The following is a 144,179-nucleotide window of genomic DNA, read 5'->3' on the forward strand; positions in this document are numbered from 1 at the left end:
TTTAATGCAATTATATAAAAAAAATTTCTTCCATGAACTCCTGTTTCTAATTCAGGCTTTATTTCTAAGCATTTGTTTACCTTCATCTCTAAGCGTTTTCTTCTTTATGTGCTGAGTTCTCATAGGCTGCAAGGCGAAGCCTCTTATGGTCCGGTAGAACTAGAGGTAATCATTGTAGTAACTGATATCAAATATATGGATCATGTTTGCCTATTTCATATCATTAGATGATTATGGGAGTAAAAAATTAAATTTAAATCAGTTCTAGGATTTTCCAGTCCACACCACATTGAGTGGTATTTACACTGCTTTGTAGAACACATTGATTTCTGGTAATGGTGTATTCAAGGTGGATTTTCTGTTTCTTACTGTTTTAAGAGGTGAAAATTGTGGGGTGCCTGGGTGGAGCATCTGACTTCAGCTCAGGTCATGATCTCACAGTTCATGGGTTTGAGCCCCTTGTCAGACTCTGTGCTGACACCTCAGAGCCTGGAGCCTGCTTCAGATTCTGTGTCTCCCTCTCTCCCTCTGCCCTCCCCTGCTCATTCTCTCTCTCTCTCTCTCTCTCTCTCTCTCTCTCTCTCTCTCCTCCCTCCTCTCTCTCTCTCTCTCTTAAAAATAAACATTAAAAAATATTTTTTAAAAAAGAGGTGAAAATTGTGTACAAGGGGAAAATGTAAGTTTTTTTAAACTATTGTTGTTATCTAGAAGAAATTTGTTTTCTCCTTAGTAATATATGGGGAAAAAATTAGCTACTTCTGAGACTACTTATTGTGAAGTTAAATGCCATACCACCAATAATATAACATATGAAGTTTATAATGCAAATCAGATTTTTGTGTCTTCATAGCACATCCTAAGGATTTAAAGGCTCCTATATCTAAGAAATGGAAATAAGGTTAGTGCCAGAGTTATTATTATTATAGGAATCAAATGACACAATGTATTAAAGTACTTTTAAAAAGCAGGTTACGAAACTTTTTAAAAATGGACTGAGCCTGGGTGGCCCAGGCTCAGTCCATTAAGCATCCAACTCTTAATTTGAGCTCAGATCATGATCTCAAGGTTCATGAGTTGAAGCTCTGTGTCGGACTCCCCACTAACAGCAAGGAGCCTGCTTGGTATTCTCTCTCTCCACTCCTCCCTCTCTCTCTGTCCCTTCTCTGCATGCACAGGTGTACTCTCTTTCACAATATCTCAAAATACATAAACTTAACATATATATTAATATATATATTAATATACTATATTATTTATTATATATTATATTAATATATTAATTATATATGTGTATATATAAATATATATAAACCCAGAGTTTCTGATTTGGTAGGTCCTGGGTGGAGGCTGAGAGTTTGCATCTCTAACATGGTGCTGATGCTGCTGGTCCAACAAATGTACCCTAAGAACCATTGCTGTAGGATATTTGAGAAACATAAAAGTGGTAAAACCCCAGATCTTGTCCCCTTTTTCCTCCCAACCTCATGGTCTTTGAAATACCCAGAGCCTGGTCTTTCTCCCAACCAACAGCCAAAGGAAGGGAGGATTCATCGGGAAAGAGCCCAGGATCACCCAACTGAACCCAAGTGCTCAAAACCAGCTTTGCCAAGAAGTCTAAGATGTAGGCTCTCATGGGCTCTTCTCTCCCATCCCCACAGGGCTCCCAATCACAGGGGAATGGCTGCCGAAAATCACTCTACAGTGACCGAGTTTATTCTCAGGGGATTGACAAATCGGCCAGAGCTCCAGCTCCCCCTCTTCCTCCTCTTCCTTGGGATCTACTTGGTCACCATCATAGGGAACCTGGGCATGTTCACACTGATTTGTCTGAATGCTCAGCTTCACACCCCCATGTACTACTTCCTCAGCAATCTGTCCCTTGTGGATCTCTGCTACTCCTCTGTCATTACCCCGAAAATGCTGGTGAACTTTGTGTCAGAGAAGAACATCATCTCCTATGCGGGGTGCATGTCACAGCTCTACTTCTTCGTTGTGTTTGTCGTTGCAGAGAGTTACATACTGACAGTGATGGCCTATGACCGCTATGTCGCCATCTATACCCCTTTGCTCTACAATGTCATCATGTCTCCTCAAGTGTGTTCCCTGCTGATGGCTGCGGCGTATGCCATGGCTTTCATTGGCGCAACAATAGACACTGGTCTGATGTTAAAACTGTCCTACTGTGAGTTCCTCATCAGTCATTACTTCTGTGACATCGTGCCCCTCATGAAGCTCTCCTGCTCTAGCACCTATCATATTGAGATGACAGTGTTCTTTTTGGCTGGATTCAACATCACAGTCACCAGCTTAACAGTCCTTGTTTCCTACGTCTTCATCCTCTCCAGCATCCTCCACATCAGCACCACACAGGGAAGGTCCAAAGCCTTCAGCACCTGCAGCTCTCACCTTGCAGCTGTGGGAATGTTCTATGGATCTACAGCGTTCATGTACTTGAAACCCTCCACGGCCAGTTCTGTGGCCAAGGAGAATGTGGCCTCCGTGTTCTACACCACGGTGATCCCCATGCTGAACCCCCTGATCTACAGCTTGAGGAATAAGGAGGTAAAGGCTGCCATCCAGAAAACACTGAGGAGAAAACTTCAGATGCAAATGCCATGTAGAAAGCACTGAGGGGAAATAATGTTTTGAGGTAAATGTTATTCTTTTTCGATTTTAAAATTAAGTTGTGATACACAGGGAAGCCCTGTGAATGGTTGCCCTGCCACGATGGGAAGCATTAACTTGGGTACATAGTTGGATGAGTGCCTCCTCCCCTTCATCCTTCTTCGTTTCCTCCCTCTCTGGACTCTCATTTCTGCTTGAAACCAAATCATTTCAAGTTCATATTTTCTTTCACTTGAAATCCATTTTCTCTCCTGAACCCTTTGGTAAACATTTACTAAAAATTTTAAACTTTCAGCTTTGAGGGACACCTGGGTGGCTCAGTCAGTTAAGCGTCTGACTTTTGGTTTTGGCTCAGGTCATGATCTCACTGTTTCTTGAGTTCGAGCCCCGCATCAGGCTCTGTGCTGACAGCATGGAGCCTGCCTGGGTTTCTCTCTCTCCCTCTCTCCCTGCCGCTCTCCACCCACATTCTCTCTGTCTCTCTCAAAAATAAATAAATAAGCTTTAAAATAAAATAAAATAAAATAAAATACTAAAATGTCAGCACTGAGTTTGAAAGTCATCCATTATTTTATTACCTTCCCTACAGAAACTATTACTCAATCCAATTCTTCTTTTTTTGTGCCTGGGAGTATAGAAGGCAAAGAGAGGTGAATGTGAAAGTCACCAAGAAGTGATATACAGCTCCTTCCTCATCCAGACTTCCTCCCCTGCCTTCACTCCTCTCTGCTTGTTCCTACCCCAGAACCTCTACACGACCCCTGTATGTAATTTCATAGTGCAATAAAAAAAACAAGACCCGGTCACATGTTTTGAGGTGCCTACTCTGAGCCATGCAACCCCCCTAACTGCTTTATATACATTATTACAATTACACCTCATAACATGTAGGTACTGTTGTTATCCTCATTTCACAGATATGGAAACTTGGTTTAGTAACGTGCTAAAGTCCCATCACTGGCAAACAAGCAACACTGAGATCCAAGTGTAAGTAACCCAGAGCCCACAGTCTTGGCTCTCACGCATTATCCCCAATGCCTTAGGCCGACACTCCATTTGAACAGCCTGTTAAGCCTGACCTATTTCTGCTCTTCCGATTTCAGATACCTCCAAAAACATAATTTCTCAGATCCGCACCTTTTATCACCTGCCCTAGCTTCTTTCCGTTTATAGACAACTCCTTCAAGGTGACTTAGGAAAGGTTACACTAGAGTCACCAACTTGACCCGGTTTGCTGGGCCCTTTTCCGGTTTTAGCACTGCAAGCCCTACATCTTGGGGAATTTCCCGGTCCCAGACAAAGCAGGATGATGGGTCACCCCAGGAGACACATCGCTGCAAATCTCTTGTCCTGCTGAAATGACCGATAGCTCTACTGTCAGCCTCGCTCAGTAAATCCAGGGGCCTCGGGACAAAATTTCTCCCTGCGCCCCTTGCCTATGATGGAATTGAGGATACAAGGGTTAGGCTCAGCAGCCTGTCATTGAAAGCTATTTTTGGTATGCTATTGTATCAAGCAGTGGTTCATTATGGGAAACGGAAATAACTCGAATTTTCTCAAGCAGAAAGGACTATAATACGAAACTAGTCGCTAACAGATCTTTGAATGACTGGGGAAATGGGGAGGCCCTCAAGTGACTCTGCAAGACCTGACTTAGAGGGTCCAGAAGCTCCTATTGGCACTGCCACCATCACGACCGCCATGGTGAAGATCGCCACTCACACTCATGATGGCCTCACCTGGGAACTTGTTAGAAATGTACATTTTCAGGCCCTGTATAGGCTCCAGACCTGTAGAATTCATGGGCAGGCTCAGCAATCTGTGCTTTAATAAACCCTCAGGTGATTCTGAGACACACTGAAGCGTGAGAACCTCGTGCCACCTTTCAAATGGTAACGAATTCACATCCCAGGGCTCCAGCTACCAGGGAATTGGGTATGAAACTTTGAGTCTTTAACCTGACTAGAATGAGGGCAGAATGGATATTGAAAGAGCCGTTCCCCCGGGCACATGGGTGGTTCAGTCGGTTAAGCGTCTGACTTCGGCTTGGGTCATGAGCTCACAGCCCATGAGTTCGATCCCCGCATCAGGCTCTGTGCTGACAGCTCAGAGCCTGGAGCCTGCTTTGGATTCTGTGTCTCCCTCTCTCTCTGCCCCTGCCCTGCTTGCCCTCTGTCTCCCTCTCTCTAAAACAAACATTAAAAGAAGAAGAAAGAAAGAAAGAAAGAGCCATTCCCAAGTGGCTACCTACTTTTTCCTGACCTTTCTCCAAAGATGAGATCTCTACCACTATCGATCCCCTCTAGTCAGGAAAAAATGTAGGAAAATATTTGTTAGCTGAAGGTGAGAAGGCATAAGGCTAAATAAATTGGTGAATTTCATATGAATTTCACTTCCTAGGATATTTGTTCAGCAAAGGACACAGCGGATAGAGCTAAAAGAAACAGCATGGAAGACGATATCTAACCAGCATATATTAGAAACAGGGGCAAACCAACAAGAAGAAAAACAGCAACAGGAAAAAAAATGGGCAAGGTGTATACAACAAACATTTTACTGATGAGAAAGCCTGAAGGGCCGCCAAGCATGTGAAAAGATGCTTAAACCAATTACTAATCCGAGAAGTGCAAATTAAAACAATGAGATATCTCTTTACACCCACCACTGGGTACGTAAACAGACTACAGCAGAGACTTGGCAGCAGTTAGAAGCAGAGGATTAGCTAGGAGCGATATAGCCTAGAGAGAGCTCCAGTGCTGTGCAGGGTATAAAGCACAGTATTACTTATGAATACAAAATTATATTCACATGAACCAGGGGGAAGAAAAACACATTTAGACAGAAAAAAATAACATAAAATATACATTAAGTAGGTTAGAATGGCTACCCAGGGAGATAAGAGGCATGGAAATAAGGAGTGGGAAAACAGAAATAAAATTTCCTTTTTCTAGACTCACCACCCCCCACCAGATGCATACCAATCAACATGCCCAAGAAGGTCTAGATCAGAGCTGGCCACCGAACAGCTGACTGGGGGGTCAGGCAGGCCCACCCCTTAATATTTGCGAGGCCTGGAGAAAGGGCCTCTGCATATTTAGCAGTTAAAAATCCAGCTAACAAAGTGTTAAATATTTTCTTCTCCCTACCTTGACAAATATACCTTCAAAACAAGCTAGAATGCCAATTTCAAATTTAGAAATCTCAGGATGCTAAGAGTTTTGTGCCAGAACAGTGATATTAAAGGAAGGCTCTGCCTGGCCCCCAGCCCCCTGCTCGTGGCCACAGCATGCTCTCTCCGCTTGCCACTGCTGGTGCTATCCCACTTCACAAGGGACCTCACACAGACACATCTATGGGTATCCGTGTGTCCCGACTCCGTCCATATCCCCTGCACGCAGCCATCCCTTGCTAACCCCTTTGGTCTAGGGATGAACAGCCAGCTATGTGGTCCGCTTTTAGGGGGCGGGCCTCGGGAAGAGCCTTATAAGCAGGTAAAGGGTATTTGAAATTGCATTGAAATCCTGGTATTCCCAAACTGAGAACAAGTCCAGAATGAGGTGCAGAGGCTCTGGCTGGACACATCCCCTTGGATCTGTTCAGCCATTGGGAAGGGGCACGGCCAGAGAAGGCCAAGGACTGAGCACCTCTCACAGAGTCTAAGAAGACTGCTGTGGAAGGAGGTGACCTTTGCCCATGTGTCTGTCCATAGCTGCTTCTCCTCTCCCTGACTGGCAAGTCATACAGTTGAGCTAAGATATGTTTGTCCCTCATATTACACTTTACAAAGCACCTTTTTTTAAAAGTTTTTTTAATGTTTACTTATTTTTGAGAGAGAGAGGGAGACAGAGCGTGAGCAGAGGAGGGGCAGAGAGAGAGGGAGACAGAATCTGAACCAGGCTCCAGGCTCTGAGCTGTCAGCACAGAGCCTGATGCAGGGCTCAAACTCACAAGCTGTAAGATCATGACCTGAGCCAAAGTCGGACACTTAACTGACTGAGCCACCCAGGCACCCCCAAAGCATCTTTTTGTTTACAGTGAATTCAAATTTATATGCAGAAGACTATTCTTCATGAGAAAATCATATTAAGTTTGAGACTAATTTAATTTCAGCTTTCTCAGTGGTTTTTTTCCCTACATGTTATGGGTGTGGCATAGTGTTTTCTTAAAAAGAGATGAAGGTTATGTGAGTGCATAAGCTTCTTACTCATTTTTCATACTATTAGAGACAGAAGGAATATTTATACATGCAACATTCTTTCTTGTGTGTCCTCTGAAAAGTATGTTCAGCCTATACCTCAAAGTGTGTCTTCCTTTTTTGCCTATAGTTAACAATACTGTATCATATACTTAAAAATTTGCTAAGATGGTAAACCTTATGCTGTGTCCTTATCACAAAAAAAAATTTACTTTTTTTTAACGTTTATTTGTTATTGAGAGACAGAGAGAGACAGAACATGGGCAGGGGAGGGGCAAAGAGAGAGTGAGACACAGAATCTGAAGCAGCTCCAGGCTCTGAGCTGTTTGCACAGAGCCCGAGGCAGGACTCGAATTCACAAAACGCAAGATCACGACCTGAGCCAAAGTCGGTCGCTTAACCAACTGAGCCACTCAGGCGCCCCCCCCCAAAAAATTTTTTTAAATAGGGGACAGAAGGAAGCTTGTGGAGGTGATGTGTATGTTCATGGCATTAAATGTGGTGATGGTTTCATGGATGTATACTTATCCCCAAGCTCATCAAGTTGTATACATTAAATACATACAGCATTCTGTATGTCAATCACACCTCAATAAAATGTTTTTTAGATGGCACCTTAATGTTCAGTATCAATCAATACTTACCATCTTGTGAAATCATCTTATATACTGTTTACAAATAAGAAAAATAGGGCTAAGTGGGTGGTCTAAAGTGCGTAATAAACAAAAGCCACCAAATGAGAACCAGCAAAGGCTACTTATTCAGCACTTCCCTTTGGTAGAGACTCATAAAGGGTCCAGGGAGTGAGAAGAAGGGAGATGTCTTCAGAGGGGCTCTAACTGGGGGCAGTTTGCATGGGGAAGCTGGAGACAGGCTAACTAGACACAGGGCTCCCTATGTGATTGGTTTGGGGAACATATTTGGCTTTCTGTGGTCCCAAGTTGGAACGGAGGGCAGAAATCAGCAAAGCTGGCAGTCAACAACTGAATCCTGACCATTCTGGGCTGATCATTCCAGAGGCTGTGGTTTGGCTTCGCAGGCTGGTTGCTGCAGAGATTGCAGGTAAGAAGTCTATTTTTACACACGGTCTGGCCATTATGTGTTTGTACATTCAGTTCCTCAAAAGTTACACAGCAAAAAAAAAAAAAAAAAAAAAAAAACCTGATACTATCATCCCTGGTCTTTTGACTGCAGCTTCGAAAGCTCATGCTTTTTGTACTTTTGTATCCTCCTATGCATTCCTGAGCTTTTTAGAAGGATCTAATGTGGTAGAAACAGGTTGGAAAATGTTCCAGGGTGAGGGTATGGAAAGTATGGTCTTTAGCATCAAATGCACAGCAGTTTTGGAAGAGGAACCACAGTCCAGAGCTAAAACCTTCACTGGGAGAAAGAATAAAATGCAGGTGTAATAATCCCAGAGTCTTGGGGTTCCATTCTCATTCCAAACTGCAAAATTAGAGTCTTTGATACATTTAAGTAAATTCCACTCAACTCCCACACCAATCATAGAGGTTCGCTGGCCTGTAGCTTCCCTCTCTCTGTCACCATGCTGAAAATTCCTCATTTGTGAGAGTTTAGCACAAAGCAGTGGAGCTCCACCAGCTCAGGGACAGCTCAGGGTAAGCAGTCTGGCACCAGTCCCAGCTGAAGTTGGATCCTCCTCTGGCAAAGACTCTTGCAAGGTCCAGCCTTCCTCTAATTATCAGAGGCCTGGACAGTTAGAGAAGCATCTCTTGCTTCTAGCATAGATAACTGCTCAGCTACTGAAAGCTGTCCTGTCCTCACCCTGCCTATCGTGGGATCCCACCTGCTGCCTCTGCCTCCCCACCCCTCCCGACCCCTACTCTAGTGCTCAACAGTGTCTTGCTGCTTGTACACACAGCTGCAGGGCACATGCTCTTGGAAGCCCTGGTGCCCAACAGAGAGTCATGTTCATAGACTTGGGCTTCCTCCTGCCACTGATGTCCCTGGCTCAGGAGTTCCTCTCCACTGTGTTGTTGCCACTACATAATGCAGTGGGAGAGAGTCTCCACCACCTTATTCCTGTCTTTGCATGGAATTCAGAATAAGACCGCTCCATGGGTGAAGCATACATTGACCAAGTTTCATTACTGTGGGTTGGGCAGAAAATAATGAAACAAGCAGATGAAGCCTGTGCTTGGGCACCAGCAAATCAGGATACCGAAAATATTTTAGAAACCATCTCCACAATTTTCCAATTAAAACAGGCTAGAAACTACTTTAATTTCAGAATCTATGTAATTTTTGTTTCATTTCAAATATTAAAATTATATTTTGAATTTCATGTGGATGAGGGAGAGTGGGCACCATAATTGTTTCATGACCTAAGACCCCAATGTAATTGAAATAGGTCATTGATTGATAGACGAGTGGGTCTCAAACTGGAGCCTGCATCAGAATGACCTAGAAGGCTTAGGAAGACAAGGTGCAGGTCTGTACCCCAGAGCTTCTGATTTACTATCTCTGGGTGAGAATTGAGAACCTGCATCTCTAAAAAGTTTCCAGGTGATGCTGATGCTGCTAAGTTTGGGACCACATTTTGAGAAGCACTGTTTTAGTTAAAAGATACGTAAGCCACTTTATCAGTATGTGTAATCTTCTAGGCTTGTCAGCTTCACCAGAAAGTTCTTCAGCCTCCTTATTTAAGGTTGGGTTGGGATGGGTAAGGAATGTGTCCATGAGACTGGCTGCCAACATTCTAAAAACCCAGCAGTGGAAAGAGCATCGAGGGTGTCACACCTTGGTACATAAGATATTGGTGATATTTCCATTTTACAGATAAAGTAAGCTGAGGTTAACAAAAGTGAAATAATTAGTTCCAACTTGGGGGTTAGTAAGAAGCAGAGCAAACATGCCAGTGCACATCTCAGAAGTATATCTCAAAAGATCAAGCTCTTTCTTAAGACACCATGTCCTTATTTGTGTTAAGATTGGCGATTCATCTATAAAGCCACATGGGCCCAGAGTGAAAAACGATCACCTGGATGCTCAGAGAAATGCAAACCTTGTGGTGGCATCATACGGCACCAACTGCATGGGCTTAGTTGTCAGGCTGGCCTGAGTGCAAATTCTGATGCCTTCATTTACTGTCAAAACAAGAGATGCCTTGCTGGATTCTTCTCCTACAAAGAAAAGGTGTTGCCAGGGCCAATCACATAGGAGATACGTGGATTCTCATACATGAAACCAACAGTGTAAGAAGAGGGGCCTAGATGGAAAAAGGGAGAGGTCTTGACCTCCCTTCCTCAGTTCGGACTTTGAGAAATAGACAGGTCCAAATGTGATCGTACGTAGTGAGGGTAAAGGGTGGCCTCTGCCCTAGGAGCTGGGGTGTGGACACCTCTGTGGGACTCCCAAAGCTGATAATGATTAAATAACATCTCATAAGGTATATTCTGTGGACATGGTTTAAGCTTATTTCCCTCTTGTCATCCCCTAGCGTTTAGGACAGTCATAGTGGAACCCTCTGGCCTCGTCTCAAGATGCACCACGGGGCAGCCAGGTTGTGGTCATTTGTCTGGTGTTGAGGAGAGGTAGAGACGCTCTGAGGCCTGCATGCTGGTGGGTGGACATCACAGAGAAGGGACAGGGAAATATCCAGGACAGAGTCTCTTGGTCCAATCACCTCTCCCCCACCCTGAGAGTCAATCTCAGTTCCAAATTTGAGTGTTCTGAGTTTATTTTAGGGAAAATGGCTTTTTTAATGGAAGATTCACCAAGTACACAGAAGTGACCTAGAGGCACATGAAAGAAAAATAAGTGAAAATAATTATTAAAGCATCCATTCATTAAATTGAAAAAATATTTACTAGAACTATAAATATTTCTGGCTATATAAGCAGGGGGGAAAAACTCACTAGAGACACATAAAAATAGTGGATAGGCAACATTAAAGCGACCTGTCATTATATGGTATGATTTATGGGAAAGTAAGGAAAGTTGCTCTAAGAGCAAAGAAAAAACAAATTTAAGAAAGCAGAAATCTGGTAGTGCTGGAGCCAGTGTTGACCTCGTGGTGTCCTTGGAGGCCAAGAACCTGGATTTTCACACAGGCGGAGCAAGAGATACAGCGAGGGGCACTGGCACGATGCAGACTGGGATTCGAGACCATGTCACCTCCTACCACACTCATAAACCCATGCTCAAAGCAAATGACACTTGAGTGAATGAACTAGAAGAAAACTGCCCCACACAGGCTGAGGGCAAGGACATGAGCTGGTGTCAGTCTTGGTTCTGGATTGAACAAGGGAAAAAGGAAAACCCTCTCCCCTGAGAACCCTAACCACACCTGCACTCCCATGTGTATGGACCTTGAATTCATGCTAAATCGATGAGTTGTAACACCTCCCACCAAACACTTATCATAAAAAGGCCCTAGATATTATTAGATGGAATTAGAAGTGTGGTAATGCTCCAACAGAAAGTACAGGGTTGGATGGAAGCATTAAATGGTGGAGCTGAATTGAATTTCCAAGGTCAGGGATAGCTTCTCTGAGGAAGTGAAATTTAGAGACCTGAAGGGTAGGGTGTGGTAGATATTCAGCTCTCCAGCACCAGAACCCCCTTCTCTGTCTGGAAAACTGTGCTGGTTTGAGTGTTGAAATCTCCCCAATTGGTAGTGAGTAGGGCCAGACAATGCTTCCCAAATCTCTAAAAGGTACAGAGAGACCTCAGCCAATCAGATTCTCCCACTTAGGACTTTGCTTCCAGAGCAACCAGCGGTGATACGTAGTGGTAATGGGACCACTGGTAATGGCCAATGTCCAGTGTGACTTAAAGCAGCACATTCCTTACTTGTGGCTATAACTGATTCTAGCCACTGGGCTTCCCACGGATCCTAATTATTTCCTAAACTTGGTTCCTATGTTCTGTACAGTTTTGGGAGTTACCCCATACCTTTTCAATAAATGTCTTTCCTGCTGAAGTTCCCCAGAGTCAGACTGTTTCTTCCAGCTAAGAACCATCACTGGCTATAACAGAAGCTAACCAATTGGAACACCCAAGAGAAGGTAATGGGAAGGAGAGCATTCAGGCCTGGGAATAGCTCTCACATCCTGTAACTATTCATAAGCCCCTCCACCATTTTCCTGGTAGGGTGAAAACAGCCCTTCCCTCTTGCTTCCACACAATACTCAATGTGTATTTATACCTGTTTTTCCCTTCCAGGCTCTTTTTGTTGGTGGAGTAAAGGCAAATACATACATACATACATACATGCAGGCTGGATTCCAGAAATTATTATGGTTTCAGACAGTAACATCTTAGAGGAAGAGGGTAAGGGAAGTCTGTAGGCCATTTGTCTCACAAGAGGTATATTTTATTTTATTTTTTTTTTAATTTTTTTTCAACGTGTATTTATTTTTGGGACAGAGAGAGACAGAGCACGAATGGGGGAGGGGCAGAGAGAGAGGGAGACACAGTATCAGAAACAGGCTCCAGGCTCTGAGCCATCAGCCCAGAGCCCGACGCGGGGCTCGAACTCACAGACCGCGAGATCGTGACCTGGCTGAAGTCGGACGCTTAACCGACTGCGCCACCCAGGCGCCCCACAAGAGGTATATTTTAAAAAGATAAACTAATACTCTAATATGGCAAAACAGCTCTAAACACATTTGCTTGTAATCTAGATATCTATATATGTATCTGCTCAAAATTTACTGGGAAGCTTCTTAAAATAATTTAATATATCCCCCAAATTGTTTCCAAACTCAAATAAAGCTAATGACATCATTATTGTTTACATGGTTAGCATGTGGCATAGTTAGCATTATATTTTAAGTGAGCACTGTTTATAGTAGAGGTCTTTTATGTGACACTCACATGCATGCACATGCATGTACACACACACACACACACACACACGCACAAACTGTTGTCTGTTGAGGTGCCTTATGTAATCAATACAAAGAGTAGCTCATTTCCTACTGTGTACAATTTATTTTATGATTTTATGTTTTCAATGATTATAGTTTGTAACATATGGAGTGCCTTCACTTTTATGACAGATAATTAACCATCCCTTTATTTTTTATACTCAATCTTCACTCAGAAGTTGTGTCCTATTTCTTAACATCGTTACTATGGAAATACATGATTAAGTTTTATGATGTGCTAAGAACTCTTTGCTCACCGTCCTAAATGATAAGTAGAAGGTCACCAGCAGAGGTTGGGAGAAGGATTTTCAGGTAGAGAAAGCAACATTAAAAAAAGACATGGTTGGGGCGCCTGGGTGGCTCAGGTAGTTAATCATCCAACTTCGGCTCAGGTCATGATCTCAGGGTTCATGAGTTGGAGCCCTGCATCAGGCTTTCAGCTCTCAGCACAGAGCCCACTTCTGATCCTCTCTCCCTCTTTCCCTGCCCCTCCCCCACTCGCATGCATGCTCTTTCGCTCACTGTCTCTCTTTCTGTCTCAAAGATAAATAAGCCTTTAAAAAAAAGACATGGGGGTACAGAAAATTCAAGTATATTTAGGGAAAAGTAGATAATATGGCTAAATCAATGAGTGTACTGAAGAGTAATAAGAGAGTTTGGGGAAGAGTGGTGCAATCACTGATCTTATGTGTCAGCTTGGTTGTATCATGTCAGAAGTATGGCTTTGTTATTATCTTTATGTGGAGATCAAGTATATGGTTCAAGGAGATGCATTTGGATGTCAAATTGACAATGGGCGGACTATGACAGCTAATTTTATATGTCAGCTTGGCTAGGCTATAGTATCCAGTGGTTTGATCAAACACTCCTCTAGAAGTTGCTGTGGATGTGTTTTATAAATGGATTAACATTTATGATCATCTGACTCTCAGCAGGTTATCCTCCATAATGTGGGTGAGCCTCATCCAACTCGTTGAAGGCCTAAACAACAAAGAAATTTCCTGGAGAAGGAAGTTTGCCTCACGAGTTTAACCTAGAATCCTGCCTGAGTTTCCAGCCTGCTGGTCTGCCCCATGAATTTGAGATTCAAAACCACAACTTCAACTCTTACCTGAATTCCAAGTTGCCAGCTTGCCCTACAAATTGTGGACTTGTCTGCTTCCACAATCACATAAGCAACTTCCTTAAAATAAATCTGTAGATAGATAGACCTTATGGATTCTGTTTCTCCAGAGAACACTGACTGATACGTGTGGTTACTGATAATTAATCCTCCTCGCCTCCACACTCTGGGCAGTGAAATGAGAAGGAAGACAAGAGCCACATAATACAAAATAAAGATCAGCCTAAATATTGATGAAGTTGATAGGACACACCATCACTGCTAGTCAATTGGAGCACCCAAGGGAAGGGAGTGGAGAGGAGAGCATTCAGGGCCAGGGAACAGCTCACACATCCTGTGACTGGTCAGAAGCCCCTCTACCATCATGGTAGGGTAAAAACAGCACCTCCCTCTTGCTTCCACACGATACGCAATGTGTATTTATACTTGCTTTCCCCTTCTAGGTTCTTTTTGTTGGTGTATTAAAGCAAAATCAAACAAGCAAACAACCAGGCCAGATTCCAGAGATTATTATGATTTCAGAGAGTAACATCTTTGAGGAAGAGGGTGAGGGAAGTCTGTAGGCCATTTGTCTCACAAAAGCTAAACTTAAAAAGCTAAACTAAGCACTTTAGAGCTGTAGCCTTAAAAGGACCCTCTAATCCCCTCCCTGCTTCCCCAGATTAACTTTACAAACCAGCAGGTTTGTAGTAGTAGCTCTTCCCTGCAAAAAGAGGGCACTCTGAAGAGAATTAAACTCCTGTGGACAAGTCTGTCCTAAAAAGAGAAGGCTCAGGGGGCAGGGCCATGCTTCAGCTGTATTGTCTCCTAGCTTTTCTCTTGGGGATGAGTCAGCACAAAGGATGAGTCTTGGACAAAGAGAAAGGATTCCTCCCATTTTTCACCATCCTGGATCACAGAAGGAATAGGTATCTAGTTATACAGGATTCATCTACTATTGCCCAGAGCCAGTGGCCCATTCACAGATGGGGCAATCATCACAACCCACAGCAGGTTCCCTTCTTATCCCATCTTAAAGACTCCCTTATAAAGTTCCACTAAATATAGTTCAATACTGTGATACTACTGAGACATACCTTTAATTTTTAAACTACCCCCAAGAAATAATTAAGAAATCTTAAGATACGGCCTTTTTAAAAGACTATTTCCTTGTTAGCCTAGCCATTTCTCTCCACTGGTCAGAGTTTGGATCTGTTTCTGGGAACCCACTTGCAATTTTGGGTAAATATACAAAGTATGTCTCAAGTCAAGACCAACCCAAAGAACTCCCAACCCAATTTGGGAGCTCTTTTGGGAGAGGAGCTCTTTGTCAGGGAGGGGAACAGAGAGATGTGCACCTGTCCTTTTTTAAGTTTATTTATTTATTTGAGAGAGAGAAAGCATGACTGGGGTAGGGACAGAGAAAGAGGGAGAGAGAATTCCAAGCAGACTTCATGCTGACACAGCTCAGCACCTGATGCGGGACTCGAACCCATGAACCATGAGATCATGACCTGAGCCGAAATCAAGAGTCAGAAACTTAACCAACTGAGCCACCCAGGTGCCTCTGTCAGTCTTAATCTTTAGCTTCCCTGTGTCCTTTCTTGTCCTGTGGGCTGGTAGGGCAGGCAAGTATACAAGACCTGAGTTCATGCATAGGATCCATAGGGCAAAGCAAATCTGATATTTGGTGAGGCAGGGAAAATAAAGAGTCCTAGCCAGGGGGGAAGGAAGCATAGGAGCTAGAAAAGCAAAGGCAGGAAGGAATACTTGAAGCTAGGCCCTAATCATTTTCCTGCCTCCTGGTGATCTTTACATACATAGCAGGGCCACAAACAGTGGTTGGTGAAAAATAAAATAGTTCCCAGAGAAGGGACTAGTAAGAGACAAGGTTAGAGTCTAGGTCAAGGAAATTGAGGGTTTGCCCAGGAAACCATGACAATATCACTCAGAATCCCAGTAGAAAACAGCACACTCAAATTGGATGGTTTACCCTACACCCTAGCTCCAAGAGAATTTATGAAGAATATGAATGGTGAAGAAGTGGGGAAGGGTGAAAAGGAAAGAAGAGGAAGAGAGAGTGACCAGTTTTAAATGTAACCTGTAGGTAGTGAGACTTTGACCTGCACCCACCAGAGATGGTACCTATGAATATAAAGTGAATGAAAACGTGAGATAAAGATACTGAGTCTGACAACTACAAAGTTATTGCCCATGACTATAAAACCCACCGACCACAACACAAGACCTAATTCAGGAGAGCTGGAGGAAGGGACTATGACATATCTGTAAGAGTTGCTGCTGTTGTCATAATAAAACGGTCAGTCCAGGCTTCCTGGCCAAGCCATGGCTCTAGCAAACATTGTAACATAGGAACCAAGCATGAGCAGGAAAGAATCTTTGAGAACACAGCCTCCATAGTGACCACAAGCCACTAGTATCAAAACACAGTGGTCACCAATGACAAAGGAACAAATAAAAAGATCTAAGGCCTTACAGTTCACATAGGTGATGACAATTAATAAGTGCTATTATTTGGAGTGAATTGAAAAATGAATAAAATAGATCCGTGAAGGATAAGCTAAAGATAAGAAAAAGAACAAGATGAAGGGGTATTGAGTGACTCACCACAGAGTGGTAAAGCCTTGGCTTCCCAAAGATCATGAAGTGAATGGCCTGCAGGTCTGGTCTATGCGTGAACCCAGCAGGGATCTAGCAATCATGGCTGAGCCATTCTCTTCTGGGCAGTGATCTCTTGGTTTAGAACCTTATTAGAGGTAGAGCCAGTTCCTTACCTTCAGAATTAGAATTTCTATCTCTGAATCAAGAGAATGTCTAGTTTTCATGCAAAGGAAGAGGCGTGAGGTAGTAATGGCTATTCCTTTTTGTCCCTTCCCACACTTAAGTGTGCTCTCCCCTTATAAATTTATCTGCAGGTTTGAAGTGTTCACAGGTCCTCAGCCAGGCATATCTCCCGTCCATGTTGGGCTCCACTAGGCTGTGCAACAGAATCCAATACTCACAGCATCTCAGAGAGGTTGAGTAGTTGCCCATGCTACTCAGAACTTGACCTTGAACCAGATTCAAACACTGAGACCTGGGAAGATTTCCTCCCTTGATTCACTTTCCCCACCCCAGATCCAAACAAGAGGAGAGGACAGATCCAAACCAAAATCCACATCCAAAACATTCCACTGTGGGACTCTAGGTTGGGAAGGCTACAAAGAGACATGGAATTCAGCCACTCTCCCAATGGTAACATCAGAGCTGGGTCCTACAGCCCCTTCTTTCCTGCTCCTAGCAGGGAAAATGCTCAGTTAATGGAGGAGGGGACAGTCCTGAACCTAGATCCTTCTTTTCCCTATTATTCCAAGAAAAGAGCCTAATCCCTTTCTTTCTATCTTATCCTGGCAGGAATTCTGAGCTAAAGACCATGATTTCTGATTAAGACTCTTCCCGTAGGCTTCTCTCCAAATGAAGGAGAAAAATATCCTTTGTCTGTATCACTGTGGCCATAAAATGGTATTTTAAAGAGTTTTATTTCACATGTAGATAAATCGGAGGCCTAAGTAGTAATCAAGAGGTGGCTCCCTCAAGTACTCTCCTAGATAATATAGAAAACAGGAAATCATGGCCTTTGAGATCACACATGAAGCACACTTTAACCCCTACTATGCACAATTTCACTTCAACCCTGGCACTGCTTACACCAAGAATAATGGAGGCAGGTGCCTATTCTATCCCCTCCTTTGTTTGGTCCTGGGGCCCAGGGTGAGTGCTATGTGGGAATCCCTACGTTGGCTCTCTATGAAGATGACCAAAATCCAGTAACACAATTTATAGATCTGGAAACTGAACAGGATTGGAACACTTTTCACATGACAAACTCTAGTGCTTGCTCTTTTACTTCTTAAAAGAAATATACATATATATTATATACAAATATATGTGTACTATTTATACTATATATGTATATATATTCCCCCATTAAATAAATTATATATGTCTATATAAAAATGTAAATATGTATATTTTATATAAGAATATATATACATATTTAAATACATATTTATATACACTTTTATATTTCCATTAAAAAGAGGTAGAGGGGCGCCTGGGTGGCTCAGTCGGTTGAGCATCCGACTTCAGCTCAGGTCACGATCTCACGGTTTGTGAGTTCGAGCCCCGCGTCAGGCTCTGGGCTGATGGCTCAGAGCCTGGAGCCTGCTTCAGATCTGTGTCTCCCTCTCTCTCTGCCCCTCCCCCGTTCATGCTCTGTCTCTCTCTGTCTCAAAAATAAATAAACATTAAAAAATTTAAATAAATAAATAAATAAATAAATAAATAAAAAGAGGTAGAAAGATGGCGTTGAAAAATCAACAAAGGCCTAAACATCTTCAGTATCAGTTCAGACTGGATGACTCCTTTAGCTACTGCCACCTGGTGGCAACATGCCTAAAATTCAAGAACAGGAATCAAAGATTGTGCTCAGGAGCTCCCTCTAGCCCAAGGAGACTTGACAATTAGACAAGTTCAAAAACGGATAGAAAACCCAGATTTTGATTTATGAGTACATCTGCACAAAAGGTGCACTGAGTAGTAGGAGAAAGGCAAGGAATAAGATAACGTTTAAAAATGATCACCAGTCCTTGAGCATAGACAGAAATGGAAGGTGTAAGTATATATTACTGTTTTAAAATTTTTTACAATAAAAGAAAAAGAGAGGGAAAGGGTACTGGAGGAACATTTTTAGTCTAATGAAGGTGTGCTTATGCTTGTACACTGAGAAAAAGAGTTAGTAGAAAGGACAATATTAAAGGCACAAGGAAGAAAATGGAATTTTCAAGATTTGAAATACCTGAGAGGATATGATGGGGTGAGACCAAGAGCACATGAAAAGACATTTTGCCAAATTCAATATGTTTAAATATATTGTGTTTAAATATAAAATTCACTCATTATGTTTAAATATAAAATAAATAGAAATTGATAGTTCTTTTTTTTTTTTCAATTTTTTTAATGTTTATTTATTTTTGAAAGAGAAAGACAGACCGTGAGCAGGGGAAGGACAGAGAGAGAGGGAGACACAGAATTTGAAGCAGGATCCAGGCTCTGAGCCATCAGCACAGAGCCTGACACAGGGCTCAAACTCACAAACCATGAGATCATGACCTGAGCCAAAGTCATACACTTAACCAACTGAGCCGCCCAGGTGCCTGATAGATGGTTCTTAAGATGAATTGAAAACATTCTTCATGTAAAAATATTCATTGCTGTTATAAGCTGAATTGTGCCCCACATCCTCCAAGTTCATGTTGAAGCCCTAATAACACTGTATTGGAAATATGACCTTTAAATAAGTAATTAAGTTACAGTGAAGCCATTAAGATGGGCCCTAATCCAACACCTAATTCAACTGGGTGTCCTTATAAAATAAGGAAATTTAGACACCAAGTGAGACACCAGGGATATATGCACACAGTGGGAAAACCATGTGAGGATACAGGGAGAGGGCAGCCATCTGCAAGCCAAGTAGAGAGGCCTTGGGAGAAACCAAACCTACTAACACCTTGATCTTGATTTCTAGCCTCCAATCTGTGATGAAATACATTTCTGTTATTTGTGCCACTCAGTCAATGGTATTTTGTTATGGCAACCCTAGCAAACTAATGAATTCCCATTAAAACCTAAACCAAGAAGAGAATGCCCACTACTATTTAATATTGTATACAAGGGGAAAGAAAATGGCATTAGACAAAAGAAAGGAATTAGGGGCAGAAGAATCAGAAAGGAAGAGGTAAAACCATATATTTGTGCAGATGACTATTATATATCTGAAAACTTCAAAAGAATTAATGAAAGTTTGGGGCGCCTGGCTGGCTCAGTCGGTTGGATGTCCAGCTTCGGCTCAGGTCATGATCTCCCCATTCGTGAGTTTGAGCCCCGCGTCAGGCTCTAAGCTGACAGCTCAGAGCCTGGAGCCTGCTTTGGATTCTGAGTCTCCTTCTCTCTCTGCCCCTCCCTGCTCACACTCTGTCTCTCTCTGTCTCTCAAAATAAATGTAAAAAAAATTTTTTAAAAAGAATTAATGAAAGTTTACTAAAAAATAATACCAATAACATTGCAGGAGTAAAATCAGAAATCAACATAGTTCATATACAAACAGTAACCTGTTGGAACTTATAGATCTCATAATAAAAGAAAAATAAAGTTTCCAGGTAAAAATCCAACAAGAACCTTACAAAACCCACCTGGCTAAAGATATAAACACACTTAGGACACAAATGAGATCTAACAAATAGGAAGACATTCCATGTTCTTGGATTGGAAGACTCAACCAAAATATATCAATTCTAAGTCTGTTTATAAATGTGACATGATCTCAATAAATATAGCCTCAATTTTTTTCTGAAGAATACAAACTGATTATAAAGTTTATAAGAAAGAATAAATAAGCAAAAATATCATGGAAAATCCTGGGGGTGGGGAGACACACAATGTGTAAAAGCTAACCCTAACGTTATACAGAGACATTAAAAAGCTTCTATAATAGCACATAAAGAGAATGGTAAATGGATAGAAAAGAATATAAAACTTGCATATGGACTTGAGAACCAGTAGAAATTTAATATTTGATGAAGGTAGCATCTCAAGTCAGTAGGAAAAAGCTGAGTTTCCATTTTTTTAAATAGTGATGGTACAACTGGATAGCCATATGAACAATAATAAAATTAGATCCATTTCTCACACCACAAACAGTGGAAATTTCAAATGTACATATTTATATCTCAGACAAAAAGCTAAAGTCTATAATATAAAGAGCTTCTAAAAATTGAGAATAAAAAGACCTACAACCCAAGAGAAAATGGACAAAAGACGTGAATAGAGATTTCAAAGAAAATAGAAATATTAATTGCTTTTAAGCATATGAAAAGATGCTCAACTTTTCCCATATGAGAAATGCACATTAAAAGTATACAGAAAAGATACTTTAAGACAAGATGGGGTTGCAACTTCCTCTTCCAACCATGAGGGAGTAATAGGGTTAAGACTTGCCCAATGCCTTAAATTAGGAAAATTGAATATCTAAAACAACTGCTTTCTAACATTGACAAAAAGCAGCACAGGACTCTAGTTCCTGGAAAAGGGAGAAATAAATGTGATCACCCTCTCTTCCTAGAGACAATTTCCAAACAGGGGTGCAGGGAAAGCAGCCTGGTAGTCTTGCTGAACTGAGGAGACAGCGGCTGGCATTTGGGGAGCCCAAAGCAGCTAGAATCTGTGGAGCAGAATACTGGAGCAGAGGTTGCTTGCAAAGGGGAACTCCAGAAACCTGTATAAAGGTCTACATGAGATTCCCAGAGCTCATGCAGCCTGGAATCATTCGAATTCCTGCCAGACAGAGTGAAGAGACTTAAAAAAATACATGGGGCATACACTAGGCTACTCTAAATGTACCTAGAAAAGCTTAAAAACACACATTAAAAGAATTGGACTGCAGCACCTGGGTGGCTCAGTCGGTTGAGTGTCCGACTTCAGCTCAGGTCATGATCTCGCGGTCTGTGAGTTTGAGCGCCGCGTCAGGCTCTGTGCTGACAGCTCAGAGCCTGGAGCCTGCTTCGGATTCTGTGTCTCCCTCTCTCTCTGCCCCTCTCCCACTCATGCTCTGTCTCTCTCTGTCAAAAATAAATAAACATTAAAATTTAAAAAAATAATAAATAAATACAATACAATACAATACAATACAATACAAGAATTGGACTGATCCTCAAGATACTTAAAAGCCTGCCAGAAGAAAGCCCAATAAACTTTAAAGAAATACAATAAAATTTAACACTCAGCAACATAAAATCTGTCATTTTTACATCCAATCAAAAATTACTAGGTATGGAAGAAGCAGCAAAATGTGATCTATAACCAAGAGGAAAATAAGTTAACAGAAACAGCCCAGAAGTGACAGAGTTGATGGAATTGGCAGATAAGGACTTTACAATTAACTATTATAAATATATCAATGCTCAATAATTTAAAGAAAAAATGAACATGATGCTAAAAGAAACTGAAGATATAATAAAAACAAATGGAACATCTAGAACCTTAAAAATACATAATATCTGAAGAAAAATCACTCAATTGTATTCACATTAGAATAGATGCTGCTGGGGGCGCCTGGGTGGCGCAGTCGGTTAAGCATCTGACTTCAGCCAGATCACGATCTCGCGGTCCGTGAGTTCGAGCCCCGCGTCGGGCTCTGGGCTGATGGCTCAGAGCCTGGAGCCTGTTTCCGATTCTGTGTCTCCCTCTCTCTCTGCCCCTTGCCCGTTCATGCTCTGTCTCTCTCTGTGCCAAAAATAAATGAATGTTGAAAAAAAAAATTTTAATAAAAAAAAAAAAAAGAAAAAAGAATAGATGCTGCTGAAAAATACCAATGCACTTGAAGACATAGCAATAGAAACTCTGTATATAGAAATACAGAAAGAAAAAAGACAGACATAAAAATTAATAGAACCTCAGTAAACTTTAGAATGATAGCAAGCAGTCTAACATAGTTGTAATTTGAGTCCTAGCAAGAGAATGGGTGAGGGGTGGGGATATTTTGAAAAATAATGGCTGAAATTTTTCCAAATTAGATGAAAACTATATACCCATATATCCAAAAGTCTCAATTAATCTACAAGCAGAATAAACACAAATAAACCACACAAAGTTATACCATAATTAAATTGCTGAATATCAATCATAAAGAGAACATTTTAAAAGCAGCCAAAGGAAAAAAAAAAAGCATATTATAGCTCTATACAGAGGAACAAAGATAAGAATGATTACAGATTTATCATCAGAAACAATGCCAGCAAGAAGATAATGGAATGACATCTTAAAAGTGCAGAAAGAAAAAATTATCAATCTAGAATTCTGTATTCAGTGGAAATATCTTTCAAAATTAAAGGTGAAATCAAGGTTTTCATACAAACAAAAGCTTAGGGATTCTATTGTCAGCTGACGGCACTAAAAGAAATGTTAGGGGAATTTCTGTAGGCAGAATTAAAAGTAATTTGGGGAGCCCCTGAAATTGTAAAAAGTAACCTTGTATATATAATATAAATATAAACTTGGAGAGCGCTTAAAATTATAAATATGTGGATAAATATAAAATATCTTTTTTCTTAAATTTTTATATCCTTAAAAATAAAGCAAGGAAAAATTGCAATTTGAAGTGCGATGGTGAGGTTAGACCTCATTGTGAAGGTGATAATTGTACAAATACTTGAAAAAGACATGGCTGGAGTTGTACTTGGTAATAACAGCTACTGTAACGTTCTGTTGGGTAAACATAGCTCAATGAAACATCCCTCCCAGGCAATACATTTTTATCATGCATTTTAGTAACCATACCTTAATCCAAAGCACTGGCTTTAAGAGAGAAAATTTTAGATATAGAGTTTAGAGGAGCAAAAGACCTTTCTTGGAATGTTAAGAAATTATAAGTCATATGATGAAGGTACCTATACACACCCAATTCTGTTCTTAAACACCTAGCCCTATATGCTCTAAATTCCATTCCTTGTGTAATTGGCTTTAGGAAGGGATCTGATAAAACTCATTCTTTCAAGGACTGATAAAGTTGGTATGTGACTATCTGTACTCTACATTCCTTATTAGGTACACTTTTATTTTAATGAGGACAAACTTATTAGCCAAAAAATCTCAATATGAGGAAATTCAAGTGTCAGCAAGTGGGTGAGTTAGATATATTTTTGGTCACAGTTAAGGGCTGGAGTCCCCTTGGAGAAATTATATGAAATTACAACATAAACACCAAAACCCATCTTCTTCAAGGCCTGTTTATGTTGATGAGTATATGTACACACTTATCAACAATTGCTTATTTTTCTTTGTGACCCATATTCAACCAAGGTTCAGCAGTGCTGGTTGGTACTTTATCTATAGATTTTTGCTTAGAATTTTTCTACATCCTTCAGTATCATTAATAAATCCCAAGCTATCTCCTTAATCCCACTGCACAAAATTTACAAATAGCAAAAAACAATTCATTATCACAAAGTTCACATAAGCCCCATAAGGCAGACTCTCCTTGGGACTCTCGCACAAATAAGGCCTCAGGGGTTCATTAAAAGTTGAGTTTTCTCTAAGAACCTTTGAGGGCTCTTGCTTGGATGATGCAACCCCAGGGGAAGTTCTTTTGAGTTGATGCTTCGTCAGAGACTGTTGCCATGGAGGCATCATTTCAAATGCATCTCAAAGCTATTAGAGCCACCTGCTTTATTATTTTTGTTTGATGTTATTTTTACCTTTTTTGAGGTAAAATTCACCATTTAAACATTTTAAGTGGCATATACTATGGTTTGTTGTATATTTGGAACCCTAAGCGGTCACTCCCTGCTCTCACCTACCCTCAGCCCCTAATCTGCTTTCTGTCCCTATTGATTTGCCTAATTTGGTTATTTCATATAAATAGAATTGTACATATGTGGACTTTTATGTCTGTCTTCTTACACTCAGTGTAATGATTTCAAGGTTCATCCGTGTTGAAGCATGTGTCAATATTTCAATCTGTTTGTGTCTGAGCAATAGTCCATTGTATGAATATACTGCATTTCATTTATCTGTGCATCAGTTGATGGTCATTTGGGTTGTTCCCACTGTACAAATAATGTTACCCGAAGGTCAGTCAGAGGTAAGAACTTAGGGTCTTCTCAGGTCTTTTCTGAGCATGTGCCCAGCCTTGGGCATGCATGTGGACTTCTAGACTCCCCAGAATGTAGGAGAGCTTTTCAAAGCCCCTATTTCCCTAAACTTCTCTTTCCCTAGTCTTTCCTCCCAAGCTTTATGGCTCATCTATTGTTTGCCCCATTGTTTTCCCTTGCCCCAGAGGTCAGTGACTAATGACTTTGCCTTTAAACATTTTCCACACTTGTCCTCCTCCCCCCTATAGCCACCTCAGCCCTGGGAGAATTCCAGGTTAAGTGAAACAGAGGTAAAGGCTTTGAGCTGGCCTTTCAGAGAACCACCAGAGAGGTCAAAACAAAGAACCACAATTCTTGGAGAATAACGTCTGTTCTCCTGCCTCTAGAACGGGTACTTATACCAGGCAGGTTGTTGTCTTCAAGGCCAACACCCAGCCGGGAGCAGGAGATGCATCCAAGATAAATTAAAATGCCACAAAACTCTCTTACTGAGATTCGGCTTTTTCCCCTTAATTGTGTGCCCCTCGTTGCTACAAACTTGTGACTAATATCCATAGTTCCAAGAAAGTTAATTTCAAAAGCCTTCTGTGAGTTTATTTATTGCTTTTGTGTATGAAAGGACTTGGGAGTCCCCTACCCTGCCATTTCTGGTGGCATCACTCTAGAATCGTAACCTTTCACTCTCAGACATACCCCAGCTGCATGATAAATTACATGGCCCTGCTAATTATTCAGAGCATACACTTTGCAATCAGTCTGTTCTCACTACAAATCCTGCCTCTGCCACCTCTTTGCTGAATGACCATGGCAAAATTGCTTAATCTCTCTCTGAATTCCAAATCCTTTAACTTAAGATGGGGTAATAAACACAACTCGAAGACTTATATTTATGAACAAATGGTGCCATTTCTGGCACTATAATTTAAGGTATAAAGTTTATGGTACAATGTGGGCTTCCCTGTCTTTACTACTGAAATCTGAAACCTCAAGGGACATGGTTAAGGCAGGTATTGTTAATGGAAGGGGAAGGAGGTGGGAATCATATGAAATCGTGTATTTTAAAATTCAACATAAAAAAGTAAGTTATAGGGGCACCTGGGTGGCTCAGTCGGTTAAGCGTCCGACTTCAGCTCAGGTCACGATCTCGCGGTCTGTGAGTTCGAGCCCTGCGTCGGGCTCTGGGCTGATGGCTCAGAGACTGGAGCCTGCTTCCGATTCTGTGTCTGTCTCTCTCTCTGCCCCTCCCCCGTTCGTGCTCTGTCTCTCTCTGTCTCAAAAATAAAAATAAAACGTTTAAAAAAATTAGAAAAAAAAAAAGTAAGTTATAGGGGCGCTTGGGTGGCTCAGTCAGTTGAGCATCAGACTTCGGCTCAGGTCATGATCTCACAGTTCTTGAGTTCAAGCACCGCATCAGGATCAGTGCTGATAGCTCAGAACCTGGAGCCTGCTTCAGATTCTGTGTCTCCTTCTCTTTCTGCCCTCCCCCACTAACACTCTCTCTCTCTCTCAAACAATAAACATTAAAAAAAACTTTTTTTAAGTGAGTTATAAACAGTGTATGTAATATGGTCTCATTTCAAGGAAAAAAAGGCATACATATCCACACAAAAGTATCTGGAAGGATAGGCATTAAGTAATTAAGAAGGGTCATCATTAGACAGAGGAAATATTGTGTTCTTAGCTTCTCATTTTTCTTAGCTGCTTATATTTTCTCATTTTTATGTACATTTATTGCTTTTGAAATTTTTAAAAATGGTTATGAAATATAGTAATAAGATCCCTCTCCTATTTATCTCCAGAAACCCAGTAAATCAATTTTACTTTAAGAAATAAAGTCCTGTGCAAAAGTCAGTTATAGCAGAACAGCATGTTATAGGATGGGCTGGTGTCCAGAAGTCCTGGGTCCTAGTTCTGTCTTGCACTAACTACCTGGTAACTTGAGTACCTTTTTGAGCTTCAGTTTCCTAGAAGATGAAAACTATCATAATAATACAGCATTCCACTTTTTCCCTATGCTGTGCCAATAGCAAGACATCAAGAAGAAAAGTGCCAGAGAGACACAGACATACATATTCGAAAGGCTACACCTTTAGAACCCTGGCTCTCAAATGTTCATGTACATCAGAATCGCCTAGAAAAGTTAAGACTCAGACTGCAGGCCTCATCTCAAGAATTTTGATAGGGGTGCCTGGGTGGCTCAGTCAGTTAAGCATCTGACTTCGGCTCAGGTCATGATCTTGCACTCCGTGAGTTCGAGCCCCGCATCAGGTTCTGTGCTGACAGTTCGGAGCCTGGAGCCCGCTTCAGATTCCGTGTTTCCCTCTCTCTGACCCTCCCCCATTTCATGCTCTCTGTCTCAAAAATAAATAAACATTAAAAAAAATTTTTTTTAAAAAAAGGAATTTTGATAGATCTGGGTGGAGCCCAAGATTTATTTACAAATTCCCAGAGGGTGCTGATGATGCTGGTCTGGGAACCACGTGTTAAGAACCACTGAACTAGAGGCAAAGGGGAAAAAAGTTCTTTAGGTTCAAGTTCCAAGTCCTCTCCCTTACTTCTGTGACCTTGGGCAAATCTCTTAATCTATTTGCTCTTGAGTTTCTTTACCAAGAAAAAGCATATTATAATTCCTGCTAATAAGTACCATCTGCCCCCAAGATTTTTATGAGGATTCAATGATTTAAATGCATGAAAGGAATACATAAACTCTACTGAATTATGCAAATGGCGTCAATTATATAAGTAAGGCAACTAAAGTAACTAGAATTTAAATTATTTTTATTTTAGGAAATACATCTTAGACACAGATGTCTGTCAGTTTAGATTCCCAACAATGAAGATGCATGCTTCTAGAAAGCATGTCTAAGATTTGAGTACTTTGCCGCTGTTGGAGATAACAGGGTCTTGGTTAAATACCATGATGTGAGCGTGTAAATAATAATAATAAACAACATCAGAGTAAAAACTTATTGAACACTTGCTAGTTACCAGGCACTGAGGTAATTTAAATCTCACGATCCTATGAAGTAGCTGCTATAATAATTCCCAAGTGTAGCTAAGGAAGTTTAGGCTTCAAATGGTCAAATAACTTGCTCAGAGCCACATAGTCAAGATCAGAAGGAGTTTCTAAATAATACAGTTACAATGCTATTTGTTTATTCACTTAATTTAGACATTATTCATTAATTCAGTGCCCAGAATAGTCTAACTCAATGTAGTTATTACGAGTTACTTGCTAAGGGATTACTCCCGATTAGATTTGATTTGGATTGAGAGCTCTTATACTCGCCGAACCCCCAATTCTCCTCTCCCCCCAACATAGGTGCATCACAATTTTAATTTCTCAATACTTAATGTTTACTGTACTATGATTATGCTTCTCTACTTGTTCTATTTTATTTTTTCCAGAGTGAATGCAGTCCCCGTGACTTTCTACATGCATCTTCTTAATATTTCTGCATAGTTCACTTTCAGGGATGGAGTGCAACATGAGACAAGAATCTAAGGAAAGACAGATTTCTTGGGACCCCAATACAAAAGATACGAGAGAAGGGGCATCTAGTTCCCCACTCAAACAACTTTTCTCTGTTAAAATATTATGTTCTACTTCTAGTTTCACCTACTTCTAACCCTGACCTAACCTGAATTTTACAGAAAGGCCAATAAATCTCATTTATCTTTAGTTCCCTTATTTTATTCAATACAAACTACATTCTAAGCCTAATCTAGCCAATTTGTTTTAAGTAGGCTCCACACTGGGCATGGAACCCACCATGGGGCTTGAACTCACGGCCCTGAGATCAAGACCTGAGCTGAGATCAAGAGTTGGAAACTTAACTGACTGAGCCACCCAAGCACCCCCAATTTTTAAGCTATAAAATTATTCTGATTCCTGAACCTTTCAACCTACAAAACTCTCACTTGATACATCTAATCTTTCTTTAATAGAACACTGTATAGAGTCCTTGATGCTGACTTTCCAGCATCATAGGACTTAAATCCAACTACCAATACACGTGCTAAGAAAACCTAGTTACTGGCATAAATACACAAAGTACTATATCCTACTTCTTTTTTGCTTTTTAAAAATTTTTGATACATATACTCAAAGTATATATAATTTTTCGCTTAACCAACTGAGCCACCCAGGCGCCTCACTAATGTATATATAATTTTTCGTAAATAAATAACTAATAACATACATCTTTTTTAATGGATGTATACAGTCCCTCGTCTTTCATTTCTCTCCTTTATCTTTGGCTACATCATGTATATGCCACATGCAGGCACCTAAAACAGTTTCTTCATGTTCTTCTAAATTTTACATCTGTGTGCATTAAAATTCAGTGAGTCGAGGGGCACCTGGCTGACTCAGTCGGTAGAGCATGTGACTCTTGATCTCTGGGTCATGAGTTCAAGCCCCACACTGAGCATAGAGTCTACTTAAAAGAAATAAATAAATAACAAAATTCAATGAGTCAAGCTCCATTAACACTGATATGCATGGCCTGTCAGAGTGCAGACTGTACCCCTTTCTGAAAGGTTTCTCAGGAGAGACCACAGGGTGCTGTCACCTGAATTACTGCCCTCTGATTTAGCTGGTAATTAACTTCTCCAAATATCTGCTGTATTGGATCATAGAGCTTCAGGACCAGGGAAAATCTAAGACCAATTTCCAGATGCCTGATGGCAACTCATATTTCTATAGCAACTGAGCATTTGAAAAAAAAAATTCCATATGCATTATCCCATTTTGGGTTTACAGAACACCTTAAGAGTTGATATTTTGACTTCTCACTTTGCAGATAAGGACTTGTCATTCAGTACATGGTATAACTTTAACCACACCACGCTGTACTCTCTGGATTTGGGATAATGTCAGCTTTACATTATCATGTTCTGGTGAATATTTTGGGATTGCCTATATCAAAAAGGAGATTAAATTTCTGAAGCAAAATACATGTCCAGACCCAAGAAATGTAACACAAAAATTTTGATCTCTAAATGTATGAAAAGGTTGTAGGCAGTAAAAAGCCCAGGCCTTGACCATTTCCTCTAACCACCCTGATCTCTAAAACACTGTCCAACTCATCTGACTCCTAACAAACCTTGGCAGTAGTGAGATGAGTAAAACGCAGGAAACAGTTCAGTGGGGGCAGCTGCTCCCACCTGGCTTCCCACCTGGAGGAGAATTGATGCAGAAAATCCCTCTACGGTGACAGAGTTAATCCTCGGGGACTCCACAAGGCAGCCAAGGCTCCAGCCCACCTCTCCTAGGGTGCACCGTGTGGGGAGGTTGGTCTGGATTGCTCTCATATTTCTTACTTCTCAGCTTCACACTCCCATTTGCCGCTTCATCAGACGTTTCTCATTGGTGTATCTTGGCAACTGCTCTATTATTACCCCTAAGATACTGATGAACTTTGTGTCAGAGAAAAACACCATTTGTGGACAGCATGTCACAGCTCTGTCCCTTGCTTGTGTTCGTCATGGCTGACGGGGACATGCTGACCATGACACTTTGTCATCAGATGCCATCAAGGCAGTTCCCTGTTGGTAGTTGTAGGATTTGTAATGGGACTGAATGGTGCACAAACAGACCCTATGCCTTGTATGAAGATTGTCCTTTTGTGAGCTATTCATCAGTCATTACTTCCCTCATATACTAGCATGTATGATATTGATATGACAATTTTCCTTTTGGCTTAATTCAACATCGGAGTCACTAGATTGACAATCTCTGTGTCCTAGGCCTTTTCTCTCCAGCATCCTCCACATCAGCTCCACAGACAGCAAGTCCAAAGCCTTCAGCAAAAGCTCTGAGATTTTTCTATGGGTCTGATGCATTCATGCATCTCCCTTTTCTCTCTCAGGTCACTTGCCATAGAAGAAGCCAGCTCCTATGTAGTGAGAACACTCAGTCGGCCCTATGGGGAGTCATGTGGTGAGGAAGTGAAGCTGCCTGACACAACGAGGCTTTCTCCCAACAGCCATGTGAGTGAGCCATCTGGAATGCAAATCATCCAACCCCACTCAAACCTTCATATGACCAGAGCCCCAGCCAATCTGTTGACTTTAACCTTGTGAGAACCAGACCAGCCCAACTAAGCTGCTACCAGACCCTAGACCTACAGAAACTAAGGGATAATAAACCTTTGTTTGTTACACAGAAATAATTAATGCACATATGAAGAGATACTCAACTTGTTCATGTATCAAAAGAAATGCAAATTGATGTAATGAGATATCACTTTATAGCACCAGCTCATTTTAATCTCAATTTGCACTCATAAAAAATATCAAGGACCCAAAGAGCTTTTGTACATGTGAGTTATATCAATTGATATTTACCATGTTAGAAATGAAAATGGGAAATCTTTATTTTATTCATGTATTTTAAAATAAAATCATAAATCCATCCCATATTAACACAAATATTTTTGTGAAAAATAAGTATATTTTCCAAAATAAAATAAAAACTTAGTGAGAAAAGTGACCCTGTTTTACAATTTTGCAAATCTCTGAATATCTGGTTTGGTAGAAGATAGAAGGAATCTCATATCTGCCTTGGCAATCAGTCCATTGAAATATCACATATTATGCAGCCTCTGGAAAATACTACTACGCTCTCATGCAAGAATGGGAGTTCAAAGACCAAATAATGTCTTGATATTAGTACGGAAATAGTTTTGACCTTGTGGACCCCTTCAAAGCTCCTCAAGTACTCTCAGGGGTTCCTGGACCACACTTTGAGAACCTCTGCTTTACATTCAACAGATTGACCCAAAAAAATTTTTTTATGTTTATTTATTTATTCTGAGAGTGAGAGAGAGAGAGTGCAAGTGCATGAGTGGGGGGAAGGGCAGAAAGAGAGGGAAGGAAAGAATCCCAAGCAGGTTCACACTGTCAGCAGAGTCCGACGCGGAGCTCAATCTCACAACCCTGGGATCATGCGCTGAGCTGAAATCAAGAGTCAGATGCTTAAGGGGCACCTGGGTGGCTAGTCAGTTAACATCTGGCTTTGGCTCAGGTTATGATGTCAAGGTTTGTGAGTTCAAGCCCTGTGTCAGGCTCAGAGCCTGGAGCCTGCTTCAGATTCTGTGTCTCCCTCTCTCTCTGCCCCTCCTTTCTCTCTCTCTCTCTCTCTCTCTCTCTCTCTCTCTCTCTCTCTAAAATAAATAAACATTAAAATTTTTTAATAAAATAAAAATAAAAGAATCGGATGCTTAACCAACTGAGCCACCCAAGCACCCCCAGACTGACAAAAATTTTAAAGTTGAATGGTGCTAACTGTCGGTGAAGATGTGGGAATATAAGAAACTTTATGCACCACAGCCATTCTAGAGAGCAATACGAAACTGCTTAAGACAAGGTAACTATATGCTGCCCTATGACCTAAAATTCCAAGGTCCTGGTTACATATGCCAATTGAATTGTCTTGAAGGACCACAAGGGCAAATGTACATTTTCTATGGAACAGGAGGGCAAGCAAAATGAGTGTTCATCAACAGGCAAATGAGGTAAAATGAAGTATTCTGCTGCAGTAGAAACAACAGATTAGCTGTGAACATAGCAATATGTATCAACTTTAGAGGTACAGGGCTCCGTCAAAATAAAAAGAAACAATGAGATTTAAACTCAGGGCGCCTGGGTGGCTCAGTTGGTTGGGCATCAGACTTCAGCTCAGGTTATGATCTCACTGTTTGGGTTCAAGCCCTGTGTTGGGTTCTGTGTTAACGGCTCAGAGCCTGGAGCCTGCTTAGGATTCTGTGTCTCCCTCTGTCTCTGCCCCTCGCCTGCTGTTTCTCTCTCTCAAAAATAAATAAACATTAAAAAAAATTTTTTTTAAATGAGATTTAAAACAAAATCACTTATGAATATTTATAGTACATAGGTTTTTGGGTAAAGCTCAGTCATGTCATGTCATGTCATGGCAGGGAAATGTTTCTGCAAGCAACAGAAGGCTATATTAATTACAAAACATTATGTTTTGTTATCAGGATATCAGGAAGCTATGCAGAAAATGAGGACACGATGAATTAAACTTCAAGAGGGGACAGAACCATTTCAAGGTAAGAGTACAATCTCTAGGAATTTTCTGTTTCCGGATGCCAGCTCACCATTGGTTTTGGTCTAGGCGAAGGGCCTATGTTGGGGTTAAAATGAACCGTCAGGGCTGTTGTTATGAGGGTGGAACAACAATTGGAAATTTGAGGGACTTAAACACATTCCTAGTCTTCCCCACAGGACATTTACTGAGTATTGGTGGACTAGACCAAAAGTGAAATCTCCCCCACTAGCGATAATTAGGAAACAAAGACACTGCACAGGGAGTGAGCCTGCATGGAACTCACTGATACAAACTTACCGAATCAGTCTCTCCTTCAAAACATGTGCCAGATTGTGAGACTAAAATACAGTGGGAGGTTAAATAATTAAACTGAAATCCCCTAAAGAGGCTAATAGACCCTCTCACAATCCTTCAGAGATTAAGAGGACCCAACAAACTCTCAATCAAAAACCTGGAAAGATCAGGCTTTCAGAACAAAACAAAAAACAAAAAAAAAAAAAACTGACCGCAGAATGAATCTTACTAAAACTCCAGCACAGACCTAACTCGCCTCAGTCCCCGATGAAATTCAATGATCAATGTCTGGCCCTGTGTGTCTGACGAAAGAAAAAGGAAGCATCTCTGGCAAAAGATAGCCTTACCTAGCATCTCTGGTTCTTACAGTTCTTTTATCTACAATGTTCAGCATATAGTGCAAAATTGCAAGGAGATAAAATCATATGCAAAAAGGAGACAGTAGAAGCAGGTCTACAGATCACCCCAGTTCTGGAGTTAGTAACAAGGATTTAAAAATAACTCTGATTAATAGGCTCAAGAAAATCGAGAAGGGATGAATTAAAGTGTGGAGATTTTCACCAGAAAACTAGGATCCTTAAAAAAAAAAAATGAAATGGAATTTTCTGGAGTGACTATAACATTTTAATCTTGAGTGGGTGTGGATTACACTGGTGTATGCATTTGTCAAACTCTGTATGCAGGCTTAAGCTTTGTGCATCAATGTATCAATTTTATCTTGAAAGAAACAAGCTGCCTGTGTCTTCTGCCCCTCCCCCACTTCCTCTCTCTCTCTCTCTCTCTCTCTCTCTCTCTCTCTCTCTCTCTCCGGTAGACATTTAAAAAAAAACCCTAAAAAAAAAAAAGGGCAGGGGTGCACCTAGGTGGCTCACTCTGTTAAGTGTCAGACTTCTGCTCAGGTCATGACTCATACACCGTTCTTGAGTTCGAGCCCCATGTCGGGCTCTGTGCTGACAGCTCAGAGCCTGGAGCCTGCTTAGCATTCTGTGTCTCCCCCTCTCTCTGCCCCTCCCCTGCTGGCCCTCTGTCTCTCTCTCTCAAGAATAAACATTAAATATATACATATATTTATATATAATAAAAAAAGAAAGAAAGAAGCTGCAAATATTGAAGTATAACTAACGATGTGCATGCTGAAGTATTTAGGGACAAGTATGTGAATATTTGCCATTTGCTTTGACATGTACCCAGAAAAATAGCACAGAGTGTAGGGCAGATAGAGGGATGAATAGATAGATGTGCAAAAAATCAAGCAGAGTAAAATATGCTAATGGTAGAAGCATCACAGATATTCACTGTATATTCTTTTCAACCTTGATTTATATTTAAATGCTTTCATAATAAAATATCGATGCAATTTAATAAGAAGATATTATAAATATCGGTATGTGAAATAAAGTTGACAGTTTGGATGAAAGATGGACAATTTCCTCGAAAATTTAACTAATCCCCTATAGTGTTTTAAAATATTCCACAATTTTTTTTTGACACTCCTTTCAAAATGTGGAGCCTAATTTCCTTGAATATGGGCTGGATTTCATGGCTTCCTTCTACTGAATACAAAAAAAATAGAAACAGCCATTGTGACTTCAGAGGTGAGGTCACAAAAGGCAGCACAGCTTCCTATTTGCTCTCTCTTGGAACGTCGGCTCTGCGAAAACCAGCCGCCATGTTGCCCTGTAGAGAGGCCCACCTGGTAAGAAACTAAGGCCTCTGCCAACACCTAACAAGGAACTGAGACTCCAGCCAGTAAGCACTGGGTGAGCTTGGATTTGGAACCTCTAGTCCCACTGAAGGCTTTGGTTGCCTGCAACCCTAACTGACATCTTGACTATAACCTCATGAGAGACTTTGAATCAGAACAACCCAGCTAGGCTGCTCTTAAATTTCTGATCTACAGAATCTTTGAGATGAACTTCGGGCAACAAAGCCTTTCTAGAGAGCAGTATGATACCACTTAAGACAAGTTAAGTATATGCTGCCCTGAGACTTAAAGATTCTAAAAGCAAAGTGAGTGGTCATCAACAGGCAAATGAGGAGATAAAATGAAATAATATGCTTGCTGTTTTAAGCCTTCACTTTTAGTACAGTTTTATTGCAGCAATAGAAAAGTGGTGCATTTAAGCTAGTAGAAGAGAGAACCGAAAATCTGAATAGTCAAATATTTATCGAGGAAACTGAGTCCATTAACTAAAACTTCACCACAAAGAAAACCCCAAGCCTACATGGCTTCACTAATAAATTCTTCCGAATATTTAGTGGAGAGAACTGACATCAATCTTGCACAAACGTTCCCAGATAACAGATAAAGAAACACTTTCTAATTCGTTTAGTGAGGCCAGCATAATGTGCCAAAGCCCTCACAAGAAAGAAAAATTAAATCAAGCTTGCTCTTTTTCGTAAATATAAATGCAAAATCTTTAACAAAAGTTCAGCAAACTGAAACCACCCCAAAATTGAGGATATGATGTAGAGCAAAAGAAGCCAGACACACTGGGTGTTGTGTGTAAGTGATAAATCATGAGAATCTAACCCCAAAACCAAGAGCACCCTGTATACACTCTATGTTAGCCAACTCGACAATAAATTGTATTTAAAAAAAAAAAAAGAAGAATCCAGACACAAAAGAAAATATACATATGATTCCATTTCTAGAAAGTATAAAGAAGACAAAATTAATTTATACCATTAGAAGTAGGGGTGCCTGGGTGGCTCATTTAAGCGACCGACTTCAGCTCAGGTCATGATCTCACGGTTCGTGGGTTCGGGCCCCACATCGAGCTCTGTGCTGACAGCTCGGAGCTTGGAGCCTGCTTCAGATTCTGTGTCTCCCTCTCTGCCCCTCCCCCGCTCATGCTCTGTCTCTCTCTCTCTCTCTCTCTCTTTCAAAAATAAACATTAAAAAAATTTTTAAAAAAGAAGTTAGCATAATGATTACCGTTTGGGAAATGATACTTAGGAAGCACTTCTGGTGGGGGTGCACCTGGGTGGCTCAGTCGGTTAAGAGTCTGACTTCAGCTCAGGTCACTATCTCATGCTTCATGGGTTCGAGCCCCACGTCGAGCTCTGTGCTAACAGCTCAGAGCCTGGAGCCTGCTTCCGATTCTGTGCCTCCCTCTCTCTCTGCCCCTCCCCCGCTTGTGCTGTGTGTCTCGCTGTCTCTCAAAAATGAATAAACATTATTTTTTTAAAAAAGGAAGCATTTCTGGGGGTGTTAGCAAGGTTCTATTTTTTGATCAGAAGAAAGTTTATTGAACGTTATGCTTATGATATATGCATATTAATGTATGTATATTATACTTCTCCAAAATGTAAACTGATTTAGGCAAAAGAAAATACACGCATACAAACCAATAATAAACATTGGCAAAAACACACATTATGAAAAGATTCAGAAATGGGAGTGTGGAAATACTAATGGGGAATAGGAAAGGATCTTTTCTCCTGTTCCCATGCCTGTCTCATTCCATTCAGCAAACACAGGGCAGCTCTAAATCAGAGTTGGCCTCTAACCTGGAGATGGAGACAGAGGCAGGCCCAGTCTAAACATTTGTGAGCCCAGGAAAAACAGTTTAAATAGAAGGCCACATACCATATACCTATACATTTTAAAGTTATAGATCAAGCTAACAAACTGTTAAATAAAGTATGTTCTGTCTGTCTGCCTTCACACACACACACACACACACACACACACACACACACCCTTCATAATGATCAGGAATGCCAGTTTTGAATTTAGAATCCCCAGACTCCTCAGATCCCTTCTTCGCAAACCAGCTAAGTCCCACATTGCAAGAAGTCTCACGATTGCATGTGTGGGCATCCCACGACTTCTAAATTCTATCCAAATCCCCACAACAAGCCATTTTTTAGGCCCAGGAGTGCTCACCACCAGCATGATCTACCCTTGGGAGGATGCACCTGAGGAAAAGACCTGTACAGGCCCTGGAAGCAGGATGGGGCCACCTGGAGGGGGAATCACAGTGTCTCAGGCACTAGAAGAGTGGTCTAGAGCAGGTGCATGTGCTCTGAAAGGTCACAGCTCCTTAGCCCCATGGACACTTAGCCTGTGAGGATTCAGCCAGAGGCAGCCAGTGTGAAGACCAAGGTCAGGGCCTCTCTTTGCCAAGTCTAGAAGTAGCACCAGAGACAAGAGTAAGTAGCCTGTGCTTTTCCACCCACCCAACTCCACCAAACTGAAATAGAGTTGACATTTGCGCTACACTTTATACTTTGCAAAGCACCTTCGCATACAATACTTAGTCAATCCTCACAAGCTTGTAAGATTACAACGTAAGATCATTTGATAGAGGAGAACACTGAGCCAAAAGTGACTTGCCTGAAGTCAAGCGATAAAAAAATGAGTACTGCTAGGTCTCCAGTGGGAGACTTTTCCCTGCAAATTTTAAAGGTCCTATTCTTTCCACTATTCAATACTGCCACCCATCTCCCAGCTTCCTACGGATTCAAAGGGGGCTAAAAAATACCAAAACAAACAAACAAACAAAAACGTAAATATGCATAAATTGTAAATATGTGGCTGAAACATTGTAGGAAAAGACCAGAGGCCGGGAAGGAAATTCAACAGCAAATATAGAGTAGTTTCTGGGAAAGATCCTGGGCCCAAAGCAAAAATCACCAGCAAGACAAAGAATACTATGTAAGAGCAACAATCCTAGCTGGGTGTTGGGGGCTCCTCTCCCACGCAGACCACAAAATGAGGGCCTTCACCACATTTCAGCAATCTCCACCCAAATTCCACACCAATTACATGGGGGGGCCCTGGCTCCACAACTCTCCTTCTCTCCACCACCCCACCAAAAATACTTTATTAATGAGAGGGCAGCATAAAGCCACGGGACTCCATGTGCTCAGGGACAACCCAGAGAGAGCAGCCTGGCACCAGCCCCAGCTGAAGCCCGACCCTCCTCCAGTGAGGACCCACTAAGCTATGCCTCCCTCTAATTACCAGATGCCTGGCTCAGGGCCTGGCCAGTTATTTAGAGAACCAGTGCCTGCTCCTAGCACAGATCTCCGTGAGCCTGGGGCCGCAGACACTGTCTGCTCAAAGCCAGCTGCCTGAAGCTGCCATCTCCCCACACCGCGGTCCTGGGACCCTTCCTGCGGCCTCTGCACCCCAAAGGTCAGCGGCACCATGTCACTCGCACACACAGCTGCAGAGTACATGCTATCAGATGCCCTGCTGCCCGACCGTAGGGGACCCCGCCTCAAAGGACTGCACCTGGAACTTCCCCTGGACCGCATGGTCAAGTTCATAGCTGTGGGCTTCCCCTTGTTGCTGATGTCCCTAGCATTTGCCCAGGAGTTCTCTTCCGGTAAGTAGCCTCCAAGACCCAGTGTATGAGAGACCCCACTTTGTTTCACTCTTTGCATGGACTCCGGAGTGGCTCCCATATTGTCCATGTGTCATGACTTTGGCCTGGGCATTACCCAAAAAGCAGACTATGCATGAATTTAGGGCACCAGCAGAGCAGAGGCACCAAAAATTTTGAAAACCATTTCCGAACTTTTGTAGTAAAAATATGTAGCTTTAATTTCGGTATTAATATATTTTATGTCACTGCAATAATTAAACTTTTATTTTGATTTTCATATGGATCTAGAGAGATCAGGGCTCCATAATCTTTTCAGGACCTAGGACCGCTAAAGGTCTTAGTTGACCATGCTTTAGATGAGTCTCTTACTGTCTCAGAGCCTTCTGCCTACTCTCCACCTCCAGGGTTTCTGATTTAAGGACATATGTTAAAAGACTGACATATCATAGGTGCTAAATAAATCCATTCCTTCTTTCCCACAGCCCGTGGCCACACACACACACACACACACACACATTAACAAACACACAGACCTGGTGTTCTAGGCACTAGATTAACTCAGCAAATTTCCTACCTCTATTAAAGAAAAGGTGGACTTCCTGAGGATTGGGATTTCTGGCTTTCTTTTCTGGCTATACGATTAGCTTACTGTTTCCCAAAGAGGTATGTCAACCTCCCACTGCCTCTTCGTTCCCCCACAAGATGGAGAGAACCCTTGGTTCCCCCTTCCACCTCTCTCTGGAGAATCATGGAAAAACAAAACTCTCCCACCGAGCCCCTTCCCTTTCAGGACCTCCTGCTCACCCTTTCCCTTGATTGGGCTCAGAAACAGGCCATTAATCCTCTAAATTTTAGAACCTAAAAGATGCCAGTTCTCTCAGGAAGGAGAAGTCACCACCAAACCACAGGAGTGTGGGGCGCCCCTGCTGCCCGCGTGTCTGGGACTCCAAGGGAAGCTTTGAGAGGGAAGAACCCACGTCAAAGGGGAGCCAGTGCATTGAGGGAGCTGAGCCAAACAGGCCTATGGTGACGCTGCCGTGCACAACCTGAAACTGGGGCCTGGGAATCAGAAAGTGCCTGCCAGATAAAAAAAAAAAAAACTGGCGGAGCTCTGGAGGCATCCCCTGGAAGGCTCTCAGCTGACAGTCCTCTGGGTCCCCATTCCTCCACTCCCAACTCCAGGCTGCCTCCAAGCTGTGTTCTTATTCCAGGGCCCCCCATCCGATGCTTCTCTCCCAGTAACTTCAGCATCCGGCAGGCCGCCTACGTGGACGGTTCCTGCTGGGACTCACTTATTCACCACGAACAGGATGAGCTTGGCCAGAACAAGATGAAATCCCTGTGGCCTCACAAGGTAAAGTAAGCTGGGCTCCATCAGGCTGCTTCGTGGCAGGGTGGAGCAGGCTAGAACCACATCATTATCTTCTCTCTTGCCTCTTTGCCACCCCACCCCATGTTTTTTTTTTTTCTTTTGTCATTGACTCTCATGTTTCTTCAAATGTCTGGTGATCTTTGGTTGCCCACTTTTATCTGATTGGAAGCTTTGTGCCTATGGGTGAGGCTGGCTGACCAGCAGCCTTCTGTTTACAGTGAACCCTTCAGGCCATGTCACTGGGAAAACCTCAAATATCGGTATCTGTAATCCTTTCTCTTGGGCTGATTCCCAAAAAGCATCACTGGATCGTTAATTGTGTGGATCCAGGGTGGCAGTTGGTATTAAACTCGGTTACCAACACTCTAGGGACTCAACTGTGGGTCTCAGCACTCGGTATTCACTCAACTAACATGGTTCTAAAGTTTGTTCTCCTGCCCTCAAAGGACCCAAGTGCAGAAACTCTTTGGTTTAATGTTTCCAAAGAGCAAACCACAGGCGGATTGATTCTGCTGGCGGATGGAAAGGGCAGTCGCTTGACAAGTTCATCATATTATAGGGAAGATCTGTGGGCCTGTTTTTTCAATATTCCTGTTTGCAACCCCACCTGTACCCCCATTTTCAGACACACCTCATATCTGCAACTCTTGAGTCTTTCTAGTTCTGTGGTGCAAAAACAGCTTGCTTGGCCTGCCTCAACTCCCATCTCCCTACCCCCCCACACAGGCTGCTGTTTTCTAGCAGACGACTGCTTTCCAGTTTGCAACATTTTCTTGCTCTTGTCTCCCGTTTTCCTTGTCCTTGGAGAATTATGTCTTTTTTCTCCCTTTAGTGCCACGCTAGTGGGGCTTCGTGAGGGAGCAGAAGTCACGTGTGTGTCCAATTCACAATGTTGAATTGAAAGCCACTGGTGACATTTTTAAGTTATGACAATTTACAAGGCCTCAAAAGGCCACACAGGTCTGGGACCCAGGCAAAACTACAGACTTAATGGAAAGAGTTCATGGGGTGTCTGTCAGTGGAAGTGTTCAAATAGGATCCAGATGGCAACAAGGGCAAGATACTGCAGAGGGGATTCAAATGTGAAAAGAGTCAAACTGTCTGACCGCCAGGATTGCCTGAGAGCTCTTTAAACCCAGATTCTCTGGTTCCACTTCAAACCTACTGGAACAGAATCCCTGGGGGTGATGCTTATCTTCAAGAAATGCCATGTCTTAGAACAGGAATGAAAAGGTTCTAATTTTTCTCGTGGATTAGTATAGTTTTCCTAACATGTCTCTCGTGTTTAGTTCAGAAACACACACACGCACACACACACTTTCTTCCATCTAGCTGCAACCAAATATGCATCCTCCCTCTTTTTCTTCAAATTCTCCTCCAAAATAAAAGGCAACCGTTGTTCAGGAGAAGCTATAGTCAAGTAGTTCTTATGAGCTCCTAAATCAGACTGCCTAGTTCCTGATCCTGCTCAGCCATCCACGAGACGTATAACCCTGTACAGCTTACTTAACCTTTTCATGCCTCAATTTTCTTACCTGTAAAATAGAGATACTAATAGTACCTACCTGATAGCATCTTTGTGAAGAGCAAATGAAATAATGCATGTCAAGCACCTGGCACAAATGAGCTTAAAAAGCCTTTAACAAGTTGAGTTTTATGGGGTGCCTGGGTGGCTCAGTCGGTTAAGCATCTGACTTCAGCTCAGGTCACGATCTCACGGTCCGTGAGTTCGAGCCCCGCGTCGGGCTCTGGGCTGATGGCTCAGAGCCTGGAGCCTGCTTCCGATTCTGTGTCTCCCTCTCTCTCTGCCCCTCCCCCGTTCATGCTCTGTCTCTCTCTGTCTCAAAAATAAAAACGGTAAAAAAAAAAAAACAAGTTGAGTTTCTACTGTGGGTAAAATAGCCGCCCAGCCCCTGTTGGGTGTGGTAGGGAAAAGTCCCTTACCTCACGTGGTAAATTGTGTAGTTGAGGACACAAGACTCACCCATTCGTCAACATCAGCTTGTATACATACAGAACAGGAATAGCCCCAAAGTCTTCCAAGACAGTCTCTGGAGGGTCTAAGCCAAAGTCAGCCATGTTGAGGCCCCTGACTGGACTTTGAAAGCTAACAGACTCTGGGTGTCTGGCGATAAGAACTTGGAGGAGTCAAAGCAAGAGAGGTGGAAGATTAAGAAGGCAGACACTCTCCCCTAGGATGTGATGCCATGACCACTGCTGGCCATGGTCTCTGCTTAGCGACCCAGACTAACATGCATGGGGAACGGAGGGACTCTCGTGGTTCTCTGTCACTCTCCCCCACCTTCTGTCTCCCTCTTTCCCTCCTTATATCCCTCTCCCTCCCCTTGTCCTCCCTGGGCTCCTACATACCTACACAGACCCCAGATCTGAGGAGTGCAGCTGGGGAACATGGAGATTCAGCAAACCTTCTCCTCTGGGCTTCAACATACTCAGCCAGGTCAGTAGACAGCCTTACGTCCAGGGCCTGTGGTGGCTCATTCCCCCCACCGCCTTCCTTCCCCGACGCAGGAAGCAGGGAATGAGAGCCCCTCTCTCAGAGCTCTCTCCACACACTGGGGCCCCCTCCTCAGCTCACTCTCACCCCACAGGCCCTGCCCTACTCCCTGCTGGCCTTGGCTGTGGTCATGTACCTGCCTGTTCTGCTGTGGCAGTATGCAGCCCAGCCGGCCCTCAGCTCGGATCTGCTCTTCATCATCAGTGAACTGGACAAATCCTACAATCGTTCCATCCGCCTGGTGCAGCACATGTTGAAGATCCGGCAGAAAAGCTCAGACCCCCATGTTTTCTGGGATGAGCTGGAGAAGTGAGTTGTCTCTCTCACCCATTTCTGAAGGTCTCAGTTGAGCGTTAACATGGTGTGCAGGGTCATCGTCAAACTATCCTCTGTACCGTCCTTCTCATGAACCCAAAGAGTTTAACACGCCATCTCACTAACTTTCCATCATTTCTGTACAGGGAGGACAAAAAGGACTCTTCCTTAGTTTATAGGTGAACATCCTGCGTCACAAAGGGGTTAATCTCTCTAACATACCACGTTTGTATACCATTCCCCTGCTCAGAACCTCCCCCCATGCCTGCAGGAAAAAACCCAAACTCTCCCACATATTTTCCCAAGGCCCTCTACTTTTTCACACCTCTGACCACCAAGTGACAGAAACCTCCCACTTTACCCAGGCAGTCTCCTCCTCTTCTCCTGATTAGCCATTCATGCCTAATTTGCTGTGGCCCCGGCACTGTTCTGGGTGCTCCAGACCCATCAGTGTGCCTTGTGTGTGTCAGAGGCAGGGGTGGGGAGGGGACAAAGGTATACCTACCCATATAGGGACTCACATTCTACGGAGGGGAAACAGACAACAAATAAACACAACACATAGCAAATCATATGGCAGAAGATAGGTGGTATGGGAGCGGGGGAGCAAAGCCAAGTATGGGGGTCAGGAAAGCTGGAAGGTTGTGGAGTGGTGCCATTTTAAACAGGGCAGCCGAGGTAGGCTCCACCAACAGGAGCGTTGAACTGAGCTTTGGAAGCATATTCTGTCTTGTGTGTGTGCACATTCTCTATCCTCTGAAAAACGTTCCTCTCCTGTGTGTCTTTCTGAACTCCATCCACCTCTCCATCCAGCTCCAAGACAATATTCTCCATAAAGGTTTCTGAACACTCCAGCCCGTGCTGGTAACTCTCTCCTAACTTGTGCAACACCGTGGTTTGTATCCACCATTTTAGCAACAAATCAAGCACTACTATTATTTCCTATTGGCACCTTATCTGCCCCTTCCCCACAAGGCGGCCTGTAAGCTCCTTCAGGGCAGAGACTGGCTTACATGTGCCTGAACACCACAGCTCTCAACAAATATTTGTTAGCATGTTTATTTTTATAAAATGGGTGGTTGGCCTAAAAATCATACACACAGTATACAGACCAAGCACCAGAACGTGGTTATTTAGACTCCCCGTCCAGTGCTAATTTAATACGCTTATTGCTTCCTAAGGATCCTGTTTCGGCTTACAGGTTTAGTCTGCTCTGCTGGGCAGAAATCCAGTGTGGCCATTTGTTATCCACTGATCATTCTCTGGGTTGACCACATTGCACTCATCAGCTGGAAAATTAAGACATACTCACACGTCTCTTTAGGGAGAGGGGTGGTTATGCTCCAGGAAGGCAGACTTTCATGTGAGCCAAGAATGCCACGTGGCATACACAGATTCCATTACTGCCCCATGTGGCTCTCTCAGATATGGTTCCAAATGGTCTCTCCTCACCCTGCCTCCTTTCTTCCCCTGCCCAGGGCTCGGAAAGAACGATACTTTGAATTCCCCTTGCTAGAGCGGTACCTGGCCTGTAAGCAGCGCTCACATTCCCTGGTGGCCACCTACCTCCTGAGGAACTCCCTCCTGCTCCTCTTCACCTCAGCCATCTACCTGTACCTTGGCCACTTCCACCTGGATGTCTTCTTCCAAGAGGAATTCAGCTGTTCCATCAAGACAGGCCTCCTAAGTGATGAGACCCACGTGCCCCATCTGATCACATGCAGGCTGACCTCTCTGTCCATTTTGCAAATTGTTAGTCTCTCCAGTTTAACAATATACACCCTATTGGTTCCAGTGATAATATACAACCTCACACGACTATGTCGGTGGGACAAACGGCTCCTATCCATCTATGAGATGCTGCCAGCTTTCGATCTCCTCAGCAGAAAGATGCTGGGATGCCCCATCAATGATCTCAATGTGATCCTCCTTTTCCTCCGAGCCAACATCTCTGAACTCAACTCTTTTAGTTGGTTGAGTGTCTTATGTGTTTTGAAGGACACGACCACCCAGAAGCACAACATTGACACAGTGGTCGATTTCATGACATTATTGGCTGGCTTAGAACCCACAAAACCTAAACATCTCACCCAAAGGGTGTGTGATGAAAATCCCTAGTTAAAAAACCGTGGAGCAAGAAATTTTATGGAAAGTAAAAATCTCTCTCCTTCTTCACAAGCCTCACACACTAAGGTACAAAAATACCCGCTTTAGAAATGCTAAGTGTGGATTCAGCTGAATCACATCCTGTATCATGTTTTCCTAAAGGTGAGAAGATAAAATCAACGCATGAAAACAAATCTGAAAGTTAGAGCTGAAGAGTCAAAGAACTAAAAAATTAGATCTAGAGCATCCTATGAGGATAGGGGGGAAAAAAAACACCTAAAACTCAGCTGAAGTCTAGACATTCTATAAGGAAAGAAGGTGCTAAAGGCTATTTATGGAGGCAGGTTCTTTTCAGTATATGCACTCCATTGTCCTTCTGGAATGCACGCTCAGCTCAACCCAAAGAGCAAAAGGGCAATCTGTTAAGTGAATAAAAATGTGAAATGCTTTAGGTGTGGCCTGAAATCCTAGGAACTTGCTAGCTTGCTTTGTGGAAGTCATTGACCTTGCCCAAGTCCTGTGTGGCCTGCAGAGTGGGATAGAAGACAATGATGGCAGGACCTTTTTATCTCCTTTTGGGGGTTAGGCCAGCCTAGAACGAGGCCGGGGCCATGCATCAGCTAGGGGTGGAGCTCTGGGTTTTCTTCGTCATCTAAACCAGGGACCACTTCCCCAAGGGCTGGGATTATGGGCTTCTTCACAACTCTTGAGGGGCCCAGGCATGCTTCGAATACTCCAGGAGATGCCACACTCCTCCACTTACAGCCAGTCACTGAATAGTGACCATTAGAACTAAATGGGAAAGACAGGAAAGTGCTGTTGGGCCCTTTCTCTCTCTTCTTTATTACCCCCTCTTAGCTTCTAACTTCCATTCCTACATCTGAATTTAATGGAACCTTGATCTGACTTCCGAGGCCCTGCCCAGCCCACGATACCATGCTGTCTCTCATTTGATATTTCATTTATAGAGCTGCATATTTCTTCAGAGAATTTTTGTATGCACCATTTAGACCCTTCTTCATATAGATAAGCAGAAAAATTATATTGCTCCCATGCTTCTCACAATGCTGAGCCTTTGAATATGCTGTTTCACTGCCCAAGATGCCCTCCCCCGTTCTTCACTGGCTGTCCACCAGCTCTCCTTCTGAGTCTGCCCAGACATATTTCCTGCAAGAAGGCTTCCCTATCTCCTCCCCTCTTCCCTAATTATGTGCTGCATATCATTCAATACCTACCTCTGAGATAAAAATTCTTACACTGTATGAATATTGCCCACTCATTTGCCTTTTCCTCTTTAACAAGTTTCCTAAAGGTTGTATCATAGTGGGCACTAAATAAGTATTAATCTGAATAAGTAAGTGACTGAATTTTGCTCAACCATGTTACATTGTTTGGAGCACACAGACCCAGCCCCTAAATAATCTTGTATAAAAAAAGCTTTGTGGGGCAAGTGGCTGGCTCAGTCGACTGAGTGTCTGACTTCAGCTCAGGTCATGATCTCGCAGTTTGTGAGTTCAAGCTCCACATCAGGCTCCATGCTGACAGCTCGGAGCCTGGAGCCTGCTTCGGATTCTGTGTCTCTCGCTCTCTGCCCCTCCCCCACTCGCACTCTGTACCTCTCTCTCAAAAATAAACATTAATAAAAACTTTGTGCACAGAGATGCACTCCACAGCAATTGCTGAGCAAAAAGCCAAACAACATGGAAGTAATCATGTAAAATTATTATGCCGTAACTGGAATATTAAGCATTCATTTAAAATTATGTTTATGCTCCCGCTCTGTCTCTGTCTCTCAAAAAAAGAATAAACATTAATAAAAAAGTTGTAATTATGCTTATAAAGAAATCATAATAACACCACAAAATGATAATAAAGGTCAGTGAACAAAAAGGAAACATTATCTAACATATGAAAATGCATGAAGGTATTAAACACATACAAACGTTAAAAGTGGCTCTCCTTCACTGGGTGTTGTACGGAAACCAATGTGACAATAAATTTCATATACTGAAAAAAATTAAAATAAAAAAATAAAATAAAAGTGGCTCACCTTATGTGGCAACATTATGGATTTTTTTAAAAGCTTCTTTGTACTATGTTTTCTAAATTTCTAAAACTTGCCCAAAATGCTTTATAAATTGTAAGTAAACGTTTCTACTGAAGAAAAAGTCATATTGTAATGCAAATTCCACTGAAATCCATTGGCTAGAGCAGCTTGAAAACTAAAGGAATGAACACACTTTCCCTCCCACTAGGTATGAAACCTGTATATGAAGAGGAACAATGAAAATAAAGTCAGATCACAAAGCCTGCAAAGACAAAATACAGATGAACAGCAAATAAATCACGCAGTTGGCAAATAGGTTGTTTTTTTTTAATTTTTTAAATGTTTATTTATTTTTGAGAGAGAGAGACAGAGCGTAAACGGGGGAGGTGTAGAGACAGAGGGAGACAAAGAATCTGAAGCAGGCTGTAGGCTCCAAGCTCTGAGCTGTCAGCACATAGCCGGATGCAGGGCTCTAACGATGCAGGGTGAGATCATGACCTGAGCCCAAGTCAGAGGCTTAACCAACCAAGCGCCTATTTGCAGGCGCCCCTGCAAATAGGTTTAAAAAAAAAAAAAATCTCTTCCTGTCACTCAATTATCTTTTCTCAGGTTCCAAGAGCCAACCTACACTAGCAAAGACATGATTGTGGATATTTGATTGTGGATATTTTGTGGGCAGAAAATATTCCTGGCAGTTTCCAAAAATGTATCTATTATGGCTGCCTTGAGTATGGCTGTGAAAGCACACTGGCATCCTGAAGAGTTGCTCTGTTAAAACTCAGCCACATGCAACAAGGGCAGCTTTCATTATGGAAGGATATGAAAGAACTTTCATAAGACTTCTGTGTGAAAACCATTTTGTCTTGACCCTGTCACTATTTTTACAATAATCAGCAATGAAATAGCTGGGTCATCAATTCGAAACCTTTTTTTGAACTCTGATTGTTACTTACACACATTAGTGTTACATTTTTCTCCAGTAATTCACTGAATTTGTTTTAACTATGTACATACTTTCTTTAATTTCCATATACAACTCCAGAAGTCCACATTTTGACTGTCTAACGGTAATTATATTTTACACCAGTTTAGAACCCTCACTAGCCTCCCTTATTCTAAATAGTATATTCAGGTTTCAACGGAAAAACCTGTGACACACAGGCTTATTCAGCTAGTTAGTGGCATTGCTGGAATAAGAATACAACAAGCCTTTTGAGCATCCAACTCCTGACTTTGGCTCAGGCCGTGATCTCACGGTTCATGAATTGGAGCCCAACTTCGGGCTCCGTGCTGACAGTGCTGACTGAGCCTGCTTGGGATTCTCTCTCCCTTCTCTCTGCCTCTCTCTCAAAAGTAAACTTAAAAAAAAAAAAAAAAAAAAACAAGCGTTTTGTCTTCCAGACCTGAGCATTTACCAGCACTGCCTCCTAAAAATTGCCTACCCTCCTTATTTGAGGATTTTAGATAGACCTTGGTTACAAAGTTAGCGCTAATATAGGTAGAGGTCCAGAAACATACTTTTGGTTTCATCAGGGAAACATTTACTGAGTGCCTACTTAGTGCTAGCTCGTTATTAAAACTCTTCTCTTCCCTATTAGGGCCTAACTTGAAGGGGCAGAAGCCTTTTTTCTAGTCACCAGTGTTGTCCCAGATCCTAGTTAAATCTCGGCCTCATAGGCTTTCGGGAAACCTTTATGCGAGCTGTATACTGGAAAGCCGCAGTCCCAACACAGGCTTTCAAGTGCGTCCCACATTTCGGGAAGACCCGTTAGGGAGTGTGGAAAACTGGAGCTGAAAGGCGGTGGGCTGGGGAAGCGTGTGGGAGATTCGCGCCGGCAAGATTTCGGGGCTTTTAGCCGTTAGCTCCACAGTAATACTCCTCAGCTAAGGACACAGCAGCGAGACACCGAGTCGGCTCTTCGGTCGCCTGCACCCGCCCCTCCCTGCTCCAGACCGCAGATCCGCACATCCCAGACCACCCCAGGCTCAGAGCCCCGGAAGTTACTCGCGGCCGGCGCCGTTACGTAACTTCCGGGCGGGGCTTACTTCCGAGGCAGACGCGGAAGTGCTGGGAGGCCAGGTGGCCGAGGTCGGTTGCCGGACTTCTGGCCCGGCCTTTCGCCTTGGGAAAGTTCTGGAGGGGTAGATTCCTAAGAAGCCGGCTTCCGGCAACCCAGACGAGACGAAGCCGGCGCTCCTCGGCCTGGGAGCCGATGCCGGCCGCGCCCTGGAGGCCCCGTAGCGGGGCCGGACGATGAGCCTGCTGGGCGGCCCGGCCTCCTCGCCGCGGGCCCCGCTGCAGTCCAGCAAGGCCAGGATGAAAAAGCTCCCGAAGAAGAGCCAGAACGAGAAGTACCGGCTCAAGTACCTGCGGCTGCGCAAAGCAGCCAAAGCCACCGTGTTTGTGAGTCAGAGTGTCGCTCGGCCCTTCTCCGCCTCGACACTCCTAATTCGCGAAATCTTGCCCCACACCGTTCCCCTCCCAGAGTGGCCGAATCAGTAGTGTTAGCTTTTGCAGTACACGTTACTTCTCGTTAGCCTTGTGTCCTTGGGCACCTTAGCTAATTTCTGTACTCTTCTGTTTCCTGAAGAGAGCTAACTGCCTTTCAGAGTCGTGAAGATTTAATTGAGGAAAGTAAAGTGCTTGACATCTGGAAGATGTGCCAGTCTGTTTCAGTCATCGTTCTTACCACGAAACTCTTGGAAAGGCGTTTGATTCTCAAGAGAACCCTAGAGTGAGGCACTGTTTTTAAAAATGGCATCACCGAGGGGCGCCTGGGTGGCGCAGTCGGTTAAGCGTCCAACTTCAACTCAGATCATGATCTCAGGGCTCATGAGTCCGAGCCCCCCATCAGGCTCTGTGCTGACAGCTCAGAGCCTGGAGCCTGCTTTCGACCCTGTGTGGCCCTCTCTCTCTCTGCCCCTCCCCCACTCACGCTCTGTCTCTCCCTCTCTCTCTCTTCCAAAAACTATAATTAAAAAAGAAAAAGTTGGGGCTCCTGGGTGGCGCAGTCGGTTAAGCGTCCGACTTCAGCCAGGTCACCATCTCGCGGTCCGTGAGTTGGAGCCCCGCGTCGGGCTCTGGGCTGATGGCTCAGAGCCTGGAGCCTGTTTCCGATTCTGTGTCTCCCTCTCTCTCTGCCCCTCCCCGTTCATGCTCTGTCTCTCTCTGTCCCAAAAATAAATAAATGTTGAAAAAAAAAATTAAAAAAAAAAATGGCATCACCGAAACCCCAAGAGATGACTTGTGCAAGGGCGCTGTGTCCCAGCCCTGATTCCTGGTCCTAGTGTCTTCAATACTTCGACTACACAGCCTTATTTCCCAAGCACCCCAAATCCGCATAACAGACCTCTGCCCTAAACAGGCTCACAAAACTTTAAATAATTCCCCCCACCCCCGCCCCCTTCTAACCTCTCTAGTCTCTCAAATATTTCTGCTGTTCTTTTATTGTAGAGGCACTGAATTCATTGAATAAGTGAACTGACCTGCCAGCCACAACTTTGTGTTCTGGCATTCTGGCTTGCTCGAGCTTGCCTCAGTGCTGGGAAACAGGGAATGGAGTCCTCACTTTTCAAATGTGCCTCCGTGTCTGAATCACCACCTTAAACTCTTCTTTCTACCACAAGTTTGCACATATCTCCGCTTTTTTAGAAGCATAAGGAAAGGTGTGGAAATTAGAACATTCATTCCCAAAGCATTTATTTAGCACTGGCTGTGTGCACTGGAGAGACATGAAAAAAGTAGAATTAAGAGGACTTGATACTTAATTGACCGCTCATTTTCTTTTATGCTCTACATGTCGGATATCCCTAAAGTCTGTGTTCTTAAGATGTTGATTCCATTCAAGTACTTGAAGTAGGCTTTGTGAAGAAAAGGGATATCGCTTTGAACATTCATATTTTGAGCTCTCACTTGAGGAATGTCCAGATGAGAATATTTCCTTTACAACTGATGCTTGGGAAATAGCTTGAGTCAGAGAGTCAGATGATACTTGAATACACATAAGTAGATTATGAAGTTTTAAGAATTTTTCATACCAGAGTTGATTTTATTTTGTCCAGTTGTCCTTTTAAGGTTCATATTGCATGGGTGTTTTGGGGTTAGCAAAGCTTGGTTTTGTTATCTCCCCAAGAGTCAAGGCCCTTGGGAATGGACATTTCTCATATTTGTAAGGTTTAAATTGAAGCCTGTATGGATTTCAGCAGGATGCCCTTTTCTCTGCCAAAGTCTACCCTAACTAGGGTGATCATACATCTTGGTTTGCCTAGGGCAATCCTAGTCTACCATACTATTCTGGAATAATAATTAATAGCACCCCTTTTTCACTCTGAGGTGCCCTAGTTTCAATAAATTATGTAATGACCTTGCCCATAATGGAATTTGACTCTACCTTTACCTATAGGTTTTCTTTTCTTTTTTTTTTTTTTTTTAACATTTTTAATTTTATTTTTGGGACAGAGAAAAACAGAGCATGAATGGGGGAGGGGCAGAGAGAGAGGGAGACACAGAATCGGAAACAGGCTCCAGGCTCCGAGCCATCAGCCCAGAGCCCGACGCGGGGCTCGAACTCACGGACCGCGAGATCGTAACCTGGCTGAAGTCGGACGCTTAACCGACTGCGCCACCCAGGCGCCCCTATAGGTTTTCTTAATAATTGGTCTGCAGGGTAGATTAACTTGTTCCTCTCACCCAGCAACACAGACTTCTTGGTTTGAAACATAGCTTCTCTTCCCAGCGTAATACTTTGATCTTTTATTCTCTATATGTGATTATACCCAAAAATCTTTTCTTAAAGGAAAATGCTGCTATTTGTGATGAAATTGCTCGTCTTGAGGAAAAATTTCTTAAAGCAAAAGAAGAAAGACGGTGAGCTGCCTTCGTGTTGTGTTCAGAATCCCATTTTCAGTGATTGATATGGTGTTACTGCTCTGGGGATTTTTCTCCAGTGGAATTTTTATGTATTACACAGCCCATTGGCTCTGATCAATGCCGAGAAACTCACAACCTCCGGTTTTGGTTCCCATTTACCCAAGTCGTGTTGGACCGTGGTGACGAGACAGCCCCTCTATTCACCTTTCTGACACGGCCCTCTTGCCACATCTCAAAAGCTATCTTCTTATAACTGCCCAGTTACAAAAGACAAGGGATAAAAGAAACTACCTCTCATTCCACAGATATTTATTCAGTATGTACTATATTCTGTGCAAAGCACAGTGGGTATGTATAATTCACACCTAAGGAGATCGTGGTACGTTCCCTCCAGAAGCATAATACCTTTCAACATCAAGGTAGAGGAACCCTCCAGATGCAAGAGAGATAAACTACAGTCCTTATCTTTGGCTTCTTGAGGAAGTGTCCTCTGGAGCCTCTTATTCCCTGGGTCCAAGAAGAACCTTATTTTTATGAGTGTAATAATCTTTATATAATTCTGGCTTTTCCACTACTTAAGTAAAATACTGAATTGAGATAAAATAGAAGTTCATACCTCTGCTCCCTTTCCTTCCCAACCTCAGGTATTTGCTAAAGAAGCTCCTCCAGCTTCAGGCTCTAACTGAAAGCGAGGTACAGGCCGCAGCGCCTTCCCACAGCTCCAGTGTGCCCCTAACTTACGGCGTGGCCGGCTCTGTGGGAGCCATACAGGGAGCTGGGCCCATCTCTGGGCCCAGCGCTGGGGCTGAGGAACCGTTTGGGAAGAAATCCAAGAAGGAGAAAAAAGAAAAAGGCAAAGAGAACAACAAACTGGAAGGTACCTTGGGGAGACGATAGTTGTCCCGGTGGCTCCACGACTAATGACAAAGACCTGGTACTAACTGGTAGACACACACGGCCACAGATATACTTAAACCCTCATTTGGTCCCTTAGCTGCCCTAATAGCCCTTGGAAAGAAAGTGTATTAGAGCCACATTGGGTGGAGGAATTCTAGTCAGACCTGGTTAAATGGAAGGGAGCAGGCTAAGGCCTCCCCCTTCTCCCACACCCCCAACTCTCTGGGTTGCCTTCAGTTCAGTGTTTCCTAGAGGCAGGGAAATGGGCTAGGTGGCCTTTTGAGCACACGGATGGCTTGGGAAATTTCTGATCGGATAAATGAAGAGGCCTTAAAAACTGCAAGGCTTTTAGGTCCTCAGCATTGATACTAAAATTAGCCATTGCCAGGTGGGTGGGTTAAAAAGATACTCCGGGCTTTGGGGAAAAAGTCCCATGTGCCCATTCAGCGAGTGTACAGAACCAGGATTGGCGTATTGTTCTTAGCATTCACGTGTAAATTTTTCCCTTCCCCTCAGCATTGGGAGGGGCTTAAAGTGGGTGACCCCAGATTTGCGTTTCAGTTCTGAAGAAAACATCCAAGAAAAAGAAAATGGAGGGAGGTGCTCGCAAGCTGGTTCAGCCCATTGCCCTGGATCCCTCAGGACGGCCTGTGTTCCCCATCGGACTGGGGGGTCTAACAGTATATAGCCTGGGGGAGGTGAGTGAGACCAGCGATATATAGAGAGGAGAATCAGAAATATGGGAATGGGGTTGAGCCTTCCCTCCCTGTTCCCATCAGCAGCAGCCCCTTGCTGATCCAGACCAACCCCAGAAAATCTCCAGTCCCTAGGAAACCAGGTCAGTTTTGTCTGCTGCGCAGCTGACACACTTTCTCTCTGTGATTCGAGTCACTCTTTGCGGCCCCAAAGTGGTTTTAAAGGCTACCACGGTACACTGGACTTCTGAATTCTCTAGTGACCTCAGTTGCAGAGTGGGGGAATCTTTTTTATAGATCATCACCGACCGACCTGGCTTCCATGATGAGAGTGCCATCTACCCTGTTGGCTACTGCAGTACTCGGATATATGCCAGCATGAAGTGCCCAGACCAGAAGTGTCTGTATACCTGTCAGATCAAGGATGGTGGCATGCAACCCCAGGTACCCACTCGATTAACAGCTACTGGGTTTTGTTTTGTTTTGTTTTTTGAGACCCTTCTCTGTGACAGCCACTTACTAGATATCACCCGTTCTGACACTCCCAGTACATGCTGTATAATAACCATTTGGGTAATGCCAAGATGCAGAAAAGCGATTGGCCCCAAGTCAAACCTTTGTTAATAAGTGCTTGAGCTGGGATTTGAGTCTATCTGTCCGACTCTCATACTGAGGCCCTTCCCTTTGAACCCTGCTCCTTGTACTGTTGCTATGGTGACTGTGGGAGGCTGAGCAAGCATGCTTATTTGTGAAGTGCAGGCCTATATACAAGAAAGATTAATTTGATATTCTGCCATTTCAAGTAGGACAAAAATGGAGGTAGCAAAGAAACTGCATATTGGTTTCTGGTCGCATACACTCTTAAGGACCTGGGAGATGTGAACCTTAGTCTTTTTAAAACAATTTTTTTTAACGTTTATTTATTTCTGAGACAGAGAGAGAGAGTGTGAGCGGGGAGGGGCAGAGAAAGAGGAAGACACAGAATCCGAAACAGGCTTCAGGCTCTGAGTTGTCAGCACAGAGCCCAACGCAGGCCTTGAACTCATTAACCATGAGATCAGGACCTGAGCCGAAGTTGGACGCTCAACCAACTGAGCCACCCAGGCGCCCCGAACCTTAGTCTTATCAAATACTTTTGTTCATCCTTCTCGCTGCTGTGATGCAAGGGAGTTCGTTTTCCCCACCCGTCACCTCTGGTCATTGGGAAAAAAATAAACCAGTTTCAAAGTTCCAGACTTCTCTGTCTGATGTTACAGATCACTAGAAAGTTGGGTGGAAGGAAGTAGACACAGGGAAGGGAACCTCTAAGCAGAAGCTGAGAGCCTGCTGCCACATGTGGATAATACTGCATCGCTCCTCTCCTGGTTAGAGTGCTGTTAGATGCATCTGAGTGTTCAGATGACCTGGCCATGCAGGAGTTCTGTTTAGAAAGTACTGTAACAGGGGGCGCCTGAGCAGCTCAGTCAGTTCAGCATCTGACTTTGGCTCAGATCATAGTCTGAGGGTTCGTGGGTTCGAGCCCCATGTCGGGCTCTGTGCTGACAGCTCAGAGCCTGGAGCCTGCTTCGGATTCTGTGCTTCCCTCTCTCTCTGCCCCTCCTCTGCTCATGCTCTCTCTCCCAAAAAAAAAAATTAAAAAAGTAATAATAAAGTAAAAATAAAGTACTGTAACAGACTCCTATGGTAGTAGTATACCATATTTATTTATGACAAATTTATAAATTCAGTACAAATCTAATAAAAATTCTAATAGAATTGTCATGGATATTGACAAACTGCTTCTTAATTTCTTGAAGACAAATTGCTAAAATATTTGTGAAAAGAAGAGTTTGTGTGGGTTTTAGGTGTTTTGCTTTGCTTTGTTTTTTAGCTGATTAATCCTTCTGGACATTATTTTCAGGTATATTGTGAGCCTTAATTTTTTTCCAACTAACATCAAGTGTTATCTCTAGTATATACTAAAAGTATGTAGACAATTCTTTTTCATCTCTTTGTCTGTAAATGCTAATATGAACTTTAATTTCTTTAGCTTTATAGAATGTTTCATACTATATCTTAAAACAAAATATGGAAGAATATTTTTATAATCTTAGAGTGAGGTGAAAGCTTTTCTTGAGTGAGGCATGAAATGTGGACACTATGAAGGAGAATAGATTGGACTGTTAAAGACTTAATGAACAACAAAAGATACATAATCCAAGTTAAAACTCAAGCAAAAAAAAAGGAACAAAGTATGTAGCAGTGGATTAATATCCAGATAAAGTGTTCCTCTGGTCAAATACAAAAAGCAATCAAATACAACAGGTATCAGTTGAAACTGTGCAGATGGTTGGTAAGAACAGACCTCATTAGCAATTAGAGAAATGGAGATAAAACGATTTTGCTCATAGGCAAACAGCAGAGAGATTGATAATATTGAGTGTTGGCCAGAGTGTAGGAAAACAAGTAAGCATTAGCTTGAGTGAAAACTTGCAGTCTTTTGGAAGGCAACTTGGCAATATCAACAAGTTTGGTATGTGTATCCTTGACCCAGGATACTGCTAGGTGTTGAAGTATTTCCTAGAGAGATGTGCAAATGTGAACAAAAGAGTTACATGTAACAATCTACATTATGGTATTGTTTGTAATGGCAAGAAATTAGAAATCGCTGAAATGCCCATCAGGAGGAGAATGGTTAAAAATAAGATTTATCCACCTTTATTATGTAGCAGTTAGAAGAATGAAGTACAGTTACGCATACTAACAGGGAAAGCTCTGCGAGACCAAAATATGAGATTTTGGCCTTTTAATTGCTCTTTGTGCAAAATAGAATAGTGTGCACACAGTATAAAAGATTGGAATTTGGGGTGCCTGGGGAACTCAGTCAGTTAAGCATGGGACTGACTCGATTTCAGCTCAAGTCATGATCTCATGGTTTGTGAGATCAGGCTCTGTGCTGACAGTGAGCCTGCTTGGGATTCTCTGTCTCCCTCTCTGTCTGCCCCTCCCCCACTCACTGTCTACTCTCTTTCAAACTAAATTAAAAAAAAAAAAAAAAAAGATTGGAATTGACATGACCAGTACCAAAAAGAGAGCAGTCCTGGAATATTTGAAGATAATTGCTCACAGTTTTTTCCATAAATTAGCTGAGAAATAAATATAAACCCTCAGTATCTTAAATTTGCAACATATGTCATTAGTTGAAGTAACAAAACCACTGACTAAAACTACAAGATAATTGTTATTGACAAAAATAAAAGAGCTCTAAAATTTGATACAGTAAAATTGAAGTAATAACTGCAGAAGAAAACTAAGCAGGAGAAGCCATACTCAGTAAAGTATATTTTGGATTCTAAAAAATGATTAATCACATTATTCTTTGAAAGTATACAGAAAATAAATAAATCCTGTTTGGGATAATTTTATTAAGGTAAACATTGAAAAACGGGATACTGTTTTGGTTTTTAAGTTTTTATTTAAATTCTAGTTAGCTAACACACAGTGTAGTATTGGTTTCAGGAGTAGAATTTAGTGATTCCATCACATGCATATAACACCCGGTGCGCATCACAAGTGCCCTCCTAAATACCCATCCTGCATTTAACCCATCTCCCACCCATGTTCCCTCTAGCAACCCTCAATTTTCTAGAATTAAGAGTCTGTTTTATGGTTTGCCTCTCTTTTTCTTTCCCCTATGTTCATCTGTTTTGTTTCTTAAATTCCACACATTAGTGAAATCATATGGTATTTGTCTTTCTCTGATGGACTTCGCTTAGCAAAATACACTGTAGCTCCGTGTTGCAAATGGCAAGAATGCATTCTTTCGATGGCTGAGTAGTATTCCACGGTGTGTATCTACCACATCTTCTTTATCCATTCATCAGCCAATGGACGACATTTGGCTCTTTCCAGAGGCATCGGGGTGCATGTGCCTCTTCAAATCAGTATTTTTGTATCCTTTGGATAAATACCTCGTAGTGCAGTTGCTGGGTTGTAGGGTAGTTCTATTTTTAATTTTTTGAGGAACCTCCATACCGTTTTCCAGAGTGGCTGCATCAGTGTGCATTCCCACCAGCAGTGTTAAGGTTTCCCTTTCTCCACATGCTCACCAACACCTGTTGTTTCCTGTGTTGTTAAATTTGGCCATTCTTACAGATGTGAGGTGATAGCTCACTGTAGTTTTGATTTGTATTTCCCTGATGATGAGTGATGTTGAGCATCTTTTCATGTGTCTGTTGGCCATCTTAGGTCTTCTTTGGAAAAATGGATACTGTTTAACTGAACTTTAATGAAAAGAACACTAGTCAGGGAATTTAATTGGCTAAGTATTTTCTATGCAAAAATTCATTGAACTTAGAGAAAACTGGTCAAGGAATTAAGTTGGCTAGATAGTATTTATTACAAAAATACTTTCTTGGCAAAAATTCTTCAGTATTAGAATTTCGAGTTGAGGGTTATTTTTTATGTATATAGTCAAGATATTTTGCAATTTAAAAAATGGGGCCTGGAGTCAGAATGGCCTTATTCCTCCTAGATATTACAAAGTAAATATAAGATTAAATTATCTTATTTGATCTCATGTATTTTTGTTTATTTTTTAAATATAATTTACTATCAAAATGACTAACATACAGTGTGTAAAGTGTGTTCTTGGTTTTGGGGGTAGATTCCCATGGTTCATTGTTTACATACAATACCCAGTGCTCATCCCAACAAGTGCCCTCCTCAGTGCCCATCACCCATTTTCCCCTCTCCCCCCCCCCCCCGCCCCCACATCAACCCTCAGTTCGTTCTCTGTATTTAAGAGTCTCTTATGGTTTGCCTCCCTCCCTCTCTGTTTGTAACTATTTTCCCCCCTTCCCTTCCTCTATGGTCTTCTGTTAATTTTCTCAAGATCTACATACGAGTGAAAACATGATATCTGTCTTTCTCTGACTGGCTTATTTCACTCAGCATAATACTTTCCAGTTCCATCCACATTGCTACAAATGGCAGGATTGCATTGTTTCTCATTGTCAAGTAGTATTCCGTTTTATATATAAACCACATCTTTATCCATTCATCAGTTGATGAACGTTTAAGCTCTTTCCATAATTTGTATATTGTTCATGTTATTTTTTCTTTTAATTTTGCTAAAAATTTTTTATTCATTTTTGAGAGAGAGAAAGCATGAGCAGGGAAGGGGCAGAGAGAGAGGGAGACACAGAATCTTAAGCAGGCGCCAGGTTCTGAGCTGTCAGCACAGGGCCTGATGCGGGGCTCAAACCCACGGACCATGAGATCATAACCTGAGCTAAAGCTGGACGCTTAACCGACTGAGCCACCCAGGCGCCCCCTATTGTTCATGTATTTTTAAAGTACCATTTGTATTTGTACTTATAGATGTAAGTAAGTGGATAGGAAAGGTGTGTAACAAATTAAGTGTGGACTTGTGGAGAGCAGTCACAAGGTGTTTAGAACTGAAACAGTTAAAGGACTCTCTGTGTTTTCTTGGATTTGTTTGAATTTGTAACGGCACTCTAGGAAATTGGACCCACCTTCTAATATCATATACATCAGCTTCAAGTGCTAGAGTGAAGAAATAGTTATAAAAGTAGTGTGGCTTTCTCTCTACTATTCCCTCTTTCAAAGTTGATCTTATTGCTCCTTTATCTTTCTCAGTTTGAAATTGTTCCCGAAGATGACCCCCAGAATGCCATTGTCACCTCTTCTGCAGATGCCTGTCATGCAGAACTGCTCAAGACCATAAGTATTACTATGTAAGTTGAAGCTTGAAGACCGTCTAAATAGGTCACTTGTGGTACAATGAGATTTTCCTTGCTTTTAATGTATGGAGATCCCTAATTTTATAGAAAGGTATCCTGCATCGTTTAGATTTTTTACCAGAAATCCAATGGATTTCTCCAGGGTATCCAAGTCAAGAAAGTTTGTTCTCTCCATTCATACCCACGTTCCATTCCTAAAGCCATTCTCATCTCCCTCTAAACTTTGAAACTACCACCCTCCCTCTCCTATTTAGGGGGAAACTAATGCCCAACCTGCTTCCATCTGGAGCTGAGTTTTTTGGGTTTTCTCACCCAACTATTCACAACCTGATCCAGAGTTGTCCAGGAGCTCGAAAATGTATCAAGTAAGTTACTGCTTTGCTTGTTGTTACGCTGTGTTCTGCTTCTGTCTTCAAAGCAGGCTTGCTCCTTTGTGTGCCTCAGTATTGGTCCTCCTAGCCCTCTGGACAAGGGGCAGAAGGCAGTACCCCACTGTACTAGAATTATCATTTTCTGTGTCTACCATGACAGCAAAAGGGTTGGGAAATCCTGCAGGATAACGTCTCACTAAATGTGCCTATCTTCTCTTAGGTTTTCATTAATGTGATTCTTAAATACATATGGGAAAGATTACAGAAAAAACATACCTGATCTCTTTGGAAGTAAGAATGGGTTATTGTGGCTAACAGACAGCTCTTGATAACGATGCCCTTTGATCCTGCAGTTACCAGTGGGTGAAGTTTGATATATGGAAACCTGGAGATGGGCAGCCGCCCCAGGGACCGCTAGAGGATGATGCAAGTATAAGCTTTGAAGCCTTTCAGAGACAGGCCTTTGATGAAGATCGTACTGATCCCATTCTGCAAGGTAGCTTAGTTTTCCCTTCCCGGTTTGAAAATTGACTATTTTTAGACTGCTGTCTGCTCCTCATGGGTAGCGGAGTACTCCAGAGAGCTGGGCAGTCAGTGATAGAAACTTACGCTGCCGGGACCACGGAGACTCCCAAGTATGAGGATGGGCCGCCCTGCGGGGCTCTCCAGCAGCACTTGCAGGGGTGACAGGGAGTGGCTGCCATCACAGTGAGGCAGGGCCCACAGAGAAACCAGGCTTTCTCGTTTTCCCACCTAAAACAGACCTAAGCGGAACTGCAGGGGAAAGTTGACTGCTCAGGACAAGAATTTCATGTGAAGTGAAGGAGAGCAGATGATGGCCTTGGTCCTGCCTGTGTTGGGTGGGTTCCGTCCCACAGATGGGTGGAGCTCTCAGGGGATCTGGCGTTGGGTCACATAGGCAGAGCTCTGGACTAGAAATCATAGAATTAAAACCCTCATTTTTTGTCTGTATACTATATAACCCTAGACAAAACACTTAATCTATTTTGGCCACAGTTTTCTTTGTCGTAAAAGTCAATTTCTGTCCTATCTTACCAAGCAAGGGCAAAATTAGGCTGACAGGGGCAAGAGTGTTAGGTACTGAAAGGACATTCACGTGTGGGATCAGTCCCTTGAGACTCCCAGGCAGCAATGGAACTGAAGGAATTTTCTTCTCCAGGATCCTTGGACCTTCCAGAGCTTCAGCCCACGGCCTTCGTGTCTTCTTATCAACCCATGTTCCTGACGCATGAACCCCTGGTAGACACTCACCTACAGCACCTGAAGTCTCTGTCCCCGTGTAGCCCAACTCAGTCTTCAGATTGATCAGGAAGGGGTCAGATGCCACATCATTTAACTTAAAGTAAAACTTAGAATATGGAAGAAGGCAGCAGTTCAGGAACGAAGGAGATACACATTTTGTTGCAGAGGTTCCTGTGGTGACAGTGTTCCCTTGGAAAAACTGCAGCTGCTTTATTTTTAGCAATAAATTTCTCTTTACAAATCTGCTTATTTTCATCTCATTGTGATCAGGATTTTTGTTCTTTCTTTCTTTGTTTCTTTTTTTTTTTTTTGCTTAGCTCTGCCCGAAGTGGTAGAGCAAACCTAAGTGTTCTATAAGCCGGAATGAGAACAGGCTGCAGACTCAGGAGGGAGAGGTGGGAGGAGTCCCAGCCTTCCACCTGGATTCTGATCCTAGCTCCAGGAATGAAGGCCCAACCCCTGCTACCCCAGCAGCTGCTTCATTTCCATGTCTGGACGATCACAGTCCAGTCTGCTTCTCCCCAAGCCAGAGAGGCTGGCCCAAGGCACGCCGTTCATCTTTTTCTTCACACTTCATATCCTTCAAGGGAAAAAAAAGGTCCTCTGTAATCCTTCCTACCGGCTCTTTGCCGTTCCTTACCCGAGAATGTGCTTGTAGCTGAATACGTTGAATCCACATGATGGCACAGATACAACATGCCGGGAGGGCAGGGGCGCTCCCACCCTCCCTAACAGGCTCACCCAGTCACTTCACTGGCTCTGTAATAACTTGACTCCGTATTTTGTGCAACCGAATGTGTTGGACCCTGCCCGTGGCACTAAGGTACAGGTTTACCGCGTCACCCCATCTGGACCCCAGCAGTACCGCATGGGAGGCCCTGCTGTCCGTCCAACCAGGGACCGGGACAGCTGGAAGGAAGCAACAGAAGGACCCCAGAAGGAGGAGAACGAGGAAGGAGTGTCAGTTGTCACTGTGCTGCAGTTCGTAGCTGCTGACCAGGGACAACACAAAGGGGTTTGTTTCCTAGGAACAGATGGGCAGCAGAAGTATCAGAAACGAAAGTTAACTGCTAGTAATTGTATGGCTCTTAACTCTGGTCTCTGTAAGTTTGTGCAGCTTTTACGGTACAAAAAAATAAAATTAGGATAACACCAAACCTGGGGTAAAAGGGGGATTACTCAAAGCTGTTCATGCTTTAATGTTTCTCTTTCTTCACTGCACACGTTGGCTGGACATACGTGCACTCCTACAGAAATGATATATGCTGCTTTTACCATAGAGCAAATATCTTTCCATTGTATTCTGAGTAAAACACATACAAGAGAACCTCATTTTAAGAAAGATTAAGATTTTTTTAAGTTATTGCGCTGCTTGCTTTAATAAGAGTATTTACTTTGTAGCTTTCCTAGAAGAGTAATTTTCAAAGTACAGATCTCAACCCATCAGTTGTTCCTAAACTTAGGGAGGTAAGACCTACACCTGTTAAAATTAAATAAAACAATTATAACAATAGAATGCATCACATGTCAAAAACTGAAATTTGGGTTTCAACTGTAGAATATATATATGTATTTATATAAAAATCACATATACACACGTGAAGGGAGTACATGGAATAAAGGTAAAATGTTTTACTACAGATCATCCTTTTTAAAAACTTGAGCCTCGGGGCACCTGGGTGGCTCAGTCGGTTGAGCGCCCCACTTCAGCTCAGGTCACGATCTCACAGTCCGTGAGTTCGAGCCCCATGTTGGGCTCTGGGCTGATGGCTCAGAGCCTGGAGCCTGCTTCCGATTCTGTGTCTCCCTTTCTCTCTGCCCCTCCCCCGTTCATGCTGTCTCTCTCTGTCTCAAAAATAAATAAACGTTAAAAAAAAATTCTTTAAAAAAAAAAAAAAACGAGCCTCCCTCCACCCCAGTATACTTAAAACGTCTTTTCATCTATTGGTTAAGAGAGTGAAATCTGACACTATCCAGTGTCAGTGGGAGAGCGTAAATGGCACTGTGCCTTGGTGCGAATGTAAACTGTTGGACCCTTCAGGAGAGTTAAGCTGCAGGTATCAAACTTTTAAACATGTTTAATCCTTAAAATTGTTATTTCACATTAAGGATCCTAAGGAAGAAATCACAGTATGATGTTTGCATGTAACATTCATCACTGTATTCGTTTTAACGGAAAAATTGGAAAAAAAAAATCTGTGTCCACTAATGGAAAAATTGGTTAAATAAAGTATGGGGCTCCCACAAACTAAAACACTATATTCAATTTACATAGGAAAATTATTTTACTAGAATAAGCCAAAAACAGATTACAAAATAGTATGACATGTAGTGTATAAAATATAACCCAAGCAAATCAACTGAATGTTTACCAAAATATTAAATGTTTTTTGCCAAATGGTGGATTTTGGGGTGATTTTTACTTGTTTATTCTTTTTGTTTGTGTCCAAATCTACAATAGTTATAAATTTCATTTCACAAATACTAAAAAGTTATTTTCACTTGGGAAATTAACTGAATTTCCACAGAATGTTTAAAAGCATTCAGCCATTAAAAATAAAGTTTCACAGGGTGCCTGGGTGGCTTAGTCGGTCTGGTGTCCGACTTCAGCTCAGGTTATGATCTCGCAGTTCGTGAGTTCGAGCCCCACATCAGGCTCTGTGCTGACAGCTCAGAGCCTGGAGCCTGCTTCAGATTCTGTGTCTCCCCATCTCTCTGCCTCTCCCCTGCTCGCGCTGTCTCTGTCTCTCAAAAATAAATGAACATTAAAAAAATTTTTAAAGTTTCACATGACTTTTCATTAGTATATCCACTACCTAAACCTAGTATCTCCCACTGTGTGCGCTAGGAAAGGAGCCTGGGTATGGGGTTCCTGACCATGTCCAGCTGCCTACAAGTTAGAACAGCCCATGAGTGAATGTGTGTTGGCACAGGGGAGGGGTGGACCCAGAGATTTATTTCTCAGGAGTCTGTTCCCAGGTCCCTGGTTCCCTTAGGCCAGAGGCATATGAGGTCAAAGTATGGGTGTTAGGAGTTAATTGTACACTAGAAAGTCCTCAGAGGAGCCAAAGTTCTTTGTATACTGCATAGTTGTTATGTTTTCTTACTAAAATAAATCCTGACACTGACAGCTATTCCTGCTGTTCAGTGCTACACCAGGACCCCTTGGGGTCAGGTGCTTATTACTTTAGTTCTTATTTTTCCCATTAAGTAGTGGAAGCTACTCAAATAAATCTTCCTCCTTCCTCATGCTTCAAAGCACATTTACTGTTCCTAACCCAGTTTTGGTGGGCTATAAATGTTTACACGTCACTAATGATTATACTTTTATTTCCAAATTCTAATAGAGGACACAATTACCAAGTGCCATTAGCTGTTTTTAATCAACCAATAAGCAGTAGTGCTACGTTTTTTGGTTTTTTTCTTTTTGCATTAGGATTCTTAACAGTCACAGAAGCCCACTTTCACATTTGTCCCATCTGGATTATTTTTCTAAATGCTTATTGTGTAGCTTTATTTTCAGCCTCTTTTTTCTTCCATCTGGGTTATCCTTTTTAGAAGTAAACCTCTTACCTTAGAAAGCCTGAGATTTGTATTTAACCTGTTTGCCTGTCCGTGACCTCTACTGCCATGTTTTCCTGAGCCCGTGTTTCCCCCACCCATCACTGACTGCCTGAGTGCCTTCCTGGGCCGCCGCCACCTCACCCTTTCTCCTCATTCCTTAAAGCAGCCCCTTAGCACCTCCCCAGATGCACGCACACAGTTCCTGTTGGTTTCAAACATTCACGTTATTGTTATTAGACTGTTATTAGACTGGCTTCGGCTTAAGACAGAACACAAACAGGCCTAGAAAGAGTTCATCTCCACATAAGAAAAAACTGTTGGGAAGTTTAGAAACTTTATACAGAGATTCAGTAACCACTTACCAGATTTTGTAAAGAAGACATAAATAGGAGCTGGCCCACATGGCCTTCAAATCCTTTCCAGCCACGAGTTTCCACAGTTCTGGATATAAGTAGACAAAAGTGTTAGACACTGCACTCTCCACAGGGAAGTGAAGGACACTGAAGTTCCATTTGTAGTTGGGAATTAGTCCGGCAAGACACCTAGGCTGACTAGGGGACAAGAGGCAAGCATCTCATTAGCCTGCCAGCACTGCTCATCGCCTATTCAGAACACGGACACAGCCATGTGTTAGCTGGGAGCTGTCCAATGCGGCTTTTCTATTAGTTGCCTTTAAAAGCTATAGCTGTCATCACTTCAACAGCTAAATGCCCACATCGAAAGGACGCACACTTATGTCCAAGGTAATGATCGCAATGCCGCTAAATCATTTAGCAAGCTTGCTGAGATCTCCAGGGATCTGGTCTGTCATGAAAGCGATGAAGGGAGGAGCCGGCAGGGTGCTGCTGGGGTGGTACAGGGGGCACCGCTTATATTCACAAGGCCACGTGGTCCAGGCATAGCGAACAGCAGCGGGAGTGCCGCGACAAGAACTGACGTTCAGGGCCAGGGTCTGGGCTGAGAAAGTGCCCATGGGAGCTGGGAGCCACTTGCACTGACGGTCACTGCAACATGAGATCTAGTAAGAGAATCAGAAAAATAGGAACGGTTAGGTCAGCTAGGATACTCCAAGAGACCACAAGGGACAGAAGGAGCCACTCTTGGCCCAGGATCCATTTCGTACAATAACCAGAACAAACCCAAACCCAGGTTGGTGTGATAATGAATGTTCCTGTGACAAAATAAATCAATTTTTAAAAAAATATTAAATTACTGAGGGAGACAAGGAAACATAATCACATAGAGCATTTAGAGAGGGCTCCCCTGAACCTCCTTGCTGTGAGCCTTCCGACAGCATAGCAGGCAGGAAGTGAGGGAGCGGGGCAGTCCAGCGGCTGCTACAACTCCAGCCCTACCGAAGGGGCCGGGGGACGAACAAGGGGCACAAAGGAACCTTGGACAGAGAGCCTTTCTCAAACCAGAAAGCAATCCAAGGAAGGGGACATGAAGTTTTCAGTACCCCAGGTTAAATTCTGTCCTGCTCCCCACTATGATTCTGGGTCCAGGTGACAGGCCGTTCTGCCATGGGAGAACTGAAGTCAGAACGCAGACGTCTGGGGAGCTAGAACTACCTAAAACCCAGTGTCCAAAGAAGCTCAGTGGGGCAAGCGCTGCCCTGAGGCCTGTGAATGTTGTAGTTAGGACTCTAGAGGAGGAGCAAGGATAAACCCGTGTAATTAAAGTCTGTCTTTAATATTCTTTCATTCCCTCCAGTGCCCTCTTTTCATACAGCAACCCCCTCCAACCAGCCTAATGGCCTCCTGGTTCCCAAAGAAGCTCATTTGCATGTTCCAATAGGAATGCCTCACTCCCACCCCCAACTAGGGAAGAAAGACTACATAAGCTCTTTAATTATTAGCCCTAGTTCCACAGTGGAATGATCCTCGCTACGTGCTAGAAGAAAGTAGTTTCATTACATTAATTTACAATGAGCTACAAATTCCCAAGCTAAGCCTCTCAAAGGAAACACTAAACTCAAAAGACTATCAGAATTTGCGACAGTGTGACATAAAAAGACATCCAAGATGAGGGAAACACTCTGGAATAAGGAATCTTCCACAGGTAACCTACAAACAAAGCTGCAGGCCCTTGCCAGAGCAAAGATGGATGCTCTGGGAGCGAAAAAACAAAAGGAATATTTTAATGTAGATTCATTGTCCTTCCCTTGATTGTCCTATCAAAATTGCCCCTAAGTTAAAGAATTAATAGCTACCTAGTCACCCCTCTGAGATAAACTCAGCCCCGCCAAAAACCAAGATCCCCTTCACAGAAATGTTACAATTAAAGAGATGATGGGCCTCAGTGTGGAGAAATCCTGATTCCCAACCCAGGATGAACCCCTATTAAGTTCTGGCTATTCTCACCTCAAATATTTTGTCCTGCTTCTTCACCTGGATTTGCTGTGAATATGTGAGGTTTAGCAGCCCTCTGTCAGCCAGGAGTTCCATCTTCTCAGGCAGTGGTCCTTGAAAGATCAGTTTCTCACCATAGGCCACAGCCCGGGCCCCCAGGTGCAGCCTGTAGGCCACAGTCTGTTTATCTCGAGGGTGGATGCTACCGGATAAAGAACAGGCAGAGAACTTTGGGTTTTCACTGAACAATAGCCACATTTAAAAACGGGGGGGGGGGGGGGAGGATTATACAAAGCACCCTTTAGGAAGGTAAGAACAAAGTTGACTGAATCTAACAGGTCAATGGCTCGTCAGCTTAAGAGACACGGTGAACGGTAGCCATAATGGGGCTCCGGGCATCCTATGGGCTAGAAACCTTGAAATAGCAGATGACTTGGAAGGAAGGAATAGAGGTCCCTGAGTGACGGAGGAAAGGCACTGGAACTAACCTAGGAGAGCTAACTTAAACTTACTCCAACCACTGGCAGTCCTGCGTTTCATCTGAATCAGGTGTTCACATGTTCAATGAATAAAACCCTCCAGGTTCAGATAGGACAATCAATAAATATTCATTGGTCCAAAATAAATATTCATTTAAGTTCTCACTATAAACCAGACACTGTGTGGGCCCCATTTCATATTTCAAATCCCCTTGTATCCCACAGCTAGCGTGTGGTAGTCATTGGAGCCGTTCACAGATATCCCTTTATTCCTCCTCTGAGTTGACGGAAGAATTCCGTGCCTGCTCTCGCTGAAGCCAGGCATGGCCATATTACCTGCTCTGAGCCAATGCAACGTGAGTAGAAGTAACATGTGTTACTTTCATTGCCAGTGTGAGACTTTAAGGTGACCGGGAGCCCAGATCAACTTGGAACCTCCATCACTCTAGATCTGTGAATGACTATAACGAACAAAGCCTCTCTGTTGACCTTCTTTGGACATGTATTGTGAACAGGAAGTAAAATGTTGTCTCATCAGGGCGCTGAGATGTTGAGTTACTGCAGCACATCCCCAGAGTAAATGATTGATAAGGCTCCGAAGGTCCAATCCTCATAACACCCACTCTCTGCCCCTCACAAGTGAACATCAGAATGAAGGCCACAGACAAAGAACATAGATTATTGTTCAAGCAAAGCCCAAGAAGCACCCATACCTGCCATAAGGGGACGTCCTATCACAGAGATCCATTGCTACTGCCATGAAAGTGTTGGGCATCCTCACGTTGGGGACATAGCCAAAGTCTGCTGTTTGATGCCAACGGATCTGGGGAAATTTATCATCTGAGGTTGCAGACAAATATGAAGATAACTGGAAAGTAGAGAATGTTGCATCAGAATTTTACTGCATCAGAATCCTACACCAGAGTCTTTTTTTCATATATAGACTCTGCTTCTGCTTCATTAATCTGTTCAAATACCCATTCAACAAATATTTACTGAGTGTCTTACTGTTGTGGCTCAATTCCCCTCACCCCACACAGCGTATCTGTGCCCTGCTCTCATCAAGAGGTGGCGTCTATTTCTCCTCTTACTGAATCTGAGAGAAGCCTGTGACTTTCTCTGACCAACAGGATGCAGGGGAAGTGATGTGCAGCTTCTGAGTCATTGCCTCAATGGCCCTTGGCTTCTGGTTTCATTCTCTTGGAACTTGGAGATGGCCATGTAAAAAGAGTCCAGCTACCCTGCTGGAGAAATTACATGGAGAAGGGGACCCTGGAAACAGGAAGACCCTTAGGGGAGAAAGGGGTTATTGTCCCAGCAGTCCCAGCCAAGAGGCCAGTCTTGTGAACGCTAGAGGCTCCAGTTCAAATTAAAGCCACATGAGCAAGACTGGCTGGCATCTCCTAGAGCAGAGATGAACCATCCCAGTTGAGCTCTGCCTGGCTGACGCATGGAATCATGAGCATCATGAGCAAATACAATGGCTGATGTTTTACAACCACTAAGTTTGGGGGAAGTTTGTTACAAAGCAACAGGTAACTGATACATCTGTATTTAACATGGTCAAGTGCTATAGGGAAGCAGAGAGGAATCTGCGGAGAACATGTGGTAAATTGCATCAAAGACCCCAATTCTTCACATTTTCCTATATCCACAGCCTCTTTCCATATGGTTTTGTGGTTTCTCCCACTAAGAAAACGAGTATAGGGGCACCTGACTGGCTCAGTCGGTTAAGCATCTAACTCTCGATTTCAGCTCAGGTCATGAGTTCACGGTTTGTGAGTTTAAGCCCCACTTCGGGCTCCATGCTGACAGTAGGGAGCCTGCTTGGGATTCTCTCTCTCTCCCTCTCTCTCTGCCCCTCTCCTGCTTGCTCTGTCTCTCAAAATAAATAAACTTAAAAAAAACAAAGTGTATTTCCCTACCACTTTCTGAGCTCAGTCATATGGTTCGCTTTGGTCAACAGATTGAAACACAAGTTATGGTGTGTCAGTTCTTAGCCTAGGGCCCAAGAGACCTGAGTGGTCCCATTGGCTCCTTCACATTTCTGCTGTCACCATGACAAGGACATGCCTAGGCTAGCCTATGGCTCTCTGGAGAAGGAGGAGAGCTGTGGAACAGAGCTGCCTCTTCTGACCCATGCCAACCATGCCCAGGAGAAAGCAGAGCCCCCACCCCACTCGGCCCCATCCCTGCCACTGACCCACAGAGATATGAAAGAGTTCAGTGGAGCTCAGCCAAGATCAACCAAACCCCAGCTATCCACACATGTGAGCTATAATAATAGTTATCTTAAGCCATGGAGTTTTGAGGAGATCTGTTACACAGCAGTAGCTAACCAGCACAAGTACTTCACAGCTTTGTTGGTGGAACAGACCTAGACATAAGAAATGTTAATAAACAAGGGGTGCCTGGGTGGCTCAGTCGGTTGAGCATCGACTCTTGATTTTGGCTCAGGTCATGGTCTCACGGTTCATGGGATGGAGCCCTGCATCGGGCTCTGTGCTGGCAGCACAGAGTCTGCTTGGGATTCTCTCACTCTCCCTCTCTCTGCCTCTCCCATACTCACACACACTCTGTCTCTCTAAAAATAAATAAACATTTTTAAAAATGCTTTAAAGAGAAGTTAATAAACAATAGTATAAAATAGCATGGATTGAATGTTATATTGGAGCCAAAGACAGCAAGTACTCTGCATAAGAACAAAGTTTATTTACAAGAAAACACGGCCTCAAAATATGTAAAAAAAAAAAAAAAAAAAAAAAGAAAGAAAAAAAAGAAAAAGAAAAGAGAAGAAAAAGAGAGAAAGAGAAAAGAAAAGGAAAGGAAAGGAAAGGAAAGGAAAAGAAAAGAAAAGAAAAGAAAAGAAAAGAAAAGAAAAGAAAAGAAAAGAAAAGAAAGAAAAGAAAAGAAAAGAAAAAAGAAAAGAAAAGAAAAAAAAAGAAAAGAAGAGAAAAGAAAAGAAAAGATGGATGGGCCCAGAAAATATAAGCAACCACTACAAACAGGACATGTTAGAATCTTATAATGTAAAAAGGTAGGAAGTAAAAGGGCAATTTTGAGAGCAAGAGAGAGTAACTGAGCTGAACTTGAGGGTTTATGTAGGAAAGACAACGTTGGAAAGATAGTGAGGCAAGAGTTTGGATAGAATTCATACTTTACCTATAAGCAACAGGGAATCACTGTAGAGGTGACAGCTGGAGGACACTGTGAATGTACTAAATGCTGCTGAACTGAATACTTTAAAATGGTTAATTTTACATTATATGAATTTCACCTCAATTCAGAAATTAGAGAGCCGGGGTGCCTGGGTGGCTCAGTCGGTTGAGCGTCCGACTTCAGCTCAGGTCATGATCTCGCGGTCCGTGAGTTCAAGTCCCATGTCAGGCTCTGTGCTGACAGCTTGGAGCCTGGAGCCTGCTTCAGATTCCGTGTCTCCCTCTCTCTCTGCCCCTCCCCCACTCATGCTCGCTCGCTCGCTCTCGCTCTCTCTCTCTCTCTCTCTGTCAAAAATAAACATTTAAAAAAAAAAAGAAATTAGAGAGCCACTGAAATTATTGGCATGATAAAAGGACTATTTCAAAGGATTAATCTAGTGATCATGCAAATGATCCTGTGAAGAGCCCGAAAACAGAGAGACTGATTGGTTCAGAAGCTACTAGAACATTCTAGACACATAAGAGAAAGGCCTGACCTAGGATAGCAGTAGGAATGGGATGGGCAGGAATAAGATAACCTAAAAGACAAACTGACAGAAGCAGGCAATCACCTTGGATACGGGATGGAATACAGGGAAAAGACAGTATCCATCCTTCAGAATCTGTAACACCTAATTATCTGCTTGGGATTCTGCAGATGTAGGTAAAGTCCTCTATCAGCTGACTTCAAAGAAACCAAAAGAAGAGTATGTGGAGCGCCCAACTCAGATAAGCCTTTAAAATGGGTCACATAAGTCAGAGACTCCTACTGGCCTTCAAGAAGTCAGCTGCCATGAGTTCTATAGCTTCAAGGAAATGAATTCTACCAATAGCCACCTGAGCTTGGAAGAAAACCCAAGCCTCAGATGAGACCCCAGCTCTGTCCAACACCTTCACTGCAGCCCCAAGCAGAGGACTCAGCTAAGCCATGCATGCCCTGACTCCTCACCCATAAAACCGTAAGATAATAAATGTATGTAACATTATTTTAAGCGGCTAAACACGCAGTGATTTTTTTACGCTACAATAGAAAACTAATATACTTGTGAAAAAACTTTCCAGGCAGAAGGAAAGGAAAATGGCAGACTCTAGGGCAGAGTAAGCCTAGTGTGCTTAAAGACAGTAAGGCAGCCGGCATAGCTGAAGTGGCGTGAGCAAGGCAAAGAAAAGTAGGGGCAGATCACACATCATTTGTTGACTTCACTCATATGGAGGAACCACTGGAGCCTTCTGATATGGCATGCATTTCAAAGGATCACTTTAACTGAAATGTTGAGAATATCCTAAAGGGGGTGGAAAGGTAGAAGCAGGAAGACCAGTAAGGAGGCAATATTTCAAGGAAGAGATGATGGCGCCTTACACTAGTGCAGGAGCAGTAAAGGTAGTGAGAAGCTGTCTGACTCTGCAACGTACTGAGTAAACACTTTCATCTAAACTTGAAATTGATAGACTCCTGGAATGCCTGGGTGGCTCAGTCCATTGAGCATATGATTCTCGATTTTGGCTCAGGTCATGATGCCAGAGTCGTGGGATCGAGTCTGGTGTTGGGCTCCGCATTGAGCACAGAGCGTGCTTAGGATTCAATTTCTCTTTCTTTCTTTCTCTCCCTCTCTCTCTCTCTCTCTCCCTCTACCTTTGTCTCTCCCTCTCTCTCAAAGAAAAAAAAATTAATTTTTAAAAATTGATAGACTCCTACTCCTGCAAAGGACAGAGACTCCCAGAAAAATTCTCCAATACTACTATGACGCATGTGGTCCCACTCTTTCCTCCTTCCTTAATCCTCTGATATTTATATCACCATGTTCTCTGATGTCGACTGCAACTTATTCTTAGCCACAGTCCAGGCAATGAGAGGCATCAACCTATTATCCCTTTTACAAACCATGATCTAACAGTAAGTCAAACCACAAGCTGGCAAACATCCTGGGCGAGCAACCACTGTCTTTGGGCCCCATTTGAAATCTTCTGTCCCCATCAGGGGAGCTACACGATGAAGAGAGTGCTCCCCACAGCCTTCTCACTCCCATGGCCAGCAAATACCTGAGATCATCCTGGACAAACGTGGCCAAATGAAGGCTTGAAAACAGGAAGTTTTCTGCTTCTTGACCTGTTCTAGAAAGACTAGAAAATCATCAGGAAAACACTGGTGAGGTTGCGACAGCAGCAGAAGGGATGTGATCTGGAACTAAGGGGACATTTCCAGTTCTCTTATCTCTCGGCAAATCTGCTTTCACATATGAAATGATAAAAGGTGCTGAAGCTTCACAATGGAATTTCACGAGAAGACCCAGTGAGCAACACTGCTTCTTCCCACACAACACCCAACAGACCGAAAGTGGAATCATACTCAGCAGCCAGTGCCATGAGGAGGATCACAGCAGCAGAGCCACCAGAAAGAGTCTAGGGTAAGTACGAGGCTGAGGCCCAACACCAAGAGATGCTTACACAGCCGCTCAAGCCAAGGAAGTGGTCTCCAAATGGCCGTTTGTGGAGAATTCCTGCAGCAATTCTCCAGTTTCACCACGCACTCGCACTTGACTGGTGCACTTGACTCGCTTGCACTATGACACAGTGGCCACATGGAGGCACCAGCATACTCCATACCCAAATGAAATTCTTGTTTTCCCTACTCTGAGATCCGCTAGGGTGCGGTTCAGTCTCCCACAGCGATTAGTAGAAATACCACCGCTCATGAAGGCATATAATAGCCAAAGAATATAAAAGGGGCCCCATTCAGAAGACTTTACAATAGCATACTATATGTACTTTTCACTTCACTCCCGTTGCTCCACACCCGCTGTACAAAAGCATCTCCTCAGGACTCCCTAGCCTCCTGGTCTTCTTTCCCTCCCATGCTTCCGGTCACCTCACTACTAACAACTCTCAGATACGTGTGTCCGGCCCGGGGCATTCTGCTGAGCTTGAGTCCTGCGTCTCTAACCGTGCTTTAGTTATTGCAACCATCATTTCAAATTCAACACCTCTACAAAGCCAATTCCTCTTTCCTTGCAGACCAACTGTCCCCCCACCCCAGATTTTCTGACTTCTCTCACTGATGAACATTATCTGGCATGTGCCAGGCTTTACATGAGTTAGCTCATTCAATACTTAAAATAATAATCTCCCTATTTAATATCTGGCTCAAAATCACAGAGCCGAAGGAGCGTCAAGGCTGAGATGTGAATCCACGCAGACCAGCTGCAGATCCATGCGCTGAACCATTATTTTGCCATATGTGGTATTTCTCTTCAAAGGTATATATTTGTGCTCCCAGTTTTCCACAAGTAACCAACATATTTTTGTCGATGGTGATCAGTTAAAGCCCTGAGTCTGAGGGACTCCTGCCAAACAGTAAGGCCTAAGGGCAATGACCAGGTCTCTCTGATTCGCACTGTATCTCTAGCACCTCACACAGTTCACGGCATATAAGTAGCATACAACACACGGTCTGAATTGGCTGGAGTCACATTCAAATCACCATCTACACGGCAAAGATGAAAAAGAACCTCAGAAGTCCAAATGTAGTTTCCACCACCAGAAATACAGATCTGCTGACAGGGCTGGCTATTTTGACAATAACGAGTAGAATAATCTGGTTTCGAAGTCAAAACAAAGGTAAGAAGGAAGAAAGAAAATGGTTGTAAAGTCAGTATAAGTGGAAAGAAGGTCCATAAAAGTCCTCATCCAAGAAAAGGCGTGGTGCAATAAGACAAGGTAGAAGACACGTGAGGACGGTGAGCAGAAGGTATCTGCAGGACATGCAGAGGCAGACATCTGGAAGCATGTGTCCAATTCAAATCTGAAAGCCTGTTCCATTAGTATGTTGTGAGCTGGGCCCCGCTTTTCTAACACCTTACTTGTTTCATTTCCTGTATTTCAGAAGAGTCGCCGCTTACCACCCTGCTAAAGAGTGTAGGTCTTGGAGGAGTCATGTGAACAGGTAAGGCAAAGCCATCAACAACTTGGTTAAATACGTTCATTCCTTTTAGGCGAGGATGAGAGCAGAATCCTTCTGTCTAGTTGCCACTAATTAAAAGTGTGATTTCTCTTGATATATTTTTTCATTTATGTGTTAGACCATATTTAATAACTGCTGACCAGTTAGGTCCCGAGATACAAGTGTGATGCAGGAAAACATGATGCCGTGTGCGACTGACATGCAAGGAAAATGGGGGAAGGAGAGGGTGCTAAGAAATTACCCATCGGGGGAAAGGAGGTGGTACACCCCAGATGCTGGACAGTCACAGAAGGCTTCCTAACTGATGTCCAGGCTGAGAGCTAAAGGACGAAGTTGGTCAGGAGAGTGCAGGAGAGAAAGGGTGCTCCAGGCAAAGAGCAGGGGCAGTGGGCTGGGAGTGAGAGACCAAGGTTCACTACAGGGGCTGGAAAGGACAGCACCAAGTTAGGGAGGGCACGGCCAAGTACACACATAGCTGCTAAGAGTACACACTGAACACAAATTCATAAATTTCTACAGAGAAACCTGAGGACACGTTCAAATTAATGTTCAATTTAATGCAGCAATTTCATTTCTGGGAATTTATCTTAAGGAAAGAATTAAGCGCACATGCAGTGATTTAGCTACAAGGACAATCAACGCACCACTGCTTACAAAAGCAACATGTGTAAAGCAACCGAAGGGTCCATTTCTTGAGAACTAGTTAAATAAACTGCAATACAACCATATTTCAAAGTATTCTGCAATCATTATAAATTGTGCTCAAGATTAATATTCATTGGCATGAGGGGCATCCGGGTGGCTCAGTCGGTTGAGCACCCAACTCTTGGTTTTGGATCAGGTCATGATCTCATGGTTTGTGGGTTTGAGCCCCACATCGGGCTTCGTGCCGACACAGCAGAGCCTGCTTGGGATTCTCTCTCTCCCTCTCTCTCTGCCCCTCCCTGCATGCTCTCCCTCTCTCTCTCTCTCTCCCTCTCTCTCAAAATAAATAAATAAACTTAAAAATATATTTATTGGCATGAAAAAATGTTCGCAATACATATGAAGAGAAGAAGCAAGGGGCGCCTGGGTGGCTCAGTGGGTTAAGCGCCTGACTCTTGATTTCAGCTCAGGTCATGATCTCACAGTTCATATGTTTGAGCCCCGCATGGGACTCTGCGCTGATAGCATGCAGCCTGCTTGGGATTCTCTGTCCCTCTCTCTCTGACCCTCCCCTACTTGCTTTTTATCTCTTTCAAAATAAATTAACATTAAAAAGAGAGAGAGAGAGAAGCAGCAAGATATGGTACAATATTATAGTATGGATCCTACGGCGAAAATACATGAACAGATTCTGGATTGTGCAATTGGAAATGTTTTAGCTTCTTTTTTTGCTTATCTTTTAAATATCTTTAATGAACATGTATGTATTCATTTTTTAATAAGAAATATTACTGGGGCGCCTAGGTGGCTTAGTTGGTTAAGCGTCCAACTTCCACTCAGGTCATGATCTCATGGTTCATGAGTTCAAGCCCTGCGTCCGGCTCTGTGCTAGGAGCTAGGAGCCTGGAGCCTGCTTCAGATTCTGTGTCTCCCTCTCTCCCTGCCCCTCCCCTACTTGTGCTCTGTCCCTCTCAAAATAAATGAACATTAAAAAAATAATGTTAAATAAAAGAAATATTACTTATTAACTTTTTTTGAAGATGTAATTGTCCCATCAGTGAACTGAGATGAATTAAGACTTACAGTTAGTTCTTGACCAGCAGACTATGAGGGCAAAAAAAGGAATATGGATTCCAGGAAAGAGACCTCCACAGGACACTCCCACCCCAATACCCAAAACCTGCTTCCTCTCAACACATACCTGGACAAATCCAAATGGGAAGAAACGCTCTGTCTGCCCCTGGGAGCCATGGTGGAAGGCTTCACGCCAGTCTTCAATGAGCGCAGGGAATGTGCAATTGTACAGGTCCCTGTTAACATTTATATTGGACTCCCCTAAAAACAGTCCAGATTATGAGAGGGGGTTGGAGTAGATGCAAACATGGCCACACGTTACTCCCCAACCTCTACGCATGCCCTTAGGGAATGAGTCTTCCTGCAGTCTCTCTGGACTGGCCTTGTCACTTGCTCTGGCCAAGGAGGCATCAGCAAACCTGATGCAAGCAGAGGTTTGAAGAGTGCTTCAGCTCTGGGGTTTGTTCTCTCTTGATATACTTGCAACCCTGAGGCTGCTGTGTAAATGATAAAGAATCTGAACTAATTTGCTAAAGGATAAGGGACCACTTGAGTACCAGGGTGCTCCAGCAGTCAACAGACAGGAGGGAGAGGCCATCCGAGGCCATCCAGCCACCAGACACCTGCCGGGTGGCCAAAGACACATAAAAGATCCCAAAAGATATTAACCAAAGTAGTCGATACAGGAAAACTACCCCAATAACCCACCAAATGGGGAGCCAAATAAAACTATTATTGTTTTAAGTCCCTAAATCCTGGGCTGGTTTGTTACACAGCAAAAGCTAACTAATAACAATGGAGAAACAACAAATTAACACTCACCCTGGTACCATATCATCCCTTTCAGAGTCATATTATGTAGTGGATGGATCATGGCATTCCAGAGAACAGAGTTCTTACTGGGACCAGTTACAGAATCAGACTGAACAAACCTAAAATTGATAAGAAGCACAAGTATCATGAGAGAGCTAGTGACCGATCACATCATGGTCCCTAAACTGAGTGTCTATATAACTTTCATCTGGGGTAAACGTCTGATGATAGCAACACAAGATTAGACCGAACCACTCTGTTTCCCATGAAAACATGTTGAATAGCCTCCAACTTTCATATCTATCCAGGTTCTTCCCAGGATAAATGTATCAGTCAGTACAAGTTCAGAGGGGGCCATCCCAGTTTCCAGATAAGGTCACTAAAACCAGAGAAGAGGAGTATTTTATTGTGAGTGTCTCATGCAGACAATAAATTTACTCAACTAGTACTCAGTTGATGCACACTTGGATTTTTTTAAGCTTTTTGCTTATCTTCCTCATAGCTAAAATCACTGCATATAGGCTTATTTCCTTAAGATAAGTGCCCAGAAATGACATTGCTGGGTCAAAGGGCACATTTTTTTTCAAAGCTTTAAACGTGTTCCTAAACTTCTCTGTAAAATACGTATAATGAATTTATACTCATGGGAGGTGTGGATGAGAATGCCCACTTCCCCACACCCTTGATGGCATCCCTTCACGTCCCCAGAGACCTGGGAAGCCTGGCTCTACCTAGATCCCTCCCACTCTACCTAGGCCATTCTGTCAGTCCCAAAGTGGAAGGTCTTCCCTCCCCGACAGGCATGACTTTACCTAAGCTATACCAAGAGCTGAAGTTCAGCCTCTCTCCAGGGCCCTTCCCAGATTTAATGACATAATATTTATGAAAACAGTTCACAGACTATTAATCTCTGTGTTAATATTAGTGTCAGGATTTTAATAACTATTCCTTTCTTCCCCACCCCATGTGTTCTTCCTGATCCAGCTTTTCCTGATCGTGCTTTCATAATCAATATACTAATACATCTCTTTGATTACATGAATATTTGTTCTTCATGTTACAGTGTTTATTCTCATGGACAATAGAGCACAGTGGTTAAGAGCACAGACATTGAAGCCAGACTTTGCCACTTACCAGCTGTAGCCATGAGCAAGTTACTAAACCCCTCTGAGACTTAAGCTTAGTAGCTTAGTATGTTAACAGTATCTACACTTGTAGAGGTTGTTGGGAGTATTAAGTGAAGTCATACATATAAAGTGATGATAACAGTATCCAACAAAGAGAAAGCCTTCAGTAAGTATTAGCTATCACTATTATTAAGGAAAAGGATCATAACTGCTTCCTGACATATTCTCAGATGATCGTGGTGCTGATGACAATAAAAATAATACCTTATGGTGGCACCTGGGTGGCTCAGTTGGTAAAGGGTCTGACTCTTGGTTTCAGCTCAGGTCATGATCTCACAGTTTGTGAGTAAAAAGCCCGCATCAGGCCCTGTGCTGACAGCTCAGGACCTGCTTGGGATGCTCTCCCTGCCCCTCCCCAACTCATTCACACGCTCTCTCACGTTCTTTCTCTCTCAAAAATAAATAAACTTTAAAAAAAAAGAATACCATACATGTTCACAGAATAAGTTACATACATTCAATACATATTTGGACATTCAACACAGATTTGGCTCCCCAAAGGAAACCATGATCCTTCTGTCTTACATAATTTCCAAGGCTTTCTCCCAGACTTCAGGATGATTTCTTACCCTCGTGTAGGAACACCACAGGTTTTCAGTGACCTTCCAGAAGACCAGGCTTCAATGGGTGTCCCACCCCACGAGGAGGAGATCAGCCCAATGGGATAATGCAATGTGTCATACAGGTTACGCCCAAAGAGCCAGCACACTGCTGACATGTACTTGAAAACTCCATGGCCCAAGTTTTCTGGTCAGAAAAAGTTAAAGAAAAAAATGACAGAAACATAGTAGTTTACATATAAGTCACCGGGTTGGCACTGCAAAAGATCCAAACTCTCTACAATGCGGGCACTCAAAAAGTTGACAGTGTAATACTGGGAATTCAAATAAATTTCAAATGAACTGTGAAACTGAGTGAGCACCTTCTAGGTGCCAGGCACTTCTAGATGGCTGGGATACAGTGAATAAAGAGATATGGAGAGACATGGAGGCTCTCCTCATAGCTCTTACATTCTACAGAATAAGACATTCAGCTGAATAAAATATACGACCCAATATGGTTAAGTGCCTCAGGAGGTACAAACAGGTGGTAAGGGGTTTGTTAAACAAAAGTAAGCAAAAGTAAGCAAAAGTAAGACTATCAAATGAAAGGCAGATCACAAAAAGTCTAAGAATGACCCCCTCTCCTGTGCTTCCATTAATCTTCTAAGCACAGTGTTTTCCTTACCCCCACTTAACTATTAGCTACTCGAGGGCAGGGCCCTTATCTTCTTCACTTCTGGATCCCCGATGTCTAGTACCTAATGCAGAGTCAGTAAATTCACTGGCTGGTGCCGGGTGGCTGTGGGTAGCTGGTATAAAGGTGGGTCCACTGACAGTTAGGTATAAGGAAAAGGTAAAGAAGAAGGAAGGGAAAGGGAATGCAGGGCTGGCATTCTATCCAGAGGAAACAATATATTAAAAAAGGACACAGAGTAGGAAAAATGTTGAAAAGTATGTGACTGGAGCCTAGACCACAAAAGGGGACGAATGGAAGATAAGACAGGAGGGGAATCACATCTTGGAGGAGAGAAAACAGAAAGCCACTGAAAAGGCTTGGGAATGAGAATGTGTGGAAGGCAGAACAGCCTTCCAAAGATGTTCACACCCTGATGCCTGCAACCTATGGGTGTGTGACCCGAAGTGGCTAAGGGGACTTTGTAGAGGTGACTGGGGTTGAGGACATTGAGACGGGAGGAGTACCATGATTAGATCAGAGGCGGCTCCTTCATACCGGCCAACCTTCCCCGCTGCAGTCAGAGAGACGTGACATGACAACAGCAGAGGAGGTGGCAGAGATTTGGACTATGACAGCGACTTGACCTACTGTGTTCCTCCCCAGATACCTGCTTGCCTCGCCTCTGCCAGCTGATCACCGAAACGTCGCCTTTCTCAACTGAGACCCCCATGGCCACCCTCAACGAGAAACCACGACCCCATCCCAGCCCCCAAGAGTCCTACCGCACCCCCTCCCCTGATGTATTTTATTTATATAGTTCTGTCTCATTAGCTTACACCCCCATCCACCCTATCCCTTGATCCCCAAAAATGTATACGGTCTCAGAGTTCAGAGAGTAAAAGGGGGATAACAGGAAGGTAAAATATATTATCCAAACCTAACTGATTCCCGAGTTTGGGATACCATGTAAGGAGAGTTCATAGACCAAGAGATTTATCCAAAAATTTACCCAAATCTCTTCAGTTCCTGAGTTCTCATAGGGAGAATGCAGATAGTGTCATACTGAGGACCAGACACTTTGTATAGAATTTACTAGTTGTATTAAGCATTTCCTGTATTCCTCCGCACTGGAATACAAGCTCCATGAGAACAGGTGTCCTTCAGCAGGGTCAAGGGCCAGAGTGTTCCAGAGTGTATAAATGGAAGAACAGCAGCAGCCTTGAGGTGAACAAGTTGTTGAGGTGGAAGGAGAAGACAAATTACCAAGAGTGAACATAGAAAAGGCAGTGAAAAGAATGAGGACAGAAAATACTCTAGAAAAGTTTAACAGAGCAAAGCAGAGTGGTGAGACACCATGAGAAGGGGGGTTGTCATGTTTGTGTGTGTGTTTTGTTTTGTTTTGTTTTGTCTGCTTAGAGGAAAAGAAAGGCAGAATCTGAGAGCAGAGCCTGTGTCTGTCCTGCTCACTGCTGTGTCCTTGGGGCCCAGCACAAAGCCTGACACAGAACAGGTGGGAAACGAAGATTTTGTGCTGAATGGACATGGGGGTGAAAGACCAGAGCTCGAGGGGTAGAAGGCCCTGGAAGGGGAAGCACCCACATCACAGGTAGCCCTGAAAGGACAGCACTCAGCTGTGTTCAGACACAGAAACAAAGGAAGGAAGAGAAAAAGAGAAGAGCATTGAGGCAGTGTTGAGAGATGCTGGCAGAGCTCATGTGAGTGGCCTCAGTCTGTTCAGTGAAGCTGAAGGAAGTGTCATCTGCTCATAGCAGGGGGAATCTGGGGAAGAAATGCATGAAGTGGCTACCCCCAGAACTCAGGTGGAGAGTCAACGAGAAATGAGTATAAGGGTGGCTGAATCCTAATAAATAGATCAGAACCAAATTCAGGGTTCCAGAGTCCTCCTAGGGCACTGACCCAGTACACAAGAGACAGCACACGTTCCACGGTCACTCACCTGAGGTGGGCTTAGACCACTGCAAGTCAACCTTGGCCAGGTCCTCCAGTTCCTGCTCTGCCTCAGTGAGCGACACAGAGAAGATGCGGACAGACTGATAGGCCGCAGTGTTAGACAGCTCTCTTGTCGCATTGAATATCTAGGAAAACAGACAGAAATGTCATTTCTTACATCAACCTAGTGGGCGGCCAACTAGCCTACCACCTCTTAGTAAACACTACCCAACCTCTGAGCTCTTCTGAGCCTTCATAAACCAAGATCAAATAAATAACCCAAACCAGTGATGGGCTGCTCTGAATCACCTTGATACACCTTGACAAACACAGACCATGGTGAATCCTGTTCCCAAAGAAGGTAGGAATACCCTGAAATTTGAGATCTCAAGGAGCAAGTCTGAATTGGATGAGGTTTAGGCTAAAGATCAACTGTCAACTAGACCCACTGTAGTATCTTGAAACTAAAATGCTTCTAGTCAGAAAAAGTAACTGATAACACAAAACCATAGCATTCACGTCTCTCCAAAATGGAGCTCAAAAGGCCAGGGGGAGGTAGGTGTGTGTAATCCATAACACAGAAGAGAGGTGTCTTCAAAAGGAACACACCTGAGAGATGATTGTTCGAAGTACTAAGACATACTGAAATATCTCAAATGTTTAGATTCTCATCTCATCCTGCCCAATCACTCAAGAAAGGCACAGAAGACAGGGCAGTCTAAAAGGTGATGTTCAGCATGGCTGCAGACAAAGAAAAGCGTCCACCCAAAGACCCCACTTCTTCCCAGATCCCTTCACAAAACCCCACCAGTTGCCAAGAGTATGACAGGAATGGCTTGGAGCTTTTCTGGACGAGAATGCATTATACTGAGTAGTTTCTTTGTTAGTCATTCCTCTGTGAGCTTATACAAAAGTGCCAGTTCCTTCCATCCTGATTTTTGAGTTACGCTTTTCTTTTCTTTTACAAAGAATATAGATTGTAAATGTATTGATTTGTCTTGTAATTTGGGTGCCTTTTCTTGTCTTCTCTATCCCCCCACCCCACCCTGGACTAGTCTGGTTTTCCCAAAACAAAGGGCTAACAGGCGCATCGGGAAGCCCAGTTATCATTGGCCTCAGGGAACAAGAGCTCCAGCTGACGGGACTGCCACAGCGAGAGCGCAGGAGGCTGGGATACTTTCCATTGGCCGCTAGCCACCGAGTGTGCAGCTGGCTCCCCTTTCCTCCCACCCACCACACAGAATACAGCTGGCCCTCCAGTCCACAGTGTAAGAGAAACCGTGGAGCAGCCAGAGTGCCCCCACAGGGCATTTCAATGAAATAGACTGCCCCCTTGAATCGCCTTTTGACTTGCCACTGAGCCTGCTGTGGCCAATAAGACGGCCAGATGCAAGTGAAATGTCTCTCGGATCACTACGGGAGCCACAGCCTTGAAGTGCCCCCTGGGTAACAGCAGCTCTAGCCGGTGGGGGTCGCTGGTCTTCACGCTATCAGGACAGAGACTACATACGTTCTCGGGAAAATTCCATAGGAAATCCAGACACGTTTGTGCAAAATCTTGCCCGGCAAGCGAAATGTAAAATAAACAGTCAAGAGTGAAAACAGGCTAAAGCACTCACAGTCTATTCTGGCAGGAAAATTATTTTTCGGCAGCAAGTACCTGTAAAAAGTCACCTCCCTTGAAACCAGCTCCTCTCTGAGCACTAAGGATGGTATGCTGCTTCCATGGAAACCGTGGATGAAACTGCTTTCCTTCTCTCCTCCCACACTAGCTTCCGCACTGCCTGGGAACTCAAGTGCCGCATCGCAGTGAGATGCCAGCTTGGGGAGGCGGGTACGGGTGAACACGCTACTTGTCTCATAGGCCCGTTGCTAGCGCGGTGGACTATTCAAGGCCGACAGGGTTGCGGTGTTTGGCACTCTCCCGTGTCACCAGCACACAGATCTGGATCCAAAACACCGGCCGGGAAAAACTTGCATTTTCAAATTCACATTTGTGTATTATCTCAAGCCAAAACCTGAAAGCCACAGCAAGCGTTTAAAAAAACGCTTGGGGGTGGGGGGAAATTCTTGCTGTACCTGATGGCAATTACTTCTGAAATTGGTATCCTTTCCCAATCTCACCAAGCCTTCTTGATGGAAGCATTTCCTCGGGGATATGGGCAGCAAATTTAGGAATAAAGAGATTTCAGGAAGATTTTCATTTAAATGACACTTGGTTTCCCCCGCTGATGAAAGGGGAAGCCTTACTCCATCTGCTGAGATCAAATTTCATCTCATCAAACACCTCAGTGTAATTATTTTCCTACCAAGTATTTAAATGAGGATGTAAATGAATACCAAGGTATTTGAAGTCATTAAGGCTGCTGCGGTGGAAAGAGTGTACCACTGCCTCCCTGGGGACAGGCCGTTCACCATCAAAGCAGCTGCTCGCCTGTGTTCATTTTGTAACCTTTATGCCACATTCTTGAATTAATGAAGAAACGTCAAGAATCTATTTCCTCAGAGAATCTTGGCATGGGGTCTGCGTGAGGGAGCAGGGCCCTTGTGTGAGAGTATGTGAGGCTGTGCGCACGCGCGGGGAATCCATACCAAAGAACACAGGGGAGCTTCACTTAATAAAGAATTTAGGTTTTCTAAGTTAGAGTCCCTTCTACGACAGTAGAATATAGCAGCTTTAAAGTTGAGGCAATAACTATAAATAAGCCAGCCACCATACCTCCCATGAATCTTTTATTGTAATACAGTATGAGCCCTTTGCTTCTGGATTTTGACTTCTCTACTTGTAAAGGAACAATGTCAGGATTGCCAAGATATTGAAAACTGGGCTTCCTTGTCTAACACTGGCCATCTTCTTCTGAGCCTAACTAGAAATATCCAAGTCTTAAGACCTACCCTGAGTTAGGAGGCGACAGATGAACATTTAGACTTTTCTCCATTTATACACATCTCACTCAGTGTTATAAATAACACTCAATCTTAAAATTCCACTTTACCCTAACAACAAGATGGGCATACAATCTGCCATTTCCTTCATTTGAATGTGAAGAGTGGTAGGTTATAGTAGAAATCTTACCTCCTCAGAAAAGTCACACGGAGGAGGGCAAAGAGAAGAGACAGATACCGTGTCTGGGTACATGTGTGTGCATATGTACATGTACATGTGTACATGTGTGTGTGCGTGCATGTCTGTGTTGGGCGTCTTTAGAGGAAAAAGGAGCAAAAGGAATAAAGGAAGAATCATATAAAGCATGCTTTCGATCAAAAAATAAAGTTCTATAGAATGTTAAGAGACTAGAAAACTTGGCTTTTGACACCATCAGCACCTAAAATGCTGTCTTGCAAACTAAGCGCATGATTTAAAACAAAAAAATAAAAAATTAACATGTGGCTGTGTCGGATGGAATTCTTTTTCTATCTCCCTGTATCTCAGAGCTTATAGCCTTAATCTAATGCAGAAGATGCTGAAGAGTAAATTCTAGGCAGAAAGAATGTGTTTACTCTTAACAATCAAAATCTGATTTAGCTTGACAGAAAATGAGATGAGATCCCCTGGCACAGCCTGCTATTGAGAACCTGACTGTATAGATACAAATACATCTGGTCCATGCCTTTCTGTGCAAACAGGGAACTATAATCAAAGCATTCAAGAAAGGACTGTTTTCCTTAGTGAGTTAACAGCAATCCCACTTCTAAACAAAACCATGCTTTCTCTCAAGATATAAAACTTCAGTTTTGCTTCCAGCCACTTGGGCTGAAAGGGAGCCCGGTTAAAGTTCAGTTCGATAAACATTTAAATTCAAAAGTTCCCACATATTTAAGTAGGGCAGGAAGCAAGAGTAAATAAGATACTGGTTGTGAAGACATAAATGCAAGAATTTAGATTCTGAATTAGAAAACTAATACAAAAATGGAGTAGGTATGTCCAGAGTAGGATCTTTTTAGTAGCATTATTTAGTAATTAGTTCACAAAAGAAAAAGAAAAAAAGAAAAAAGCAATCCGGGGTAGAAGCAATAAAAGCAAAATAAACCACAAAGTATGTGAAAGGACTCAATTTTACATATTTAAAAAAAAATAAATGAATTGGGGTGTCTGGGGGCTCAGTCGGTTAAGCTTCTGACTTCAGCTTAGGTTACGATCTTGGCAGTTCGTGAGTTCGAGCCTCGCATCGAGCTGTCTGCTGTCAGCACAGAGCCTGCTTCGGATCCTCTGTCTCCCTCTCTCGCTTCCCCTCCCCTGCTCATGTGCTCTCTCTTCTCTCAAAAATAAATAAACATTTTTAAAAAATGAAATAAAATAAATAAAATTTTTTTCAAAAATGAGTCATAGAGATTTTTAAACCTCAAATTTAAGTATTCCTCAAAACTGGAGAAGCATAATGAAAGAAAGGCAAGAAAATAAATATCAACTTGAGGAGAAACTAAGTTTCAGGGGAAGAGCTAGGAAGACAATAATCTTTTCAAGTTCTTAACTTATTAAAGGAAACAAATCAAAGTACGCAGAACATATTTGTGCCAACTCATAATGCAAACAAAACCATTTATTCCTAAGATTCTTGTTTATTTAATGGGACTCTTCATTGAAAACTGAGCCTTCGATAAATCTTTAAGGGATTAGGCAAGTGCATATCAGTTTCTTGTTTTTATAACTTTCTTTTAAAAATTATAGTTAGTTCATGCTCATTATAGCAAAATCAGAACATACAGACAAGGAAAGAAAATCAATCCCAGTTTCAAATGTGCCAAAGAACTTAACTCAGATTACTTTCTCTGAAGTTCTGATACTGCATAAAAAACCTTTACCCTTCTGTCAGCAATATTTCAAGCTAATATAGTTTCAATTATGTCTGTGAACTTGCTAATATGTTGTCCAACCCTGATTTTAATTTAAAAGAAATAACAATGATCTCCCTTACTTTCCTTTTTAAATCAGACAGCTTCCACTAAACAAACGAAGAGGGGACAATTCTGAGGCCCAAAGCTCTAACACCATCACACCCTATCCAGAAATCCACCCTCTTCATTCTAGACAGTTTTTGTGTCTAATTAGAAAGTAGAGCTGATCTTGAAAATAAATCTGAATGCCAGAGACATACAGCACCAAGGCTTTTGTTCTACCTCTGCTGCCTTGCTAGAATACCAAACTACTAAGAACTTTCCTTCCCTTGGCAACTTTTTCAGTGTCCTTTTTTTTTTTTAATTTTTTTTTTAACTTTTATTTATTTTTGAGACAGAGACAGAGCATGATCAGGGGAGGGGCAGAGAGAGAGGGAGACACAGAATCTGAAACAGGCTCCAGGCTCTGAGCTGTCAGCACAGAGCCCGACGCAGGGCTCGAACTCACAGACCGTGAAATCATGACCTGGGCTGAAGTCGGACGCATAACCGACCAAGCAACCCAGGCGCCCCTTCAGTGTCCTTTTTACCCAGCTTTACTTAAGAGACCTCACTCATAGTCTGTCAGGGCAGCCCTATTCTCTAAGAGCAACGAACACCAGAACCCTTCAAAGTGAATTTCGTCACTGACCAACAGATGGCAAGTCAGTATTCCCTGGTTCCATCCCACATGACTCCATGCACCCTGTGTGTCCCATCCCTACTTGGGAGCCTGTGTAGTGCCTTTCCTCCCAACAATTCTAGCAGAGTAAATAGAGCCTAGTGAAGCCTCTATACAGTTATCATAAAGGAGAAAATATGCTAGGTCTCAAAATTTAAGAACGTCTTCAAAGGCTGTGAGTGAAACAGAGAAAAATGAATTGATGCTAACAAAAGAAATCCTAGGCTATGAAAAAGTTGAGCAAAAAAAAAAAATCATCACTGGCCTTCTTTCTGTTAAAAAAAATATGTATATATACATATATGTTCTTTCTGTGTAAAAAAAAATATACAAATATATGTTTATATTTATATATACATCACAGCCTTTGAAGATGAACTGTTCTTAAATTTTGAGACCTGGCATATTTTCTATTATGTATACATATATGTACATATAAATCAACATATTAATTTTATACATGAATATGTATCAATTTGACATATGGCACCTAACTGAAATATCAAGATATACAGCTTACATTGAGATAATTCACACACACACACAAACAGATAAACCACATAAGGCAAAATATTACCAACTGTGAATCTAGGTGGTGGGTATATAGGTGTTTGCAAGTCTCTTAACTTTTTTGTGTGCTTAAAACTTTTTATAATAAAAAATTTGAAAAAATAGCAATACCTTATATTTTGACAGCTATTTTCAATTTATAAAGACCTTTTAGAAACAAACAAAATAATTTAATCTTTTTAATGGCTCAGTAAATTAGGTCAGATACAATCACTACTGCAGTATAGTCGTGAAAACTAAGTCTCAGACTTAGTTTAACAAAATGCAACATACTTTCATGGTAAAAACTCTCAGACAACTAGGAATAGAGGGATCATTCCTCAACATGATAAAAGGCATTTATGAAAAACCCACAAGTAACATCACACTCAGTGGTGAAAGAGTGAGAGTTTTCCTACTAAAACCAGGACAAGAGAAGGATGTCTGTTTTCACCACTACTATTCAACATTGTACAGGAAGCTCTAGCCAGAGTTATTAGACAAAAAAAAAAAAAAAAAGAAAGAAAGAAAAGGCATCCAAAGAGGTAAAACTATCTCTATCCATAGATGATATGCTCCTATATTAGAAAACCCAAAAAAATTCACAAGAAAGCTACCAGAACTAATAAACAAATTCAGCAAAGTGTCAGGGTACAAGACCAACATGCAAATATCATTTGTTTCTATACACCAGCAATGAACAATCTTAAGAGGCAATTAAGAAAGAAATTTCATGTACAATAGCATCTAAAGGAATTAAATACTGAGGAATAAATCTAGCAAAGGAGGTAAGAGACTTGTATACTGAAAACTGCAAAACATTGCTGAAAAAAATTAAAGATCTAAATTAATGGAAAAACATCCCTTCATAGCAGGAAGGCTTAAAATCATTAAAATGTCAACATCACCCAAAGCAATCTACAGATTCATCACAATATCTATCAAAATTCCAAAAGCCTTTCTTGCAGAAATGGAAAAGCATATCCTCACATTCATATGGAATTGCAAGACAATTCCATATGAATAGCCATGAATAGCCAAAACAATCTTGAAAAAGAAGAATAAAGTTGGAAGACTCATACTTCCCAACTTTGAAACTTACTACAAAGCTACAGTAATCAAAACAGTATGGTACTGGCATAAGGAGACACATATAGACCAATGGAATAAAATAGTAAGCCCAGAAATAAACCCTCACATATATGGTCAATTGGAGTTCCAAGAGTTCAATATGGAAAGGACAGTCTTCAACAAATGCTGCTGCAAGAACTGCATATCCACTTGCAAAAGAATGAAGTTAGATCTTCAACTTACACTATATATAAAAATTGAGTCAAAAAGGATCAAACACATAAGAGTATAAAATTCTTAGAAGACAACATGGGGGGGGGGACCCTTCTTAACACTGGATTTGGCAACAATTTCATGTATGTGACATCAAAAGCATAGAAAACAAAAAAATAAATAAACTAGACTTTGCTGAAATTAAGAACTTTTATGTATCAAAGGACACTCTCAAGAAAGTGAAATGACAACCTACAGAATGGGGAAAATATTTGCAAATCATACATATGAAAAGTGGTTAATATCTAGAACATACAAATAATTCCTACAATTCAACAACAAACAACTCAATTCAAAAATAGGCAAAGAACTTAGACATTTTTCCAAAGAAGATATACAAATGACCAATATCATCAGTCATTAGGGAAATGCAAATCAAAACTACGATGATCCTCAAAAAACTAAAATTGGGACTATCCTACAATCCAGCAGCAATTGCACTACTAGGTATTTACTCCAAGGATACAAAAATACAGATTTGAAGGGCTACATATCCCTAATGTTTACAGCCGCATTACTGACAATAGCCAAACTATGGAGAGAGCCCAAATGTCCATTGACTGATGAATGGATAAAGAAAATGTGGTATATATACAAACACATATATATATACATACATACAATGTAATATTACTCAGCCATCAAAAAGAATGAAATCTTGCCATTTGCAATGACATGGAGGGAGCTAGAATGTATTATACTAAGTGAAATAAGTCAATCAGAGAAAGACAAATAACAGGACTTCACTCATATGTGGAATTTAAGAAACAAAACAGGGGGCGCCTGGGTGGCGCAGTCGGTTAAGCGTCCGACTTCAGCCAGGTCACGATCTCGCGGTCCGTGAGTTTGAGCCCCGCGTCAGGCTCTGGGCTGATGGCTCAGAGCCTGGAGCCTGCTTCTGATTCTGTGTCTCCCTCTCTCTCTGCCCCTCCCCTGTTCATGCTCTGTCTCTCTCTGTCCCAAAAATAAATAAACGTTGAAAAAAAAAAAATTTAAAAAAAAAAAAGAAACAAAACAGATAAACATACGAGAAGGGAGGAGGAAGAGGAGAGAAGGAAACAAACCATAAGAGACTCTTAAGGATAGACAACAAACTGAAGGTTGATGGAGGGAGGTGGGTGGGGAATGGGCTAGACAGATTATGGGTATTAAAGAGGGCACTTGTTGTGATGAGCACTGGATGGTATCATGTAAGTGCTGAATCACTAAATTTTACTCATGAAACCAATATTGCACTGCATGTTAGCTGAAATTAATTTTTTTTTATTTTTTTACAGTTATTTATTTTTGAGAGACAGAGAAACAGAGCACACGTGGGGAGGGGCAGAAAGAGAAGGAGACAGAATCCAAAGCAGGCTCCAGCCTCTGAGCTGTCAGCACAGAGCCTGACGTGGGGCTCGAACTCACAACTGAGCCACCCAGGCGCCCCAACTTTTTTTTTTTAGCTAAAATTTAAATACAAAGCTAAAAAAAAATTTAAACACAATGAGATACCACTTCCTATGTATTAGCAAGGCTATAATAAAAAAAATTAATTAAAAAAAAACAGAAAATAACACATTAGAGTAATTGAACCTTTGCAGATTGCTGGTAGGAATGTAAAACAGTATGGCCACTGTATAAATGTTTTGGTGGTTTCCCAGAAGTTAAACACAAAACTAATAGATGATCCAGCAATTGCACTCAAAGGTATATATCCAAAAGAATTGAAAGCAGGGGCTTGAACAGGTATCTGTATGCATTCATAATAGCCAAAAGACAGAAACCGCCCAAGTGTCCCTCAACAGAAGAATGGATAAACAATATGTGGCATACACAATGGAATAAAATTCAGCCATAAAAAGGGGCAAAATTTTGATATAAGCTACAACATGGATAGACCTTGAAAACATTATGCTTAGTAAAATAAGTCAGACACAGGACAAAGACTGTATGATTCCATTTTCAATAGCATTTAAAAGAATTAAATATTTAGGACTAAATCTAGCTAAGGATGGAAGAGACTTGTATACTGAAAACTGAGGTACCTAGAATAGGCAAATTCATAGAGAGAAAGCAGAATAGAGGTTACCAGGGGCTGGAAGAAGGCAAAAAGAGGGGGGCGGTTATTGTTTAATGGGTACAGAGGGATGCTGGGGATGATGAAAATTTTTTGAGTACAGATAGTGCTGACAGGTACACAGAGGGTTGTGAACAAATTCAATGCCACTAAGTTGTACAATTACCAATGGTTAAAATGATAAATATGATAAATAAAATTCATTTATCAAATATAATAAACAAAAACTCATTTTAACCACAATTTTTTTAAAGCAGGGTTTGGGGGGGGGGTGGTTGAGAGAGAGCACACAGGTGCAGAGGAGAGGGGCAGAAGAAGGAGAGAGAATCGTAAGCAGGATCCATGCTCAGCACAGAGCCCAACACGGGGCTTGATCCCATGACCTGGGATCATGACCTGAGCCTAAATCAAGAGTCAGATGCTCAACCAACTGAGCCACCCAGGTGCTCCTAAAAAGCAGGTTTTGAAAACAAAGTCTCAGAAATACGAAGTGATTTTCTCCAAGTCATGTAACTGGTAAAAGGCAAAGCCAACATTCAGTCTCGATTTTTTAAATCTCCATGACAACAAAAGACATATATTATATTAGACGCACAGCTTGAAACAAATTCTAATTGTTTTGATTTCCCAGGCTCTCTCCAGAAGCTCATCAAAACCAATCAAAAAGAAGAGAAATCTACTTTGTCTTCAATTTGATATGAAATCTTCCTTGCCATCAGATACTCTAGCTCCCACCCTTAGCTCAGGAAGGCCAGGAAATGGTGCCCTGCACACGTACAGAGCACTAGCTGTGATTAAGAAAGCAGGCTCTGGAGTCGCATTACCTGCTCCTATTCTGGCTGCACTATTAACTGTGTGACCTTAAGCTGGTAATTTAACCTCAGTGGGCCAGTTTCCTCATCTGTGAGATGAATAACCATACTTACCTCATAAAGTTGTTAAATCGAATTAACTAACACATGGCAAACACTGAGAACAGATCTTGGCACGTGGCAGAAAAAGGTTCCTACCTCCTTCTACTTGTCCCCTTCCTCTACCTTCTATTTCTTCTTCTTCATCATCATTATTTATTAACACTGAGACTCTGTAAATTACCTGTGAAACCGTCATCTGCATGTTACTCTGCCCACTGCAAAGCCAGACATCTCCAAATAAGACATCATGAACTCTCAGGGTGAAGTTTGTTCTCCCAAAAGTCTGTTGTGCCATCACCTCATAAGGTCCACCAGGCTTCATAGGATCCAGTACCACCATCCAGCTGTTAGAATGTGCTGAAATCATAAAAAGACTCCAAGGAATTAATCAATCAATTAAAACAAAATTAAAGCACAATCCTGTAATGCATCATATTCATTTGTGGCTATTCCCAACCACTGTGATTAACTGAATTCAAAGATATGAAAATTAGGGCACCTGGGGGGCTCAGTTGGTTAACCGGCTGACTCCTGATCTCAGCTCAGGTCATGATCTCACAGTTCGTGAGATCAAGCCCCATGTCGGGCTCTGCACTGACAGTGTGGAGCCTGCTTGGGATTCTCTCTTCTCTCTCCCTCTCTCTCTGCCCCTACACTTTTCTCTCTCTCTCGCTCGCTTGCTCTCTCCCTCTCACCCTCACTCTCCCGCTCTCTCAAAACAAACTTTAAAAAGATATGAAAATTAGCCAAATTTCAGACAAGCAAAAGAAATAACAAAAGCAGTAGCATTTCTATCCTTAATCTGTACCAATCCCTCCTTCCTTGTAACTGAAGCATTTACAGGAAAAATTAATCACCCAGTTATAATCCTAAATGAGAACACACAAAAATATACTGAGATTAAAATCCAAGGGAGTTTAATTTTAAAAAAACAAACATAAAATAGGGGCTCCTGGGTGGTTCAGTCGGTTGAGCGTCCGACTTCAGCTCAGGTCATGCTCTCACAGCTCTGAGTTCAAGCCCCACGTCGGATTCTGTGCTGACAGCTTGAAGCCTGGAACCTGCTTTGGATTCTGTGTCACCCTCTCTCTCTCTGCCCCTAACCCACTCGCATTCTGTCTCTGTCTCTCTCCAAAATAAATAAACACGAAAAAAAAAAAACTTAATTAAAAAAAACCATAAAATAGAAATTCATATTATACTATCCAAATGTCAGTATTAATATAATCATGATCTAATAGATTTATGCAGTGCCCCAAATTAATTTGTAATTATCTAATCAAATGTGAACACAGATTAGAGAAAATAATTTACAATCTGGAACTTCCCTTAAGGTGAACAGAGAAACTGACACAGGACAAAGGAGTAGGAGCATACATAGTACCAATTTAAGATTAATCGCAAATTGATCTCTCTGTGAAGAAGATATTTAGACATGCCCAATTAATTATTTTCACAGAGTTACTTACCAGACTTAAGGTTTTCGGACTCAATTAGGAAGATGAAAAGCTATCCAAGACCCTGTTTCAGAAATTCATAGCACATTCCTTAGGAACCACCCCCCTACCACCTTCCTACCTCTCACCCACTCATACCACCACCACTGCCAACATCATATTCAGAAACTTAGGGAAAATATCTTCAAAATGGCAAAATGATGCCTGGGAGAACCAAACAACATGAACAAAGTTGAAAAAAGGAGAGTGAGAAGAGAATAGAGAAAATAGAGAAATGATCATTTTAAAATAAATATTCTTGGCATCATGCCAAAGGCTACAAAATAATTTCTAATTTGTGCCCATCAGATTAATGTTAATTCAGAGGGAAAGAATAGTGAGAAGTGGAAATGGAGCACCCTAAAGTTATAGCAGCCAGCAAAAATTATAATTATAAAAAAAGTATCCAAGTGCCTACTAAGTGCTAGATGCTACGCTAAGTTCTTCCCAATCAGCAAAAGCTAAGAGGAAGCATGAGAAGTCTGGATGCATGACAGGAGATTAGGAAAAGCTCAAACCACACATATTGTTCAGAGTCTTGGGGAAAATGTCCAAAAGCCTGAAGGCATCAGCGAAAGGGTGCATGCTTGCCCCTCTCGAAAGTACAACCCACTGAGACTGCTACTCCCATCCCTTAGAGGTCAAGTAAGCTCAGGACCAAATGCTCACTATTGTTTTTATACCACCAATAGCCAGACATCAACATATTAAATGTATAATTCACCTAAAGCAGAAAAATCACTGTTTTGGAAACAGTGGGCAGCTAGTACAGATTGTGTCGCACAGGTGTGATGTGCTCCATATGGCTCACGCTTCTGAACAGGCAGACACTCCAATCTGTCCCCACTACAGTCTTGCCAAGGTCTTTCCAGGCTTCTTGCACTCACATATCTTACTAAGTCTCTGTCCTTCTGCCACAAACATTACTCATTTATGATGAGGAGGTCAAAAAACCTAGGGCAGAATTTCTTTAGCTTTCTACTACTGTGCAATCTATTTCTAGTCACTGTTAATTAGATATTTACACTTAGCCTCAATCCACGCAATATGGCCGGTGAAGAAAGTTACCTTCACCAGAGTTTCTGAAAAGTTTCACTGCCCAACAACTGAAGGACAAATAGGGAGGGGGGAGATGTTTGGGCAAAAGATAGCAATGCCATCCTACTAGAGCCAGAGAATGAGCTCCCTCTAGTACCTAAATAGTCTGAAGAGAACTAGGGATCCACACCAAGAACTGCCCTCTTGAGGAAAACTCTCAACTCCCTCAAAGACCTTAGAGAACTTCCTTCTTGTCTAATACTTGAGCTCTTTTTGATTCAAGCTGTTTTCCTCTCCCACTTGATAAAACTGACACAATAATGAGGGTTAAGTGAAGTTACCTGCCAGGGAATGCAGGGGAAACCAGGTCCACTGCAGAGAGCTTACTAATGGTTAAACCAACCTAGAAACAATTTGGTTAAGACACTGAGGATTGACTCCCATGTAAGTATACACAAAGGAGAGCAAGCTCTGTGAAGGCTGGTTCTTAGACCAAAGGCAAGGATGGGATTACAAAAGTAGAAATCACCACATTTCACAAGAGAAGTGGTTAGTCCTTGGCCATTGAGTTGAGGACTGGCTGGTTAAAGTGGAGCTCACCACAGGATGATGAAATCCAGTTACAGTCTTTAGAAACTTTGTTGACCACCCCCCCACCAAGTCCACTAGGTTGAATCCAAATAATAAAACTGAGTCACCAACTACGAAGAGTTGGAAGTTCACCATCCAGCTGAATTTCTGCTCATCCTGATGGACTTTCTGAGCAACAGCTGTTCTGGTTCCTTCTTCTGGACCTTAATCACATGCGAATCTTGTGACCTTGCTTACCAATCCAGGCCTGGATTTCTGTAAATTCTCGTGTTTGTTGCATTCAAATCTCTGCTTCCTCGCATTCTTTCATCTCCCATGTAGGAAGATTCATGTCCTTCCTTTATTACATGGTTACTTTGAGTGCTTACTGCGTGCGAGGCATTCAGCGAACAGCAGAGAGTAAACCTCAGTCCTGAGTTATACCACCAAGAAAGCCATGCAAACTACTAATCAGGCTTTGTGTTTCTGTGTCCAATGGTTAGCATATCTGGGGGCCTATTTCTTCCTGTCCCTCTTCTCTTCATGTTCCAGCCAACAACTGAAGTAAAGAACTCTCTTCATTTTCTTCTCTCCATCTCCCTGACCACCTGCCACCTCAAAATCAGAAGAACAAATAATCAAAGGGAAAAAAATTAAAAGAATTTGTCTAAAGACACGATTAGTCATAAGGTGCGTTCATGCTTTTTTCTCTTTGCTATTCACATCAGATGTTAATTATTTTTCAGATTATTGTGCCAAATCTCAGATGCCAAGAAGAGAAAAAAGGAAATTATCCATGACCTTTCCCTCCTCAAGAGGAAAAGCCTAGAATTGGAAGAAGTTCTTCTCCCACAAAACCCTGGCACTTCACCAGCTGCAAATCAGTTTAGTGATCTAGAGAAGTGACTTGGAGGTAAAGAAGGTCTTACTGCCCAAACTGCCCCTTTGCAACCTTCATTTATTCTGTATAAAGCTCATCACCACCACCAAATATGAATATAAAAAGCAAAAAAAAGAGCTTGAACATTTTTCCATCAATAAAACTATTTATGCAAATTATTTAAAGTATAGCATGCTATGGCATATAACACCCTAAGGTGACCCCCCCCCATAAGTCACACCCGTACAAAATCCCCTCCCCTCAAATTCAGGCAGAATCTGTGATTTGCTTCCAACCATCAGAAAATGGCATGGGAGAGGAGATGTCATTCTTGTGATTTGGGTTACATTATATGGAAAAGATAAAGGAGTTTTGCAGATGTAATTAAGTTCCAAATCAGTTGACACTAAGTTAATAAAAAGGAAGATTACCCTGGGTGGGCCTGACCTAATAAGGTAAGCCCTTTAAAAGAAGGTCTAGGAACTCCTGGGTGGCTCAGTCGGTTAAGCGTTTGACTTCAGCTCAGGTCATGATCTCAGGGCTTGTGAGCTCAAGCCCTGTGTCGGGCTCTGTGCTGACAGCTCAGAGCCTGGAGCCAGCTTCCAATTCTGTGTCTCCCTCTCTCTCTCTGTTCCTCCCCTGCTCACACTCTGTCTCTCTCTCTCAAAAATAAATAAAAGATTTTTAAAAATTAAAAAAAAAACAGAAGAAGGTCTAGAGGTCAGAGATTTGAAGCAGTAGAGATGTTTCCATGAATTCTATAGGCATAAGGAAGGAAATCTGCCAGCAGCCTACATGAGCTTGTAGTGGATCATTCCCTAGTCAAGCCTCCAGATGAGAACACAGCCCAGCCAACACTTGATTTCGGTCTTGTGAGACCCTGAACAGAGAACCCAGCTAAGCAATGGCCCAGGCTTCAGATCTATAGAAACTGTGCCATAATAAAAGTGTGTTGTTCTAAGCACCTAAATTTGTGGCAATTTATTGTATAGCACAGAAAACTAGTGTGCATGCTAACATTGCAACCAGGAGCTTTTTACTTTTCTAAGGGGTTTAGGCTTTTTGTAATTTTCTAAGTTAAAGTAAATATCCCTACTTACCTCAGGTCATGATGATGAATCCAGACACACTCTCATTTTATCCCCCATGTATGTCAAAGTGAAAAGATATACCCCTCCCCTCCCCAATTTTATTCCTTGTGTCTGAAAAACTCATCATGCAATATTTGATGATATGGTTTGACTAGGCCAGTACCTGACCCATATTCCCAATCATCCCTCAAGTTTTAATTGAACCATCCCAAAGCTTAAGTGTCAGTCTGCTGGACAAAAATCTTCATGCTGTTAATTCCATTTTGTTGTGGGCGCCCAGGGGATTGATTATAGGTAATAAGTTAAATATTAACAGAGACAGAATGACAAACTGAGGTAGTCTAGCTGAAAATCCCAGAGTCCTCATCAAATTTAAAGAGAAGTCAACCTTTCAATATACCCTGTAGTGTTTCCTTTGAGAAACATTTTTTTTGCCCTATAAAATTTCCTACATGTCTACCTCCTTTATTCCAAATAACACTTTATTCATTTTGCTTCATGTACAGAACACAACAATATGTCCCTATAAGTAGGTTTATGGATCTAAAAAAAATAAATATTTTATTTTTCCTCTCCTACCAAGCAAATGTAGAGAGCCTAACAAATATAAAGTATACGTATATTCTTTTGCATCTATCACTATAGTACTATGTAGTCTCTGTCTCCTAAATATTTATTGGTAATGTTAATTATTAGCCAAGGAAACCCTATTTTTTATTTTTAAACTACAGCAGCTCTTTGGATTTCTAAATCAACTGTGATCACCAGTATTTATACTCTATGCTGTTAATTTCTAAGATAGACACAACACAAAAATTGTCTCTTGAATTCATTTTCAGCACATCCCACAGGTCACCAGTAGCATTTAAATCTAACAGAGAACAACTTCTCAATCAGATTAAGCTTCCCCTTTCAAGTCTCTTAGTGTCACCCGAAAACATTCTTACCTTAAACAGTCTTACAATCCAAGAACTAGAAGCACTCACCTCGCATCTATGCCTGGCACATAGTATTTTTAAATGTTTGTTGGGGCACCTATATGGCTCAGTCGGTTGAGCATCCAGCTCTTGATTTCAGCTCAGGGCATGATGTCACGGTTCATGGATTTGAGCCCCCTGTTGGGCTCTGCACGCACAGTATGGATCCTGCTTAGGATTCTCTCTCCCTCTCCCTTTGCCCCTTCCCCACTCACATGCAAGTAAGTGTGTGTGTGTGTGTGTGTGTGTGTGTGTGTGTGTGCGCGCGCGCGCGCGTATTCTCTGTCTCTCAAAATAAATAAACTTAAAAAAATGTTTTTTGTATGGAAATGAATTATAAAGAGGCTGCACCAGGGTCTGGTTCACTCTGGACTGGATATTGACAAAACTAATCAGGAAACCCTTGTTTCCAAGGCCCAATAAAACTCCCACAAGTTTCCCTGTCATATATATCTTCAAGTCACTGCTCAAACTACCAACTCCCACATGAACACCCCTGCTCCCCAAAGCAGCCTTGTTACCTGACTCTCACCTTCAACATTTCATAGCTATATCACTACCTCTAACCAAGATCTGATCCTGTCTCCACTAGACCCAGCCGTGACTGTGGCCTCCAATATGCAGTTAACTTCTAGCTATGCTCTTTCACATGCCAACTTACACAACTCTACCCCTTCTAGACAAAGACTTCTTTGTAGGACCTGTCTGCTCACAGAAGCTTCTAGTTCTCACCTTCTTGAATATCCTTACAACCACTACCTTGGGTGGTGCCATGGGTCAGGTGGGTCAGGCCTTTGTCATCTATTGCCTAAATATCACAGGCTAACGGTTCCCACCACCTCTATTCTTACTGACCTCCACTCTCCTCTCCATGGTGCTGCCAGAGTTACCTTCTTAAAATACAAATCTGATTATTTGGCCACTTAAAATCCATCGATTTGTATAGTCCACAACAGAGTATACAGTCCTTAGCAGTGACAAACAAGCCTTCCTACATTTCCAACCTTCTCTCCTGTCATCTGCCACCAGTCGCAGACTCCGGTGCTTAGACAAACCAACCTGCTTGCCATTTCTCCAATGACCCATGCTCCCTCATGCCTCCATGGCTCCAGGCTATTGCCCTACCTGGTTTGCCCTACTCATTTTTCAAGATAAATCTTAGACTAAGTTAATTATCTCTCCTAAGCACTCCCATAGCACACTGTGCTTCCATACTGAGGCACCTAACTTACCTGTAACTGCTTATTCTTTTTCTGCCTCCTCCCTCATCTGTCAGCTTCATTAGGAGATAGACCACATCCATCTTGCTAATCACTGTATTACCAGTACCTAGCACAATATATGGCACATAGGCACTCAATAAATATTTGAGTGACTCTCTAAATATTAGAAGAAGAAGAAGAAGAAGAAGAAGAAGAAGAAGAAGAAGAAGAATGGCAGCTAACACACATGTTTACATGTGATAATTCATTTAATCCTTACAATTACCCTAAATATCATTATTATCTCCACTTTACAAATAAGGAAATTATGACACAGAGATGTTATATAACATGCCTGAGGTTATAGCATCAGAACCTGAGCTCAGTGAGTCCACAGCCTGGGTTCTTAAGCACTCCTCCATACTGCCTCTCCTTTATGTATAATTCAGTTCAAATGTCACCTTCGGGGGAAATTGTTTCTTACCATCCAATCTGAGTTAGACGCTTCTCTTCTGTATCCCACAACAGCCTATATACACCTTCATCATAGCATTTATCACACTGCACTTTATGACTTGGTGTCTATTCCCATTATGCCATGAGATCCTGGAGGGCAGGAACTTTGACTCTGTCTTAATTTTCTTTGTGTCGTCAGTGCCTAATACATGATAAATACTCAAACTTAAATGGATGGGTGAGACAACCTGAGTTCCAGCACCAGTGTTCGTTTTTCAGATTATCCAGCAGGTGGCAGAAGAGGACAAAAGCTGAACAGAGGATGAGCAGCCTTACCTTTCACACTCGTCACCTTCTCCATGATGGTTTCTTTATCTTGGCACAAAGTCACTGTCACTGTGGCTCCGAATATGCCATAGCCCCAGATCACTGCCCCTGCGGGCTCCTTCTGCAGCACCATGTAATTATTGATGTATGAAGCAAAGCGAAAACGGACATCTAAAAATGTTAACCAACACTTAGAAAAGCATCATTGGGGGATTCATCACCAATTGAATCTGGTTAAACAGCAAGAAACCATAAAGCTTTTATACAGGACAATTTGAATATACCCAGACCCTTTAATCTTCTAAAACTAGATCTTACTCGTCCTAATTAGGTAAGCAACATAACAAGAGCAGTTGCCAATAATATGCATCATAGTACAAGATGACCAATAAGGAAAACTCAAAGAGCCTATGGCAACCAATGTGCCACAAGCCTCCTCCGCTTCAGAGCTCTTGATCATCCTTTGCTCTCAAGCTTGGCCCTGACGCTCTGCGCTCTCCCTCCAAATTGTTAAAATGCTCCTTTTATGCACCCCACAGATGGTATTTATGAGAAAAATAAACCACTTCCTTCCCCTACTTTCCATTACCATGCCCACTCCTTGTTGCTGGGAATAAAGAAACCTGCCTCTCTCCAACACAGCCTCCCCTAATCTCTCCCCCATTCTTTATTTCCCCCCCTTTCCTTCCCACCAGTGTCGACTCCTACAAATAATTCCCCTTTTGTGTTTTTTTTTGACAACCCACTAAAAATTTTAAATAAGCATTTATGAATATCTGTGACATCTGCTTCCTTCTAAGGTAAATTCAAATAAATTACGATGATAAAATAAGGTCGGCGAGAAATAGAGGGTCAAAATGTCAGAACAAAGGTCTTTCGTCTCAATTTTACCCATTTCACAAGCTAAGTTATATAAAAAGAACAAGAGGAAGAGCACTTGAAACTGTAGATTCTATTCTAGAGTCACTAACAAGACTGAATAAGAACTTACTTTAACGAGATCATTCCTATTTTTAACATGCAGCCTATATTGAAGTATTTTATTAATAACAAGCATCTATCCAAATTATCTCAGTGAGTTCCTCATCAAAACTTAACAAGGGGGGAAAAATCTTCTTAAGTTATGTCCCAATTTGTCTGAACAAAACAGACTAAAATCCCTAGAAGAAAATAATTAACAAAGTTAAGATTTTTTTTTTTAAGCATTTTAAACAAAAATGATAGGCAGGAAAGAGAATGAGAACTAACAAGGTTTCTTCCCTGAAAGCTACAAATGATGATGGCCCCTGAGGCTATACTTAACAGGGCAGCAAAGCTAACAGGGTCTCCCATACAGACTCGGTGGCCTATTTGCTTCAAATAACAGCCCAGTCGCTAAACATCCTCAGCACTCTCTCATGAGTTAGTTCCATCATAAAACCTAAATGACAACCAACAATCATCCAGAAGGCTGGATAATGGGCTGGAGACGCGTAGCTACCACAAGCAAAATGCTCTAAGAAGAGACTCTAACATCCCAGAATTGCATAAGCACGTTGGCAGCCTGCTGGAGGGAAGGGGAGAGGCACACGTGTGGGAGGGCCTAGTCTTGGGTAGGTGCTTCATATGGAACAAGAACTGAAAACCAAAGGGCTAAGAGCTAAGCAGAAAGAGGGTGAGGGTAGGGGAACAGAGTGTAGAAAACTGGCTGTCGCTTGCACGTGAGCCTATACAAAGGAAGGGCTCTCTAAGAGTGCAGCCATTGTCTCATTGTGCCGGGGACACATCTTTCCAAGTCAGTCTGTTTTCGCCAACACACACTTACTGGTCCTCATTGTGCCTGGCTCTATTCTGAGTGAAAGAATTTTAATTTTAAGAAAGAAAGGATCTTTCACACCCCAAGGTACAATCATGTTATTTATGGATCAACAGACTGATACCCAGGTAGATTAGGTAATTTTACCTAATAGCTTGCATATTAATGAATTAATTCAACAAATTTTGTATTAATGCCTACTGTGTGCCAGGCACCATTTTAAGCATTGAGAATAGAACAGTAAGAAAAAGAAAGAAGAAAACAATAAAGGGAAAACAAAACACAGACAAAAAGCCTCACCAGCAGCAGGAAGCTTACATTCTACCAGGGAGCTTATTTGTGGCAGGCACAGTGCTATCCACACTGCACATATTAAACTCCTTTGACTGACCTTAAATCTCACAGGTAGTTTACAAAAGGACTAGAAACCAAGTCACCTGATTCCAGAGTTGTTATTGCAATTTCCAGTCTGCTGCAGATATTGGTGGTAAATTAAAAAAAAAAAAAAGTCATATTCCCTGCCCTTATAAAGCTCACATTCCAAGCTGATAAGAGTAGACAGTGGAACATTACCAGGGAATTGAGCAATGAACAAAATAGGAGAACGAGAAAGGAGGCGGGACTGGTCATTCTTTTTGTCAAGCACAAGACACTTAGCATTTGAATCTTTTTTCCTTAGGTCTTCAATTTTTCCTTCATTTGGATGTTGGAGTAGAAAACAAGAATTAGTGCTCTGTTAGTGAGTGATGAAATTAATCCAGTGGGTAGGTTACCTCTGGCGAGGAACTCCTGGATGCCCTGGGAGGAACATCCTGGGAGTCTCAATAAAACTGGCAATATTTTAGTTCTTAAGTTGGGTGCAGCACCTTTGGGTGTTCATTTTATTGTTTCATTGCTCATATACTTTTGTACATTTCAAATATTAGATAGTAACCATGGGCATATGACCCAAGGTGAAGACAGAATATTGCACCGGCATTAAAGATAACAGCCTTTAACAGAAAAGTTAATAAAATAATGGCCCTACTCGCCTAACATATGCTGGACTCAAAGGTCACTGAGTGAGGGTGAGAGGCAAAAAATGATATGCAGAGAGTGCTGCTGGTTTACACTTTGTTAAAGCCTGAAAAACTACTTAGGGGCGGCAGTTGGTCTGTCTGGGTACTTCTGGGTGCTCAGGTAGAGCACGAGCCATTTTTCTGCACCCTGTCCCTATTCTCACCTCAACTTTCATTTCTTAGCAGGGAACTTTGGGGTCCACAACTCGAATGGTTTAAAGAAAAAAACAAGGCCAGCATTATCACTTTACTTTGCTTTAGCACGCAGATGCCGTCTTCCGGTTCTCCACGGTTGTGACTCAGGGTCCAGCCTGGGGTATTCAAATGACAGGATCTGACCTGGACAGTAGTCAAAGTGAGTCACCCTCCTCCCCAGTGTCACGCATATTATCCCTGTAAGCTGCGCCAGCAATCAAAGCTAAGCCTTAAATATTCTTAGCTAGTGAGGGGGTTGTATTTCTTAGTCCTAATCACCACTTAAACTAGTAAAATTTAATTCCCCCAAGGAACCAAGCCTGCAGCAAACCCTCCCCAAGGGTACTACTGTGGGGGCAGAAGTGAAATGTTTTGGATGACTCAGTTACCTGTTTCCAAATACTATCGAACTAACTTCGCCCCCTTCCCTTCGAGTTCCCTTGAAGTTATTCAAAGACCCCGAGGGCCTCGGTCCAGCACATTTGGGCCTCCCCAATCAGATACACCCAACCCTCCCTCTGCCCCACACGCTGCAACGTGACGACGTTGAAAGGACGGGGAAGAAGCTGACCAGCCGGAACTCCCGCCCAGCAGACACCTGCGGCCTAGGCCTGGGTCGGGTCGGAGGACCGGCTCCAGGTTCGCGGTTCGCGGGTCCTGCAGAGGACGAAGGATCTCCGAGCCCGCGCAGGCTGACCCGCACAGGTTGGGCCAAGCCGGGCCGCCTCACCTTTACTTGTGTCGGCCGGCAGGATTAAAGGCAGCACCAGCCCAAATATAAACCCCGGCGCTACCATGTTTGGGAGGATCCGCCAGCCCCGCGCCGGACTCGAGACGCGGACTCTACGCCGGGGCGGGGCCGTGGGCGGGACCTGCAGGGGGCGGGGATACCTGAGACTCCACCCATCCAGGGCCATTCTTTCGCGGAACCCGTACCGGCAGCCGGGCGAAGCCTTGCCTCTCCCCTTCCCGGCCGCCGTAGTTGGAGTTACAAAAAAAAAAAAAAAACCGTTACCCAGCAACGAGAAATAACAACTGGACAACGGCACCAGCTCTGAGAGAACCAAGAGGTGAGGCGGTTTACCCCACTTCCTCTCCAAAACTAAGACCTCGCCTTTTCCCTTTTCCTCTCGTATTTTCTCAGGATCCCCGACCAATTCCGGGATCTCTAGGAGAGATTGGGCGCCGAGGCAGCCCATTCTGCGAGAGTCTGAAATCCCAGCTCCTCGACGTCTCGCCCCCGACTAGACCAGCGTTCCCCCTCCGACCGCCCTCCAGTCCCCAGTTTGGTTCAGGGTCTCACCAGTACTTTTCACAACCCTACAACGATTCGACACCTCATCTCCTGTTCCGTCAAAAAAAAAAGAAAAAAACATCCTCCACAGATGGGGCCTCATTCAACCGTCGAGTCCCTCACCTAGACCCCTACCACGGCTTGCGGGCTTTTGTGACATGGACACCTTCACCAAAAAGCCAGGTCCCTGAGTGTCGTTTGCTTACGCAGCAGCCCAACCCGCTGCTTGGCTGCTATCCTTAATCTAGTCCTTGTATTCCAAGACAGGAAGATAAGACCTGGTCAAGACAAAACCAGAAAATGGAAGAATCCCAAAATTTTGGACGCTAGGACTGCAAAGTCTTGACCTTGCGGCCACCACCCACCCTCCCTCTCCACTGCCCCTGCTTCCCCCCTTCAGAGTATATAGGTGCTTCGAAGCCTTGTAGGTCATGCTTCAGAAGTGGAAACTAGGACAAGACTAAGTATTAAAACTTCTTCATGCAACACATTAGAGTAATTTCTAGAACCAACATTAGTTCTTCATTTTTTTTTTAAATTTTAGATCCCAAACAGCGTCTTCTCCGCGATTTATGATAAATTGTTAACAATCATTTTCTCTGAATTCCTGTGGGATAGCAGAAATTACCCTCACCTTTTAAAGACAAAAAAAGGGGTCAGAGAGAAAAAGTATTTAGTGCTATAGTGGAAAATGCGTGATTTTTTTAATGTAAAAAAATGATTTGGCCTGTTAAATGGGTCTGTATTTATAATATTGTAATTAATAATGGAAAGTTCAAAATTCTTTGGAAGAAATGATGGATTGGGGTTGTGTGGATGGGGTGGGGGGGGGGGGAAGAATTCAAGTCCAGAAAATTTGGGTCTCAGAAATAATTTGACATAGTTGTGATTATATAAGTAAAATCAGACCATTTTAAAGACTGTGCCCTTTAATGAATCTCTAGGTACGATAGGCATTTCCTTCCAAGGAGATGTCGATTCCATTCTCCAACACCCACTACCGAATTCCACAAGGATTTGGGAATCTTCTTGAAGGGCTGACACGCGAGATTCTGAGGGAGCAACCAGAAAACATACCAGCTTTTGCAGCAGCATATTTTGAAAATCTTCTAGAGAAACGAGAGAGTAAGCTTTTTAAAATAGGCATATTTTTCTTTAAGTAAGAGACGAAACGTTTGGTTATCATGAAACTTGCTTAAGACCATCCCTATGCCATAGAAGGGTTTATGAAGCAGGGGTCTTCAAATAACAGTTCTTGCTATTGAAAACATGTGCCTTGGGGCACCTGGGTGGCTCAGTCGGTTGAGTGTCCGACTTCAGCCCGGGTCACGATCTCGCGGTCTGTGAGTTCGAGCCCTGCGTCGGGCTCTGGGCTGATGGCTCAGAGCCTGGAGCCTGCTTCCAATTCTGTGTCTCCCTCTCTCTCTGCCCCTCCCCCATTCATGCTCTGTCTCTCTCTGTCTCAAGAATAAATAAACGTTAAAAAAAATTAAAAAAAAAGAAAACATGTGCCTTTGTGGCAGGTTCTCTTAAAAACACATTATGTCACATTATTGAAGATTACCAGTTTACTTCCCAGACCTTCTTCACTGTGTTTTTCATGGACACACTGGGTGGAAGGGAACCTCAAGAGATCATCCAGTCTAGCTCTGCTTTTTCCAACAGGCTGTTCCTATGCATCCCAGGCAGTTGCCTGTTCTTCCTGGGAGGAGAGTTTGTGACTTTCTATACATTTTGACCCTTCTTACTTGAAAGAACCGTGAGTGTTGCAAAATATAATTCTGTGCTCCTTAAATAGTGAATGAAGGCACGGAGAAAAACAGCTTTTAAAAAGTAAAATTCCAGGGCACCTGAGTGGCTCAGTTGGTTGAGCATCCCGCTCCGGTTCAGGTCATGATCTCGCACTCCATGAGTTCGAGCCCCACCTCGGGCTCTGTGCTGACAGCTCACAGCCTGAAGCCTGCTTTAGATTCTATGTTTCCCTCTCTGCTCCTCCCCTGCTTGTGCTATGTCTCTCTCTGTCTCAGACATTTAAAAAAAATTTTTTTTAATTTAAATAAATAAATAAATGTGAAATTCCAGCTTGGGAAGGTAATTTATATTCTTTCTCTATTCTCCCAAGGTCCTGTCCTGCCCAGAGACTAAAATTCATGCCAATATGACAGGTTGAGAGCCAAAGCAGCTTCTTTACTTCCAGAAACAAAATTTCCAAAGTCCCGGCCTTGAAGGCTCGTAACTATCAAGTTACAACTTGGTTTATGACTAATCCAGTAGGGTTAGTTACAGCTATACATTGTTACAGCTATACATTTCTATTGAAAAACCCTATTCTTGATTAGAACAACCATTTTGTGTAAGTCGTTACCATCATTACTTTTGACTACAGTATTCCAAGAGAGTGGTAAAGGGGACTAGAAATAACTACAGGTAAGTAAGCATTCCATTTCAAATCATCTTCCAGAAGAAGGAAACCTACCACAAGGCTTGAATTAAAACCACTCCCATACACACGGCACAGCTCCACCATCTTGTCTTATCTCAATCCAGGCAGAGCTCAGAACCTCTGCCAATTTCCTGAATGTCGCTGGTCTTTTCCATATCCAGTCAGTATGACTATCTGTTGCACAACTTGAAACTTAAGTGCCACTAAAAAGCTATCAAGCGAAATCTTTTAGGGTAAGAGGTGAATTACAATGAACGTTCATTTAATTTTGTTATTATAGCATTAATTTTACAAATTCATGAGTAAAATGTCTTTAGTCATTTATTTAATTTTAGATCTCAGAAATGTCCCGTTACAAAAACATTTGAGTCATTGCTACTGGATCATGGTAATTAAAGCAATTGGTGATTCAGACTGATGGTCTCAGAATACTAGCTCTCTAACTGATAAAAACTGTATAAAACTATTTGAAAACATTTGAAGCATGACAACCATTTTCACTCATGTAAACCAAAGGTGAGTTATCCAACTGATACAAGTATCAGAATTTAGTCTCTCCAAAAGGGAAGAAAAATTCCTCTAGCCCAGTCTCTCACACAAGGCAAGAATTCCCTTGCCAGCATTCTTCATAGCTAATTATTGGTCTTAATTTTTATTTTTCTGACAGGAAACATGTTAGCATTTGATGTAAGTGATATCACAAATCCCTAAGAAAAAGGTGGGCATTTGGTTATGATAAAACTCGCTCAAGACCATCCCTATGCCATAGAAAGGCTTTATGAAGCAGGTGTCTTCAAGTAACAGTTCTTGCTATTGAAAACATGTGCCTTTGTGGCAGGTTCTCTTAAAATCACATTATGTCACATTATTGAAGATTACCAGTTTATTACCCAGACCTTCTTCACTGTGTTTTTCATGGACACACTGGGTGGAAGGGAACCTCAAGAGATCATCTACTCTAGAGTTGTTTCCAATGGACTCAGGAGCATCTGAGCACGCAAATAAGCTCCAACTGGCCAATTTTGGACAATTAAAGCATCAGGAAGAATAAAAAATGCAATAGATTGAAGTTTATCCAATTTCTTAAATATTCATTAGTTCATAATGATAAAAACAAACAAAACCTTTTTGAGAGGATCCTAAGAAACCAACTGATTATTCTGAAAACTGACCGATAAAGGAATCAAACCTTCAACCTGCCTTCTCTGGATGAACCTTACGTCAGGGTAACCAAATAGTTGATACAGGAAAGTTTTTCTTTACTGATTGCTCCAGAAAACAAGAAGTAATGATCTAATAAGAGCATTGCCATTTTGCAATCCCTAAAGAAATTATCTAAGCAATCATCATCAATGGGCCCTCAAAGAAAAACAATCCCCTTAAAAAGAGAAACAACTACATATTATGTATATCCTGACAGAATTACACTGCACTATCTATAAAGTATTCTTGCTAAATAACATAAATAAATAAATAAATAAATAAATAAATAAATAAATAAATAAAACCTGAATCAGCTACAGAAAATTCGAAAGCAAAGGAACTTATTAAAAGTCATAGGAATGGAATCAGAAATATCTAAACTGTGGGAAACTCCAAAGGAAAAATGACCCAATTTCCTCAATAAAAAAATTACAAGGAAAAAATATGGGCTGGGAGATAGGTGAAAAAAATCTTTCAATTAAAAGATATTCAAAAGACAGAACAAAAGTCTGTATGTGTCCATTGTTTGGGTTCTGATTTGAACAAATCAACAGTAAAAAATAAAAAATATATTAGACAATGGAGAAAATTTGGATAGCTGGTACTAAGGAATTAGTGTTTTTAGATGTGATAGTGATATTGTGGTTTCTTTATATCTTAGAGATTCATACTGAAATAAATATTTGTAGATAACACAATAGGAATCCTGGAATTGGCTTGAAAATAATCAGAAGAAAGGATGGGAAGTTGAGTGAAGTTACAGATAAGATAAATCATGAGTTTATAATTGTTGAATCTGAATAATGTGCAAATGGGAATTTGTTATTCTACTTTCTAAGTTTGAAATTGTTGATAATGAAAAGTTAAAGAAAAATTCTGCTTAAATATAAATACTTCTTCCTGTTTGTATCTACTGACTATATATAATATGCCTCACTTTTTAAAAAACCTCTCCAGGGGCGCCTGGGTGGCGCAGTCGGTTAAGCGTCCGACTTCAGCCAGGTCACGATCTCGCGGTCCGTGAGTTCGAGTCCCGCGTCGGGCTCTGGGCTGATGGCTCAGAGCCTGGAGCCTGTTTCCGATTCTGTGTCTCCCTCTCTCTCTGCCCCTCCCCCGTTCATGCTCTGTCTCTCTCTGTCCCAAAAATAAATAAACATTGAAAAAAAAAAAAAAATTTTTAAAAAAAAATAAATAAATAAAAAACCTCTCCAGGGGCACCTGGGTGGCTCAATCCGTTAAGCATCTGACTTCAGCACAGGTTATGATCTCCCAGTTGGTGGTTTTGAGCCCCCACATGAGGCTCTGTGCTGACAGCTCAGAGCCTTGAGCCTTTTCAGATTCTGTGTCTCCCTCTCTCCCCATCCCTCCCCCACTCACTCTCTGTCTCTCTCAAAAACAAACATTAAAAAAATTGTTTTTAATTTAAAAAAGGGGCACCTGGGTGGCTCAGTCTGTTAAGCCTCCAGCTGCGGCACAAGTCACGATCTCCCAGTTCATGAGTTCAGGCCCTGCATCAGGCTCTGTGTTGACGGCTTGGAGCCTGGAGCCTGTTTCAGATTCTGTGTTTCCCTCTCTCTCTGCCCCTCCCCTGCTTGCGTGCTCTCTCTCTCAAAAATAAATAAACATTAAAAAATTTTTAATAAAATTTTTTAAAAGTAAATTAAAAAATAAATAACAATTAAAAAATAATAAGATTTTCAGCTGGCAGTAAAGAACCTGTGATTTGAAAAAGAAAACTTGTTTTGTGTTACTATTCTGGATTTACTTTAATGAACTCAAAATAAGTCTGAAATTATTGTATATATATTTTTCAATTTAGAAACCAACTTTGATCCAGCAGAATGGGGGACTAAGGTAGATGACCGCTTCTATAACAACCATGCATTCAAGGTACGGTCCTATGACACTCGTGGATTGGGTTATTTATTCTCCCTATCTCCAAAGCAGAGATCATTGGGATCTCCCCAGAATCATGAACATCATGAGAGGCATCACAAATATCTGCCTAAACCTTTTTAAGTGTGTTGTTCTTTCTGAGGAGACATTTTTTTCCTAAGTATCTAAATCGTGGTCGGATACTTAGCTGAAATTGAAAGACGATTAAGAGGAAGAATGTACTTGAAAGTTACAGAATGATTACCCTCATTTATTCTTCAAATTTCATTGAGTATCACAGTGCTTAGCAATAGCAGATCCTCAGTAAATATATGTTGAATTAATGAATGACATTTCATAAAATAAAGCACCATTTATCCAGTTGTTTCATCATCGACATCTTACAAATTGCTGATTAGAATTAATGTTTGAAATGGTGTTTTTTCTATAAAGCTAATCTATTCAGACACTGAACCTGTCTTCTCTTTAGCAGCATTCCTACAACCAGCTTTTCTCAACCAAGGTTCCTCAAAATAATTAAGCCCTAAGCCAAAGGCACTCATTGCATGTAGGGAATCATTCTCTCCTTTGTGTCTAGAATGATTCTACTTATCTACTATCCTTGGGAGAATTGAGAGAATAGTTGAACAGAAACACTGTGTTCTGTGGTCCAGAAGAGGAGCACTGGTTGAGAAGGGCTGTGTGTGATCCAACATCACTGGCATCAGCTGGGAACTTTGTGGAACTTCTGTTTCAGGCCCTACTCCAGATCTACAAATCAGAAGCTGAATTTTAACAAGCTCCCAAAATGATTTGTGGGTACCTTGAAGTCTGAGAAGCACTCTGCTAGACAACTGAGATAATACATTAGCCACAAAGCACCATCAGATATTAGAATTAAGAAGAATATGGGGCCCCTAGGTGGCTCAGTCAGTTAAGCATCCAACTCGATTCCAGCTCAGGTCAGGCCATAACCTCACTGTTTGTGAGATCCAGCCCCACATCAGGCTCTGCATTGACAGCAGGGAGCCTGCTTGGAATTCTCTCTCTCTCTCTCTCTCTCTCTCTCTGTTTCTCTCTCTCTCTCTCTCTGCACCCCCCCCCCACACACACACGCATGCTCTCCCTCTTTCTCTCTCTCAAAATAAACTTAAAAAAGAAGAATTAAAAGGAATTAGCCAAGTTCAAGTTTTGATGGTGTTCCCAATAGATTTGGGGAATTTCCTGGGGAAATACCTGTCGCTTATTCCATAAGTTCAAACGTGAAGTTCCATCCATTTGTGCCTGCCAGATGTGGGGGTGTTGAGTTTGTTTCCGTTTAACTAGATTCTCTGTATTCGTGTTTTACTGCAATCAAAGGAATAATGTCGAAAAGTTTTAAATCTTTGTGTCACATAGCAATTTCAGGGTGTTTTTTTTTTCATATCTTTTGAATTCTGAAGACTTTACTTGATTAGCTTATATGTCTTCAGATTTCTGTTTTACAGATGAAAGAAACTCTTCCCATAGGTTGTGAATTAGCAATGCCTCTATTTTGGTGGAAATTTTCAATAACCATGTCAAAATAGGCAGAACTGATTCCCCTCCCCTTCCCTTTTTTGTTTAAATGGTTCCCCACAGTAGAACTTAATTATTTGACATCATTTTTAATCTACAAACTTCATTAAAAAGTCAACCTGAGGGGTGCCTGAGTGGCTCAGTCAGTTAAGCTTCCAACTCTTGATTTTGGGCTCAGGTTATGATCCCACGGCCTGTGAGTTCGAGCCCCACATCGGGCTCTGTGCGGACAGTGCAGAGCCTGCTTAGGATTCTCTCTCTCTCCCTCTCTCTCCTCTCTTCCCCTCTCCCTCTTGCTCTCTCTGTCTCTCTCTCAAAAAGAAATAAAGTTAAAAAAAAAAAAGTCAACCTGACTTCACATATGAGACACAATGGCATATATTTTGTTCTTATTTTAAAAACTATCAGCACTTCTTTTTTATATTTTGTTCAAGATCATTACAGCATGAGGGCTCCTGGGTGGCTCAGTTTGGGTTAAGCATCCAACTCTTGGTTTCAGCTCAGGTCATGATCCCATAGTTCATGAGTTCTAGCCCTTCGTTTAGCTCTGCTCTGATGGTGCAGAAACTGCTTGAGATTTTCTCTCTCTCTTTCTCTCTCTGCCCCTCCCTCAGTCTCTCTCTCTCTCTCTCTCTCTCTCTCTCTTTCTCTTTCTCTTTCTCTCTCTCTCTCTCCCAAAAATAAACATTAAAAAAAAGATTAATTACAGCATATTATCAACTTTTAGTATAAGACAATGGCTTGTTTTTAATATAAAACCAACCATGTTACATCCCAAAAGCAAAAAATCAAACATTTTCTATGAGTTCCTTGGTCATATTTGTTTATACATATTCCCTTGAGAGTTTTCATTTATTTATTTTTTTCCAACCTACTTGAAAAAAAAAAAACAACAGTATGTACTTAATCCCCACTTCTTCTCAATAACATAAAGCAATATTTAATTACCTTTAAGCAGTTTGACCCAAGACTTTACTGTTTTAGAATATTGCCTCTGATCCTCTCACCCCTCTTCCAGGAGCACGAATCAACTGAGAATTGTGCGTCGGAAAAAGAAAAGTCTCACACATCTGTGAAAGAAGATGAGACACCAGTCACAGCCTTAGTAAGTTGTTTTCTGTATACTATTAGATTCCTACAAAGAAAGATATCACTCAACTTAAAATTGTACTCCAGGGGCTCCTGGGTAGCTCAGTCGGTTGAGCATCTGACTTTTGATTTTGGCTCAGGTCATGTTCTCATGGTCTAGTTTGGTTTGAGAGTTCGAGCCCCACAGAGGCACTGGGAGTGGCTGAGATTCTCAATCTCTGTCTCTTTCTGCCCTTCCCCTGCATGCTCGTGTGCTCGCTCTCTCTCTCTGTCAAAATAAATAAATAAACTTTAAAATCGTATTTCCAATATGAATCTCGTCTGTTATCCATATTGCTAAAATTAATGATTTTACTTTCTAGATAAGTAGCATCAGTGATAAACTAGCTAGTGGATCATGTTTAGCTGTGCCTATTATAAAGGAAAACTCATTCTTCCCTTTAAAAATAAAACCTTATTTTCCATGATTGTCATCGGGTGGGGAAATCTCCCCAAGAAGAACAGACAGAACTCACTGCCCCAGTCTTGATGCTTCAGATTCATTTTCCCCTTTGGGAGGCTTTCACTAATTGATGCTCTCATTACCACACAGTGGCAAAGGTTCAGAGATAACAAAAGGAAACTCACAGAGAATTACGTGCCACCAAATAAAATGGCCTTACACAGTGTGTCTTATTCACCTTCCATGCACTACTGCCTAAATGGCTTCCTGCCTGACAGCCCACATCTAAGCAACAAAGACCTGAGCGGGGTCCACCTTCAAAGATACCTATTTTCACTAGTGTGCTAGGGCCAGCTCTCAAGAGACAACTGTGCACATGTGTATAAACCCATGTTCAGTAATGTCTATTTAGTAGCTTGAAATCAGCCACAGTAGGAGTATTAAGATTATGGCCAATACTGCAAATCAGCCTTTTTTTTTTTCTGGAGAGTCCGTATATAAACATTTGCCAGCATATCACTGTCTATATTCTTCATAGTCCAGACTCAAGAGAACCAACCCTAGTGAGAAAGAATTCACTCTCTACAGCATTGAAGACCAAACTTCTGAGTTCCTTTTCATACCTTGATGTCCCAGTTAGTCACCCAGTAATTGACACCCAAAGTAGGCCTCCCCTTCAAGGAAAACCTCACCTCGTACCCAGTGGGGGGCAGAACTTTTCCCCATAACCTTTATAAATTATTCCAGAATTATATCAGTACAACCCAATCAGCTTAACATTGCCATAAGGTGCAATGGGAGGTGAGGGAAGACGAAAGGGAGTTTCATTTCCTTACATCTTTAGTAGTTGCCCTTACACAGAATTTCAGAAGTTTGAGTTGAGATCTCATTGATTTCCAACTTCGCTATAATTATTTGCCCATATTGGGGTATATCTCAGAGGTTTTAATACCATTCTGTTTGCATTTAAAAGTTTAAGAGCGAGGAGTGCTTGGGTGGCTCAGTCGGTCGAGCGTCCAACTTCAGCTCAGGTCATGATCTCCCGGCTTATGGGTTTGAGCCCCGTGTTGGGCTCTGTGCTGACAGCTCAGAGCCTGGAGCTGCTTTGATTCTGTCTCCCTGTCTCTCTACCCCTCCCTCACTCGCACTCTGTCTCTCCCTCTGTCTCAAATAAACTTTAAAAAAAAAAACTTTAAAAAATATTTTTTAATTTTTTAAAAAAGTTTAAGAGCTGGAATTGCCTCATTGTATTTTTATAATGTTTACTTATTTATTTTGAGGGGGTGAGAGGAGGAGGAGGAGGAGGAGGAGAGAGAGAGAGAGAGAGAGATTCCCAAGCAGGCTCAGTGCTGTTAGCACATAGAAATCCAAAGTCAGATGCTTAACCAACTGAGCCACCCTGGCGCCCCTGTGCCTCATTGCTTTTTTAATGGAGTGAGGGGTATAAACACCCCAAGGGTCCATCAACAGGAGACTGAGTAAATAAATCAAGTTCCATTAGTACAATGTAATACAATGGTGTTATTAAAAAAAAAAAAAAAAAGAATGGGCAGAGTTATATACATTGAAAAGAGAACCAAGATAGATAGTTACAAAAAAGTAGTTGTGAACATTGTAATTAGCATGATCTCATTTTTTAAATAAAAAGGCATGTATATACCCATATGAATACTTTGTATACAGAAAGCGTTTTGAGGGATATATATACTCAACCCATAATAATGGATACATCTTAGGAGTATGATTTGGAAAGGGGCAGAAATCTTTCACTACCAGTGACATTTAAGTTTTTAAATGTATATGTATCACTGTTATAATTTAAAATTATATATTAAAAACTATGTAGCTATTGAACTAGACCCTTAAGATCTCTGTGTTCCACTGTCGACAATTTAGGTAAATTATACCTCAATTTAAAAAAAAGGAGCTATATACAGAAGTTCAGCCCACCACCTTAAAACTGACATTATTGCTTTAAATGTATGATTTTGATTAGCTAATCATTGAGAAATTAAGAAATTAATTTCATGCAATTATGATTATTTAGAAACAGGACACTTACTATTCTTCTTGACATTTTTACCAAGCTTTAAGGATTCTTACTTATTTAAAAAAAAAATGTTATTGGGAACTATTAAATAGGAACTATTTGGTGGGGCCTGGGGAGTTGGCAATGATCATTTACTGCAGAGACATATTAAAGAATGACAAAACAAAATGTCTGCCATTTTGGCACTCACCATTTGGTACATATACGATGTGACAAGTATGTAAAATTCTGTTAGGAAGCAACAGATCTCAGTTGTTACGACCGTCAATGGATTCAGTGTATGCACTATTTTTATGGCATCAAAATATTGGATATTTAAGAAGTCTCTTACTTTTTATCCATTCCATGAAGGAATCTTCTGAAGAAGAAAAAGAAAAACAGGAGAATGCTGCTGTCAAAATCCAAGCAGCCTTCCGGGGACATTTAGTCAGAGAGGAGGTGAAGAAAATGAAACCAGGTAATGCTCAAGAAAAGGAAACAGAGGAAAAGGAGTGAGGAGACTGGTTTTACTCCCCCGCTCCCCAGAAAAACATGAACAAATAATCCAAATCCATCAACCTTGCTATGATTGTTTCTTTTTCTTAGCAAGGGAGATGTGATGTAGTGAAATAACATTTGTTGCTGTTGTGAAAATCTGTCATGAGCATTTGTTTAATAAACATGCCATTGAACACATGCCTCTTCAAGATTTCCCTGAGATCATGAGTCTTATTTATACTTCTCCCAAGTCTATGTGTAAAGATGAAGAGCCTTGGATTTAAAGTTACAGAACTGGTGTATCTGAGTTTTCAGAGACCTCAGAGGTTACGTGGTCTCACCATCATCTAATGAAGAAATCCTGTATCACATCGCTGCAAAACAGTCCTTTGGCTCCTGCCTCACTCCTGGTGATAGAGAATTTCACTGCCTTTCGAGAATAGTCCATTTAGTTTTTTTTAATAACTCAGATTATGAAAAAGATAAGCTGAGTCAAAAATCTGCCTCCCTGTAAGTTTCACCCATATGTTTTCATTTGTCACACGTGCATGCAGTCATTTAGTGAAAAATGTATTGAGCCCAATACATGTGCTATGATTTAGTAGTGACTATCTGTCCCTCCACCCATGCAGCTGACAGTTTTTTATTTTTTTGCTCTCCAGAACCACACAAAATAAGGCTAATACATATTTAAGAAAAACAAAAGTCATCATAACATCTTAAATACCCTTCCTCAACTAAAACTTCCCAAGTTTTCCCCAAAGCACAAATAGTAATACGTGTATCATAAACTCAGAGGCTTTATGCCTTTTTTCCCCCAGCGAATCATTCAAGCCCCCCACCCAGTACCTTATTTTTGGAAAGTTCAGTCTCTCCTTTTTGAGACCTCCTCACCCTTGAATACCTAAGAAACTGTGGGTTTCATGTCTTAGACCAAAAGATCCAGTACTCTTCTCGAAACAAAATAGAGAAAAAAAATGGAGTCTTGTTTAACTAATGCTGTTACCTTCTACCACAATAATATAGCATTGGGGTAATGTCCTGGCTGGTTCAGATTCCAGTCTGCACACATTGGATGTTCCAAGCTTTGGTTCTAGGATTACACCTCTCTCAGTTCATAGTCACACAACCATTGTTCCCCAAAGCTCAAAAACATGACTGGCTCTATCTCAAGGAGCTTCTAAAGCCAGCCACATGTAGTGCATAACAAGTGTGCTACTGCAAACACTTAGATCTTTTTCTTAAGCTCAGACATTCTCTTTCTGCAAAGCAGTTTTATTTCAGGTGCCCTGTTGCACCACACCTACCCCTGTCTCTGAGACTTTATCAGGCTCTACAACAGAAGTTCACCCAAGAACAGAAGTTCTCCACTCAGATCAGATGACTTAGGCCAACGATTTCAAGGTTATGGCATCCATTCTCCAATCTCCACTCACCTCCGGACAGCCATCCCCCCTTCCAAGGTCTTACTGTCACTAGGGAGCTGCAGGCTAGCTAAACACAAGTCTCTAATATGCACTGGACCTCTTCCTCCCATCCTTAACCCCCCTCCCAGGCTTAGGGAGAAAAAAATAATAATCAACTCTACTCCAGCATTCCAGCTACTCATTCTATTCCATTCAAAGCACCAGCCTCCAATCCTTTTGCTCTTCAAACAAAGCCATCCTGCTTGAGGGATTATGAAGGGGACCCAGAATTAATACAAACACTTAGCTTCTCTGTCCTAGAGAGAAGACCAGAAGAGAGGGAAAAGAAATTTTCCTCCTAGTGAGTATACACCGAGAAAAAAATAAGATACCTGTTACCTTCTTCATAATTCTGTTATATTTATTTCTGTATAAAGTGATTAACACTGTGCTTTCCATATCGTACACACACATACACACACAAATCTAGTGGTGGTGACATTTTTGATGAAGGAGGAAAAGGAAGAGAAGAAAGTAGGAAGGAATGGATGCGGTATTATAACAATGCATATGAGTAACACTTTACTGTCATTTAACTCATTTTCCTCTTCTCTCTCCTGCCTGCTCCTTCTTAATCTCCTTTGCTGGTAACTTCAACTCCCCAACCATGAAACTTGAAACTGCCCAGCAGGCTCAGTCGCTGGACCCCTTTTCAAGTGATCACATTTTTTTGTTGATCTTGTTCAGTGTCATGGCTTTAAAATCTGACTAATCTCGGGGCACCTGGGCGGCTCAGCCGACTGAGTGTCCGACTTCAGGCCAGGTCATGATCCCTCGCTTTGTGGGTTCAAGCCCAGCATCGGGCTCTGTGCTGACAGCTGGGAGCCTGGAGCCCGCTTCAGATTCTGTGTCTCCCTCTCTCTCTGCCCCTCCCCTGCTTGCACTCTGTCTCTGTCTCCCCAAGATAAGTAAATATTTAAAAAAAAATTAAAAGCTGACTATTCTCAGCTGTCCACCTGTATACATTGGGCCTTCCTTCAACTCCAAACCTGTATATTCGATGACCAACCTAACATCCCTATTTGCCAACTCAAGCCAACTCAAACACATGCAATACCATGTCATTGTTCCTAGTAACAGCTCCTGATGTTACTTCAAGCCTTGAGTTGTCTCAGTTTTTCCGTCTCAGAAAATGACCACTCCATTCTCCTGTTTGCTCAAGCCAAAAGCCTAAAATTCATCCTCAACTCCTCTCTTTCTTTCACACTTCATTTATAATCCATTGGCTAAACCTGTGGGTTCTAATCTATAAAATATACCCAAAATCTGACCACTTCTACTGTGACCACCCTGGCCCTGATTCCCATCCTCTCTCTTGTGAATTATTGCAATTAACTCTCTATTGCTCAGTCATTACCACACTAATGCTGTATAACCCATCCCAAAGAGATTTAAGACCATTACTTTTTCTCATGAGTCTGTGGATCAGTAGCACTTTAATTGAGGCAGGCCAGATTCCAGGCTTGAGATTAGGTTCAGATCCACTTTAAGCTGAAGGTTTGTGGGTTGACTGAGGAATGTTTGCCTCAGGCTGTGAGCCCAAGGGTCTACTATGTGTCTCTGCTTCATGTGTCCTATTCAGAGCCCATGCTGAAAATGCTACCCAAGACATGCTCTTCTCATGGGAGTCACAGAAGCACAAGAAGAAAAAAGCCAACATAGAAGAATATTTCAAGGTTTTTCCCCATATCACTTCCCCTGACATCCCATTGACCAAAGAAAATCACTTGCACAAACCCAAAGCCAAGAGGTGAGAAAATACACTGCTCACCATGCAACCGTAGCAAAGGCCTCATGTATACATAATAATACTACAGGGTAGTGAAGAATTGTGAAGAACCAGTAATTCAGTCTACCACAGTGTACTCTCTTGGTTATAATGATTCATATCCTTTTCACATACAAAATAATTCTTTCCTGTCCCAAGACCTCTAAAAGGTCCATCAAGTCTTTGAAACACAGGATCTACATCAGGTCCAAATATGGCTGTTCTTGAGCCATATGAATTAAAAGAGCAGGTATCTTCTCATACATCCAACATACAACAAATGATGTACAAGACAATGTAACCACAACAAACAAAAATACTGTCATTAAAAAAAGAAAATAATGAAAGCAAAGGGCAGTCACTGGGCCATGACACATGAAATTCCACTGAGTGAAGCTTGTCAGTTTCCTCTATTTGGAAAAGGGAATAATGTACCATGATCAGGCATAGGTTCTGCTCTCTCAGAATGACTTTCCAGTCTATTCTCCATAATTCTTGGTTCTTCAGTCTAGAAAATAATTCTTTTTCCATCATCTATCTTAGTCACCTGGAAAGGGCACTGGAAAATATATCTTTCTTGGTGGATACGTGGAATTCTCAAACTGATTCCTGCCTATAGACAATTGAGAGACCAAATTTCTGTTCTTCTTGCACACACCCTTAGTCTCATTTAGTTGTTTTGCCAATATGCTTTTCTTAAAAGCTTTGTGAGTTTTCTGTGTTTGACTCCAGTCAACTCCATGAGCCAAAAGCTGCATCCACAGTTTCTTTCGAGATATGCCTCCCCCCTCTCTCTAGATTTATTATATTAAAAAGAGTGAAATATTGCAATATACTAAAGCCTTATAACTGTCACAACTAGTCTTCCTGCTTCTACTCTTTTCCCTTTGCAGAACAGCAGCCAGAACGTCCTATTTTAGTTAAATCATACCTCGTCACTCCTCTGCTTAAAATTCCCAGTGGCTTCTCTTCTCACTCAGAGTAAAAGCGAAAGTCTCCATCTCGGTCTGCAAAGCACTATGCAGATATTGCCTCCTGTCACCTCTCTTATTCCTTTCCCTTATCTTTTAAAATTGTCTCCATGCTTCTGAACACCATCTAATTAATGGATCTTCTATACTGCCCACTTTCTCCTACTGAAATGTACGTTCCATAGGGATACAGATTTGCTAGTTTGTTCACTGCCTAGTGCCCCTATTACATAGAGCAGAAAAGAGTGAATTCTTTCTAGTGACTCATACAAAAGTGGGGAGAGAAGGGGGAACAGACATTTCTGTTCCTCCATCAAATTAACCCTGATCAGGTTATACATCCATCCTCGAGTCCCACTGAGACCAGGGGAAAAGACTATGCTAATTGGCCTGTACTTATCAACATCAGAACGCACCGCTGGAGTAGAGGGTCAGTTCTGCCCCCCAAAAAAACCTGGTTGAAATTCAAGGAAGTTTGATGTCCCTTTTAGGAAATATAGGAATACTGTCAGGAGGAAGGGAGAGTAGACTCTGGGCAGGCAACCAACAAATACCCACCACAATACTTTAATCACCACATGGCTTCACACCACACTATGCTGTTTATTAAATTCTTTGCCAAAACCAAACACCAGGGAAGTATCACAAATGAAAGGAAAAACTTAAAACAACAAATGAGGGGCTAACAAACATGGCAATGTAGGGATCTGAGTCACCTGCCACGTAAATTGCAATGTTAACGCCCCCCCCCCCCCCCCCCCCCCCGCCACCGCCACTTGGAGTTGTGCAATGCAAACAGGGAAATCTCCCAAGAGAAAGAGCTTTGGAGTCCAGGAGAACATGAAACATCATGTGAGAAAGAACCTAAACTGTTTTTAAAATATATGCAGGGCACCTGGGTGGCTCAGTCAGTTAAGCTTCCGACTTCGGCTCAGGTCATGATCTCACAGTTCATGAGTTCCAGCCCTGAATCAGGCTCTGTGCTGACAGCTCAGAGCCTGGAGCCTGCTTCACATTCTGTGTCTCCCCCTCTCTCTGCCCCTCCCCCACTCACACTTTGTGTGTGTCTCTCTCTCAAAAATAAACATTAAAAAAATTTTTTAACTTATATGCAAAATTTTGTTCTGTGGGAGGCTAAGGGTAAGAATCTGTGACCATGAGGCTTTCATAAAACATTAAGAACACTGTACCTAGAGAAAAAATCTGAATTGTTGCTGCCCTTCTGTCTTTAAACGTGACATCATCCACCATTGTTGTTAGTCTTAAAGCAAACTCAACAGTGACTTCCCTAATTTCTCAATAAAAGTAACCCAGTAGTTTCTCCATACCTCAAGCTACCTTGAGTTTTCTAATATTTGGAAACATTTCAACAGGTATTGGATTTTCTCCAAACTGGGTTTTGTCCTATGGAATTTTTTCCATGTTCTTGTTTTATGGGAGGGAAGGGAGGCTGTATAAGAGCCAGGTACTAATTTCCTACAAGGAGCTCTCTTGCCCTGAGGGTATTTCTTTTTTTTTTTTTTAATTTTTTAATATTTATTTATTTTTTGAAAGAGACAGAGACAGAGACAGAGCAGGAGCGGGAGAGGGGCACAGAGAGGGGAAGACACAGAATCCGAAGCAGGCTCCAGGCTCCAAGCTGTTAGCACAGAGCCCGACGTGGGGCTCGACGTGGGGCTCGAACTCACAAACCCCGAGATCATGACCTGAGCTGAAGTCGGACGCCCAACGGACTAAGCCACCCAGGCGCCCCTCTTGCCCTGAGGGTATTTCTAAAGAGCAGTTTACAAATATAACACTAGGACTTTGGCTCTTTGTTTTTAGTCCTTTTTTTCCTCTCCCTTATATCTGTAATGAACATACAATGACCCATTTTGTATCGATTTATGATGGTGATAAACTTATATCCAATCTGAAGTGCTTTTTACAAATATAGCTACTGGGATTGACAATTACTTAGGACTGTGAGGCTCTCAGAAGAGAGTGCACATGCAAAATACAATACTTCAGAACATGAAAACACTTCCGTGATGAAATGTGCTTGGGAATACGCAGCCTCTGTTGTGTAGAGCCAAAATATAAAAGCCTGCTGGGCAGTGATGTTACTACACCTAAAATCTCAAGAGCCACCACACTCATTGCCAAATACCTTGGCAAAGGACTGTCAGCACTCTAAGACCAAGAGATCCCCACAGGAAGGAATATACTTTCCCAAGGGGCTCAGATAGGTAGGAGAAGGAGAAGGTATGAATGTCTGCTATCATTCTATCCCTGAAGACACCTGTCTCAGGGGCTTCTGACCAAAAACTCAAGCATTTTATTCCATTGAAATTGTATTACTAAGAAGTAAGGCTCAGTTTGATAAACCAGGCATTAAGCCACTTTTGGAAACTGTCAGAGAGACTTATTTTTTAAATCCTTGAGACAATAGAAAGGAAGACTTGAGCAATTAAAAAGAAACATGATCCCTGCAGTGCTAACCCAACAATGAGTTTAGAGTCACCTGCTTTTAAAATTGTTTTAAGTTTATTTCTTTATTTTGAGGGAGACAGAGACAGTATTAGTGGGGAAGGGCCAGAGACAGAGGGAGAAGGAGAGAGACAATCCCAACCAGGCTCCACGATGCCAGCACAGAGCCTGACGTGGGGCTCACACCCATGAAACCGCGAGATCATGACCTGAGCTGAAACCGAGAGTCGGATGCTTAGCTGACTGAGCCACCCAGGTGCCCTTAGAGTCACCTGCTTTTAGATAGTGCAGGTAACATAATGAAAGCTGTGGTGTGCTGCTCAGACCCGCCCCCATGCCCACCCTAGTTTGTCAGGACCAAAGTCTACTTCCTTTCTAGAAATTGCCTTCAGCATTAGGGAGCTGCTTCACCCTAGGTTGTACCCTCCTTGGAGACAGCTTGCATCTAATGACTACAGTGGTACAAGGGCATGGCCCCTTGCCTTAAATTGAGGCCACTCTGAACGGCCATCCTAGCTCTCAGACATAGGACTGGCTGAGTTTCTGTTGCAACTTTATCACAATTCAACTTCCTCCTCTATCCAGTCCTGCTTCCCTACCATCCTTACGGGTGTTGTTCAATAAACCACCTCTACTCAAACTCTCAAAACCATCAGTGTCAAAAAACATTTCCAAGGAACCTGACCCACGATAATTAAGTTGAAAGTCTCTGACATACCTGCACATATATAAACTCTTTGCTTCCTGTGATGTCATAAAAATTCAGGGATGGACACACCTGCTGATCAGAAGCTAATCCATAACAAAAAAATACACATTTCTATTTCTTCTCTAAATGAATTATAATTGCCAAAATTCCAAATATTAATACTATGTACTGAACTGTGCTTCCTCCCAAATTCATGTGTTGAGGCCCTAACCCTCAATGTGATAGTATTTGGATATGGGGACTTTGGGAGATACTTTGGTTTAGATGAAGTCCTCATGATGAAATTAGTGTCCTAATAAGAGACATCAGAAATCTCTCTCTCTTTCTATCCCTTTCCCTCTCTCTCTTCTTTCCATTATAATGGAGGAGCTAATGGTGAGGGCTTAGGATTCATTAATTACCAGGTATTATATTGGGAGAACAATGACAATGGCCACTTAACTGCCACATTGGGCATCATATCAGATTTTTCTGGGGGTGGCCATTTCTTGATCAAGTATCACTTCCACCTTCCCCCTCCCCATTAGCACCTAGCTTTTCCCTTGGATTTCTACACTTCATCAACACAGACCAAAACTTGCACCAGCTCTACAGATAAGTCCAGATTGGCTTAAGCCAAGTAGCACTTTCTGTCATTGTTTCAGGACCAGACATGGGATTTAGGCCTGTCTAATTAGGTGAGAATTTCTCAACGAGGGCTGATTTCACCCCACCCCCACCCCAGGAGATGTTTGGCAATGTCTGGAGCCATTTTTGGGTGCCCTAATTCAGGGTGGAGAGGAATGGTATTGGTATCTAATGGGTGGAAGCCAGAGATGCTTCTTAACATCCTATTATGCTCAAGATAGACACACACTCCCCCAACAAAGAATTATCTAGCCTAAATGTCACTGAATTGGGAATATAAATGTCATGTGGCGGCAAGGGAGCTTTAGAATAAAGCTGACCTAGTAGGAAGCGGGTCAAAAAGACAGAAATACATTGTATCTGGTCAATGACCTACAGAATGAGGAAAGTCTGAGGACTTTCCACTTGCATGAGACTATTTGTTTTTAATGGTTTTCAGCTGTAACTGATACTCTTCTAAACTCATCACTCTGGCATAAAAGAATAGGCAGGAGTAAAGCAGACACAGAGAAAAAGGAAAACCGAGGAAAGAGCACAAGGTAGTGACTAAAGGGCTCAGCAGCTAAAGCCAGATATGCAAAGAAAGACAACATGCTGCTGTGGACCAGGTGGGGCTTTTTGACCTAGCTGTTGGGAGTCCCTGGAATTAACATTGTAGAGGATGATCCTTTCCTCAAGGGAGTATAGAGATTTATCAAAAAGATAAGACATACAAAGAATACAGGAAAGATAGAAAAAGGATCTTTTAAATGTAACACAAAAAGCACAAACCATAAAAGAAACATCTGATAAATATGATCACATTAAAATTTAAACTTTCATATATCAAAAAACACCATAAGCAAAGTGAAAAACACAGCACAGAATGAGAGGAGATATTTGCAATTCAAAACGCATAAAATTAACAAAGGGTTAGTATCCAGAATATAACTTCCACTCAGTATAAAAACTTAGCATGGGAATGATACACTAAATTCATGATAGTGATTATTGAAGAGAATGGAAAAAAAGGGATTGAAGAAGGGGGCCAAAAGGATCTCAGGTGTGTACAGCTTTTGTTTCTTTAAAACAAAACCTGAAGTAAGACAACGAATGAATACAAATAAGACAATTTAATAAGTCTGGGTGGTAGGAACATGAATGTTTTTTATATTAGCCTCTATTCTTACCCATACATTTCAAATACATTTTACAAAAAAAAAAACTGAGATCCTGCAAATCATTAAGAAGAAAAATTAGGGAAATCGGCACATATATGAGCAGAAGAGGAAACCCTGGTCCAGTAAACATATGGAAAAAAGATGTTCATTCTCCCCAGTAAGGGACATGTAGATTAAACAATGGTGAGATACAATTTCTCATGCGTAGATTGGCAAAACTTAAAAGTAGATGACGTAGAACAACTGGAATTCATACTGCTCTTGGGGATGCATGTACATTGATTGGTACATTAGCAAGTAAACTTGTTGACAATAAGCATACTTGTTAGTGTTTAAAGAGGTCAATATATAATACTCCTTTCTTCCCCACCCGAATTCTGAACCAAATGAGGGGAATGGAAGAGAAAAACTGGGATCAAAAGATAACATTTAGAAACAGAATATTCAGATGGAACTATGATCAGTAATTAACATAGCTCAGAAATAGTAAGACTATCTCCCACATATGGATACAATTGCTATTTGGACTTTGTGTCTCCTTACTTTGAGGAGAGGGTAAGAATGACTTCATAAAGGGGTGTCTGGGTGGCTCACTTGGTTGAGCATCTGACCTTGGCTCAGGTCATGATCTCATAGTTCGTGAATTTGAGCCCCGTGTTGGGCTCACTGCCGTCACAGAGTCCACTTCGGATCTTCTGCCCCCTCTCTCTCTGACCCTCCACTGCTCATATTCTGTCTCTCTGTCTCTCTGTCCCTCTCACTCTCAAAAATAAATAAACATTAAAAAAAAAAGAATGATTTTGCAAAAAGGTAGAAACGTAGAGTTGATTTCATTGCTGTATGGAATTTCAAATATGTTTAGTTGGGTGGATTATAATCCTAGTAGCCTACAGGGTAAACTACACCGGTTACTAAGCTATTGTCCTCAGCTTCAATTCCACCTTCTTGGCTTCGTGGCATTGGAACTGGGCTCTGCACACCACACGTTCCCCTTTGCCAGCTCTCTCTCTCTCTCTCTCTCTCTCTTTAATGTTTATTTATTTGAGAGAGAGAGAGAGAGAGAGAGAGAGAGAGAATGTGGGCGAGGGGCAGAGAGAGAGTGGGGCAGAGAGGATCCGAAGCGGGCTCTGTTGTGACAGCAGACAACCTGATGTGGGGCTCCAACTCAGGAACTGCGAGATCATGACCTGAGCCAGAGTCAGATACTCAACCTACCGAGCCACCCAGGTGCCCTGGCCAGATCTCTTTCAAGCTGTGACTACAAGGGCCATCAAAGAGAGACTTAAAGGCTGGAGGAGGGAGGTGGCACATGCTCCTGTTTCATTTCTGGTTGACTTCCTGTTAATGTCACTCAACATTGCTTCTTCCTCACCCCAGAGCAGCAGTTCAGAAGCAATTGAACCCAGCTTTCCAGTACTCATAGCTCGCCTCACGTCCCCACCAGAGACAACCAGCATCAGGCAGCGTTCTTCCTCAGATGCCGGAAGTTTCAGCTCTCCAAGGCCCTTTCACTAAGTTTGGAACTTTTAGTAATCCCAACTTCCTCTCTTTGTTTTCCAGGTCCAGCAGTAGCTGCTTCCCACAATTTCCATCTCCGTAATAGCTGAGTTTTCTATTTTAGCTTTTTTTAGTCGCCATGTAACAATTCTTTATACCTGATTAACAATTCTTTATTTTAAATTCTATTAAAGTAAGTATAGGGTTTTTGTCCCTTGATTAGGTCGTGACGAATTCAGATGGGAGTTTTGGGTTTTTTGGTTTTTTGGTTTTTGTGGTTTTTTTACTTAGAATAGTGGATTGGAGACTTCTGGATTAAGATGGAAGACTGAAGACATGCATCCAATTCCATATCATCTAGAAACTCCATCAAAGCAACAGCAAATCAGGGCAAATGGGTGGCTCAGTTAATTAAGATTCTGACTTCAGCTCAGATCATGATCTCACAGCTCACAGGTTCAAGCCCCTCATTGGGCTGTGTGCTGAGAGCTCAGAGCCTGGAACCTGCTTCAGATTCTGTGTCTGCCTCTCTCTCTGCCCCTCCCCTGCTCACGCTCTGTCTCTCCTTAAAAATGAACATTAAAAAAAAATTACAAAAACAAAAAACAACAGCAAATGAACTTTTTTTTTAATTAAAACATGATTAGTGCAATAGGAAATGAGACAAAATCAACAAGTTTTGGAAACTGGAAACCATATTCAGCAGAACCAAAAGAACCAAATCCCAAACCCAAAGTGAGGAAGACTGAGAATCAAGACAATTGCACGACAAAACTCACAAAAGTTACAGAAATAGTGTCAGTTAACACAGGAACTAGAGGAAAAAGGGGAAAGGCTAAATAAAACTGACTAAAAGCTGTTTGAGCAGCAGTTAGATCCTTAGGTTCATTTTCCCACTCCATGCCACTAGGAACCTGTCCCACCCCCATCTTAGCAGAAATCTGATGGCTTACAGTCCCGAGAGAACAGAAACAGCCTCCAGACCAGGAACTACCAGGCCTATTTGAGGACAGAAACACCATGCCCAAAGAAGGCTATGAAGTGGCCATGTGCATATTGAATCATGTATCCAGAGACCTCCAGCCTTCTTTCCTCGCCATCCCCTAGAGTACAGGTAGAAAGATCCACAGGACATTGGAAGGCTCTTCTCTGAAGAATCTGACCTAAATAACTGGCATTAGGGGTTCTCAACAAACAGCTCATCAAATCACTTTGACATTCATAGCCACCAAGACTACCCACATGATAGGCAACGTGATCCAATCAGCTTTCTGGTTCCTCATTGTTGAATAAAATCATTCTTGATCAGCCTAAGGTTATGAGACATAGACTGTGGGCAAAGCCTTTAACATAGAAACAGATTTTTAAAAATCAAATTAAATTAACTTTGTGAGACAACTATGCAGGAAGAAGAATTCTCAAAGAATATATATCATTGATATTCTCAGAGGGGAAGATATTACATTCCATTTTTAAAAAGAAGAACATTCAGGAAATGTTAAAAGGAGCTCTTAGAATTATTAAACTTGACAGTAGAACTTCAAAACTCAGTGGAGTTTGGCAGTTCCTGAGAAAGTTTAGAAATGCAATATAACCCAACAATTCCACCTCTGGGTGTATACCCAGAAGAACTGAAAACATATGTTGACACCAAAACTTGTACGTAAATGTCCATAGCAGCATTATTCATAGTATCCCCAAAGTGGAAATAACCCAAATGTCCATCAACAGACTAATGGGTAAACAAGATATGGTATATCCACACAATGGAATGTTATTCTGACATAAAAAAAGAATCAAGTATTGTTACACTCTACAACACGGGTGAACCTTAAACAGACTATACTAAGTGAAAAAAGTTAGACACAAAAGGCCACATATTAATATGATTCCATTTATATGAAATGTCCAGAGTAGATAAATCCATAAACACAGAAAATATACTAATGATTTGCAGGGGATGGGAGTAGGAGGGAATTGGGATTAACTGCTAATAGGTACAGAGATGTTAGAAATGTCCTGATCTTCTTGGGATGTTAGAAATGTCCTGGAATTTATAGCGGTAATGGTTGCCCAACATAGTGAATATACTAAAAATCACTGAAACACACACTTTAAAGTAGCAAATTGTATGTTCTGTGAGGTATATCTCAATTTTGAATGCTATTAAAATAAAATTTGATACAAATATTGAAGGGAAAGTTTGGGGAAATTTCCCAGGAAGAAGGGCAAAAAGGCAAAGATGGGAAATAGGAGAAAATTAGAAATTTAGGGGAAAAGAGAGCAGGAAAACAGAATAAGGTAAATTATCAATGAAATCATTCTAGAAACATTTCCAGAACTGGAGGACACAGTTTCCAGATTAAAAAGAGCCTATGAGTATCTAGAACAAAAGATAAAAGTAAATCCACTACAAAGCACATGGAGAAAATCTGTGAATACTTAAGGACAGTAAAAAGACTCTATTAATTTCAAGAGAGAAAAAAGAGAGGTTTCTCAAGAGCTATACCGCACTGGACATTTCTTTGAATTTTGAAAAAAATTATTCTATATCCCACCAAAGTATCGTAGAAGTATAATGAAGCCAAGACATTTTCGGACATGCAAAGTATGTTGGGTATTTTCCATTTTCCCTTGCAGCCTTTCATCCTGCTTTGTGCACTAGGAGAATTTTTTTAAATGACCTGCACCAATAGTTTCCCCTGCCTTCTAGGTTTGATGCTAAGAGACACTAGCAGGAAGTCAGAGTTTAGGAGGAGAGCAAGGGAGTGATATTTATTCCCTTTGCCTCCCTCTCTGGTTTCTATGAATTGTCTACATCCCCCTACCAAAGGCCACAGCTCCTGTCAAACATCCTGTCCTGTAGCTACTCTTTCCAGGTTCTAGTAACTTCTTCCTCCCCTTCATCCTTTAAGCCTACTATCAACATCTCTGAGGTTCTGCCTCACCTCACTGGTCTTTATTCTAGTGGACCAGCTAGCTATTGCTATACTAATCTACATATCCACCTCTCCAAAGTTCAATGTCCTAAAACAACTGTTTGTTCTCATACATCTGCAAGTCAGCTAGAACTTGGCTGATTTAGGCTGGGTTCAGTTGGGCATCTTTACTTCATGCTCTGATAGCCACAGCAGCTGTGCTGCTTCTCACTGTAAGTCTATGGGACAGTTGGACCAACTCTGTTCCACGTGTCTCTCTCATCCTCCTTGGACTAGTATGGATGCTTCGGTCATGGTGATGACAGAGGGTCATAAGAACATACAAGAACATGTGACTCCTCTTGAGGCCTAAGCTTGGAACTGACATCCTCTCACTTCCACCCGCATGTCATTGGCCAAAAAGTCACATGACTCAGTCCAAAGCTATGAGGCAAGGAAGTACACTCCACCCATAAGGAGGACGTGAAATGGTACGGATAAAGATAGGGATGAAGAATTGAGCTCTACTCCCTCTACCATCCCTGCACTAACCTTTATAAATCGTTGCCTTATTAAATCCACCTCAATTACATTATTTGAGTGTGCCACGTGTTGCGTTCTTGGCTCTAGACTGATGTAAGAATAAGATACCAGGAAGGAGCGCCCAAGAAACCGTCCCCAAAACAGGATTCTGATATTCCACTGCTCTCCTATTTGAAAAGCACAGAACTAACCTCCTTACCTGGAGAAAATGGGCTACTGCTAATCCATGGCATTCAGTGGCATCACAGTGACTCAGCTTCTTACACATGGTGGCAAGGAATGAAGTGCAGGTGGGGGACAATAGAAATAAAGTTACTGTGGTACTTAGTCTCCATGGTGACAATCGTGATTGTAAAGACTGTGGAGTCGGCTGGCTGCTTCTGATGGCTCCCCAGAGAGTAAACAGTGAAAAGGACATGTTGAAAGCCTCCAATACCCAACTGAGAACCAGGCGGAAGACAGTGTCTACGGTAGCTCTAAAGGACCCCATGTCCTGTAGCCTCTGAATTAATATGGATGAAGACCAAGTCTAGAAAACGATTTTAATGGTTACAGAGTTGCAAACCTAGTTAAATACTCAAATTCTTCAGTTTCAGTCTCTTACAGTAAGCTGAGGGTACTGATGGGAAGGAAGTGGGGCCCCAAGATATAGGATGGACATGTTTATGCAGACAAGATGGGACTGAGAACTTGAATGCTCAAATCCTCCTAAACCTCCCTTGAATATCCTGCAACCCTTTTGCCACTGAATAAAAACTTTTCAATGACTGAACCAAGGAAGTCAATTTCCCTCAGGACTCACCTCCACTACCATCATTGCTTCCAGATCCTCAAGGAAAGGTAAATGGCCGCATAGTTCAGACTGTAAAGTATCAGCCCTGGGCCTAGACGAGAGAGACTATATGCCAAAAGAGTTGCAGGACTTCATCAACTTTATCAACAGGAGTCTGAGGAGCATGTATTTAAGTGGATTCTAACTTTGTTAGATGAAGAAGAACATACCTTAAGACTTGATTAGCTAAATTTTTTTTAATGGATGCTGGGAATTGGGATTTAATGTTATGGTTTGGGAAGTGGCATTACTAGACAAGTAAGTTGGCCAATATCAACCATAAGCTACATCCAGGAAGATCAAAATGTCAGAACTTCTTGGCATATTATAGATGGAAGAAGAAATCTAAATGCTACAGAATATGAGAATGTTAAAACGGATCTGTTACATGCAACCTGCTCAAACACCCCCATCCCTATTCCTTCAGGAGGCCCCAGAGGATAGGTACTCTATTCTTCAGGGTATTAAGAAATTAATTGAATTAAGTTAATCCTAAAATACTACCTTGGATCACTAATCAGAGTGTGTTTATGAAAGGTAAAAAAATGGAGTTTTCATTTAAGTCCAGTGGGACCATGAATCTATTTCATGATTCTCAGAAGCTATATTTTGAACAGATGTACCTAGTAACTGGAAGAATCTTCATTTTGATTCCCTGATCCACAGAGTGAGGTCTGTTATGGCCAGACGGGAGAACCACTGTAGAAGGCCCTAGAACTGCCCTACCCCAACCCATTTCCCCCTGCCAAACTAGTAATCCAAAAGCAAATCCAGCATCCTGGAAGAATGACAAAGTTAATGCCACCATTAAAACTTGAAAGAAGCAGAGGTGTGATTTCAATCACATCTCCATTTAACTTCCTTCCTGGCTCTTGTAAAAGCCAGATGGTCCTGGGGAATAGCTGTAGATTATCACACACTTAATCAGTGGTGCCATTTACAGCCAGTTCTGCTTGTGGCTACTTTGTTGAGCAAAACAACAGAGCCCTTGGTATGCAGATATTAAATTAACAAATTCCCCCCTACTCTCCATCTGTATCAACAAAAATAAGCAGAAGGAATTTGACTTCATGGGGCAGGTATACCTTCACTGTTAATAATCCTGCTTTCTGTCATAATATAGTCTGGAGAATCCTTGATTGTCTTGATATCTTCTAGAACATCATACTAGTCCATTCCACTCTTAACATGATAGAAAGCTCAAGGGCTGACCACATCAGTAAAGTCCCTAAGGATCTGTGGTCTAGTTCATGCCAAGATATACTCTCTAAAGGAAAAGACAATTGGTTGCATCCATCCATAAAAAAGAGGCAAATATTTGACAGGACCCTTTGGATTGTAGAGGCGACATATACTACATATGAGTGTGTTGCTCCTACTCATTCATCAAGAAACTCATAATAAGGCTGTCAATTTGAGCTAGCACTAAACAAGAAAAGACGTTGCAAACAGGTTGCTGACCAAGATATACCTCCACTTTTAATTGTATAGAGCAATGCTGTCTAAAGTTAGGTGAATGGAGCACATGCTGTCTAAAGGTAAGTGAATCCTCTATGAGGATTATTTTGCACACTTAGGGCCAAGGAACTTTTCTTTGGGGAAGAAGAGCTATGAGATTATAGAGGAAAGGAAGCAGGAGTCCATCCCAGTCAGGGAAAACAGCTAAAAGCTTGTGCATTTCTGGGGCTCCTGGGTGGCTCAGTTGGCTGAGCATCCTACTTTCGCTCAGGTCATGATCTCACCATCTGTGAGTTCAAGCCCTGCATTGGGCTCTGTGCCGACAGCTCAGAGCCTGGAGCCGACAGCTCAGAGCTCAGAGCCTGGAGCCTGTTTTGGATTCCGTGTCTCCCTCTCTCTCTGCCCCTCCCCCGCTCATGCTCTGTCTCTCTTTCTCTCTCTCTGTCAAAAAGAAATAAACATTAAAAAATTAAAATAAATAAAAAAATAAAAGTTTGTGTATTTCCATTTAGCTTTGTTTCCAAAACCCTGGTCCCAGGAAGAAGTGTGATTCCTAAATTGGAGAGGTCCCGTGAAGTTCAGAGATTCCTGTACTCTGGTGACACAACCAGGATTAGGGATCATGGGCTTAATTCTCCCCAAGTTCCTCCAGACCCCAATGTAAAGTAAATCTTTGCCACCAACGCTGTCTCTGTTGATATGATACAGGGAGGAGACCCAAAATGGGGAAAATGAATGTGATACCCCTGGGTCAATCTTCACAGCGTAGGGGCTATGGCCACTCTTACCTAATATATTCAAGGATGATTTTTTAAAAATTGTTTTCCATTGTGTAACCACCATAGTCCCTTGAAGGACAGACTCCTTCCTGGGAGCAGACTAGGGCTGTCTTAGAGGTGGTTTCTCTCTGGAAACTTCCCTTAAGGGTTCCCAAATCCACACTGAGGCCAGAGGAAGGGGAAGGGCAGGAAAAGGCGCCCTGTCTGGTTCTGCCTTCCCTCTGGCTTTGGCGAAGTCGGAAATAAGTGGCACCCTGCACCCAGCTGCTCCCTGACAGCAAGGACTCCAGGGGACTCGGGGGAGCGTCGTTGGCGAGACCAGCAGAAAGGAACCTGGAGACCCAAGCTCAAGTCTATCCCCAGCACCGCGACTGCCCTTGCCCCCATCTCTCTCTCAGGGACAGAAACTGTGTCAGAAGCAGGCGTCTGCCACTCAGAGTCCTGTGATGGCTGAGGAGGCGGGCAAGGGCGTAGTAAATATTTGGCAAAGTTAGCAGCTTCCCCAATGGGAACGGAGTAGCGAATGATCCAGAGAGCAACATGGAGGCCCAGGCAGCCTGAGAGGTATTTCTGGCTCCTACTCCTGGAGGAAAAGGAACAGGTTTTCAAATACCTGCCTGCTGCGAACGCACCCCTTCCCTGCAGGCTTTGCAGCACCTCGCCGGGGGCCGCCCCGGAGGAGAGAAGCGCCCAGGCGTGGGGACAGCTGGGGGCGGCGGCGGCGGCCAGGCTGCAGGGGAGGCCGGGCGGCCGCGCGCCCACTCGGGCGGCGGTGCCCTGGGCGCGGGGAGGCGCTCCGGGGCCGAGCTGCTGCCGGGGGAGTTCTAGGCGGCATAATGATCTGTTTCTGGTCAACCACACAGTTGTTAGCGGTGGTGTTTTTATTGCCGCGGTTTAGCGCGTGGCAGCGCCTTGCCTCCCTCCGCTGTGCACGCCGGCTCCCCGGCTCCCGGGCCGTCCTCCGCGGACGCCGCGACCCCGGCCCGCAGGCGGGGCTCCCGCTTCCTCCTCCCCCACCCCGGGTCCCCGTCCCCCGTCCCCGGTCCCCGTCCCCGTCCCCGGCAGGCAGGCAGCGTGCAGCCCGGGAGGGGGCAGGCGTCAGGCTGAGGTACTAATTGTATTAATGAAAATGGCAAATACGCATCCTTTCCATCTGGCAGCACAAAAGCAGAGGCTGTTGGGAATGCAGTATTTGTCAGGTTTAGCGATGAAATTAATATCCCCCAATTACTAGAACCTCACTAATGACATGAGTACACATCGCCCTTCCTAGCTGCAAGTGCCTTAAAACCCCAAGTGCCTTTTATTCTGCAGGCATTTTCCATGTCTGAGGATTCAGGGTAGGGGAGCTTGAGAAGATGTTCTGATTGTCGGTGACGCACACCCTGACATTACAGGCTGGGGTTGCGTGTGTGGGAATGTCCATCTGGTGCCTGTGCTCTGGGGACTCCAGAGGGCGCTGGACAAGTCCCCAGACCTGCGTGAGGACATGGCCAAGGCCCCCACCCGCCCTGGGCCCACCCAATCACTTTGGCCATGCCACCTGCACAGCCTTCCAGGTCTACCGCAACAAATGGTTGTAGCCCACTTACGGCCAGATATTTCTGCAATTTCCGACATTTTTTTTTCTTCATGAAATTTGTATATAGCAAAAGCTGGGTTTGCTTTAGGCAGAGCATATGCTTCATATTTATTGGAATAAGTTTTCTAGTTCCTTAGCATTCTGTTCACTGATATTCCGTATGTTAAAAATATCTCCGCTTTTTCCCCTGATACTCAGTAGTAGGCAGCCACAGTTTTCCTCTATAGTTTTTCTGGGTAGAAACCAGAACCCGCTCTCCACAGCCCGGGGGAGTATTCGATACCTTAGGCGAGGATGACCTGATTTCCCACCCATTTCTTACTCTCCCCCGGTTTCCCGGATACCGCTATCAGGCAACCTGCTTCCAGGGATCGAAGACCCTTATTTTTAGAAAGGAAAAAGCTAAGGCCCCTCACTCAGGGATTCTGAATTCTGCAGGTCTCTAGTGTGCCCTGTGTAGGAAGCATAAAGAAGAGGATGTGAACACTTCAATGAGTTGGGGACTCAAGGAGTATGCAAATAAGCAGCAGGTGCACTCCTCCCAGGAGGAATAGCCGTAATCCCCTCGGGACTGTCACATGCTGAGCCCACAAGTATAACAGCCTCTGTGATTTCCCAGAGGTCCAACGAGGAGGCCATCTTCCCTGCTGAGTCCCCAAGAGACACAGGGAACTACTATTTCAGCAATGGGAAATTGATTTTTATGACAACTCCAGCAATAAGTGAATAAGCCAGAACTATCCACACTTGAGAAACAGTTTTTGGAGTTAAAATGGTAAAATCAATATCCAAACTCATATGTGTGTGTATACATAATATACACATACATAATGTGTGTGTGTGTGAGAGAGAGAGAGAGAGAGAGAGAGAGAGAGAGAGAGAGAAACACAGAGGGAGACAGAGAGAGAGACAGAGAGAACGAGATGGTTGGGCCAGGCTGGGTGGAAAGAGAACAAATCACACATTGGAGCAGATCTCAGTTGAATATGCCCCTCGTTTGCTGGGAGAATGGATAGACAATGGAGCTGCCAAGGCCAAGGCTATTCATTTACTGGCCCCAACAGCCCCTCAGAGATCTCCTGGGAAGACCCTCCCCAACAAAACCCATTTATGTGAATGACTGCAGCCTGTGGCCTTGTCTGAGCCAGGAACCTTCCAGAGTTGTCCGGAGCTACGTGTCATGGCATCATAGACCCACTGGCAAATCAGGTGCCCAACCTGGACCCTGACCTATCTTCTCTGGGCCTAGCCTCAAAGAGATTCTGTAAGCAGACCAAACTTATAAACTCCTTATGTTTCAAATATTCTTTTGTAAGCCAATTATCTTTCATTTAAAATGCCTCTTCTGACATAAACAACACATTTGTTCATTCACTCAACACTTGTCTATTGAGCAGGTGCTATCCCAGGTACTGGGGACACAACGGTGAAAAACAGACATAGAAGTTACAATCTCAGATCAATCCATAAAAACCTATTTAATCAATAATAAAGACAAACTAATTTTTGTGTGTGGTAGAATTATATTCTGAGCTCCATCTTGGGCTACCTGGAAAATAGCATTCCTTGCCTTGGCAATCGCAGCTGAAATTCCCACCTGGTCCCTAAGCAACAGCAACCATAAGTAAGAAGTGCAGAAGCCAGTATCTGTTGCGTGCCTCCTGTATGTCTGGCTGTGCTAACACTTTACATACATCTATGGGATATGGCTTTATGAGGTAGACACAATTGCTCTCATTTTACAGATAAAGAATCCAATTCTCAAAAGCTAACTTTAGTTGCTTAAGGTCATAGAGTTAGCGACTAAGCTAGAGTTTGAGCTCAGGCTGCTGGCACCAAAGCCCATGTTCCTTCTTCGGTTCATCAACGGACTGCCTCAGTTTGGGCTTTGGGCCAGAGAGGTGGGGCAGCTTGGGAAGGTGAGGACAGAAGGCACCTCTCCAGGACTTTGACTGTGGTGGGGGGCAGGGGAGGGGGGCACAGGGCCACAGGGAAGTGAAGCGTGCAGATGTGTAGATTATTCCTATGCCAGCGGTTCTGAAATCAAGCTCTGAGCACACCAGCCACTTTCCCTGACATGGCTTGTGTCTGTGATGCACCCTGCTTACCCGCCCTGGAATCCTTAAGATTGACCATGTATTTAAGTTACCAAGACTCCACTGGAACGAAGAACGTTTTTCTTCCACTGTGTTTTCTGGGGGAGATGCTGCTGGAGACAGGCAGGAGGAAGCCAGAGCGTGAGTAATGAAAAGAGTTGCTTATGTAATAGGAAACCACACAGTCTAGGCCACATGGACCACTCTGGGAGTCAGGGAGCCAGGATTCCAGAGTTCTGTTCCAAGATCTACCACACTTGGATCTGTCCCCTTGAGCAAATCGCCCACACCTCCCATTTTCCCCCATGTAACCTTGACAGAAGGATGATCTTCCTCCCATTTCCCACTGAGAGGCCGCCAGGGGAATGCCTATAGCACTGGAGCTGTGTGGCACTCTGAGTGACATCCTTTTGTCTCCAACCCCCAGCCAACGCCTCTCACCTTTGGGTGCTCACTTTTCCATGGTACTCCACAAGGGTTGTGCTCCCCCCTCCCCCCCCCCCCCCCCCCCCCCGCCATTGGTCTCTCCAATGCCTTTAGACTTATTTGATGCACCTCAGACCTTTTTCCCCCAGGGCCCCAGTAAGGTTATCACGGCTTCTAATTATCTAGTTATGTACAAACGATTGCCAACAGCAACTTTGACTTAAAATGGAAAGAGTCTTGGCCTGGCGAGCTGTTTCCTAGCACCACTTCTGCCACTAATTAGATCTGTCTTGGGAAAGTCACTTACCTCTCTGGAACTCGGTTTCTTCATTTTTAACAGAAGGGGATCGAGCCAGATGTCTCTAAGAGTTCTTTGCAGTTTCCTGATTTTGATCCCCTTACCTAGGAACCGGATCCTCTTTTACAGGTATCCTCCACTTTCTGAAAGTTCGCCTTCCACCACTTGGCTTTTACCAAAGACATATCATAGCACCTGTTTTCGCTAACTGAAAGAAATCCAAAGAGGATTTTCGCTTTTATGACAAAAGGCCAAAAGCGAAAATAGTGTTGCGTGTTTGTTCCAAAGAGGCAGTGCACGCATCCGTGCCCCCAAACAGTGAGCGCGACCCCACCAGAGCTTTGACGTGTGTCTGCGAGCAGCTAGCTTTATCTTGATTTATTTTGTGCACCCGTCAGCAAGATGTGTCCTAAGGTATCAGAAAGTCCTAAGAGAGGTTATTTTTGGGGTCTGCTACTGCTAAAAAATGTTCCGTATAAATTAACATGTAATTGCTTCTTTGCAATTTATACCATTTTGTACCATTTCGATTTAGGAATGGTTTCTTAGGAAAGCTCTACTTTTGGATAGCGGGGGAAACCTTACTTCCTTTTTTTTCATAACCTTAGGAATGACAAGACTCCGTGGCCTGATTGAAACAAACACACAGAAAGAGGCACACAAATCCAGGCCCTTCCTCAGTCACGCACCTAGTTAGTCCTCTAGCGTCAGGCTCTGAGAAGCACCGGTTCCAACCACTGCCATGGTCTATCTCCCCTACCCTTGCACCTGCTCCCCAGCACCTCTGCCCCCATCCAGTTCCTGGAGAGTTTCTTCTGTGCAGCAGGTGCCCACCAGACAGCCACTCCATGACATTAGAGGACGAAGCTGTAAGAGGAGACTTGCCCCTTGCCCAGCCATCCGCATCCCAGCCTTGGGACAGCTCTGCTCTGCTCCACACGCCCTGCGTGGGTTGGCTCCTGTTGCTAGGAGAACCTGACCATTTGCATTTCCTGCTGTTTTTATTTTAGATTAGCAGCCGCACTGCTGCAGGAACACAGGGTATTTTAAGAAAGACAGAAAAGGGAAGGGTGAGGGGAGCACCTCGCATGGGACCTCCTTCCCAAAGGTGTCCAAAACACTCAGAAGCCACCCATCCCAGACCCAGGCCCCATCCAGGCCTCTTTCTTGCGCTTCCCGGAACAGCACCATCTCCCAGTGCTGACACCTTTACAAGCATTGTCAAGCTATCCGGGAGCAAAACAACAGTCTTCTTCTTCTATGCCTAAAAGATTAGGCCATGTAACTCAACCTAACACACACAGAGCACCAGTGTCCCCATCTTAGATGAAAACGTCCAGATTCTGGTTCGGTCAGTTAAGCATCTGACTCTTGATTTCGGCTCAGGTCATGTCATGATCACACGGGCTCTGTGCCTGTAGTGCGGTGCCTGCTTGAGATTCTCTCTCTCCCTCTCCCTGTGCCCCTCCTCCACTTTCACATGCATGTGCTCTCTCTCTTTCAAAATAAATAAACATGAAAAAAATTTTAAGCCACTTCTAGATTCCTATAAGGATTTCCAACTCTGTCAAGACACCTCATCTCCAAGGATGGCTTATGTTTCCTCCTTTCCCTTGCCACTTCTCTCCAGGCCTGCCTTAAAGATGGAGGCTTGGCTTTTCCTTCAAGACCTCACAGAAATCAGTGTTACCTTCTCTTTTAGGGTTCCCAAACCCAATTCCAAATGGGGGGGGGGGAGATCACACACACACACACACACACACACACAATGCCAAGCAATTCTCAGATAGCCTGCTGGTGTCTGAGAATTCCACTCAATTCTGATGCTAACTACCCAGAGATAACATCAGATTCCACAGGTTAAGGGTTCAGTCCTACAAGACTGTCCCCCATCCCCCACTTAAGATAACAGTCACAAGCCCCAGGCTGTTACTTTTGCTTCTGGCCCACCAGCTACAGATTGGAGGCTCCAATGACCTCATCCCTAGGTTTGATTAATTTGCTAGAGCAGCTTACAGAACCCATGGAAACACTTACATTTACCAGTTTATTACAGGATATGATAAAGGATGCAAATCAACAGCCAAATGAAGGATGCAGAGTGAGATCCTGAACAAAGGAGCTTTGTCCTCAAGGAGCTCAGGGCTCTGCTCGGTTGCATGTGGAAGCATTCTGGTTCCCCAAGCATGGAAGCTCACCTAAAAAGAACCAAAACATTGTCTTCTTGGGTTTTTATGGAGGCTTCATTACATAGTCATGATTGACTAAGTATTGCCTATTGGCCAATTCAACCTCCAGCCCCTCTCTACTCCCAGAGGTTAGAGGAGGGAGATGAAAGTTCCAAGCCTTTAATCACAGGTTGGTCCTCCTGGCAACCAGCCCCCGCCATTAGGTGGGGTCCAAAAGTCACTTGCATTTATAACGAGACACCGTTTCACCTCATGGCTCTGAAATGTTTTCAGAAACTGTGGATGAAGACTAAATACAGCTGATAAATACATTTTAGTGATGTGAATGACCAAAGATGTATCATATCTTATGTATCATATCTTATATGATATATATATATATCATATAAGATATATAGCTTACAAATCATTGATTTATAAATGTAAATTAATTTATAAATCATATATGTGTGTATATATATGTGTGTGTGTGTATATATATATATATATATATATCTTATAAATCATTATATTGAACCTTCCCAGATCCCCTTTTGTTCAATTAATCTCTCCCTCCCAGTTCTAAAAACACCTGCATCTCATCACCACGATTTGTTTCGGATCATTAATCTAGCCTTCTGTCTTGCCCACGAGAGTGTTGAACTCCTAGAAGGCGGTGTCTTTGCAATTTTTGTTTTTCAATCCCCTTCTTACTGCTAGAATATTTGCTCACAATAGATGTTCATTAACACTTTTAAAATTTGTTCAGCCCCATCAGGCATGTATTGAGCCCTACCAGGACTTACACACCATAAGTAATGCCGAAACATTCTCTATCATTTTGGAGCTCTTGTCCCCGGGGAGGAAGACAAGAAAACAGTTTTAAACAATGTGATGAATGTTGTAATAAAAGTATGTCCAGAATTGCAAGAAGTTTCCTGAGGCAGGGGTAAGGGTGGGGTGGAAAATGAGCAAGAAAAATCAGGAACGGTTTCATGGAGCTTACTCTTGAAGAGGGATTAACATCCACCATGGGATGGCCACTTCAATCAGGAAGAGCTCAGGTAAAGGTTCAAAGACCAAAAAAAAAAAAAAAAAAAAAGATTGAATTGAATATACAACCCAGGTGCTTGACAAGTGGGATCTCAGGCTGGAATCCACCTCTCTGACACTCACTCCGCTGATCCATCCCTGATTAGCATCTTTCCTCAAGAAATAACAATGTCCTCCCTCTCCTCAGCTACCTATTCCAGGCTGTGGGGAGCAAAATGCTGCCAGAAAGAAGCTAATTATGAGACACCAAACAAAGCTGTTCCTAAACACATACCACAAAGCCCCCTGTGGAGCCACATTCCTCAGTGGGTGCTTGCTTGAACAAGCGCCCATTTAGTTAGCCTCCTTTCAACTAGCCATCTTTGCCAGAGGCTCACCCTACCAATCTCGCTTGGTAGGACCAGCCTCTGAAGACCAACTGTCAACTCACGAGGGGATGAGAGGACTCTGTGTGAACAAAGCAGGCACCCAGACGCTCAGCCTCTTTAGGCAGCTCTGTCTGGGCAGTGGGCATGCAACCTTTGGACAGATGGCAAAATCTCCTCCGCCAAATCCGCGATTCTTGACCTTTAGTGAGACAGAGACTGCAGCAGAAATTCCTAGTTGTCCGCCATCCTCTCCTTTTCCTTATTAACAGAAACACTGACTTTATGTGAACTCAGCCGAAAGGCCCTACTTCGCAGCCTCTCCTGCAGGTGGGTATGGACGTAAGATGGAGGTGAATAGCTTCCTAACAGGGGGACAGAAAAAGGGAGTGGATCTTTTTGGCCCCCCTCTGCCCACCCCCTCCTCTCTTCCACTTCCTGCCCAGAAGATAGATGTTCATCTAAGTCTATCTAGTAGCCATCTTGGGCTATGAGGTGACCTCAAAGGTGGGTACCACATGCTGAGGATGATTCTACAGCTCTGACAGAAATTCACTACTGTCCCCAAAAAGCTGTTTGTGTGTGTATACACAGTTTTGCAAACGATTTCCAGGGTTTGGGGAGCCTTGACGCCAATGCATTGGACCCCAGGTTAAAAGAACCTTGCTTTAGACATGTGGGGAGAGCCCGCTCTACCGTGGCTGCTTAGATTATTCCCGTTCCAGTGGGGGGAACCTAGGATTGTGTTGTGACCATGTCCTCTAATAACCTGACAAGCCGTCTACTTCCCTCTCCAATTCCAGCACCAGTACCTCCCCTGCCTCATTCCTCTTAGGGGTTTTAACGCAGGGCCACCCATCTCTCCCTACCTCCCCTTCTTCCGCCTCCCCACCTATTCTCCCTGGGCTGCCAATCCCACTCCAAAGTCACTTTATACCAGGAAGGAAATTAGCATTTGTGTTGGGACAAAAAGTGACACTGCTCAGCTCTCCTTGTCATTCTGCTCTTAATTAATATTTAACCTCAGAGATTGTGTAGCAGACGGAAGTGGCTGACGGGAGAACACAGCCAGAGCCCGGTCTCCTTCTCAACACTGCCTCCCCTACTCCCAGCTTCCCTCCCTGTGCCTCGGGGCCCAGAGGGCCCAAGGGAAAGTGCCGAGGAGTGGTACTGGACACCCCTGAGTCCTTCGATTGTACTTTATGGATGTGCTCTCTCGGATCTCTTGTGTAAACAACCCTTCTGCAACAAAATGGGAGCTGCTGGAACTCAGAACTGACTCCCAGTGCCCAGAGCTAGACCCAGGGCCTAGCCTGCCTAAAAGGACTAAGAGACTGGCAAGGGGGAAAGAAAAGCAATGCAAATGTGCCCCTCAACAGATTCCATTTAATGCACTATTTTTAGTTGCCTTCAATCCCTCGGGGTTGTCAGGGCGGTTGCAGCCCCCCTCCCCCGGGGAGAGGAAATGACAGGCATTATTACCCAGCCCAGAACACTGGTGCAGTGCGTGGTGGGGGGGGGGGGGGGCGGGGAGGTGCTGCCTTGCCAGCTCCAAAATTGGGGAGCTTAACTTCCAACGGGAAATTGAGGACACCAGGAAAGATCAGGCCACACACAGGAGGCCCACAGGACCCCCTCCTCTGTCCCCAGCCAGCATGCCAGACCATCCCCAAATACACGTCCACTGGGCCCAGACCAGGAGTGTGGGAGTCTCCTCAGTCCCCAAGTGTCTCGAAAACTAGGTTATACAACATCCCTCACTGCCAAGTTCTTTCTTCTCTCTAATCTTAGCCCTGCCTTCGGTCTAAGCCCATTTCCCCTTGCTCTGAATGCAGAGGCAAAGAAGGACAGCTGGTCACCATCCCCCAGCAAGGGAGCCCTTCTTTGTCCTGAAGAAAATGATTCCATTTCCTCTGGGCCTTCTGTTCTCCCACCTGAGTCATAACCTTGCCACACACGTCATGTTTTTTAGCTGATCTCCTTGTTACTCTTCTAACCCTGCTCCGATTATATCTCCAGCTTCCTCCCTGGCCCGTGATCAGACACTGGACCCTCGCCAGGGAGCCCCTGAAGATCAATTTACCGCATACTGTCTCAGAGAAGTTTGCTAAATTGACTTTGTTATCTTCGCTCTCCATAAGACTAAACTCTGTTACAGATTTCATCCTCTGCTTCTGGAACCTCCCTCACCCTCCTCTGCACCCAGCTAAGTGCAAAGCTTATAAGAAGCAGCACATACATTTTCATTGCATTTAGGTTTAAATGAGATGCACATATAACATTTTTCGGCAAAGTAGTTATCGTTCACTTTGTAAATTATACAGTGGCGTCTAAGTGGTAGCTCTTACTATTGCTGTGCATGCCAGACCCCTGGAGAGTGCTTGTTTTTTTAACCAGAGCATTGCAAACCACAGCATTATATTATATTCATTCAACCAATAAACACTGATCGAATTTCTACTGCATTTCAGGCACTAGGCTAGATCCTGAGACATCAGGATCAAAGACCAAGTTCTGATTCCACGGGCATTCACAGCCTTTGAGGAAGATAAGATGTAAACAATTACTGAGTAGTGTGGTAACTGCTGATAAAGCACACACATGTCCCAGGGGATATACAGAAGGAAGGACTGATCACAACTCTTTACTCTCTATGATTCCACCTTGCTGGGCCTTGGTGTGACCATGCATATGACTGCCAGCATCCCGTCCAAGGGTTGGCCTGGTCTCTGTTATCCAGAAGTATTTGTAGCAATGTGAGCACATACCCAAGAAGGGCAGTGCAGAACCGTTCCACAGAATTTGGTATAAGGACGCATAGAGAGAGATGGTCTCTTTCTTTTGTAGTTTGGGGTCTTGTCTGCAGCCTTCTCACCAATCCGAGGGTAAATCTAACCCAGAGAGACTCTGAGGGAAGCACTGCTGAGAAATGGAAAGGAAAACAGAGTTCTGTAACACCATTCTAAGCCCCTGAGTCCAGCCATGCCAACTCAATCAAGTGACCCCCTAAATCCTTGTTTTTGTTTCAGCTAGCAACTCCAGAGGAAGTAAAAGCCTGGAAAGAGCCTGCAGTACCAAGAGATGGGGGTTCCTGGGGGGTGGTTGAAGGGTAGAAGGCGGCTTCCATGTGTGCAAACAGGGTAATTTGTTTTCTTTCTTTCTTTCTTTCTTTTTTGTATTTTTATTTAATTTATTTCTTTTTAATTTACATCCGAGTTAGTTAGCATATAGCGCAACAATGATTTCAGGAGTAGACTCCTTAATGCCCCTTACCCATTTAGCCCATCCCCCCTCCCACAACCCCTCCAGTAACCCTCTATTTGTTCTCCATGTTTAAGAGTCTCTTATGTTTTGCCCCCCTCCCTCTTTTTATATTATTTTTGCTTCCCTTCCCTTATGTTCATCTGTTTTGTATCTTAAAGTCCTCATATGCATGAAGTCATATGATATTTGTCTGGGTAATTTGTTTTAATGGCTCCATGACTCTAAGATATATAGATTGAGGAGAAGCTCAACTAGGGAGGAGAGGTGGTCAGGTGATGGAATCTCTTTGGAGATAAACAGACTCGAGTGGAATCGCAGCTCTGTTGCCTACCCGCCGTGTGACCTTGTTCAAGGTACTTAACCTCTCTGTTTCCCCACATATTCCTTGTCTATAAAACATGGATAATAGTAATTGCTTCACTGGACTATTATGAGCATTTCCTGACTTAATGGACTGAAATAGACCTACGGTATTCAGTCAGCCTGGTCGGGAACAACTCACTTTTGTGGAATGGCTCTTCCCCACTCCGACCGAACTTCCGGAGGGCACCACCAATCATATGATCCAGCTGGCCACATGGCTGTGCCACAGGCTGGGTCAATTATAGCACTTCATTCTCCCAGCCATAGGGATTGACGTGGGGATGGGCATGTCACTGAGGTATGACCGAATCAGAGGCCTCTCCTGGGAACTTTTTAATTATTATTAACAACGTTGGGATTGAGGAATGATATTTCCTCTTTGGTTTCAAGGCTATAATGGTTTAAGTTCAAAGGTGCCTGCGGCCATAGTTCCAGCCATGTGAGGATGGCAGCATTGTGCAGAAAGAAACAAAGAGAAGAAATTAAAAGGGAAGAGGGTGCTATTAATATTTTATATTCCTGGATTTGGTTGTTCCTGAAGCTCCACCTGTGTCCTTGCAGTGAAGTGATGC

The 144,179-nt window shown here is 42.6% G+C and overlaps 5 protein-coding genes across 8 annotated transcripts; 4 read left to right on the top strand and 1 right to left on the bottom strand.

Annotated features, from left to right (window-relative positions):
• Positions 1-1,677: 1,677 nt before the first annotated feature.
• Positions 1,678-2,631, top strand: LOC122484214 (olfactory receptor 151-like). The gene has a single exon (XM_043582217.1). It carries the CDS (start codon positions 1,678-1,680, stop codon positions 2,629-2,631), a length of 954 nt encoding a protein of 317 aa, XP_043438152.1.
• Positions 2,632-37,984: 35,353 nt separating this feature from the next.
• On the top strand, positions 37,985-44,982 carry PANX3 (pannexin 3). Its single transcript, XM_043578846.1, has 4 exons — positions 37,985-38,226; positions 39,438-39,580; positions 42,208-42,422; positions 43,907-44,982. The coding sequence occupies exons 1-4, from the start codon at positions 38,046-38,048 to the stop codon at positions 44,544-44,546; spliced, it is 1,179 nt and encodes a 392-aa protein (XP_043434781.1). The 5' UTR covers positions 37,985-38,045; the 3' UTR covers positions 44,547-44,982.
• Positions 44,983-48,615: 3,633 nt separating this feature from the next.
• TBRG1 (transforming growth factor beta regulator 1) lies at positions 48,616-60,666 on the top strand. 2 transcript variants are annotated; one of them, XM_043579692.1, is made up of 9 exons: positions 48,616-48,985; positions 51,378-51,448; positions 52,096-52,328; positions 52,910-53,046; positions 53,341-53,487; positions 58,684-58,781; positions 59,042-59,152; positions 59,512-59,654; positions 60,339-60,666. In XM_043579692.1, exons 1-9 carry the CDS (start codon positions 48,836-48,838, stop codon positions 60,482-60,484), a joined length of 1,236 nt encoding a protein of 411 aa, XP_043435627.1. In that variant the 5' UTR covers positions 48,616-48,835; the 3' UTR covers positions 60,485-60,666. The 2 variants fall into 2 exon arrangements, with proteins under 2 accessions (XP_043435627.1, XP_043435628.1); XM_043579693.1 differs by having other exon boundaries at positions 48,619-48,985; positions 59,512-59,584.
• Positions 56,698-103,284, bottom strand: SIAE (sialic acid acetylesterase). 3 transcript variants are annotated; one of them, XR_006297303.1, is made up of 11 exons: positions 103,096-103,284; positions 99,327-99,488; positions 91,462-91,637; positions 80,865-81,003; positions 78,259-78,436; positions 76,512-76,621; positions 75,817-75,950; positions 67,529-67,683; positions 66,349-66,538; positions 64,348-65,003; positions 56,698-57,305 (listed from the first exon to the last, which is right to left on the bottom strand). XR_006297303.1 is itself a non-coding variant. In XM_043579691.1 (10 exons), exons 1-10 carry the CDS (start codon positions 103,280-103,282, stop codon positions 64,752-64,754), a joined length of 1,683 nt encoding a protein of 560 aa, XP_043435626.1. In that variant the 5' UTR covers positions 103,283-103,284; the 3' UTR covers positions 64,191-64,751. The 3 variants fall into 3 exon arrangements, 1 of the variants encoding a protein (XP_043435626.1); XR_006297302.1 differs by lacking the exon at positions 56,698-57,305 and adding an exon at positions 61,597-61,668; XM_043579691.1 differs by lacking the exon at positions 56,698-57,305 and having other exon boundaries at positions 64,191-65,003.
• Positions 103,285-103,325: 41 nt separating this feature from the next.
• SPA17 (sperm autoantigenic protein 17) lies at positions 103,326-114,993 on the top strand. The gene is made up of 5 exons (XM_043579695.1): positions 103,326-103,435; positions 104,604-104,784; positions 109,125-109,195; positions 111,756-111,842; positions 114,670-114,993. Exons 2-5 carry the CDS (start codon positions 104,631-104,633, stop codon positions 114,811-114,813), a joined length of 456 nt encoding a protein of 151 aa, XP_043435630.1. The 5' UTR covers positions 103,326-103,435; positions 104,604-104,630; the 3' UTR covers positions 114,814-114,993.
• The last annotated feature ends 29,186 nt before the right edge of the window (positions 114,994-144,179 follow it).

Source organism: Prionailurus bengalensis, chromosome D1 (assembly GCF_016509475.1).
Source record: "Prionailurus bengalensis isolate Pbe53 chromosome D1, Fcat_Pben_1.1_paternal_pri, whole genome shotgun sequence".
Lineage (NCBI taxonomy): Eukaryota > Metazoa > Chordata > Mammalia > Carnivora > Felidae > Prionailurus > Prionailurus bengalensis.

Coding starts and splice junctions, on each gene's coding strand:
- LOC122484214 (XM_043582217.1), top strand. CDS start 1,678: ATGGCTGCCGAAAATCACTCTACAGTGACCGAGTTTATTCTCAGGGGA.
- PANX3 (XM_043578846.1), top strand. CDS start 38,046: ATGTCACTCGCACACACAGCTGCAGAGTACATGCTATCAGATGCCCTG. Junction 38,227..39,437: donor TGCCCAGGAGTTCTCTTCCG/GTAAGTAGCCTC, acceptor TTCTTATTCCAG/GGCCCCCCATCCGATGCTTC. Junction 42,423..43,906: donor TTCTGGGATGAGCTGGAGAA/GTGAGTTGTCTC, acceptor TCCCCTGCCCAG/GGCTCGGAAAGAACGATACT.
- TBRG1 (XM_043579692.1), top strand. CDS start 48,836: ATGAGCCTGCTGGGCGGCCCGGCCTCCTCGCCGCGGGCCCCGCTGCAG. Junction 48,986..51,377: donor CAGCCAAAGCCACCGTGTTT/GTGAGTCAGAGT, acceptor CTTTTCTTAAAG/GAAAATGCTGCTATTTGTGA. Junction 59,655..60,338: donor TACTGATCCCATTCTGCAAG/GTAGCTTAGTTT, acceptor TTTCTTCTCCAG/GATCCTTGGACCTTCCAGAG.
- SIAE (XM_043579691.1), bottom strand. CDS start 103,282: ATGGCCCTGGATGGGTGGAGTCTCAGGTATCCCCGCCCCCTGCAGGTC. Junction 75,951..76,511: donor AGGGATGATATGGTACCAGG/GTGAGTGTTAAT, acceptor GACTGTTTTTAG/GGGAGTCCAATATAAATGTT. Junction 66,539..67,528: donor AGGACGTCCCCTTATGGCAG/GTATGGGTGCTT, acceptor TTTATCCGGTAG/CATCCACCCTCGAGATAAAC.
- SPA17 (XM_043579695.1), top strand. CDS start 104,631: ATGTCGATTCCATTCTCCAACACCCACTACCGAATTCCACAAGGATTT. Junction 104,785..109,124: donor TCTTCTAGAGAAACGAGAGA/GTAAGCTTTTTA, acceptor TTTTCAATTTAG/AAACCAACTTTGATCCAGCA. Junction 111,843..114,669: donor AGACACCAGTCACAGCCTTA/GTAAGTTGTTTT, acceptor CATTCCATGAAG/GAATCTTCTGAAGAAGAAAA.